The sequence below is a fragment of the Eschrichtius robustus genome, chromosome 1 (assembly GCF_028021215.1).
Source record: "Eschrichtius robustus isolate mEscRob2 chromosome 1, mEscRob2.pri, whole genome shotgun sequence".
Taxonomy (NCBI): Eukaryota; Metazoa; Chordata; class Mammalia; order Artiodactyla; family Eschrichtiidae; genus Eschrichtius; species Eschrichtius robustus.
In genome coordinates, this window is record NC_090824.1 from 117,287,486 (window position 1) to 117,426,713 (window position 139,228).

A 139,228-nucleotide genomic window follows, 5' to 3' on the forward strand; every position below is an offset into this window, starting at 1 on the left:
AAATTACCCAGCCCGTAAAAACTATCCCCCCCACACCTCAGCACCACTCTTGCCTTTTGAGATGGACCACATTCTGACTATGGAATGTGTATCTCTCTAAACAAAACTGCTTTTGCTTTACTATGGCTCGCTCTTGAATTATTTTCTGTGCAAAGCCAAGGACCCTCACTTGGTGGCCTGTCCCAGGGACTCACCCGAGACCTGGGACATGACCATCCTCGTGTGCCCCATTTTTCTTGCAACAGGAAGAGCCTGAGGAAAGACTAGTTTGGTTAAAGTATTTTGAATGTCAAACTGGTACGAGTCAAACAGAAGAACCACCTCTATTTTGGTCACATTTATTGTTAAAAATAAAAGCAAACCAGGGGAACTTCCCTGGTGGCACAGTGGTTGAGAGTCCGCCTGCCAATGCAGGGGACACGCGTTTGAGCCCTGGTCCGGGAAGATCCCACATGCTGCGGAGCAACTATGCCCGTGCACCACAACTACTGAGCCTGTGCTCTAGAGCCTGCGAGCCACAACTACTAAGCCCGAGTGCCACAACTACTGAAGCCCGTGTGCCTAGAGCCCGTGCTCGGCAAAGGAGAGGCTACCGCAATGAAAAGCCCACGCACCACAACAAAGAGTAGCCCCCGCTCACTGCTGCAACAAAGACCCAACACAGCCATTAATTAATTAATTAATTAAAACAAAAAAACCAAACCAGGGTTGATTATAAGAAAAAAGCAATCCTGTCTCACCAGAAGGTCTGATAACTGGGCAGAACTGCTATAGAAGTTATCAAGAGTTGCTTTATAGAAGTAAAAAATTCAAGGTCGCTGAACTAGGATACTCTTACATATTCAAAAAAGTACTGCATTTTTTTTTTAAGAAAGAGGCTGTTTTATGATCCACTTGAATGACATCTGATGAACAAATACTATAAAAACTTACTCCTAAAAATTTTGTTTTGTTTTCCTAAAAATCCTCTACATATAATCACAGAGAAATGTGACAACTATTGGATGCAAAAGGGAAGCTGTACTGGTTTTGCTTAATGCTTGCGTCATCACAGAGATATAACACAAGTGGTGGTGCAATCCAGTGTCAGTATCATAATACTCTAAGTTAACATTTTCACCTTTGCTTCCTTTTTTTTTTTTTAATAAATTTATTTATTTATTTTTGGCTGTGTTAGGACTTTGTTGCTGCGAACGGGCTTTCTCTAGCTGCAGCGAGCAAGGGCTACTCTTCGCTGCGGTGTGTGGGCTTTTCACTGCGGTGGCTTCTCTTGTTGCGGAGCACGGGCTCTAGGCGCACGGGCTTCAGTAGGTGTAGCACGCAGGCTCAGTAGTTGTGGATCTCGGTCTCTAGAGCACAGGCTCAGTGGTTGTGGCGTCCGGGCTTAGTTGCTCTGTGGCATGTGGGATCTTCCCGGACCAGGGCTCGAACCCCTGTCCCCTGCATTGGCAGGCAGATTCTTAACAACTGGGCCACCAAGGAAGTCCCTGCTGCCTTCTTTTGTTTTTTTCCTGATGTACTTGAAGGTACCAGAAAAAATCTCAGTAGAAAATTTATCATCACCAGATAGTGTTATAAAATATGATCGACGCTTTGGCAAACACTTCCCACAACTAAAGTTGAAGATAAGGTTTCCCAAACAGTTGTTTTACTAGGGTAAACTGGTCTAACCTCAAACAACAGGTAGCGGAGCAGTATTTTTTTAAAAGAAGGTTCTGTGCATTTGGAAACTAAGTCAAAACATCAGTATTGATTACACCAAGGCCAATCATTCAGACAATTAAATAGAGTATTTAATACAAACAAAAATACTTTATAAACACAATCTTTTATTTTAAACTTCTCCATGTTAAAAATGAATCAGTAAGTGTCCTGGTAATCACACCAACAAATATTTTGTTAGTTATAAGGGCAAGCTGAATTCAGTAACAAAAAAATATAATTAAATTATGTTGTAATATGAAACAAATAATTAAAATAGATTATTCTTACTTTGATTTACTTATTCAAAAGCCATTGAAATCAAACATTTCATTTTCTACAGATGTATAATATTCTGCCCTGTACAGAACTAAAGAGAAAGTGATTCTGTATAATCAGCCATAATATGCACAGATTCCTAATGCCTCCAGTTATTTTTGTAAAACTTAGAACAATACCTAGTATAATACTTAGTTGCTTCTAGTAGTCATTAAGATTTTAGTTCTGTTCCTTGAATTATATTCCGAATCTTCTCAGCATCATTTTGTACAATTCTGTTGGATGGATCAATCTTAAGGGCAGCTTCATAATCCTGTAGGCCTATATTTATATAGCAATGATGATGAATAAAATATTTTATAAATACTTGTGTTATCTAAACAATATTTTTTTAAAATAAAAAGAATCATTAAATCCATGGTTCAGCACAAGCAACAGGTTTTAGTCAGATTCCCACTTTCACATACATGGTCTCTAAGAGACTGAAGAAATTTTTCAGTAATTTCAGAAATAATTATGATTTCATTCAAGATTCAGTAAGAAGCAGTTATTTTAAACTGAAATACAAATAAGCTAACAGCTTAAATTCATTAAAGCATGAATAGACTCAAAACTCATATATCAAAAGGACATTTTTATCACTTCAATGAAAACGTAATAAATGTCATCTTATTTCAAAATTCTAGATTTTAAAAAATAATTTTGGTACACTCAATCCATACTTTATATAATTTATAGACTATAGTTTGTGCTCTCTTTTTTTTTTTCTAATTATCCTATCTACAAAATTTCTTTGAGGAAAATTGGTTAAAAAGGAAAGCATTGTGGACTGGTTGTTAAAAATATATAACTGGGGCTTCCCTGGTGGCGCAGTGGTTGAGAATCTGCCTGCCAATGCAGGGAACACGGGTTCGAGCCCTGGTCTGGGAAGATCCCACATGCCGCGGAGCAACTGGGCCCGTGAGCCACAATTACTGAGCCTGGGCGTCTGGAGCCTGTGCTCCGCAACAAGAGAGGGCGCGATAGTGAGAGGCCCGCGCACCGCGATGAAGAGTGGCCCCCGCTTGCCACAACTAGAGAAAGCCCTCGCACAGAAACGAAGACCCAACACAGCCATAAATAAATAAAAATAAATAAATTAAAAAAACAAAACAAAACACAGAGGCCCCCCCATCACTGCTCATGAAACCATTGTTTAAAATATATATATATATATAACTGAATCTAAATCTTTAACAAAAATATCAGTGAGAAGAATTTCTAAGGAAACTTGAGTTCCAGGTGCTATTGATTTGCCATGCCACTTCAGGCAAATCACTTAACGTCTCTAAGTCTCCATTTTCTCATCTTTAAAATGAAGGGTCCTTTTAGCTCAAAAAAGTCTAGGATGCTGTAATTCCTAAAGAATGCTTATAGTGTTTCATTCCTGTCTTGATAATTTTTATCGTCATGAAGTTGGACAAGACTCTTAAAAAACAGGATAGGCATATAAACCTAATTTGGATGCTTTGGTTAGAAAAATCTAAAAAGGCCAGAAACAAGCTTACAAACAAGTCAGAAATAATAAAACTTTATAAGCTAAAGCCAATTCCCTGGCAAGACATCAGGAATAGGCCTTTAGGCCTTGAATAAAGGGAAACTGAACGTGAATCTGGGTAGGGAAGTATGGGAAGAAGAGCACTGAAGATAAAACTCGGGGGCAACATCAGTAACTGCAAATAGTCCTTAATTACATTAAAAATGAAAAACAATAAAAATTAAATTAAATTAAAACAATAAAAATTAAATAAATATGGCTTCCATACACATGAGACTGAATTACAAACCTTAGTACGGTCTCACAAAAATAAGCAGCAATTGATCATACATTGTGGTAGATCAGTTATTTCTGAGCTTACGAATGTATATATGTATATATGTATGTATGTAGTGTCTGTGTGTCTGACCAAAGAAGCTCATTTTAAAATTTCCATTATATCTTAAGTGACTCATTTATCACACATCTTTCCACAAAAAAACTTGTCTGATACTACAGCATCTCCCTAGACCTAGGGAGATGTTTATATCTTGTGTTAATTCCCTTCTACAACAATGATTTTTTAAAATATTTCAAATCATCTTTTGTTTTGTCAGATAAATTGCAAAGAATAAATTAAATGCTAAAAGTATAAAATAATGGAGTCATCTTGAATAATGGCAATGACATTTTTTTTAGAGTATAACTCCGAACTTAGAACATTTCTGTCATTTCTTACCTTCTACATACAATTCTAGTTGACAGAATGCTGTTCCACGTCGTACATGTGCCTTCATTCTTGCATTAGCATTGTCTGCAACAGGTGGTGTCAATAATTCTAGTGCCTTACAAAAAGAAAAAAAAATAGGGAAAAATATAATTTCCTAATTTAAACTTGAGCAAAAAGATGATAAAACTCAACTTTAAAACAAGCCTCAAGCCCTCACCCACCTAAATTTTTGGCTTAACTAGGACAGGAATTTATCAAATACATACATTTATGTTGAACAATTTTAGGACTTGTTCAATTGTTCCTATATGAGATTCATACCCTTGCCCCCAAACTTATGATTTAGTTTATCATTTGAAACCTCTACAGCTTTACCTTTACTAGCAGGGATGATTAAATAGCATTAATTTAATTAATGCTATTAATTATAGTATTATATATACTATATATAATGCTTCTATATTTAAATTTGGTGATTCAGTTTATTCATTCATTCAATAAATATTTGTTTGTGCCCGAAATTATGCTACTAATAGGAAAACTGGATCATAAAAATATTGTCAGATCTTCAATAGCTTAATGAGATCAAAATATGAGGACTCGATTGTTTCCTCCGTATCCTCAATCTCAAGGAGACACATAAGAGATTTTGCATGTGATTTCCCTTAAAACAAGTTACTTTGATATAGGGGGAAAAAAAAAGAAAAAACTAGAAGTTTAAGATAATGACATGATATTCATAATGGAAATTAGAATATACTAAATTACTCTGAAAATGGAAAAATAATCATGGAGATATCCTTTTACTGTGCAAGCAGTAGTGACACCAAGTGTTCTTCTATCTCGCATTAAGTCTGCAAAACTTTAATAAGAAAAAAGGTGAGCACAAACTGACAACCATTTACTAATTTCCTTCTGAACTTCAATTGATACACCAGGGCAATTGATAGGGGATCTCTAATCTAATTTGAAGTCTCAAGAAACACTAGTTCCTTGTCCATTAAAAAAATTCAAAAAAATAAAAAATTCAAAAAAATAAAAAATAAAAAAATTCTTTTTGGGGGGAATTCCCTGGGGGTCCATTGGTTAGGACTCTGTGCTTCCAATGCAGGGGACACAGGTTCGATCCCTAGTTGGGGAACTAAGATCCTGCAAGCCATGTGGCACGGCCAAAAAAAAGAAAATTTTTTTTTTTTCAGTAAAAAGATGTAATAAGCAAGATTCTTAAAATCCTTGCATCTCATTTATTCAAATTTAACTGACAAAAGATAAGGGCATCATTTAAACCAATAAATAGGAGCATAAAAATTTTAAAGCACCATATATAAATAAATAGATATACATACCTTAGAAGAATCTTCTATGGCCTTGTGTAAGTTTTTCAGTTTTAGATGGCAAGCAGCCCGATTCAAATATAGTAGTGGAATCTTATTATTTAGTCTTATGGCTAAGTTGTATGCATTAATAGCTGCCAAATAGTTTTCTGTTGCAAACAATTTGCTAATGAGATGAAAACATAAAAGAAAAACAATGTAACACTAAAAGAGAAACACAGAAATAATATCTAATGATATTTGGCACAGGGGATGGATGGCTTCCTTTCTTTCCATTCCTTGTAAAATGGACATTGTGGGTGGCACTAAGCCCACCTATCCTCCATACATCAGCATGTAATCTGAATGGGACTGACCTCACCTCCACCTCCAAGGGTAGCCAATCAGTAGCTTAAGCCAATAGGCATATTTCCATCCTCCCTGCTACAATGATTGACAAAGGGATGGATTTATGACCTAAACTGGTCTATTCAGAATGAAGCCTGTGATTTGATTACCAACGTTGGAGAACGAAAAATTGGGAAAACTCCCCCTGCTGGACACAAATGAAGAAAGCACATAAGCCCAAATTGTTGCTGACCATTTTTAATACTGTGGGAGGAGCTAGCACTAGAATAAAGTTGATACTATTGAATTATGAAAAGGATAAAAAGGCAGTTAAGCTGTTGGACCAAGCTTTACCCGAAATGTAACACACCTTTAGCTTTTTAGTTATATAAGCCAATAAATTCCTTTAAACATTAAGTCAGTTTAAATTGGGTTTCTCAGTTACTTGCAAAACAAAAGCATCCTAATAAATACACTCTTTCAGTTCAAACCTTCCAAAATTCTCTTCAAATAAAGAGACGTACATAATTAAAGGATGTATTTAAAACATAAAGTTTCTTTTTTGTTTTTCATGTACAATTCCTGGTATTTCGAAAAATGCATAAACATAAGGAAAATAGAAAATACTTTGCCAAATATAAAAGTGCCATATAAACAACACTTTGTATTCATTTCCAGTCGATTGTACTGTACACTTTACAATTCTAGAATAATAAACACGATGACTTCAAAAGTAGACCCATAAAAGGAGCCAGCAAATCATGAATAAAAGGTAAAATGACACCACTGTGACATCTAACCTAAGCCTGACTCAAGTTTAAAATAACTTCCACAAACTAGAAAAGCTAATTCTGTGGGAACAGTTTAGCTTTCTGAAATGTCTCATTTCAACTAGGATGTTTCTGACTGCAAGTAACAGAACCTCAACTCAAACTGGTGTAAACAAGGAAGGAAATAGATCACCTCACATTAAGCAAGTTCAGAGGCAAAGGCTCCATGCCCAATATGACCAGCAGAACAAGGATCTTATCAAGGCCTCAGGTTCCTTCCATTTCTCCACCCTACTGGACTCAGCAGCTACTTCATCCTGGAGCTGGTTTTCCTCATGCATAGTTCAAGGTGCCACATTCAGGCACAATATTCATTAGAAGAAAATGGGACAGTATTTTCTGGTATATGCTCCTTGAGAGCTAGAAAACCTTGCCCAGATATCTCCCAGTTCACTTCCTTTCCCATCTCACTGACCAAAAATATCTACCCTTAAAAAATATTTTGCCTTAAAAAACCCACCAGTTTCTCCTGTTCTCAATCCTTCTACCCATTCTCTCTCTCTCTCCCGTTTCACTCCTCAATGCTATATACTGCTGTTTGGGAACTTTTAAAAAAATTCAACAATATGACCATCTGTCCATGTTAATAAATATAGAGATATACTATTTTTACAGAGATTTTTACAGACCACTCTCTCATTTGTGCAAGGATTTCTAAAACCAGTCTCCTCCTACTGATAGACAGTTAGGTGTTTTGTTTCCCAATATTTAGCTTTTATAAACAATATTATAAATAAACATTACTGCACATATACATAAAACACACACACACACCAGCAGTGTAATGAAAGTAATCCTGATTTGTTGCAGTCAGAATTTATAGCTGAACTTGGGATAGGGTCCCCACCCTAAGTCACACAGGCAAGGTCTACACACCTAAACAAAATAGGGACTCTGCCAACAAGGATAAAAGGAGATGATAAATGTTGGCTAGATAACCTACTGTGTCTACTACAAACCTTCTTTTTAAATTAATTTAATTTTAATTTTAAAATCTACCATTTTAACCATTTTTAAGTGTACAGCTTAGTGGCATTAAATACATACACACTTTACACACTTTTGTACAACCATCAGCACCATCCATATCTAGAACTTTCTCATCTTACCAAAATGAAACTCTATACCTATTGAACAATAACTCCCCATTCCCTCCTACCTTTGACAACCACCCTTCTTTTTCTGTCTCTGTGAGTTTGACTCCTCCAGATATCTCACATAAGTGGAGTCATATAAGGACAGTATTTGTCCTTTTGTGCCTAGCTTATTTTACTTAGCATAATGTCTTCAAGGTTCATCATGTTGTAGCACGTGACAATATTTTCTTCCTTTCTAAGGTTGAATAATAGTCTACTGTATGGATATATCACATTTGTTTATTCATTTATCCATCAATAGACCCTTGGGTTGCTTTCACCCTTTGGCTATTGTGAATAACGCTGCTATAAACATGGGTGTACAAATATCTGTTTGTGTCCCTGCTTTCAATACTTTTGTGTGTATATCTAGACATAGAACTGCTGGATCATATGGGAATTCTTTTTTTTTGGTCATGCTGCACAGCATGCAGGATCTTAGTTCCCTAACCAGGGTTCGAACCCGTGCCCCCTGCAGTGGAAGCACGGAATCCTAACTACTGGACTGCCAGGGAATCCCCTCATATGGTAATTCTATTTTTAACTTTTTGAGGCGCCTCCATACTGTTTTCTCTACTGTGCACCACCATTTTACATTCCCACCAACAGTGTTCAAAGGTTCCAATTTTTCTACAACCTCACCAACACTTGTTATTTTCTGGGGTTTTTTTTGTTGTTTGTTTTTTAATAATAGCCATCCTTCTGTGTGTGAAGTAGTATCTCATTGTGCTTTTCATTTGCATTTTCTGAATGATTAGTGATGTTCGGCATCTTTCCACGTGCTTATTAGCCAGGTGCATATCTTTGAAGAAAGGTCTATTTAAGTCCTTTGCACATTTTTTAATCAGGCTGTTTATTTTTTGCTGTTGAGTTGTAGAAGTTCTTTATATGTACTCTGATATTAACCCTTTTCAGATATATGATTTGCAAATATTTTCTCTATTCCATGGGTTGTCTTTTCACTCTGTTGACAGTATCTTTGATGCACAAAAGTTTTTAATTTTGATGCATTCCAAAATAACCATTTTTTCTTTTGTTACCTGTGCTTTTGATGTCACATCCAAGAAATATTGCCAAATCCAATGTCATGAAGAACCCTATGTTTTCCCCTAAGAGTTTTATAGTTTTAGCTCTTATGTTTAGGTGTTTGATCCATTTTGAGTTAATTTTTGTATATGGTGTTAGGTAAGGGTTCAAATTCATTCTTTGGAATAAAGACTGAAAATGGAATGAAAACTGGATATCCAGTTTTTCCAACACCATTTGTTGAAAAACAACATCCTTTCTCCATTAAATAGTCTTAGCACCCTTGTTGAAAATCATTTGACCATATGATTTTCATATATGAAGGTTGTTTCTGGGCTATCTATTCCACTGGTTTATATCTATATAAACCTTATATTAATACATTCATTTGGAGTTCCATTTTTCATCTTTAACATAAGTTTACAGTTTTATAATGTAACAGTTTTATCAGAAAAATTCTCCCAGATTCTAAAGGAAGAAGAACTTACAATGAGCAGTATTAAAAGAACCAGTGTAGGATGTAGGAAACAAACTTATGGTTACCAGGAGGGAAAACGGGGGAGAGGGATAAACTGGGAGATTGGGATTGACATATACACACTACTATATGTAGAACAGATAACTAATAAGGACCTACTGTACAACACAAGGAACTCTACTCAACACTCTGTAATGATCTATATGGGAAAAGAATCTAAAAAAGAGTGCATATATGTATATGTATAACAGATTCACTTTGCTGTACACCTGAAACTAACACATTATAAATCAACTATACGCCAATAAAAATTTTAAAAAATAAGAGCCACTGTAGGAGGCATAAGAGCAAGAAATATGAAGTATTAAACATTTTTAATGTTTACATATATATTAAAATAAAATCCAAATGAACATTACATTCTTTAAAGTTCAATACCAGTACAAACAACCAATAAAGCATAATTTGCTTTATGCCTTTCAGAATGGTTCTGAACTCAGAAATAGCTGAATTTCAAAAGGAAAGGGAAAAAAAATTAAACCTCTGTCTTAAGGGTAGTAGCCTTTGAACACCAAATTTAAACAGAGAAGCTAATAACCAGTAAGTCTCGCCTGATGGCTCCAAATAAAGCAATGCCAGTGAAAAGAATTATGCAAAAGTACTCATTCAAAACACATTGAGTCCTTATGGTACTGACTGTACAGAAAGAGCAAAAGAGACGTGGACAATTGCGAACACTCCTGTCATTTTTATGATGATTGATTGGTTTGACTTTGTAAAGAAAGAAACATTCTGATTGGCAATGGCCAAAAGGGCCAAACATTTTGAGCAACGGTTCAGCATAGGAGAAGTTACAAGAAGCAGGAGTGATAAGAAAGAAGCAATGTGGAGGGAAGTAAAGAAAGGAAATCAAAAGAGAAATCAAAAGCAGTGGGGCTTATATTGATAGTAGGTATAAAATAGATAACTAATGAGAACATACTGTATAGCACAGGGAACTCTACTTAATGCACTGTGGTGACCTAAATGGGAAGGAAATCCAAAAAAGAGGGGATATATGTATATGTATGGCTGATTCACTTTGCTGTACAGTAGAAACTAACACAACATTGTAAAGCAACTATACTCCAATAAAAATTAATTTAAAAAAAAAAGAAATGACTAAAGGAAGCAAGATGTAGAATTTGTACCTTGATAGTACTGTTCTTTGTATACTGAGATGTTACAGATTATATGTCACACCGTCATTTTATATATAGTAAGAAAAAATCTGCCAGTTAAACTATAACAATGTTTGCTTACTTGAAAAAAAAAAGCAGTGGGGCTTAGAAACAGCAATGGAGGCAGAGAGTAACACATATTCCAATACAAGACACAACAGCTCTGTTTTGTGGGTAATAAGGACTCTAACAGCCACCTACCCCTCAAAAGACTTTTAAGGTCCTTGTTTCTTTCAGCATCTTATATGGGTAGAAAACATTCTTGGTATCTCAAGAGCTTCTAAAACTGAGTATTAGTGCACCTTAGTGAAGGAACATCAACCAGTACAATTTAGCACTCAGGATGGAAGGAGGAAAAGGATACTGCACACAAAATAAAATGACAAGTTAGGCCATAATAGGGACTGTACTGCAACAGAATATTATGGGCTGTAAAATACATACAATCAACAAACAAAATTATAATTATGTCAAAGAAGTCATCTTAGAATATGGCTTCTAAACTTTAAGTCAGGCAAAAGGTAGCAGCATAAGAAAACTGTCTTATCTCCATAAACAAATAAAGTTGTAAAAAATGCAGCAGAGCAACAAGGCAGATTTGGCAGATCTGTTCTGAAAGTAGGCAAGTACAAGTAAATACTGGGAGACAATTCTCCATGGGTCTTTTACCCTGCGTGTCATATGTCAGATGCACTGACAGCTTCTGTTTGGGACTATCTTTTAAAAGATGTTTGTATAGAGCACAGCCTTGGAAGATAGAGATAGTGTCTCTCTCTGGGGCAAAGAATAGATTTGTTCACTGCTCAGTATAATAAAGATATTATCACCTTGTGAGGCAAAAGTTGGACAGGTTTGCTTATAATCCTCTCTAAAAAGCTGTGCTCCTTAAGCTTGGCCTTCTCAGCTATGGTACAAAACCTACTGTGTGTACAGCATCCACCTGGGTCCCCCTCTGCATTGGCCCCATGGGACTTTAGGGGCAGAGGGAACCAACACGAAGGTCATGCTGTCTGATGTGCCTTGAATAGTAAAGTCCTTTCTCTTTGACTCATGAGTCTCCTGACTTCTGTCAGCACCTATGAAACAGTGGTAGGCTAACTCTTCACAGTTCTTGCCAGGGCATGGATCCAAACCAAAGTGTTAGAAAGAAATTCAATCTGGCAAGTAGAACTGTATGCTGTGTTGGGAGAAGATGGTAACAGGTGGTTAACAATCAGTATCAAAAAGTCCAACATGAAGTAAAAGGACATCCAGACAGGCAGATAGAATGCAGCTACAGAAAATTCACAAACAGCAAGCAAACAGAAATTCAGACTGGCACAAGTTGGTACTAGGTTAGTCAGTCATCAAATAGCAGGCTCCCACACACAAAGCTGGGGTTCAGAAGAGAATTAACTTGGGTGGAAAGAGAATAAGTAAAAGCAGAGCAGAGCCTCAGTCTTAAAAGGACTGGAGTATTGGGCAGGCTATAAAATCTGACACTTAGGCCAAGAGAAAAAAAAAGAAAATTCAGACACTAGAACTAATGTAGGTAATTTTATGTAACAACAGTAATATGATGCTGGGCGCTAGATTGTAGAATTATATATCCTTAATTTCCTCCTATCTAACATTACAATTTGCTGTAGAGAGTGAGGTATGCAGATGGCATTCAAGTGGTCCTAATGTGGGGGAAGAAGGAACTTTCAGTCTGGGGTTAAGAGAGCATCCAAAAAAAACGCATGCTAAAACTCAAGCACAAAGTAACATCAGTGGGACAGAACAACGATTCATCTAACCTTATATGATTATAATTGACTGGAAGGGTAGCTATTATTTACAGATTCTGAGTCATGTAAGGCTGTTAAATAACAACACACCATGTGAATATATAAATTAGAGCACAGAAACTCTGTTTTATGAGATGTTCTCAGTAAAAAGCTATCTGGTACAATGTTAATTGCCAACGGTAAAATGTTCTCATGAGCAAATAAAATTACCTAAGCTTATAAATTTTCCTGAAAGGTAGATTTGGCATCTAAAACTAAGACTTGGCAGTAGAATGCTAGGTAAAAAAAATGAAAACATTCTATGGCTTTTTCTAAGAGTCTCTTTTGAGTAGATACAATCCCATAAACAGTTTTCTCAAACTATTGCTCTTTTGGAAGGCTTGTCCACTTCTACCCACGGGTTTAAAAACAATAAAGGACAGTTGGACTGTTTCTGCCTGTGTAAATATAGAAGGCTAGCATGAAACAAAGCCTCTGGAGAAGAAAGTATTTGAAAGTATTTTATCTTTTGGCTTAAATTCAACACTGCTTCTGAATGGGTTCTATTATGTCTGTTTCTGTCTTTTGTACTGCATTACATTGCCAGAGAGGATACATTTCTCTCTAATGATTAGTACCTTTCCTTTTATCTGTTTGTACTTGGCTCTATGATTAACTGTACTTTGTTTCTCTGGGTGTCACTAGTTAATAAGTTTTCTTCCATCTCTCCTCATTTTTAACTCTTTTCTTCTCCTATTTTGCTTCTCTTTCTTATTCTACCTAATTGGAGGCAGTGAGGCAAAATGGTACAAAAAACAACAGAGACTGAAGTGATTACAATCTACCAGTCACACCCGACTGCAACCAAGTACACTTTTGCACTAGGTTGCTGGCAATTCATTGCTTTTGCCAGCAGTCACACACACACACACACACACACACACACACACACACACACATCTTTTGCTGTACTTGTCAAATTCCAACCTCAGCTCAATGATCTTATCTGCTCTTTCCTCTCTTAAATCGAAATCACAGCATTAGTATATCAAAAATAAAACCAGATCAAACACTGTCTAAGACGTTTAGCCAGTCCCAGCACCAAAAACATCTTATGCCAAAGGACTTTCTAACCATCTCCATCAACCTGCTACCTTTGGGCTGATCAAAAAGCATGCTTCTTCTTTGTCCTCACATGAAAGTTCGTATTTGCTGGTCTTTCCTACTCTCATCCTCCTCTATTCCTTTGCACTTTCTTATTCCTGTTCTACCATAATTGACTCCAACTCCCAACCCAATCCTTTCTTAATCCTCAAAATTTCCACACAATGCTTTTTAAAGTAAGCCTGGCTCTTTCCGGAGGGCAGTGCTATCTCTACCACTGTCTCTACAGAGGACCATCAGGGAAGGGGCTAGGACCATAGGACTTGGCATTTTCCAGACTCGCTTCTGCTAGTTCCAAGGTGTAATTCTCCCCTTATGAAAAAATCATCATCCTTTGGGACTCCAGACATCTTTACCCTGTGGCCTTCCAGTCTCTGTCATCTAACTGGATTTTTAAGAGCATTATTCTCTTATTCATTGAGGGCTTTGAAACCTGGCTCCCAGCATCTGTCTCCATCCCAATTTATGCCATAATTCCAGAAGATTCTAAGGTTTATGTATATGACCCATTTATCAATTTAGCCTTGAAATACCTGGGACTCCTTAACTCAAATTACCTTCCCTTCAACTTCACTTTTGCTACCCACTCCCTGGGCCACATCTTGGACTTTGTCGTCACCTGAATTGTACTACTTCAGTGATATCAAACTCTGGAATCCCAGCCACTGACCAGAACTTTCTATTCTGCAAACTTTCCCTTTATAGTCAACCTTCAACCTTACAGTGCCCTCTAATTTCTTAACTGCTCTGTATTCTCTTAGTCCACTGGGCCCCTCAGGGCATCTCTTCCTTTCTAACCCAGCCTAGATTTCATGGTTAAATATCCGAGCTATTTTTCCATGAGCAATCTGGTCCCTTGCACTACTAGTCTTCTGCTGTACTTGTCAGTCAAAACTCCAACCTTGGATCAATGATCTATTCTTAAATCCAAAACACTAAACACTATAAAAGATAAATCACATAGCTATACTGACTGGCATCTCTATGAATTCACGTTCTCTAATCTAGCAGAGCCCTCAACAGTACCCACCAAGCAATTATTGTTAGAAATGTATCTAGTTTCATACTTGCCTTCACTTTCTTTCCTTCCATCTCAGAAAATAAACTCTGTCTATTGCAACTTAATCTTTCAATATTTTCTAGACCAAAGAAACCAATCCAACAGGAGAGCACCTTCAGCTATGCACACTTCAGTACTCTCAGGCTGCAAGGAAGAGCAATTCATGGTCACACCACTTGGGCTGCCTTCACGAAGGCTGAACAATTGGAACAAAAGGACAGGAAGAAGATGTTATTTATCTGTGAGAGGTGCACAGCACTATCTGAAACACAAGCTTCATTATCATATTGACCTGGGATTGAATCCTGGTTCTACTTATAAAGTACCACCTGAGACAAGTTTCGTAACCTCTCTAGCCCTGTTCTACATTTATAAAATCGTAATAAAGATAATAATATCCAACTAGCTAGATTGCTAAAGGAATTAAAAGAGCTAGTTTGTGCAAAGCTGCTAGCCTCTTAATAAACATTTGTTAAATGAGTGCAAAAGCAGTGGTTCCTAGCCAACTACAGTTGTGAGGATTTAATGAGATAGTATATGTGAAGCTCTTGTAACCTATCACAAGCTATGAACATAATAACTGTGATTATGACAATGGCAGCTTAAAGATAAGCAAACACTATTAAACAAATAATTTAGACTGGATACACCTGGGGGGCAGGGCAGGCAGAAGGCCAGCAGACTGGGTAAAAACCAAGGGGGGTTGGAGCTTCAAGATGGCGGAAGCGTAAGACGCGGAGATCACCTTCCTCTCCACAAGTACATCAGAAATACATCTACATGTGGAACAACTCCTACAGAACACCTACTGAACGCTGGCAGAAGACCTCAGACCTCCTAAAAGGCAAGAAACTCCCCACGTACCTGCGTAGGGCAAAAGAAAAAACAGAGACAAAAGAATAGGGACGGGACCTGCACCAGTGGGAGGGAGCTGTGAAGGAGGAAAGGTTTCCACACACTAGGAAGCCCTTTCGCGGGCGGAGACTGTGGGTGGTGAAGGGGGGAGCTTCGGAGCCATGGAGGAGAGCGCAGCAACAGGGGTGCGGAGGGCAAAGCGGAGAGATTCCCGCACAGAGAATCGGTGCCGAGCAGCACTCACCAGCCCGAGAGTCTTGTCTGCTCACCCGCCGGGGCGGGCGGGGGCTGGGAGCTGAGGTTCAGGCTTCGGTCGGATCGCAGGGAGAGGACTGGGGTTGGCCAAGTGAACACAGCCTGAAGGGGGCTAGTGCACCACGGCTAGCCAGGACGGAGTCTGGGAAAAAGTCTGGACCTGCCGAAGAGGCAAGAGACTTTTTCTTGCCTCTTTGTTTCCTGGTGCGCGAGGAGAGAGGATTAAGAGCGCCGCTTAAAGGAGCTCCAGAGACAGGCGCGAACCGCGGCTATCAGCGCAGACCCCAGAGACGGGCATGGGACGCTAAGGCTGCTGCTGCAGCCACCAAGAAGCCTGTGTGCAAGCACAGGTCACTATCCACACCTTCCCCCTGGGAGCCTGTGCAGCCCGCCACAGCCAGGGTCCCGTGATCCAGGCACAACTTCCCCGGGAGAACGCACGGGGCGCCTCAGGCTGGTGCAAGTCACGCCGGCCTCTGCCGCCGCAGGCTCGCCCCACATCCGTACCCCTCCCCTCCCCAGGCCTGAGTGAGCCAGAGCCCCCGAATCAGCTACTCCTTTAACCCCGTCCTGACTGAGTGAAGTACAGACGCCCTCAGGAGACCAACATGCAGAGGTGGGTCCAAATCCAAAGCTGAACCCCAGGAGCTGTGCGAACAAAGAGAAAGGGAAATCTCTCCCAGCAGCCTCAGGAGCAGCCGATTAAATCTCCACAATCAACTTGATGTACCCTGCATCTGTGGAATACCTGAATAGACAACGAATCATGCCAAATTGAGGAGGTAGACTTTGGGAGCAAAGATATATTTTTTTTCCCTTTTTCTCTTATTGTGAGTGTGTATGTGTATGCTTCTGTGTGTGATTTTGTCTGTATAGCTTTGCTTTTACCATTTGTCCTAGGGTACTGTCTGTCCATTTTTTGGTTTTTTTTTAACTTTTAAAAAAATTTTTCTTAATAATTATTTTTTATTTTAATAACTTTATTTTATTTTATTTTACTTTATTTTATTTAATTTTATCTTCTTCTTTCTTTCTATTTTTTCTCCCTTTTATTCTGAGCCGTGTGGATGAAAGGCTCTTGGTGCTCCAGCAAGGCGTCAGGGCTGTGCCACTGAGGTGGGAGAGCCAAGTTCAGGACACTGGTCCACAAGAGACCTCCCAGCTCCATGTAATACCAAACAGCGAAAATCTCCCAGATATCTCCATCTCAAGGCCAAGACCCAGCTTCACTCAATGACCAGCAAGCTACAGTGCTAGACACCCCATGCCAAACAACTAGCAAGACAGGAACACAACCCCATCCACTAGCAGAGAGGCTGCCTAAAATCATAAGGCCACAGACACCCCAAAACACACCATCAGACGTGGACCTGCCCACCAGAAAGACAAGATCCAGCCTCATCCACCGGAACACAGGCACTAGTCCCCTCCACCAGGAAGCCTACACAACCCACTGAACCAACCTTAGCCACTGGGGACAGACACCAAAAACAACAGGAACTACGAACCTGCAGCCTGCAAAAAGGAGACCCCAAACACAGGAAGTTAAGCAAAATGATAAGACAGAAAAACACACAGCAGATGAAGGAGCGAGGCAAACACCCACCAGACCTAACAAATGAAGAGGAAATAGGCAGTCTACCTGAAAAAGAATTCATAATAATGATAGCAAAGATGATCCAAAATCTTGGAAATAGAATAGAGAAAATACAAGAAACGTTTAACAAGGACCTAGAAGAACTAAAGAGCAAACAAACAGTGATGAACAACACAATAAATGAAATTAAAAATTCTCTAGAAGGGATCAATAGCAGAATAACTGAGGCAGAAAAACAGATAAGTGACCTGGAAGATAAAATAGTGGAAATAACTACTGCAGAGCAGAATAAAGAAAAAAGAACGAAAAGAATTGAGGACAGTCTCGGAGACCTCTGGGACACCATTAAACGCACCAACATTCGAATTATAGGAGTCCCAGAAGAAGAAAAGAAAAAGAAAGGGACTGAGAAAATATTTGAAGAGATTATAGTTGAAAACTTCCCTAATATGGGAGAGGAAATAGTTAATCAAGTCCAGGAAGCACAGAGAGTCCCATACAGGACAAATCCAAGCAGAAACACGCCAAGACACATATTAATCAAACTATCAAAAATTAAATACAAAGAAAAAATATTAAAAGTAGCAAGGGAAAAACAACAAATAACACACAAGGGATTCCCCATAAGGTTAACAGCTGATCTTTCAGCAGAAACTCTGCAAGCCAGGTGGAGTAGCAGGACATATTTAAAGTGATGAAGGAGAAAAACCTACAACCAAGATTACTCTACCTAGCAAGGATCTCATTCAGATTTGATGGAGAAATTAAAACCTTTGCAGAGAAGCAAAAGCTAAGAGAATTCAGCACCACCAAACCAGCTTTACAACAAATGCTAAAGGAACTTCTCTAGGCAGGAAACACAAGAGAAAGAAAAGACCTACAATAACAAACCCAAAACAATTAAGAAAATGATAATAGGAACATACATATCAATACTTACCTTAGATGTAAATGGATTAAATGCTCCAACCAAAAGACATAGACTGGCTGAATGGATACAAAAACAAGACCCGTATATATGCTGTCTACAAGAGACCCACTTCAGACCTAGGGACACATACAGCCTGAAAGTGAGGGGATGGAAACAGATATTCCATGCAAATGGAAATGAAAAGAAAGCTGGAGTAGCAGTTCTCATATCAGACAAAATAGACTTTAAAATGAAGACTATTACAAGAGACAAAGAAGGACACTATATAATGATCAAGGGATCGATCCAAGAGGAAGATTTAACAATTGTAAATATTTATGCACTCAACATAGGAGCACCTCAATACATAAGGCAAATACTAACAGCCATAAAAGGGGAAATCGACAGTAACACAATCATAGTAGGGGACTTTAACACCCCACTTTCACCAATGGACAGATCATCCAAAATGAAAATAAATAAGGAAACACAAGCTTTAAATGATACATTAAACAAGATGGACTTAATTGATATTTACAGAATATTCCATCCAAAAACAACAGAATACACATTTTTCTCAAGTGCTCATGGAACATTCTCAGGGTAGATCATATCTTGGGTCACAAATCAAGCCTTGGTAAATTTAAGAAAATTGAATCGTATCAAGTATCTTTTCCGACCACAACGCTATGAGACTAGATATTAATTACAGGAAAAAATCTGTAAAAAATACAAACACATGGAGGCTAAACAATACACTACTTAATAACCAAGAGATCACTGAAGAAATCAAAGAGGAAATCAAAAAATACCTAGAAACAAATGACAGTGAAAACATGATGACCCAAAACCTATGCGATGCAGCAAAAGCAGTTCTAAGAGGGAAGTTTATAGCAATACAATCCTACCTTAAGAAATAAGAAACATCTCAAATAAACAACCTAACCTTACACCTAAAGCAATTAGAGAAAAAAGAACAAAAAAACCCCAAAGTTAGCAGAAGGAAAGAAATTATAAAGATCAGATCAGAAATAAATGAAAAAGAAATGAAGGAAATGAGAGCAAAGATCAATAAAAGTAAAAGCTGGTTCTTTGAGAAGATAAACAACATTTATAAACCACTAGCCAGACTCATCAAGAAAAAAAGGGAGAAGACTGAAATCAATAGAATTACAAATGAAAAAGGAGAAGTAACAACTGACACTGCAGAAATACAAAGGATCATGAGAGATTACTACAAGCAATAGTATGCCAATAAAATGGACAACCCGGAAGAAATGGACAAATTCTTAGAAATGCACAACCTTCCAAGACTGAACCAGGAAGAAATAGAAAATATGAACAGACCAATCACAAGCACTGAAATTGAAACTGTGATTAAAAATCTTCCAACAAACAAAAGCCCAGGACCAGATGGCTTCACAGGTGAATTCTATCAAACATTTAGAGAAGAGCTAACACCTATCCTTCTCAAACTCTTCCAAAATATAGCAGAGGGAGGAACACTCCCAAACTCATTCTACGAGCCCACCATCACCCTGATACCAAAACCAGACAAAGATACCACAAAGAAAGAAAACTACAGGCCAATATCACTGATGACCATAGATGCAAAAATCCTCAACAAAATACTAGCAAACAGAATCCAACAGCACATTAAAAGAATCATACACCATGATCCTGTGGGGTTTATCCCAGGAATGCAAGGATTCTTCAATACACACAAATCAATCAATGTGATACACCATAGTAACAAAATGAAGGAGAAAAACCATATGATCATCTCAATACACGCAGAGAAAGCTTTCGACAAAATTCAACACCCATTTATGATAAAAAACCCTCCAGAAAGTAGGCATAGAGGGAACTTTCCTCAAAATAATAAAGGCCATATATGACAAACCCACAGCCAACATTGTCCTCAATGGTTAAAAACTGAAACCATTTCCACTAAGATCAGGAACAAGACAAGGTTGCCCACTCTCACCACTATTATTCAACATAGTTTTGGAAGTTTTAGCCACAGCAATCAGAGAAGAAAAAGAAATAAAAGGAATCCAAATCGGAAAAGAAGAAGTAAAGGTGTCACTGTTTGCAGATGACATGATACTATACATAGAGAATCCTAAAGATGCTACCAGAAAACTACTAGAGCTAATCAATGAATTTGGTAAAGTAGCAGGATACAAAATTAATGCACAGAAATCTCTAGCATTCCTGTATACTAATGATGAAAAATCTGAAAGTGAAATTAAGAAAACACTCCCATTTACCACTGCAACAAAAGGAATAAAATACCTAGGAATAAACCTACCTAAGGAGACAAAAGACCTGTATGCAGAAAATTATAAGACAGTGATGAAAGAAATTAAAGATGATACAAATAGATGGAGAGAAATACCATGTTCTTGGATTGGAAGAATCAACAATGTGAAAATGACTCTACTACCCAAAGCAATCTACAGATTCAATGCAATCTCTATCAAACTGCCAATGGCATTTTTCACAGAACTAGAACAAAAAATTTCACAATTTGGATGGAAACACAAAAGACCCCGAATGGCCAAAGCAATCTTGAGAAAGAAAAACGGTGCTGGAGGAATCAGGCTCCCTGAGTTCAGACTATACTACAAAGCTACAGTAATCAAGACAGTATGGTAAGTAAGAATCTTAAAACCTATGTATTGATATCTCTCTGGAAGTGAGTCAAGTGGGTGTAAAGCGACATAAACACAGCAGTGAAAAGCAGCTAAACCCCATTATAAAAATAAATTACTTTTAAAAACCCGTGAAACAAAGACAGTGAAAGAGAGAGAAATTCTTACAAAATTCGTTCAGGGGCTGTGTTGCAACCTGGATTGACCATATCTAGAAAAGAAGAAGTAAAACTGTCACTGTTTGCAGATGACATGATACTATACATAGAGAATCCTAAAACTGCCACCAGAAAACTGCTAGAGGTAATTAATGAATATGGTAAAGTTGCAGGATACAAAATTAATGCACAGAAATCTCTTGCATTCCTATACACTAATGATGATAAATCTGAAAGAGAAATTATGGAAACACTCCCATTTACCATTGCAACAAAAAGAATAAAAGACCTAGGAATAAACCTACCTAGGGAGACAAAAGACCTGTATGCAGAAAACTATAAGACACTGATGAAAGAAATTAAAGATGATACCAACAGATGGAGAGATATACCATGTTCTTGGATTGGAAGAATCAACATTGTGAAAATGAGTATACTACCCAAAGCAATATACAGATTCAATGCAATCCCTATCAAATTACCAATGGCATTCTTTATGGAGCTAGAACAAATCATCTTAAAATTTGTATGGAGACACAAAAGACCCCGAATAGCCAAAGCAGTCTTGAGGCAAAAAAATGGAGCTGGAGGAATCAGACTCCCTGACTTCAGACTATACTACAAAGCTACAGTAATCAAGACAATATGGTACTGGCACAAAAACAGAAACATAGATCAATGGAACAAGATAGAAAGCCCAGAGATTAACCCACGCACCTATGGTCAACTAATCTATGACAAAGGAGGCAAAGATATACAATGGAGAAAAGACAGTCTCTTCAATAAGTGGTGCTGGGAAAATTGGACAGCTACATGTAAAAGAATGAAATTAGAATACTCCCTAACACCATACACAAAAATAAACTCAAAATGGATTAGAGACCTAAATATAAGACTGGACACTATAAAACTCTTAGAGCGGGCTTCCCTGGTGGCGCAGTGGTCGAGAATCTGCCTGCCAATGCAGGGGACACGGGTTCGAGCCCTGGTCTGGGAAGATCCCACGTGCCTTGGAGCAACTGGGCCCGTGAGCCACAACTACTGAGCCTGCACGTCTGAGCCTGTGCTCCGCAACAAGAGAGGCCGCGATAGTGAGAGGCGTGGCGCGCGCACCGCGATGAAGAGTGGCCCCCGCTTGCCACAACTAGAGAAAGCTCTCGCACAGAAACGAAGACCCAACACAGCCATAAATAAATAAATAAACAAATTAAAAAAAAAAAACAAAAAAAAACTCTTAGAGGAAAACATAGGAAGAACACTCTTTGACATAAATCACAGCAAGATCTTTTTTGACCCGCCTCCTAGAGAAATGGAAATAAAACCAAAAATAAACCAATGGGACCTAATGAAACTTCAAAGCTTTTGCACAGCAAAGGAAACCATAAACAAGACGAAAAGACAACCCTCAGAATGGGAGAAAATATTTGCAAACGAATCAACGGACAAAGGATTAATCTCCAAAATATATAAACAGCTCATTCAGCTCAATATTAAAGAAACAAACACCCCAATCCAAAAATGGGCAGAAGACCTAAATAGACATTTCTCCAAAGAAGACATACAGATGGCCACGAAGCACATGAAAAGATGCTCAACATCACTAATTATTAGAGAAATGCAAATCAAAACTACAATGAGGTATCACCTCACTCCTGTTAGAATGGGCATCAGCAGAAAATCTACAAACAACAAATGCTGGAGAGGGTGTGGAGAAAAGGGAACCCTCTTGCACTGTTGGTGGGAATGTAAGTTGATACAGCCACTATGGAGAACAATATGGAGGTTCCTTAAAAAACTAAAAATAGAATTACCATATGACCCAGCAATCCCACTACTGGGCATATACCCAGAGAAAACCGTAATTCAAAAAGACACATGCACCCGAATGTTCATTGCAGCACTATTTACAATAGCCAGGTCATGGAAGCAACCTAAATGCCCATCAACAGACGAATGGATAAAGAAGATGTGGTACATATATACAATGGAATATTACTCAGCCATAAAAAGGATCGAAATTGAGTCATTTGTTGAGAAGTGGATGGATCTAGAGACTGTCATACAGAGTGAAGTAAGTCAGAAAGAGAAAAACAAATATTGTATATTAATGCATGTATGTGGAACCTAGAAAAATGGTACAGATGAGCCGGCTTGCAGGGCAGAAGTTGAGACACAGATGTAGAGAATGGACATATGGACACCAAGGGAGGAAAACTGCGGTGGGGTGGGGATGGTGGTGTGCTGAATTGGGCGATTGGGATTGACATGTATACACTGATGTGTATAAAATTGATGCCTAATAAGAACCTGCAGTATAAAAAAACAAACAAACAAAACAACTAATACTAAACTTTCATTGGGTTATTTGTATGGAAATATGTTAATATAAATGTTTCTGACATTAAAAAAAAAAAAAAGACAGTATGGTACTGTCACAAAAACAGAAATATAGATCAGTGGAAAAGGATAGAAAACCCAGAGATAAACCCACGCACATATGGTCACCTTATCTTTGATAAAGGAGGCAAGAATATACAGTGGAGAAAAGACAGCCTCTTCAATAAGTGGTGCTGGGAAAACTGGACAGGTACATGTAAAAGTATGAAATTAGAACACTCCCTAACACCATACACAAAAATAAACTCAAAATGGATTAAAGACCTAAATGTAAGGCCAGACACTATAAAACTCTTAGAGGAAAACATAGGCAGAACACTCAATGACATAAATCACAGCAAGATCCTTTTTGACCAAGATCCTTTTTGACCCGCCTCCTAGAGAAATGGAAATAAAAACAAAAATAAACAAATGGGACCTAATGAAACTTAAAAGCTTTTGCACAGCAAAGGAAACCATAAACAAGACCAAAAGACAACCCTCAGAATTGGAGAATATATTTGCAAACGAAGCAACTGACAAAGGATTAATCTCCAAAATTTACAAGCAGCTCATGCAGCTCAATATCAAAAAAACAAACAACCCAATCCAAAAATGGGCAGAAGACCTAAATAGACATTTCTCCAAAGAAGATATACAAATTGCCAACAAACACATGAAAGAATGCTCAACATCATTAATCATTAGAGAAATGCAAATCAAAACTACAATGAGATATCATCTCACACCGGTCAGAATGGCCATCATCAAAAAATCTACAAACAATAAATGCTGGAGAGGGTGTAGAGAAAAGGGAACTCTCTTGCACTGTGGGTGGGAATGTAAATTGATACAGCCACTGTAGAGAACAGTATGGAGATTCCTTTAAAAACTAAAAATAGAACTACCATATGACCCAGCAATCCCACTACTGGGCATATACCCTGAGAAAACCAGAATTCAAAAGGAGACATGTACCAAAATGTTCATTGCAGCTCTATTTACAATAGCCAGGACATGGAAGCAACCTAAGTGTCCATCAACAGATGAATGGATAAAGAAGATGTGGCACATATATATAATGGAATATTACTCAACCATAAAGAAGAAACGAAATTGAGTTATTTGTAGTGAGGTGGATGGACCTAGAGCCTGTCATACAGAGTGAAGTAAGTCATAAAGAGAAAAACAAATACCGTATGCTAACACATGTATATGGAATCTAAGAAAAAAAAAAAGGTCATGAAGAACCTAGGGGCAAGACAGGAATAAAGACACAGACGTACTAGAGAATGGACTTGAGGTTATGGGGTGGGGGAAGGGTAAGCTGTGACAAAGTGAAAGAGTGGCATGGACATATATATACTACCAAACGTAAAATAGATAGCTAGTGGGAAGCAGCCGCATAGCACAGGGAGATCAGCTCGGTGCTTTGTGACCACCTAGAGGGGTGGGATAGGGAGGGTGGGAGGGAGGGAGATGCAAGACGGAAGAGATATGGGAACATATGTATATGTATAACTGATTCACTTTGTTATAACGCAGAAACTAACACACCATTGTAAAGCAATTATACTCCAGTAAAGATGTTAAAAAAAAAAAAACAAAAATCAAGTGGGACTTTGATTTGATGTACAGTGTAAATTTTTTTCAAAAGATATATCTTTATTATAAAGTGTAAAAATGAATGCAACTTTTAACAAGAGGAAAAACAAAAACAAAATCGGGATAAACCATCTACCTTTGGTCTTGACCCAATTTTCTCCACTCTTCTCAAGGATCTTTCAGCCACCTCTTCTGTCTTATCTGCACATCTATTCAAACCTTGTCTATTCTTAAAGAAGAACAAGACAAAACAAAAGCTCTGAAAGTTTCTAATCCATTGGCTTCTGGGAGTATTTTTGTGTACTCCTTTATTTTACCAGATCTTCAAATGTTGGTAGGTCACAGGGTTTTATCCTTAGGCCACTACTCCTCTGGTCTACGTGCTCTTTTCAGATATCTCACCTACTCTTGTAAATCAACTGCTACATAAATGCTGATAACCTCCAAATCCATAATACACTGCTGGCCTCTCCCCTGAGTTTCAAACTTGCTGGACACTGTCAGCCAGACTCACCAAGAGACAGCTCAAACTCAACATATTCAAAACTGAACTTATCTACATTCCCTCCTAAATGGCCCTCTCCTAGAGTTCTCTAATTCAGTTGGTGGCATCGTATAATCAATCATTCAAACTAGAAACCCAAAGTCGCCCACAACTACTCTTCTCTCACTCCCCAACAATCACTCAAGAAGTCCTCCCTATTTTACCTCCTGAGTATTTCTCACATTGCTCTCCTCTTCACCCTATAACAATGTCATCATGGTTCAAGACCTCTGCCATAGTTTCTGCAACACTTTTTTCCCCACCTTACAGAATAAAATATAAGAATAACACGAGGCCACTGCCTATTTTTCTAGGTTCATTTGGCACTATTCCTAGCATCAAATTTATGTTTTAGCAAGCAATAAACTACCCAGTTCCTGACCTATATATCACCCTATTCTTGTCTCTGAGCTTTTGCTCATACTGTCTCCTCTGCTTAAAATGAATGCCTTTCTGTCCTTCCTCCTGAAACTCCTACTTATCATTAAGAGGAGCTCAGGTGCTATAATCTTTAGGAAGCTCTTCCTGAAACTACCTTCCTTCCTTTAAGGTTAGGTGCCCCTCTTCTGTATTCTCATTTTACCTTGTTCTTTCTATATATTGTACTTCCCACACAGTGTTATAAGTATTTGTATATGTCTCTCTCCTCTACTGATCTCTGTAGCTCAGAGCCTAGCCTACAGTCTGACAAACCGCAAGCAATCAACAGATGTTTATTTAATGGTTCAATAGATGGAGAAGAAGGGAGAGAAGGAGAGGGGATTTTTGTTGGGAGTAAGAGGAACAAACCTGTCAGCCCCAGGCTTCTGAACTTCAGAAAAATTGTTAACTCCAGCTCAACTCCACAAATCAATCTCTGGTGTTGTTATCAGATATGAGAAAAGACCAAGAAAGAACAGAGAGAAGATGAGAAAAGAAAAACACAGACTTTGTGGTTAGACAGATAAATCTCCCCACCAAAGATGTCCACATCCTAATCCCCAAAATCTGTGAATATATTAACTAAAATGGTTAGTTAGAAAGAACCTTGCAGATGTGATTAAGTTATGGATCTTGCGGTAGGAGATTATCCTGGATTATACAAGTGGGACTAATGTAATTATAAGGGCACTTATAAAAGAGGAAGGCAGGAGAGCCAGAGTCAGACAAGGAAATTGGAAGCAAAGTCCAGAGTGACGCAACTGCTGGTTGGGGGCCATAAGCCAAGGAATGTGGGCAGTCTCAAAGCTGGAAAACCCAAGAAAATAGATTCTCCCTTACAGCCTCCAGAAGGATTGCAACTGATATCTTGATTTTAGCCCAGCAAAACCCATTTTAAAACCCTCCAGAACTATAAGATAATAAACTTGTATTGTTTTAAGCCACTAAGTTTGTGGTAGCTTGCTATGACAGCAATAGGAAAATAATACAAAAGTGTATAAAATGAGATAAATAATGTCTACAATTGCCTCAAAATATTAACTCAAATTACCACAGAATATAGCAGAATTCATTGTTGTTGATTGTCTAAAAGGTTACACATAGAGCCACGTATAAATAAATAAAAGGATTGTCTGGATATAAAATGATAATTTATAGGATAATTTGATAATCTTTGAAAGATGGATATGACTAATCAAAGTAGCTACACTTTTAAAGAACCATGATTTTAAGGGAAGTATTATGAAGGACTTATGTTAAACGTTAAGTGATTTAAAAAGGGATTTTGATAAGCAATCCAAAAGACATGATATTTTTCATTTCCATGACATATAAATACAAAAGCGATAAAAATAAGAGCCTTATTTAATTGTTATAAGATCTGACTTTTTAAATATGGAAGCATTACCTACAGAATTGGCATATTTGCATTATTTCTCCCCAAAAATCACACACACACGTCAAGATAACTAGAAAATATGTAAGTATTAATATCTACATAAATTTATTTTAAGTCTCATGGCCAGAGTTCAAACAACTTACTTTCCTTTGTCCTTCAACCATTCTGGGTTCTTTTCCTCTTCTTTTAAATCACAAAGTTCAGGAATGTCAGTATTCATTGCTCTTCGTGCCTCTGCTTGTTTATGTAACCACTGAAACGAGAATGAAGTTTAATGAAGGACACAAAAGTCTTGTTTTATTAAAAGTTACTTTTAGATTTTCCATTTTCCTATACAAGATGGAAATACTATTTGTTATGGACTGAATGTTTGTGTCCTCCAAAATTCATATGTTGAAGCCCTAATCACCAATGTGATGGTATTTGGAGATGGGGCCTTTGGGCGATAATTAAGCTTGGATGAGGTTATGAGTATGAGACTTCCATCATAAGGTTAGTGTCCTTATAAGAAGAGGGAGAGACCAGAGGGCATGCTCTTCCCCACCCCACCCCACCCCAGCATCCTGACCTTGGTCTTCCCAGCCTCCAGAACTGTGAGAAATAATTGCCTGTTCTTTAAGCCACCCAGTCTATGTACTTTGTTATAGCAGTCTGAGCAGACTGATAAAATATTTGATGGTGGTGATTTTAAACTTCTAGTTTTTATACATCTTTAAGCTTTTTTTTAAACTTCACTAGCTGATCAAGATCAAATGTATAAAAATTTCTAGTCCAAATTTCATCCAAATTTCTGGGAGTTCATGTGAATATTGTTTTATTTTTCTTGTTTATAATATATATATATTTTTTTACATTATAAAAACATATAAATGATTTTTAAAATAATTATAATTTTATAGTTACAGAGATACTTTAATAATAAAATATAGAAATATGCTGTTAATAATAAGAAAAAAGTTATATTTATAAATTGTCATTATAGCTTAAGGAGATTCAATTATTTCCACAACTTTTCAATTGAGAGAGGTATCAGTTCACACCTTACAGTAAAAAAAAAAAAAAAAAAAAAAGCAGTTCTTAGTGCTTACACAACTAAATATACAATATTCAAAATCCCAGAGCTCAGGAATTTATAAATGAATGAAAGCTATTAATGCCAAATGTCACATTAGAAATACTTGATATTAATAATTAATTGTAATAAAGTAATAAATTTACAAATCTTTTCTTACCGCAACATACACTGACCCAAAGTTTACAAATCTATTATGGAAAATGATGTATTTGATAAAATAAATGCACATGCAACATTTTATCTCCTGGGATAAGCAACAACACTGGATATTAAATCAGTGTTTTCTCATCAGCATTCTGGAGCCAAAAAAAAAAAAAAATCCTGCAAAATATATTTTTGTCAAAAGGAAATATTAAATTTTTTCATAAAGTAATATCTTTAGCTTAATGACTACTTTAAAAATTCAGACCCAGTAACAGTTTCAATATATGGAATAAAAAATATTTTCATTGTGGTCACCGTAACTAACAGCAAGTATACCAACCTCCTCTTCTTCTGCTACCTGTGATTCCCGGAGAGCAGTTGGGAATACTCGAGGGGTAAAGTTGATTTTAATATTGCCGACAGAGCGAGGAGCAGGAATACTGTCTTCCTTTAACTTCTCAAAAAATATATTTTCTGAATTTCTCCCTTCAAAAACAATATTAGCAACTAAGTTATTTATCTCTCATTTCCTAGTTAACAAACTGACTTTTAAGGTAATTACACATTAAAGCTACTTCTAAAATCCTATACAAATAATCCAAACATATTTTCTACAATAAGGAATGTAAAATCCCTCATTGAAATTATGGCAGCTAATTATCTGTTCTTTCATCAGTGACCTCAGCTACTTTTCTGGGGTTCTGTTTGTTAAACCACACAGTGTCTAACTTACATTCACTATAGAGGAAGCCACTCTAGGCAACTTAATCTACATCAACTCTAGAGGAGGGCACCTAGGCAAAGCCATCACTTTCCTTAAGCTCCGGTATCAGTATCTTCTATAAGCTCCCTGGTGATGACATAAAAGTTTTTCAGCTATTAAAGACAGCTAATGGGAACAGGCAAAGAGTTGTAATGAAAGGCTATACATTTGTAAAAAGGTAGTTAGATGTAATAATTATTAAGTCAATACAAGAGGAGAAATTAATCTATGTGTTAGAATATAAACTATATGAATAAAGGGAAGGAAAGGTACTAAAAAGGAAAAGTACTAAAAACACGATATACAGATTTAAAAGGCAAATATCAAAATTGTTTAAAAAAAGATTTTCCAGAAACATGACAGAGAGTTAATATCCTTGATATAAAATGAACACATAAAATTAAGATATAAAACTTCCAATTTAGGGAAGTGGAAATGGCGCAGTGGTTAAGAATCTGCTTGCCAATGCAGAGGACACGAGTTCAAGCCCTGGTCTGGGAAGATCTCACATGCTACAGAGCAACTAAGCTCGGGTGCCACAACTACTGAAGCCCACGCACCTAGAGCCCGTGAGCCAAAACGAAGAGTAGCCCTCACTCGCCGCAAGTAAAGAAAGCCTGCATGCAGCAACAAAGACCCAACTCAGCCAAAAATAAATAAATTTATATATTTTTTTAAATGTCTGAAAAAAAGAGAAAATTTTTTAAAAATAAAAAATAAAACTTCCACTTTAAAGACAAATTGAAAATGGCATGAATTAACATTTCAAAGGGAGGCAGGAGGGGAGCAAGGAAGAAAGAATAAGGACTCAAACAAAGAAAGTAACATTAACAAAAATTTGAACAAAAAATTTCCACAGATTGTGGTTGGGAATGCAGTATCCTACCCATCCTCCCCTCTTTCTTTTAGTAATAGAATCTACTGTGTCAAGGTAGAATCTACAAAATCCAGCCTCCCTTAAGAGTAGGTGTAGTTATGTGCCAAACCTGAGACAACAGAATATGAATACAAGTGCTGTATAAAACTTATGGATCATTATCTTACATGTAAATCTACTCGCAGTGGACTTCCTCTTTCCCCTTCCCACTGGCTAAAAAACAATGCCAACTGCAGCATCCACCTTGGACCCAGAAGTGGAAGCCAAATGATGTGATGATTGATGTGGCCCCACCAGCCTAGATGGCCCTGTGGAACAAAGCCATCTATCAGGCCTAGATTGATTGCTGTTACATAATAAGTCTTAGATTACAGAGAATTCAATTTCTATCTTATTTGATCTATAACTTTGGACCTCTTTATTTCAGCAGTTGGCTTGAACCTACCTAACACAATGTCCTAAGAATTTTATAGCCTGGTAAACTGTTGTTCACTTGTGAAGCCAAGAGACATTCCTAGATATGTAAGAACTAAGTAAATATACCATCTAGCCATGTTTCCTGAATAAATTACTCAAAGAAATGTTTCAGAACATGGACAAAAAAAATTAAGAACTCAGGACTGGGAAACCTGAGGGTAAAAATGAAAAAGGATAGGTTTTCTAAAACACACGAAAAAATGTTGTAAGATTTTTTAATGTTACTACAACAGAAGGAAAACAGAATAAAAAGTAAAAATGAAGTATATAAGTTCACATTTTATACTAATGATTACTAGGATACACAACATGGAGGGAAGAAGCACTATTCTTCCATAATGAGAAATTTAAAAATTACTTTGCTATTAACTTTGCTCAATAAAAGTAAATGAATAAACATTTGAAAATGCTTATGGAAATCATTACGGTGACCATGAGTTACATTAAAAATAGGATATCTAGCTTTCAAACTCTTACAGTAAAATAAGACACACAGAAAAACATAAAAAGAAATTAGCTTTCTGTTTTCAGCAGCATAGGTTAAAGTTTTTACAAACTTTAACACAATTTTACAAGCAGACAAAATGCTATGAACACATAAAATGCTTGATAAAAATATAACAAATAAACAAAAGTTTCAAGTACATAGTTCAGTTCAAAAAGTATGCAAAAGAAAAGGCTTATCAGCAACTTACAGCCAGGGTAATCTCAAAAGCTGACAGCTGACAAAAAGCTACTTGGAAAGATTTCAGATATAGATATAGATATCTAGATAGGTATACCTATGAAGGTATATATCTATCTAGATATCCATATCTGTACCTGAAATTTTATATATATGAATATACTATATATTATACATATATATATTACAGACTATATATAAAGGATAAAGGCTGGAAATTTAATGCTGATATAGGTACAGAGGTGAGAGCTGAAAAGGCAATTACAGCCTGAGAAGGGCTACACTCTCAGTGAAATGGACACATAAAATCTCTGTCCACAACCCCAGGAAAGTGAAGCATGTCTCTTCCTGGGGCTCTGGATAAGAGAAGAAAAAACGTCTCTCGTGAGAAACCTAAACTTCAGGTATCCCTTCCGAGGAATTCTTACTTTTGCAAACCAGGACACACGAAATTTCCTCATATGCACACATAAAAATAATCCGTGCTGAAGATGAGCACACAAACAAAAACTACAAATCACATGTGGATACAAGGTATGTTTCTTCCTTACAGTATGGAGAACAGTAAGCAGACACAACAAACGGGAAGACTGGCCTACTAAGAATTTGAAATAACAGAACAATCTGAAAGAGACTATAATAATTTAAAACATGCTTACTTAAAGAGCTAAGACAGGCTAAAATCCATAATGAAAAACTAAGGAATGAAAAAAGAACAAACAGGTATGAAAGAAGCAAACAGAACTTGCAAAATGAAAAATACTGTCCCTGAAATTGAAAACCTCTCGGACAAGTTTAAGAGCACATTAGGCATATTTGAAGAAAATTTGCAAACTAGAAGACAGATCTGAGGATATTATACAGAATGCAGCCAAGGAAGATACAGGCAATTTGAAAACAATTTGCTATTTGAAAACAACAGCTTATAACTTCCCAGAACTGAGGTAAGACATACGTTCTTTGAGTGAAACTATACTCCAAGTTCTGGTATTATGAGATGAATAAATATAAAACTGCACTTAGAGTAATAAAATCAACATAAACCAAAGTGAAGAATTTTAAAGCAACCAGAGACAAAGGATGGATTACCTTATAAAGGATCAATATTGAATCAAGAGCAGACTTCCAGCGGCAATATTAGAAGTCAGAAGGCAATAGAAACATATCTTCAAATTACTGATGGAAAATAACTGTCAATCTTGAATTCTACAACCATGTAAAACATCATTGAATAACAATAACAAAATAAAAATAACTGAACTTAACATTCAGATCTTTATTAAAGAACTACTAGACAGGAATAAAGACGCAGACATAGAGAATGGACTTGAGGACACGGAGAGGGGGAAGGGTAAGCTGGGACGAAGTGAGAGAGCGGCATGGACTTATATATACTACCAAATGTAAAATAGATAGCTAGTGGGAAGCAGCCATATAGCACAGGGAGATCAGCTCAGCTCAGTGACCACCTAGAGGGGTGGGATAGGGAGGGTGGGAGGGAGATGCAAGAGGGAGGACATATGGGGATATATGTATATGCATAGCTGATTCACTTTGTTATAAAGCAGAAACTAACACACCATTGTAAAGCAATTATACTCCAATAAAGATGTTAAAAAAAATAAAAAACTACTAAAGGATTTACTTAAAGGAAAGGTAATTGGATCCAGAAAGAACTTAGATGCAAGAAGCAAAGATAATTAAAAAGCAGTAAATATGGGTCAACAGAAAGAGTAATGAGTATATGTGGTAAAGCCACACTAACGACTAAATTTAGAGGTTTAAAAATAAGGTGAGATCACCTGACTCCCTCCCTGCCAAAAAAGTGGAATAAAATCTTTAGACAGTAACATAGAGGATGGGTATGACAGAAGTTCATGTATTAAATTTCCTTCTAATATTTACAAGTAATGGTAGAGATTAAATTTTGTTTAGTATGCACATTAAAAATATAATAATTGTAATTATATCTATGTATCAAAACAGTTATAAAAAATTTAATATTCAGAGAACAAAAATAGAATGTATACCTTTCAAATTAGTAGAAAGGAAAGGAGGTAATTAAGAAAAATTATTTAATCCAAGGCAGAAAAATAGAAAAAAGAACAAAAAAGGAAGTCTGGGGGCTTCCCTGCTGGCGCAGTGGTTGAGAATCTGCCTGCCAATGCAGGGGACACGGGTTCGAGCCCTGGTCTGGGAAGATCCCACATGCCGTGGAGCAACTAGGCACGTGAGCCACAATTACTGAGCCTGCGCGTCTGGAGCCTGTGCTCCGCAACAAGAGAGCCCGCGTTAGTGAGAGGCCCGCACACCGCGATGAAGAGTGGCCCCCGCTCACCACAACTGGAGAAAGCCCTCGCACAGAAACGAAGACCCAACACAGCCAAAAATAAATAAATAAATAAATAAAACCAAAAAGTTAAAAGAAAAAAAAAAGGAAGTCTGGTAAATATAAATCACAAAGTAAGAGGGCAGAAGGAAATTCTAAGACGTTAGGATATATTTTATTATATTTTTTAATTAATTAATTTATTTTTGGCTGCATTGGGTCTTCGTTGCTGTGTGCAGGCTTTCTCTAGTTGCAGAAAGCGGGGGCTGCTCTTCATTGCAGTGCACGGGCTTCCCACTGCAGTGGCTTCTCTTGTTGAGGAGCATGGGCTCTAGGTCCATGGGCTTCAGTAATTGTGGCACGCAGGCTCAGTAGTTGTGGCGCGTGGGCTTAGTTGCTCCACAGCATGTGGATTCTTCCCAGACCAGGGCTCAAACCTGGGCTCCCTGCATTGGCAGGTGGATTCTTTTTTTTTTTTTAATTAATTAATTAATTAATTAATTAATTATATTTATTTTTGGCTGTGTTGGGTCTTCGTTTCTGTGCGAGGGCTTTCTCTAGTTGCGGCAAGCGGGGGCCACTCTTCATCGCGGTGCGCGGGCCTCTCACTATCCCGGCCTCTCTTGTTGCGGAGCACAGGCTCCAGACGCGCAGGCTCAGTAGTTGTGGCTCACGGGCCCAGTCGCCCCACGGCATGCGGGATCCCCCCAGACCAGGGCTCGAACCCGTGTGCCCTGCATTGGCAGGCAGATTCTCAACCGCTGCGCCACCAGGGAAGCCCTGGCAGGTGGATTCTTAACTACCAGGGCGGTAGTGTCACCAGGGAGGTCCCAGGATATATTTTATTTATAATAATAAACCTAAGTAGCCCATATCAAAAGAAAGACTCACAATAAACAAAAATATACACTAGCAAACTACAAATGATTTATAAACACATTTGTATATAACACAATGACCCAGATAATATAAAATATGAGAACAATTGTCATTCCCCTTTTATACATTTGGAAATTAAAAAAAAAAATTCTCCCTAATAATTCAAGGACAAAAAAAAATCATGATGGGTTACAAAATATTTGCAACTAAATGGCAATGAAAACACAAGATTTCAAGACTTGGTGAATGTATTAATGCAGTATTTAAGAGAAAAAATTATAACTTCATATGCATGTGTTAAAAGATTCAAAAATTAATGCAAACAAATTGTATAAAGAACAGAGAAAACCCAAAGAAACTAGAAGAAGCCAAATAAAAATAAACACAGGAATTAATGGAATAGAAACAAAGAAACAATAAAAGATCAACAAAAACAAAAATTGCTTTTTTGAACAGACAAAATTTGCAAAATGCTGCAATAGTTGATCAAGGAAAAATAAAATACTATTAGGAACAACAACAACAACAAATATATATATATATACATTTTTCAGATTCTTTTCCATTATAGATTACTACAAGACATTGAATATAGTTCCCTGTGCTATACAGCAGGTCCTTGTTTATCATTTTACATACAGTAGTGTGTATATGTTAATCCCAAACTCCTGATTTATCTCTCCCACCACCCCCTGCTAAAAAAAATATTTTTTAAATTATTTCTTATATGTGGAACCTAAAACAAAAAACCAGACTCATAGATACAGAGAACAGATTGGTGGTTGTCAGAGGTGGGGGGTGGGAGGTGGACAAAATGGGTGATGATGGTCAAAAGGAATGAACTTCTAGTCATAAAATACATAAGCCCTGCAAATGAAATGTACAGCCTGGTGACTATTGCTAATAATACTATATAGCATATTTGAAAGTTGTTAAGACAGTAAATCTTAAAATTTCTCATCATAAGAAAAAAAATTGTAACTACGTATGGTGCTGGACAGATTTGCTAGATTTACTGTGGTGATCACTTCATAATATACACACATATCAAATCATTATATTGTACACCTGAAACTTATAATAAGTCAATTATATCTCAATAAAAAAAAGAATTTTTAAAAAATTATTACCTTTCCTCTGTTTCTCCCTTCCCTCTTCCTAATACTCCTATTATTTGAATGTTGGACAACCTGGATGGATACTCTAGTTGTTTTATCTTTTCTATTTTAAAATCTCTCTGTTGGGTCTTCTCTGGCAGCGCAGTGGTTAAGAATCTGCCCGCCAATGCAAGGCACACGGGTTCGATCCCTGGTCCGGGAAGATCCCACGTGCCACGGAGCAACTAAGCCCGTGTGCCAAAACTACTGAGCCTGTGCTCTAGAGCCCGTGAGCCACAATTACTGAGCCTGCGTGCTGCAACTACCAAAGCCCATGTGTCTACAGCCCATGCTCTGCAACAAGAGAAGCCACTGCAATGAGAAGCCTGCGCACCGCAACAAAGAGTAGCCCCTGATCACTGCAACTAGAGAAAGCTGGCGGGCAGCAATGAAGACCCACCACAGCCAAAAATAAATAAATAAAATAAAATAAAATAATAAAATCTCTTTGTCATCTTATTCTATTTTCTGGAAAAAAAATTAACTATATTCCAGCTATTTGATTTAATTTTTAATTTTTTAATTACATTTTTAATTTCCAAACCATTCTTTTAGGAAAATTTCTTTATTACAGCCTCTTGTTTTTGTTCAAGGATTAAAATATGTTCTCATCTCTCTGAAGACATTAATTATAGTTCTTTTTTTTTTAATTTTTGAATTTTATTTTTTTATACAGCAGGCTCTTATTAGTCATCAATTTTATACACATCAGTGAATACATGTCAATTCCAATCACCCAATTCATCACACCACCATCCCCAACCCCCACGGCTTTCCCCCCTTGGTGTCCATAAGTTTGTTCTCTACATCTGTGTCTCAACTTCTGCCCTGCAAACCGGTTCATCTGTACCATTTTTCTAGGTTCCACATATATGCGTTAATATACGATATTTTTCTCTTTCTGACTTGCTTCACTCTGTATGCCAGTCTCTAGATCCATCCACGTCTCAACAAATGACCCAATTTCCTCTTATGGCTGAGTAATATTCCATTGTATATATGTACCACATCTTCTTTATCCATTCGTCTGTCGATGGGCATTTAGGTTGCTTCCATGACCTGGCTATTGTAAATAGTGCGGCAATGAACATTGGGGTGCACGTGTCTTTTTGAATTATGGTTTTCTCTGGGTATATGCCCAGTAGTGGGATTGCTGGATCTTATGGTAATTCTATTTTTAGTTTTTTAAGGAACCTCCATACTGTTCTCCATACTGGCTGTATCAATTTGACATTCCCACCAACAGTGCAAGAGGGTTCCCTTTTCTCCACACCCTCTCCAGCATTTGTTGTTTGTAGATTTTCTGCTGATGCCCATTCTAACTGGTGTGAGGTGATACCTCATTGTAGTTTTGATTTGCATTTCTCTAATAATTAGTGATGTTGAGCAGCTTTTCATGTGCTTCTTGGCTATCCGTATGTCTTCTTTGGAGAAATGTCTATTTAGGTCTTCTGCCCATTTTTGGATTGGGGTGTTTGTTTCTTTAATATTGAGCTGAATGAGCTGTTTATATATTTTGGAGATTAATCCTTTGTCCGTTGATTCGTTTGCAAATATTTTCTCCCATTACGAGGGTTGTCTTTTGGTCTTGTTTATGGTTTACTTTCCTGTGCAAAAGCTTTTAACTTTCATTAGGTCCCATTGGTTTATTTTTGGTTTTATTTCGATTACTTTAGGAGGTGGATCAAAAAAGATCTTGCTTTGATTTATGTCAAAGAGTGTTCTTCCTATGTTTTCCTCTAAGAGTTTTATAGTGTCCAGTCTTAGATTTAGGTCTCTAATACATTTTGAGTTTATTTTTCTGTATGGTGTTAGCGAGTGTTCTAATTTCATTCTTTTACATGTAGCTGTCCAGTTTCCCCAGCACCACTTATTGAAGAGACTGTCTTTTCTCCATTGTATATCTTTGCCTCCTTTGTCATAGATTAGTTGACCATAGGTGCGTGGGTTTATCTCTGGGCCTTCTATCTTGTTCCATTGATCTATGTTTCTATTTTTGTGCCAGTGCCATATTGTCTTGATTACTGTAGCTTTGTAGTATAGTCTGAAGTCAGGGAGTCTGATTCCTCCAGCTCCATTTTTTTGCCTCAAGACTGCTTTGGCTATTCGGGGTCTTTTGTGTCTCCATACAAATTTTAAGATGTTTTTTGTTCTAGTTCCATAAAAAAATGCCATTGGTAATTTGATAGGGATTGCACTGAATCTGTAGATTGCTTTGGGTAGTATAGTCATTTTCACAATGTTGATTCTTCCAATCCAAGAACATGGTATATCTCTCCATCTGTTGGTATCATCTTTAATTTCTTTCATCAGTGTCTTATAATTTTCTGCATACAGGCCTTTTGCCTCCTTAGGTAGGTTTATTCCTAGATATTTTATTCTTGTTGTTGCAATGGTAAAAGGGAGTGTTTTCTTAATTTCTCTTTCAGATTTTTCATCATTAGTGTATAGGTACGCAAAAGATTTCTGTGCATTAATTTTGTATCCTGCAACTTTACCAAATTCATTGATTAGCTCTAGTAGTTTTCTGGTAGCATTTTTAGGATTCTCTATGTATAGTACCATGTCATCTGCAAACAGTGACAGTTTTACTTTTTCTTTTCAATTTGTATGCATTTTATTTTTTTCTTCTCTGATTGCCATGGCTAGGACTTCCAAAACTATGTTGAATAATGGTGGTGAGAGTGGACATCCTTGTCTTGTTCCTGATCTTATAGGAAATGCTTTCAGTTTTTCACCATTGAGAATGATGTTTGCTGTGGGTTTGTCATATATGGCCTTTATTATGTTGAGGTAGTTTCCCTCTATGCCCACTTTCTGGAGAGTTTTTATCATAAATGGGTGTTGAATTTTGTCAAAAGCTTTCTGTGCATCTATTGAGATATCATATGGTTTTTATTCTTCAATTTGTTAATATGGTGTATCACATTGATTGATTTGCGTATATTGAAGAATCCTTGCATCCCTGGGATAAATCCCACTTGATCATGGTATATGATCCTTTTAATGTGTTGTTGGATTCTGTTTGCTAGTATTTTGTTGAGGATTTTTGCATCTATATTCATCAGTGATATTGGTCTATAATTTTCTTTTTTTGTAGTATCTTTGTCTGGTTTTGGTATCAGGGTGATGATGGCCTCATAGAATGAGTTTGGGAGTGTTCCTTCCTCTGCAATTTTTTGGAAGAGTTTGAGAAAGATGGGTGTTAAGTCTTCTCTAAATGTCTGATAGAATTCAGCTGTGAAGCCATCTGGTCCTGGACTTTTGTTTGTTGGAAGATTTTTAATCACATTTTCAATTTCATTACTTGTGATTGGTCTGTTCATATTTTCTATTTCTTCCTGGTTCAGTCTTGGAAGGTTATACCTTTCTAAGAATTTGTCCATTTCTTCCAGGTTGTCCATTTTATTGGCATAGAGTTGCTTGTAGTAGTCTCTTAGGATGCTTTGTATTTCTGCGGTGTCTGTTGTAACTTCTCCTTTTTCATTTCTGATTTTATTGATTTGAGTCCTCTCCCTCTTTTTCTAGATGAGTCTGGCTACTGGTTTATCAATTTTGTTTATCTTCTCAAAGAACCAGCTTTTAGTTTTATTGATCTTTGCTATTGTTTTCTTTGTTTCTATTTCATTTATTTCTGCTCTGATCTTTATGATTTCTTTCCTTCTGCTAACTTTGGGTTTTGTTTATTCTTCTTTCTCTAGTTCCTTTAGGTGTAAGGTTAGATTGTTTACTTGAGATTTTTCTTGTTTCTTGAGGTAGGCTTGTATAGCTATAAACTCCCTCTTAGAACTGCTTTTGCTGCATCCCATAGGTTTTGGATCATCGTGTTTTCATTGTCATTTGTCTCTAGGTATTTTCTGATTTCCCCTTTGATTTCTTCAGTGATCTCTTGGTTAGTTAGTAATGTATTGTTTAGCCTCCATGTGTTTGTGCTTTTTACGTTTTTTCCCCTGTAATTCATTTCTAATCTCATAGCGTTGTGGTCAGAAAAGACACTGGATATGATTTCAATTTTCTTAAATTTACTGAGGCTTGATTTGTGACCCAAGATGTGATCTATCCTGGAGAATGTTCCGTGTGCACTTGAGAAGAAAGTGTAATCTGCTGTTTTTGGATGGAATGTCCTATAAATATCAATAAAATCTATCTGGTCTATTGTGTCATTTAAAGCTTCTGTTTCCTTATTTATTTTCATTTTGGATGATCTGTCCATTGGTGTAAGTGAGGTGTTAACGTCCCACACTATTATTCTGTTACTGTCGATTTCCTCTTTTATAGCTGTTAGCAGTTGCCTTATGTATTGAGGTGCTCCTATGTTGGGTGCATATATATTTATAATCGTTATATCTTCTTCTTGGATTGATCTGTTGATCATTATGTAGTGTCCTTCCTTGTCTCTTGTAACATTCTTTATTTTAAAGTCTATTTTATCGGATATGAGTATTGCTACTCCAGCTTTCTTTTGATTTCCATTTGCATGGAATATCTTTTTCCATCCCCTCACTTTCAGTCTGTATGTGTCCCTAGGTCTGAAGTGCGTCTCTTGTAGACAGCATATAGATGGGTCTTGTTTTTGTATCCATTCAGCCAGCCTGTGCCTTTTGGTTGGAGCTTTTAATCCATTCACATTTAAGGTAATTATCGATATGTATGTTCTTATGACCATTTTCTTAATTGTTTTGGGTTTGTTTTTGTAGGTCCTTTTCTTCTCTTGTGCTTCCCACTTAGAGAAGTTCCTTTAGCATTTGTTGTAGAGCTGGTTTGGTGGTGCTGAATTCTCGTAGCTTTTGCTTGTCTGTAAAGCTTTTGATTTCTCCATCAAATTTGAATGAGATCCTTGCCGGGTAGAGTAATCTTGGTTGTAGGTTCTTCCCTTTCATCACTTTAAGTATATCATGCCACTCCCTTCTGGCTTGTAGAGTTTCTGCTGAGAAATCAGCTGTTAACCTTATGGGAGTTCCCTTGTATGTTATTTGTTGTTTTTCCCTTGCTGCTTTCAATAATTTTTCTTTGTCTTTAATTTTTGCCAATTTGATTACTATGCGTCTCGGCGTGTTTCTCCTTGGGTTTATCCTGTATGGGACTCGCTGTGCTTCCTGGACTTGGGTGGTTATCTCCTTTCCCATGTTGGGGAAGTTTTTGACTATAATCTCTTCAAATATTTTCTTGGGTCCTTTCTCTCCCTCTTCTCCTTCTGGGACCCCTATAATGCGAATGTTGTTGCATTTAATGTTGTCCCAGAGGTCTCTTAGGCTGTCTTCATTTCTTTTCATTCTTTTTTCTTTATTCTGTTCCGCAGCAGTGAATTCCACCATTCTGTCTTCCAGGTCACTTATCTGTTCTTCTGCCTCAGTTATTCTGCTATTGATTCCTTCTAGTGTATTTTTCTTTTCAGTTACTGTATTGTTCACCTCTGTTTGTTTGTTCTTTAGTTCTTCTAGGTCTTTGTTAAACATTTCTTGCATCTTCTCGATCTTTGTCTCCATTCTTTTTCCGAGGTCCTGGATCATCTTCACTATCATTATTCTGAATTCTTTTTTGGAAGGTTGCCTATCTCCACTTCATTTAGTTGTTTTTCTGGGGTTTTATCTTGTTATTTCAGCTGATACATAGCCCTCTGCCTTTTCATCTTGTCTTTCTGTGAATAGTAAAGGCTTCTTGATGCACTGTGACTGTTTCCACAAACTGATTTCACCAGGAGTCCCTCATGTGAGGACGTTCTGTCAGATTCTCTTGGTGTGTGAACTGTCTTCAGGTTCAACATACGAATGAAGTTTGGAGGTTGGGGTCCATCCTGCTAGTGTTGGAGGGTCTCCTGCAGAGGCGGGGGGTGGCTGTGGCTCACCGTGGGGACAAGGACACTGGCAGCATAAGTTCTGGGATGTACTCCTTGGTGTGAGCCCTCCCAGAGTCTGCCACTAGCCCCACCTAATTACAGTTCTTTTTAAGTTTTCTTCTATTCCCTGCATCACTTGCTTGTTCCAAGTTGCATTTTTCTGTTTGGTTCTTGGCTGTCTGCTCATATTAAAGATGAAGTATAAATATTCTGACTGGAAGTTTTGTGTACATGAATCTAAAGATTGTTGACTAGTGAGCTTCAGCATTGTGAACTAGTGGGGCCATTATAAATGCCAGGGTTTTTTCATCCTATACCAATTAGCTTCCCTGTAGAGGAATTCTCCAATCTGCATCCCAGGTGCACTGGGCTCCTGCATGCATATGGGGAAGAGGATAGAGCTGGACGGGATCTCTTGAATCAGTATTTAGATTTTTACAATGCAGACTTTCACTCAATCTCTGTATTTTCAGAGCAGAATCTCACTCAGTCCTCAATTGTGCAGAAAGTAAACCTCCAGCTATCTGCTGTAGTATGGGAGGAGATCTGGTAATCAAAGTCCTATGCACTTTCAACCAATCCTATTTTTTCCAGACCTACGTTTGCCCCTACCTTTAGAAGTACCTAGTTCTACCAAGTTGAAAAGGGACAAATCCACTTGCCCTGAAGCCTCATCTCTCCCACTACAATGCTTTTAGTAGCTTAGCAAATAGATAGCTCAGCAAATCAAAACTAGCTCAACAGATACCGGTACCTGACCTCAAGAGGCTTCCCCTTTTGGATTTTTTTTTTTTTTTGATGTGGAACATTTTTAAAGTCTTTACTGAGTTTGTTACAACATTGCTTCTGTTTTATGTTTTGATTTTTTGGCCTCAAGGCATGTGGGATCTTAGCTCCCCAACCAAGGATCGAACCTGCACGCCCTGCATTGGAAGGCGAAATCTTAACCACTGGACCACCAGGGAAGTCCCGGCTTCCCCTTTGGAACAAAGCTGTTTCTAACAAGACAAGAAAGACCCCATAGTCATGTAACTAATTAATGCTCATTGATTTCCCTTTCCTCATACCTTATAAATATAGACAACAGTACAAGAGCAGGGACCCTCAAATGCAGCCTTTTGGGGGAATGGCCTCACTATGCCTGGCCCTAAGCATAACTCTGTGGAATAGTAAGAACTTGAGGAAATTGTGCACACTTTGATGCTTTCCTGCTTAAAATCAATAAACATTATTTTTTCAATTTTATTGAGAAATAATTAATGTACAATAACTATACTCATTTTAAAGTATATTATATGAGTTCTGACAGATGTACATGCTCCTGAAATCACAATCAACACAGAAAATTTCTATCACCTCTAAGAGTCCCCTATAACCCTGTGAAGTTCATCCTTTCCCTTCACTCCTGGCCCCAGGCAACCACTAATGTGCTCTCAGTCATTATAAATTAGTATTTTCTAGAATTTCTTGCACTATGGACTGCTGTCTTGCTTTTTTCAGAATAATTTTGTGATTCATTCATGTCATGTGTATCAGTAGTTTTCTTGTTTTTAAAAAATAAATTTATTTTTGATGGCATTGGGTCTTCGTTGCTGCGCACGGGCTTTCTCTAGTTGTGGCGAGCGGGGGCTACTCTTCGTTGCGGTGTGTGGGTTTCTCATTGTGGTGGCTTCTCTTGTTGCAGAGCACGGGTTCTAGGTGTGCAGGCTCAGTAGTTGTGGTGCACGGCCTGAGTTGTTCTGCAGCATGTGGGATCTTCCCGGGCCAGGGATCGAACCCGTGTCCCCTGCATTGGCAGGCGGATTCTTAACCACTGGGCCACCAGAGAAGTCCCAGTTGTCTCCTTTTTATTGAAGAGTAATATTCCATTTTATGAATGTATTTCAAAATTTGTTTATCCTTTCACCTGTTGATGGACATTGTTTCCAGTTGTTCACTATTGTAAATAAAGCTGCTGTAAACATTTGAATACAAGTTTTTAGGTGGACACATTTCTCTTGTGTAAATACCTAGGACTAAAATGGTTGAGTTATATGACAACATATGACAGTTGACACTCTTCCAAAGTAGTTGTACCATTTTATATTTTGACCATCATTGTACAAGGTCCAATTGCAGCACATCCTCAATAACACTTTGTACTGATGAACTCTTTAATGTTTAATATTAGCTATCTTAGTGGATGTGTAGTATATTTCACTGTGGTTTTAATTTGCATTTCCTTACTAACGATGTTGAACATCATTTCATGTGCATGTTGACCATTCATGTGTCTTCTTTTGTGAAAAGTCCATTCAAATCTTTTGTCTAATTGTTTATTGGGTAGTTTGTCTTCTGTGTATATATTAGGTACACGGTGAGGCAAGAATCAATGTTCATTTGTTCCCACAGATACCCAATTGTTCCAGACTTTCCTTTCCCCATTGAACTGTCCTACTTTTGACGAAAAGCATCGGACCATACAGGTAAGGATCTATTTCTGCTCACTGTACTCCGTTCTTTTGACCTTTCTGTTCATCCTTTCACCAGTTCCACCCTATCTTGATTACTGTAGCTTGATGTTAAGTCCTCAAATCAGGTAGTATAAAGGTAGTATAAGTCCAACATCTTTGTTCTTATTTTTAAAAATTTCTTTAGCTAGTCTAGGTCATTTGCATTCTAATATAAATTTTAGAATCAACTTGTCGATTTCTACAAAAAGCTTACTGGTATTTCTGTTGGAATTGCACTAAATCTATACATCAATTTAAGGAGAAGTGACATCGTAACAATATTGTTTTCCTATTCATGAACATGCTATATCTCTCCATTTGTTTAGGCCTTTAAAAATATCTCTCAGTAAATTTTTATAGTTTTCAGTGATGAGATCTTACACCTCTTTTATTAACTTTATTCCTAAATATTTTTTGTCTTAGTGTTATTATAAATTGATTAAAGTTTAATTTTCCAATTGTTTGCTGTTGGTAAATAAAATCATAAGTGATTTTTGTAATCTTATATCTTGAGACGTTGCTAAATTCACTTATTAGTTCTAGCAGTTATCTGTAGATTCCTTAGGGATTTCTACATAGACAATCATGTCATCTACAAATAGACAGTTTTACTTCTTCCTGTCTAATCTTCATGGCTTTTATTTCTTCTTCTTGTCTTAATACAGCAGTTAGGACCTCTAGTATAATGTTGAATGAGGTAGTGAAAACAGACATGCTTGCCTTGCTCTTCAACCTAAGGGACAAAGTACACATTAATTCATCAGTAAATATGATGTTTGCTATAGATTTTTGTGTCGAAGGCTCTTATCAGATTGAGAATGTTTCTTTCTAGTCCAATTTTTTATTATAAATGGGTGTTGGATTTTGTCAAATGCCTCTTTGCAATATTGAAATAATCACGTTTGTCCTTTGTTCTGTTAGTATAATTAGACTGAATGATTTTCAAATGCTAAATCAACTTTCCCTTCCATTACCCATTTCCAGCAGTCAAAAATTCTCTAGGCTGTGTGAAAAAAAAACACGACTACAGTGGTTGAACCAAACATGTGTTTATTTTTTCTCACTTAACAAGCTTGAAGAAAGATGGTCCAGCACGATTTATCAGCTTTCCAATGTCATTAATGTCCCAGGCTCTTTCTTCTTCCCTGTTCTATCATTCTTAATGTATGGCATGCCTCTTCATGATCTCAAGAAGTGCTAATACACTTTTTGGCAAAGATCTTCATCTTAGGTAGAAAAAGGAAAGGGGGAGCAAGCAGAAAGGAACTGGGGACACTTACCTCAGAAAAGTAATACTTTTCTATAAATCCTTAGTAGATTTCTTCTTGCATTTCAAGAGCCAGAACTGTGTCACTTGCCTACATACAGTTACAAGAGAGTCTGGGGAAGTAAATTTTGTTTTCCCTTTTTTTTTTTAACTAATTTAAAATTACTTTGTAAAAATAAGTCACTGTGCTTTGATCCTTATTTTTTCATTTTATAATAAAAAATTTCAAATATGTACAAAAGTAGGATAGAATAATCACCATCACGCATTCATGACAACTTCAATTATCAACTCATGGCGAACACCATTTCATCTTTACCTCTATCCACTTTCACATACCATATTATTTTGAAGCAAATCTCAGACATCATATTTACCTATAAATATTTCAGTAGGCATCTCTACAAGATGAGGACTTTATAAACCTAACTACAATACCATTATCACATCTAAAGAAAAAAAATGTAATTATTCCTTAATTTCTTCAAATATCCAATTAATACTCAAACTTCCAAGAGGTAAGTTTTTTAGCTGGACACATTTCTTCTGTCCCCCACCCCCAAATCATGATTCTATTGTTGAGTAGGCAATCTACAGCACCCGCCACACCACTGGTATTCAGTATACTATAAAAGTAGCTTGTCTCAAGAACTTTTCTGGGGCAAATAATACAATATTCTTTCTATAGTTAAAAATGCTATCAAATGAGCATTTTTAGTTAAAGGTGGCATTAAAACAGTAGCATTAGACTTTTTAGGAGCAGCCAAGTTTTCCTCTTCAAGAGGTCTAACTTTACTGACCAATGAGACATTTGTCAATTTTTTAAAGCAGTTACTCACAAATCCCGGCTAACTGAAGTTATTTGTATCTACAACATCTTATGTTCCTTAGGCACTGGCCACACGTTAAGTCATATTTGTATATTCCATAACTCCTAGTACAGAGGAGACACTGAGTAAATGAATATTTGCTAAATGCATGGACGAGATGGAAGAAAGTAACCAAAGCCTACTAAAGGATGCTACCAGGCATCCATAATGATACTACTGAAATAAGGAAAAAAAGGACATCTGGAGTAAAAAATCCAAAAAAAGCTGATTTATACATTTTTTTCCTCCACCATGTTTAATTTCCCTTGTATCCTTGGATGAATTTTTTTTAAACATCTTCAGGATATCTCTTATATACAAAAGTTTGTTTGGGTTCCCCCAGTGTTTTAAAACATCCAATTTGTTTAGAAGTAATTGAAATTAGGAAGGAAATGCTTTCAAATACTCCACTTGTATCAATATTCTGTTGAAATGGCATTAAAGAAGGAGATAGTGTAGTAGTTAACTTGCATGTCAATATTAAACCACAAAAATATATAAATTTAATAAAGCTACTGCTTAATATTTACTCTAAATGACTTTTTAACATGCTAAACCTCACTGTTAAAGTAGTAAAGACATATAGCCTTTGAAAAGAACATAGGTTTCAGAATCAGATCTGGGTTCAAATCCCATAGGTTTGCTTACTGGGTAGTTGTTTATCCTTTCAAAACACCTACTTCCTTTAAAACAAGAATAACAGCACTTACCCCAAAGTGCTGTTTTGAGGATTGAGTGATACAATCAATAAAATTACCTGGCATATAGTAATCACCCAAGAAACGTTAATTGTCACTATTAGGTAAGTGATTTAACTACAAAATGTTCCATTCACTAAACATAAATAAACCCAAAACAAAGTTTAACATTCTAAAATCAGATAAAAACAAACTCTTAGCTTTCAATAAAGAAAAATGTCCTCTCACCTATTTTTGAATACACCAGAATCAAAGGCCAGAAGAGTTCTTGTCTGCTTACAACAAAGTTTGCTTAACAGTACTCATTTTTCTGAGTTACGTGAGGAAAAGGTCTTTTAATGAAATTCCTATTTTCTTATCTCTAAAGAAATAAGTGAATGCTCCTGGTACTGCTAATTCACTCCAAGTCTTACTGCACCTGAGTTAAACACATATTTAACAACACCTGCATAAATTTCTAAAGGAAGCACATGAGTAAAAACAATATTGAATCTTTGCTCATTTTATTATGAAAACTTCACTACTTCCTAGAAGAAGAAATAAGTCTTTCACCTCAGTCTTTGTATTGTAGTAATTCATATACCAAAATAATGACCTAATACTGTGGATAGATTCATTCACACACACACACACACACTCTGACACATATACTTCACTAACAGGACTCACTTTCCCAGAAAATATTAAGTAATCATTGTACCTTTTGTGACAAGATTTCTAGATACTGAATTCCTAGTAAGACCTTTATGTTTTAATTTTTTTCTCTCTTCTTCAATTTGCTTTTCTTGTTGATATAATTTTTCTTCTCTCTGAATTATTTTATGTTCTTCAGCTTTTCTTTGACGTTCTTTCCAGGCTTCCAATTCTTTAGTTGCTTTTATCCGTTCATTTTCTTTCATATCTTCTATTCTTTTCCTCTCTTCTTCTTCAATCTGAAAAAATTAAAATTACCAAATCTTTTAAAACATACAAAAAGCAATATTTTAAAAATAAGAAATTCATTATAGTAATTAGTTATTTTTACCTCTAAACACTTGTCATTAAATCTGCAGCAATGGTTAGCAGTGAATAAAGAATTAAAATGGGAACAGTAAATGATTTAGCAGAATGCTCAATGATATGGTGTCACTGAACAAAGGTCTTAGTTCCAGACCTACCATTAACTATTGATATGTTCTTGGGCAGTCACTTTCTCTAGCCTCAGTTTACTTGCATGTAAAATGTGGACAGGCATTCAATTAGATGATATCTAAGGGCTTGGTTAATAAAAAAAAAAAAAAAAAGGAAGAATTTATTACTCTGAAAGTTAAGTCACTTGTCCCAAAATCTTTACACACACAAAAAAACATATATGCAAACATTCGCCTTTCTACTAATGCCAGTCTTACCTTGTCTTAAGACTGAAGTTGTGCCGACCTTCACCTGAGGAATGAGGGAATAATAAGAAGGGAATAGGAAGGAGGAACTAGGAAGTTCGTCTCTGGTGGGTGGAAATGTTTGAACTTTGAATCCTGCTGTCAACTATGTTTGCAATAGCAGTTATTTGACATTTCCACATGAAAAGCTAAATATCAGATGAATCTGAAAGCAATACATTGCTCAGCTGTGTGCCAATTTTTCTCCCTTTCACAAACTTCCCTCATATGGGCAAGAAAAAAAAATCCCTGTGAAACAGAGTAACTGGTTATTATATACGGTTGACTCCATGTACCTAACCTTCCTATGGTAACAAAAATTTCTCACCTCTATCCTCCAGAGAAGCAGTGTCTAACAGAACTTTTTTTAATGGTAGTAATGTTCTGTACTATCCAATACATTAGCCACTAGTCACACATGGCTAATGAAGCACTTAAAATGGGGCTAGTGTGACTGAGGAACTGAATTGGTAATTTTATTTATGTTTCATTAATGTAAATTTAGATTAATTTATTTTTAAATAGGACATCTGACACAGCTCTAGAATGACATGCTGGGAAAAAGTTTCCTAAAGGCTGAATTATTTTAGGATATAGAATTAACATTATAGGTATGAAAACCGTGCACTGAAGAGGTACTCTATAATATTTGCATGAGTTAATACCCTCTTCTGGAGACTATTTATTTTCTTATTATACCATGAAACATTTATTTTAAAATAAATTTCACAGATTACTAACAGGAGTTTCTTATAATCCCAGAATTGCACCTAAGGCCTAAACTAAGCACAAAAGATGCTAATTACTGTATGTCCTAAATTCAGAGAGCCGCAGTGAGCCGCCAACAGGTTGGGCCAGAAAGCATCTGCACGTGGCAATGAACCAGCATTTAAATGCCTGATAATAGGCCATGATGAACAGTCAGTGTTAGCTAGAGGCAGCCACAACCTAAAAGAAGAAGATGACAACTTCCCCCAGTTTAGTAATATGTTTGCCTTTTCCCCCTCCTTCCTCTGTTCCCCAACACATGGAAGGAGGAAAAAGTATGTGAAGAGTCAGAACGCCTTCACCCCTCATGATCTCTGTTAAGCAGAGTGAATTTTGAAAAGTTTTTAAAAATGCATAAGACTGAGTCTTACTTACCAAAAACAAGACTGTTCTTATAACCAAAAGTAACAAGAAAGTTCTTCTATTATGCCAAGATGTAGTTAAGGGAAATATGTGTGTGCACGCACGCACACATGTGTGCATATAAAGATATATGTATATGCAATTTATAATAGGCTATATTAGAAACACAAAAATAGTCCTCAGGGATTAATGAGGAAGAGGAAGGATTAAAAAAGGCTTCAAAGAGCAGCTGACAGAAGGAACTAGAATGAACAGAAAAACATGAGGAAGGTAATACCTTATGATTATGATAAAGGCAGACTACATACAGCAAAGAGAAACAGAGACAGACAAATGTTAAACAATCCTTGAAGGTCTTATTTTTTAAAAAACATGATAAGGGGAATATACTACTTAAAGGAGGAATGTGTAGTAATTCAGAAAGCTAGAAAAACAATCACCACACTGAAGGAACTGGATTTTAAGTGCTTTGTACTGCTCAAAAAGGGACGCCATATAGTATGGGATATTAGTTTAATACAGACAGCAAATATAAGTAACAGGAGAATAATGAGCAGCTCCTAAACGAAATTCCTGAAGAAAGGGAAATCTATAATTATTTTAATTTGGAATGAATCTCTGGTTTATCAGGCATTGTTCTTTTTAAACCAATCTCATTTATTACGTGTAAAAATAATAAATAAAATACTAGAAAACTGAATCAAGGAAAATTTTAAAATTATAATACATCTTGATCAATGATGTATTTCTTATCTATTGATATTAGGAAATCAAAAGAGAAAAATACGGCTTCCCTGGTGGCACAGTGGTTGAGAATCTGCCTGCCAATGCAGAGGACACGGGTTCAAGCCCTGGTCTGGAAAGATCCCACATGCCGCGGAGCAACTAGGCCCGTGAGCCACAACTACTGAGCCTGCGCGTCTGGAGCCTGTGCTCTGCAACAAGAGAGGCCGCGATAGTGAGAGGCCCGCGCACCGCGATGAAGAGTGACCCCTGCTTGCCACAACTAGAGAAAGCCCTCGCACAGAAACGAAGACCCAACACAGTCAAAAATAAACAAATTAATTAATTAATTTTAAAAAAAGAGAGAAAAATAATATGATCTCACTACTTCTCAAAATACCCTTGATACTAAGAAAAAAAATTTTTAGATCAATAAAAGGACCTACGCAATATTATGCTTCATGGTGAAGCATTAAAAATATTTCTAGTAAAGTCCCTAAGGCCAATATGCCTACTGCTTTACTATTTTCCTAGCGGGCATAACCTACACAACAGATTTTTTTTAATAAATAAATTTTTAAAATAAAAAAAAACTTTAAATAAGAAATACAAATATAGATTATGCAGAGATAGAACCATCATTATTTGCAAATAATATGGTAGACTACCTAAAAGAACACAAATAATAAACTGACAAACTATTAGAATGAAAAGGAGGGTTCAGCGAGGCAATCACATACAAGATCAACTTACACAAACTCTTATAACTAACTTTCCTACAATCTGGCAATATACAATTAGGAAATACAATGGAAAAAGTCATTTCATTAGTAACTGCCAGAAAAGCTTTTAAAATGCTACAAGTAAGCGTCACAAAATATGAGCCAGTCCTATATGTAAACTAAATAATTTTGCTGAGGGATATAAAATGTAAGTCTGAATAAATGGAGATAAATGCCACATTCCTGGAAGAAAATCTCAATATTTTAAATCTCAGTATTTTGATATTCTGCAAATTAATTTATAAGTCAATGTAAATCTAATCAAAATACCGAAAGAACTCTTAGGGAGCTTGATAAGTAACTGTGAAATTCATCCACAGCAGAAAACGTGCAGGTTTTATGGAGGCGTGAAGAGGTTGGCAAATCTCATCCATAAAGATCTAGACAAATTTATCAAAAACAACCAATTCAGGGCAGTGGGAATTAACCAAAGGCAGCCTGCAAATTGATAAGTGTTTATTCTAGAAGAACTGCTAAAGTTATAGGTAAGAACAGTGGGAGGCTCTGACCTTCTGCCTAAGGTTACTCCCAACCACCCACCTCCAGCCAGGATGACAAGACTGACATATTTACCAACATGAAACTAGGAAAAAGAACCCAGCAGCTTTGTTAGCAAGAACGGTGGACTCATTTCAGGGTGGGGCAGTGAAAATCTGTGGCTTTGGTGGAGAAAAGTGGTAAACTTGGTGGGAATGAAGAGGGAAAACTGAGGTCTGAGGTTGAGGTCCTAGTTAGGGTAAGTGCCTGAGCAGTCAGAAAATTAAGAGAAAGATCATGTAAATTAGAGAGCCATAGAAGGTATGTAATAAGCTCACCATACACCCCTGGTTAAACAGCAAGCTATGCATTTCTGGGGGAGATCTAAGGGAGCCTGGCATAAAATAAAGCCAAGGGATACTTGAGAACTTGCTCTGTGAATGTACTTCCAAACCCACACATAGACCAATCAGCAAAGGGGTGGAAGCCTTTCAGGCTGAAGGTATTTACTACCTCTGCCCAAATCATTAGCTAACAAGTGAGTTACACAGACACAGGGAAGACCCTTAAGGAAGCCAGTCCAAAAACCAAGAATTAAAAAACTCAGCAGAGACATCAGCAGTTGTATACCACAAGGGTGTCTAGACTGATCCCACAGTTAAAGTCCAGGCAAGTTACTAAAAAATAAACAATTAATTAAAACAGAACTCAGAATTACTATAATCTACTAATTAAAATGCCTAGCTTTCAACCAAAAATATATCAAGAAATAATTACTAAAGAATTCTCAAATTTGAAGAAAACATTACATACCTCAGAGAATTTCAAACCAAAGTAAAATAAATACAAAGAGATACACCTAGATACAACTTAGTCAAACTGCTAAGTAAATACAAAAGCCAAACAAAAACAGGGAAATCTTGAAAGCAGCAAGAAAAAAGGGACTCATCATGTACAGGGGAACAATAATACAATTAAAGGCTGATTCATCATTAGAAACAACGCAGGACAGAAGACAGTGAAATGACATATTCAAAGCACTGACAGAAAGAATCTAAAACTACAAGTTCTAGATCCAGCAAAACCATTCTTCATAAATGAAGACGAAATAAGCACATTCCAAGATAAACAAAAACTGAGACAAACTATTGCCCACAGACCTGTCCAACAAGATATACCAAAGAAAATCTTCAGGCAGAAAGGAAATGGCACTAAACACTAACTCTGATCTGTAAGTGGGAATGAAGAATATGGGAAATGGTAAATATATAGGTAAGTATAATCGACAACACAGGGACTTCCCTGGCGGTCCAGTGGTTAAGACTTCGCCTTCCAATGTAGGGTGTGTGGATTCAATCCCTGGTCGGAGAGCTAAGATCTCACATGCTTTGGAGCCAAAAAACCAAAACCTAAAACAGAAGCAATATTGTAACAAATTCAAAAAAGACTTTAAAAAAAATGATCCACATCAAAAAATCTTAAAAAAAAAAAGAATACAAATGGATGAACAAAATGTGGTATATACATAATAATAGAACATTATTCAGTCTTAAAAAGGAAAATTCTGACACATACTAAAAAGTGGATGAACCTTGAAGACATTATGGTAAGTGAAATAAGCCAGGCACAAATGGACAAATATAGTATGATTCCACTTACATGAGATACCTAGAGGAGTCAAATTCATAGAAACAGAAAGTAAAATGCTGGTTGCTAGGGGCTTAGGGAAATGCGGAATGGGACGTTATTATTTAACGGGTACAGAGTTTCAGTCTGAGAAGATGAAAAAGTTCTGGAAATGGATGGTGGTGATGGTTGCACAGTAATGTGAATGTACTTAATATCACTGAACTATACACTGCTAAATGGTTAAAATGGTAAATTTTATGTTATGTTTTATCCAATTAAAAAATAAATTTAAAAAGAGAATAAATATTTTCTTGCTTTTCTTCTCTTTCTTTAAAAACTTGAGATTTTTTAAAAAGCAATACTTTTTTAAAAAAAATAAATTTATTTATTTATTTATTTTTAGCCATGTTGGGTCTTCGTTGCTGCACGCGGGCTTTCTCTAGTTGCAGCAAGCAGGGGGGCTGCTCTTTGTTGTGGTGCACAGGCTTCTCGTTGCAGTGGCTTCTCTTGTTGCGGAGCACGGGCTCTAGGCACATGGGCTTTGGTAGTTGCAGCATGTAGGCTCAGTAGTTGTGGCTCATGGGCTCTAGAGTGCAGGCTCAGTAGTTGTGGTGCACGAGCTTAGTTGCTCCGTGGCATGTGGGCTCTTCCTGGACTAGGGACCGAACCCATGTCCCCTGCATTGGCAGGCGGATTCTTAACCACTGCACCACCAGGGAAGTCCCAACACATACTGTTTAGTTTATAATATCCATGTACATATACCTATTCATGAATGGCAATAACAGCCCAAAAATAAGGAGAGAAAAATGGAATTGTATAAAGCAAAGTTGCTATATTTTACTGGAATTGAGTCAGTGTTAACCTAAAGTAGATTATAGATTGTGGTAAATTAAAGGTGCATATGGCAACAATTAAAAACTTTCACAACCTAAAAAATATATACATATTGTAAAAATTATGTTTATTTATATTAGATTATATATATATACACACACATACATACACATAGACATGTAAATAGCTAAAAGGTCAACAAGGGAGCTCCAGTTTCAGCTCTGACATGTTAAGCAGTTGTCATTCCTATCCTTATAACAAAAAAAGACACACTGAAAACCAAGTTTTCTTGGACCCATCAGAGAAGTGAGTCACAGGGCAAACTGCTACCCTGAAACACAGAGATAAGTGTATCCAGAAAGACAAAAAGATCTGCTTGCCTATTGCAGAAGCAACTACAGCTGTAAACTGGTAGGAACACTTAAATGGTAATTTTGACAAAATGCTGGAGTCTGAGTGTGGCCCAGCATGACAGTGAGAAACTCAGGAGCCACAATCTTGGAGGGTGACCCCATATTTTTGTGAGCTTTACCATCAGAAACCCCACTAGGTTACCATGAATAAGAACTCTGGCAGAAAGGGGGGAAAAATAATCATTGTGAAATACAGAAATACCCCGAGTATTCTCCATAACAAAGATCTACTCTCCAGGAGAAAGGACCTTGTCAGAGCTAAAGGAATTCCCTTCCCATTGGGGGAAGGGAATTCCTCCCACTCCAGTCCTCCCCAGCCGTCTGGTCCCACCTAAAGGGAGAAAAAAACACAGTTAACTGTCAGGGCTTCAGGAAAATACACGGGGAACACTGCAGCTGGGGAAGAGAATAAGAGCCAGGGGAGAAAAGCTGTATCACTGAAGGAACACTTGTGAAGATCACAGGCCCAGGATACAGGCCCATGAAAAGACTGAGATTTAATGGCAAGATTATAGATTGTTTCCACTCCCTTACAATTTATTACCACACCAACAGGGTTCCAGGATAATGACAGTGGATTACAGAAGAAAGAGCTTATGACAAAGGCTCTCTCTGAGGATGAGTAGACAGAGAAGCCAAAAATCCCAAATTCAAAACAGAAGGGGGGAAAAAAAAAAAAAAACCAAAAAACCGAAAAAACACTAGAGGAACTTGAAACCTCTGGTACCTGTTATGTACAGCTAACATAGCTAACATTAAACATAACCCAAAACCCAGTCAGAGTAAATAAATCTACTCACTAAAGGCATATTAACCTTAGTTTCTATTACCTGATACAATATGCCTAGTGTTCAACAAAAAATTGCAAGGCATGCCAAAGGCAAGATAAAACACATTATAAAGACACAAAGCAATCATCAGAACCAGACTCAGATACAACACAGATGTAAGAATTATTAGGCATGGAATTTAAAATAACTGTTTAATATGTTAAGGGTTCTAATGGGAAAAGAAGACAACATGCAAAAATGCCCCCTAAGAATATCTTAAAGTTTTATCTCTGTGGGGACTTCCTTGGTGGTCCAGTGGTTAAGACCCTGGGCTTCTAATGCAGGGGTTGCATGTTCGATCCCTGGGCGGGGAACTAGGATCCCACATGCTGAGCAGAGCGGCCAAAAAAAAAAAAGTTTTATCTCTGTAAACATTGCCTGCCATTCTGGTAAACAAACAATGTTGTCCACCATCAAGCCATCAGCCACTGTAGATGCCCCAGTGGTGCACCCTGAGGGGAAATTAGGATGGAGAAAAACAGGATACTGGCCCTAGACAGTTAAGAAGCATTTCAAAGGAATAATTTCAATGAGCCCAGACTCTAGCATCTTCCCATACATAGAAAAGCACTAAAATCATTAACTTGAGATGTCTGTTTCTGTGCCTAGCAGTAATCTTTTGATGTTCAACTATATGTTTTTTGTTTTTTCAGCAAAAACCCCTATATATCCTGGCTCATTCTTTACCTCTCTGGGACAGTTCCTCAGAGCTATCTGAGAGGCTGTTTCCAGGGCTACAGTCCTCAGTGAGGTCCTTGAATAACATACAGCCTAAAAATTGAGAGTTATGTTTTATCTTTTCAGTCAACATCTTCCACATGGAGCTATATATCATTCTAACAATGAGCTCCCTTAAGCTAAGAAAATTCAAGTATTAATTCAGTCTGAAGTTTAATAAATATAGTGTTAAAATTTCTCTTGGAAAACTATTAACTTCTGAAATTTAATTATTTAGTTGTTTGTTTATATTCTGTGGAAATGATAATCCAGTTAAAATAATATAGGTATGTGTTCAAAGCTAAAATATAACAAAATTGATTTTCATTTCAGTTCCCTTCTCTTCTCCCTACGAACTGAATCATGTCCCCCAAAATTTGTAATGTTGAAGCCCTAACACTCAATGTGACAATATTTGGAGATAAGGCTTACATGGAGGTAATTAATGTCAAATGAGGTCATAAGAGTGGGGCCCTGATACAATAGGATTATTGTCCTTATAAGAAGTGACACCAGAGCACTTTCTCTCTCTGTCTACCATGTGAAGACACAGCAAGGATGCAGCCAGCTGCAAGCCAGAAAGAGAGGCCTCACCAGAAAATGAATCGGCCTGAACCTAGATACTGGACTTCCCAGCTTCCAGAACTGTGAGAAAATAAATTTCTGTTACTTAAGCCACACAGTCTGTGTTTTTTGCTTGTTATGTCAGCCCAAGCAGACTAGGAGATTTTCTTTTCCCTTTGGCAGATTTTCAAATAGGTGAAAGGTGGCCCAAAGATATCATTGAGAGTTATAAGGAGAGCCAATGGCTAATTAATTCACAAAGTAAAAAATCAAACTCATGAATAACTGAGAGGAACTTGTTAAACTCTCCAGCAAACTTGGACATAAGTAAACTGAAAGGCAGAATAACCTAACTAAATTGAAATCTGGACTTTCATATAAAGCATAAGAATTTGTAAGTGTCTTGGAAACTCCATGTGTAGACAAGGATAAGAGCAAACTCTTACTATAGTAATTAGCTCTATCTGTCCTTGAACAAAAGTTATTACTTGATAGAAAATTCTTTGGTCTTACACTATATGATTTCACAATCCTGTCATGATTTGTTGATATCTTTCAAAGATTCAGCTTTGGCTTACTGATGAAGAAATTTTTCTTAAGTCAGTACCTGGGTTTACTACACAGAGACATAGTACTGACGTATTTACTGTCATATATGTTAAAATGCTTCTATTAAACTAGCCTTCAAATTCAAGGAACAAATCTGACAGAACTGAGGAACAGAAGAAAAATTGTTAGTTTTTTAAGCCAGATTTTGACTAATGGAAATGAATTAATATCATACTCTTGTACCCTACTCTTCACCTTATCCTTGCTGTTCAGTAGTAATCTTATTCATCTCTGATAACAGACTTTTGCAAACAATTTCCTTTTTGGAGGTGTCCAATTGAACTCAGCTACTTCCATCTCAAAAGACCTTGCTGTTGAGATAACAAGGAACCATCAACAACTTAAATCTCTCAACTTCTCTCTGAAACAAAAGTATTTCTTCTCCCACACTCTGTTCTTTCCAAGGCTAACAAAAACCTAATCAGTATTATAAATGTGTGATCCTATACTATCCATCTCTTTTCCATAACACTATTTCCATAATACATATACTAGCCACTTGAACAACTCAACTGGTACTCAAGCTTAACTCCATAAAGTGTGGGCCACTTACTTCCATATACAGAGCATTAAAAATATATATATTGCCCTAAAATTATCTACTTATAAACCTTCAGTGACTTCCCAAGAAGCTGATCAGGGTCTAGATTCAGGGACCTAGGGAAAGTAGTGAAAGAAGACTGACTGTCCTGTACTCAAGTTGTAAGAGCTCTGAGAAACTGCCCACAGACTTTCTCTGAGCTCTGTGAGGCAAGGGGACATAGGAAATAAAAAAAGATTTTAACCACACCTCTGGAAAAGATGAAAAAGCTTATAGTCAGCAAAAAAGTGGATATATATGATTGTTGAAAGTTTATTTCTGCACAGATGCTGTGAATTTGGGATATATTTAACAAAACGTGAGTAGGTCAGTAGACTTGACAAAGTGTAAATATAAGAAAGTGTCAAAGATACTGCCTTTTCTCATGATACCATGCTAACGGCTAAAGTTAATTTCTCGTATGTTTGGAAATTTGGTAGATGTACATAGAATTTTAGTAATTCCTGTTAGAACAAAAAGAAATTAAAAGTCTAAAAAATAATCATAGGAAGATAAGCACTGTTCCTTTTTCAAAAATAAATGTTTTGTTATTAGGGAAAACATATGTTTATTATTGGGAATACATAAAAAATTCAAAAAAAAAACAAAAGAAAAACAATACTAGTGATCTTAACCCCCATTCATTTTCTATACTTTTTTAATTATAAAAATAAGATTTTATGTAATGACCTTTTTCAAATCGTCAGAAAACACATGGATATGCTACCATATTAACTGAAATGGAAAAGCCAATCTTCAAATTCAAATGTAACTACAAGGGACCCAGAATAACCAAAATAATCTTGAAAAAAAACAAAGTTGGAAGGCTCATACTTCCTAATTTCAAAATACATTAAAAGCTACAGTAATCAAGAAAGTGTAGTACTGACATAAGGACAGACATATAGACCAATGCAATAAAATTGACAGTCCAGAAATAAACTCATACATCTATGAGCTGACTGATTTTTGATAAGGCTTTTTAACAAAGGGTGCTGGAACAAATGAATATCCACATGCCAAAGAATGAGACAGGACCCATACTGCACATCATATACAAAAATTAGCTAAAAATGGATCAACAACCTAAATATAAGAAGTAAAACCATAAAACTCTTAGAAGAACACATAGGGTAAATCCTCATGACCTTGGATTTGTCAACAGATTTTTAGATATATATGACTGACACCAAAAGCACGAGCAACAAAAGAAAAAAATAAACAAATTGGACTCTGTGCAAATTTAAAACTTTTGTGTACCACTGGACACTATCAAAGTGAAAATATAATCTACAAAGTAGGAGAAAATATTTGAAAGTCATTTACCTAATAAGGGTCTAGTATCTGGAATATATAAAGAACTCTTACAACTCAACAACAAAAAGACAAATATTCCAATTTAAAAATGGACAAAGGACTTGAATAGACATTTCTCCAAATAAGATATACAAATGGCCAAGACACACATGAAAAGATGCTCAACATCACTAGTGTCAGGGAAATGCAAATCAAAACCACATTGAGATACCAATTCACACCCAATAGGATGACTATAATCAACAAAATGGAAAATAACAAGTGTTGACAAGGATGTAAGAAACTGGAATCATCATATATTGCTGGAAGGAATGTAAAAGGTGCACCCATTATGAAAAATTATTTGGTGGTTCCTCAAAAAATTAAACATACAATTACAAATGACCCAGCAATTCCATTCCTAGGTTTATTCACAAAAGAATTGAAAACAGGTACTCACACAAATACTTGTAAGTGAATGTTAACAGTAGCACTATTCACAATAGCCAAAAGATGAAAAGAACCTAAATTTCCACCAACTGATGAATGGATAAACAAATTGTGGTATACGCATGCAATGGAATATTGTTCAGCCACAAAAACGAATGAAGGTCTCAGATATGTTACAACATGGATAAATCCTACAAACATGATACTAAGTGAAAGACAGCAGGCACCAAAGGCCGTATATTGTATGTGAAATGTCCAGAATAGGCAAATTCATAGAGACAGAAAGTATATTAGGGATTTTAAGGGACTAAGGGGAGGGAAGAGTGGGGAGTGACTGCTAATGGGTATGGGGTACCTTTTGGAGGTGATGAAAATATTCCAGAATTAGATAGTCATGATGGTTGTATAACCTGTGAATAAACTAAAAGCCAAAGAATTGTACACTTTATTTTTTTTATGTGTATGTGTGTGTGTATATATATGTACACAAACACACACACACACACAATGGAATATTATTCAGCCTTTAAAAAGAAGGAAATCCTGAATCATACATATGTGAAATCTTAAAAGAAAAAGTCAGAATCAAGAAAGTTGAATGATGGTGCCAGGGTCTGGGGGAGTGGGGGAAATGGGAACATATTGGTAAAAGGGTACTAACTTTCAGCTATAAGATGAACAAGTGCTGAGGATCTAATGTATAGCATGGTAACTATAGTTGATAAACTGTACTACATAATTGAAAGTTGTTAAGAGGGTAGATCTTAAGGATTCACATTAAAAAAAAAAAAGATAAAAAAAGGGTAGCTATGTTAAGTGATAGATGTGTTAATGAACTTGACTATGGGATTCCTTCCACTATATAAACGTGTATCAAATCTTCACATTGTACACTTTAAATATACAATTTTATTTGTCAATTATACCTCAATAACTGGAAAAAAAATAGCTTAAAAATAAAAAGTTACCATGGCAGCAGTTTGAAGAAGACCCTGAGTTCACCTCCTTCAATAAACATACCAAAATTACAACTATTTACAGAGCAATTATGGATGAGAAAGGACCTAAAGACTAACAGAAAAGATTTTCTACAACTAAAAATATATAGAAGGAACCATGAGACAGGTAGAAGGGGTGGAGACCTATGGTCAAGACCCACACCTCCAGCAGGCAACCCACAAACACGAGGATAAACACAGTTGCAAATGTTCTTCCCAAGGAGAGAAGGGTCCAAATCCACATCAGGTTCCCTAGCCCAAGGGTCCTGCACCACAAAGACAAGCCCCCAGAACATGATGCTTTGAAGGCCAGTGGGGATTTTGCGCAGGAGAGCTGGAGAGCTGTAGGAAACAGACTCTACTCTTAAAGGGAGTATGCAAAATTTCACACACTCCAAGACCTAGCAGAGGCAATAATGTGAAAAGAGCTTAGGTCAGACCCACTTGCTGATATTGGAAAGCCTTCCAGAGAGCCAGGAAGCAACTTGGACTCCTCCTGGAGATAAAGACATGGGCAGCAGCCATTCTGGGGAGCTTGTTCTACCATGAGAACACTGGTGCCGGTAACATTTTGGAGGCCTCCCTCTAGTTTATTATTGCAGGAGGCTTACCTGTCCACCAGTCTATCAGCACCAGTACCAGGACACCTAAGGTCAAGCAGCCAACTGCACAGGAGACCTAGCTTTCCCCACTAGTGGGCGGGTACCAGCCTTGGCTCCACAGCCTCCCAGCCAGCCACCTTAGGATCTGGTCCCCCCCCACCCGTGGGCTGACACAAGACCCAGGATCCCCCAGGATTCACCCCCACCTTCCAGCAGGTGTCACCAATCCTAAGACACCTAGGCTCTGCAGCCAGCTGCTCCAGGACGCCCTGCCCACAGACAGCTTGCTGGGACCTGGCCCCACTCCGGCTGGCACAAACCCCGGGACAGCCCAAGCCATGCATCCAACCATGCCAAGACCCAGCTCTGCCCATAATCAGCTGACTGCCGCCTCATGAGGAAGGGCCTAGCAGCCAACAGGGACAGGGGCCAGCCCTCTCTACCAGCATGCCCACAGTAATTGGCCCTGCCACAACAGAAGGGCCCACTTAGTCACATAGGGGGCACCCCTAGATCATCTAGCTATGGTGACACAAGGGGAGTATGTTGCTGAGCCCCATAGGATGTCTTTTATTTTATCTTTAATATTAATTAATTAATTTATTTATTTATTTGGCTGCATCAGGTCTTAGTTGCGGCAGGTGGGAATCTTAATTGCCGTGTGTGGGATATTTGTTGCAGCGTGCAGGATCTTCAGTTGCAGCATGTGGGATTTAGTTACCTGACCAGGGATCGAACCCAGGCCCTGTGCATTGGGAGCACAGAGTCTTAACCACTGGACCACCAGGGAAGTCCCAGGACATCTTTTACACAAGCCCACTTCTCCATGATCGGGAAATATAAATGACCTACTTAATAAGTCCCCTACATATGAACCTTCAAGTTGAGAACTTTCAAAGATGCGAACATGCGTTCGCATGTCCAATCACGTGAGTTAGTTCACATGCCTGGCGTACGTTGTCACGTGCGTGCATCCGCTACAGTGGTTGTGTTTTTGTGTACTTTACTGTACAGTACTGTATAGAATACAATACTGTACAGTATCTTTATTTCAAGCCCAGGATGTCCAAAAGCAAGCATAAAAGCAGTGGTGGTGACAAAGAAGCAGTGGCCCAGAGAAAGTATGAAGAGAGACAAGAGGAAGAAGTAACTGAAGAACTGAAGAGATTCATGATGCAAGAAATGGCAAGGGGATTTTCTTAATTTGAGGAGGCACTGTTAGTTTTTGAGGCACAGGACCTGAATGTAGAACAGTACACAAAGGTTGCAGCAGCTGTTCAGAATGCAATCCAGTGCCACCATGTCATCTATGACGAGAAAAAAAAGAGCTACTACCCAGAAATCACTGGGACCTTTTTTCAAGAGGGTAGATAGAATTGAATCCAGCAAAGAACCAGAACCTCTGCCATCAATGTAAGGCGTGAGTGAAATTGCAGCTTGCCCTCCGTCTCCTATTGCTGACGATCCTTTAGCTCCATCATCTCCCACCTCCTCTCCCTCCTCCAGTCAGTAACTCTTCTTGCCTGTTCACTCGATGCCAGCCCCTGTATGCCAGCTGTTGTACTGTACTACTGTACTTTTCAAGGTACAGTATGGTAAGATTAAAAATGTTTTCTTTATTTTTCTTTTTTGTTTTTTATATATTATTTGTGTGAAAAGTATTATAAACCTATTACAGTACAGTACTATATAGCCGATTGTGTTAGTTGGGTACCTAGGCTAACTTTGTTGGTCTTACGAAAAAATTGGACTTATGAACACGCTCTCAGAATGGAACTCGTTTGTATGTAGGGAACCTACTGTAAACACAAAGAATTAGGCAAAATGCAGCAACAAAGGACATGTTCCAAACAAAGGAACAAGATAAAACTCCAGAAGTAGAACTATGCAAAGTGAAGACAAACAATCTACCCAATAAAGGATTTAAGGTAATGATCATAAAGATGCTCAATGAACTTAGGAGAAGAATGAATGACCATAGTGAGAAGTTTAACAAAGAGCCAGAAAATATAAAGAAGAACCAAACAGAGCTGATGTGTACAATAACTGAAATAAAAAATACACTAGAAGGAATCAACAGTAGATTATATGATACAGAGGAATGGATCATCGAACTGGAAGACAAAGTAGTAGAAATCACTGAAGCTGAACAGAAAAAAGAATTTTAAAAAAATGAGGACAGTCTTAAACACCTCTAGTACAACAAGCATACAAACAATCGCCTTATACAGGTCCCAGATGGAGAAGAGAGAGAGAAGGGGGCAGAGTACTTATTTGAAGTGATAATGGCTGAAAATTTCCCTATCCTGGGAAAGGAAACAGACATCCAGGTCTATGGAGCACAGAGTCCTAAATAACATCAGTCTGACGAGGTCCACACCAAGCCACACTGTAATTAATTGGCAAAAATTAAAGATAAAGAGAGAATCTTAAAAGCATCAAGGGAAAAGCAACTAGTTACATACAAGGGAGCTCCCATAAGACTGTTAGATGACTTTTCAGTAGAAACTTCGCAGGCCAGAAGGGAGTGGCACGATATATTTAAAGTGATGAAAGGGAAAGACCTACAACCAAGAATACATGGTAAGGCTATCATTCAGATTTGAAAGAGAGATACAGAGTTTTACACACAAGCAAAAGCAAAGAGTTCAGCACCACTAATCTGGCTTTACAAGAAATGTTAAAGGGACTTCTCTAAGCAAAAAAGAAAAGACCAGAACTAGAAATATGAGATTTATGAAAGAAAAAAAACCTCACTGGTAAAGGCAAATATACAGTAAAGGTAGTAGATCAACCACTTATAAAGCTGGTAGAAAGGTTAAAAGACAAAAGTAGTAAAATCATCTATATCCACAATAGATAGTTACAGGATACACAAAACAAAAAGATGTAAAAGATAATGTCAAAAGCATTAAATGTGGGGGGAGGGAGAGCTAAAAACAATCACAGACATATACAGGTTACTATATATAACCTCATGGTAACCACAAACCAAAAATCTATAATAGAAACACAAAAAAGGGAAAGGAATCCAAACATAACACTAAAGAAAGACATCAAATCACAAGGGAAGAGAGCAAATGAATAAGAAAGGAACAAAAAATAACTACAGGGACTTCCCTGGAGGCACTGTGGTTAAGAATCCGCCTGCCAATGCAGGGGACACGTGTTTGACTCCTGGTCCGGGAAGATCCCACATGCTGCAGAGCAATTAAGCCCGTGTGCCACAGCTACTGAGTCTGCGCTCTAGAGCCCGCGAGCCACAATTATTGAGCCCGCCTGCCACAACTACTGAAGCCCGTGCACCTAGAGCCCGTGCTCCGCAACAAGAGAAGCCACCACAATGAGAAGTCCACGCACCACAACGAAGAGTAGTCCCCACTCGCTGCAACTAGAGAAAGTCCACGCACAGCAACGAACACCTAACGCAGCCAAAAATAAATAAATAAATTTTTAAAAAGAACTACAAAAACAACCCCAAAACTATTAATAAAATGGCAATAAGTACATACCTATCAATAGTAACTTTAGATGTAAATGAACTAAATGCACCAATCAAAGGGCACAGAGTGGCTGAATATGCACAAAAACAAGACCCATCTATATGCTGCCAACAAGAGATTCACTTCATAGCTAACAACAGACTGAAAGTGAGGGAATGGAAAAGGGTATTTCATGCAAATAGAAATGGAAAGAAAGCTGGGGTACCAAAACTTATATCAGACAAAATAGACTTTAAAACAAAGACTGTAACAAGAGATGAAGAAGAACTTCACATAATGATAAAGGAATCAATCCAACAAGAAGATATAACCATTGTAAATATATGTTCACTCAACATAGGAGCACCTAAATACATAAAGCAAATATGAACAAACATAAAGGGAAAAACTGACATTAACACAGTAAAAGTAGCATATTTCAACACCCCACTTAAATCAATAGATCATTCAGACAAACAAAAAAAATCAATAAGGAAACACTGGCCTTAAATAACACATTAGATCAGATGGACTTAATAGATATATATTTATACATAGAACATTTCATCCAAAAACAGCAGAATAAACATTTCAAGTACACATGGAACATTTTCCAGGACAGATCACATGCTAGGCTACAAAACAGGTCTGAATAAATTTAAGAAGACTGAAATCATATCAGTCATCTTTTCTGACCACAACACTATGAAGCTAGAAGTCAACTATAAAAAATAAACTGCAAGAAACACAAACATATGGAGGCTAAACAATATGCTATTGAACAAACAATGGGTCACTGAAGAAATCAAATGGGAAATCAAAAAATACCTGGAGACAAATGAAAACAGAAACACAATGATCCGAAATCTATGGTATGCAGCAAAAGCAGTTCAAAGAGGGAAGTTTACAGCGATACAAGCCTACATCACAAAACAAGAAAAATCTCAAGTAAACAAACTAATCTTAAAACTGAAGAACTAGAAAAAGAAGAACAAATAAAATCCAAAGTAGAAGGAAAGAAAAAATAAAGATCAGAGCAGAAATAAATGAAAGAGACTAAAAAACAACAGAAAAGATCCATGACACTAAGAGCTGAATCTTTCAAAAGATAAAATTGATAAACATTTAGCCAGACAGATCAAGAAAAGAGAGGGTCCAAATAAATAAACTCAGAAATGAAAACGGATAAGTTAAAACTGACACCACAGAAATACAAAGTATCATAAGAGACTACTACAAACAGTTATGCATCAATAAAATGGGCAACCTAAAGGAAATGGATAAATTCTTAGAAACGTAAAATCTCCCAAGACTGAATCAAGAAGGAATACAAATATGAACAGACCAATTCGGTTCATACTGAAATTATTAATTTTAAAAACTCCCAATAAACAAAAGTACAGGACCAGACAGTATCACAAGTGAATTTTACCAAACATTTAAAGAAAAGTTAACATCTATCCTTCTCAAACTACTCCAAAAAACTGAAGAGGGAGGAATGCATCTGAACTCATTATATGAGGCCAGCATCACCCTGATACCAAAACCAGACAAAGACACCACAAAAAAAGAAAATTACGGGCCAGTATCACTGATGAACACAAATGCAAAAATCCTCAACAAAATATTAGCTAACTGAATCCAACAATACATTAAAGGGATCAAACACCATGATCAAGTGGGATTTATCCCAGGGATGCAAGAATATCCACAAATCAATCAATGTGACACACCACATTAACAAATTGAATAACAAAAATCATAAGATCATCTCAACAGATGCACAGACAGCTTTCAACAAAATTCAACATCCATTTATGATAAAAACTGTCCACAGGGGAGGACCTTCAAGATGGCAGAGGAGTAAAACATGGAGATCACCTTCCTCCCCACAAATACATTAAAAATACATCTACATGTGGAACAACTCCTACAGAACACCTACTGAATGCTGGCAAAAGACCTCAGACTTGGGCTTCCCCGGTGGCGCAGTGGTTGAGAGTCTGCCTGCCAATGCAGGGAACACGGGTTCGAGCCCTGGTCTGGGAAGATCCCACATGCCACGGAGCAACTGGGCCCGTGAGCCACAATTACTGAGCCTGCGTGTCTGGAGCCTGTGCTCCACAACTAGAGAGGCCGCAATAGTGAGACGGCCGCACACCGTGATTAAGAGTGGCCCCCGCTTGCCACAACTAGAGAAAGCCCTCGCACAGAAACGAAGACCCAACACAGCCATAAATAAATAAATTTTTAAAAAAAACAAAAAAAACAAAAAACCTCAGACTTCCCAAAAGGCAAGAAACTCCCCACGTACCTGGGTAGGGCAAAAGAAAAAAGAAAAAACAGAGGCAAAAGAATAGGGATGGGATCTGCACCTCTGGGAGGGAGCTGTGAAGGAGGAAAAGTTTCCACACACTAGGAAGCCCCTTCACTGGTGAAAACAGGGTGTGGGCGGGGGGGAAGCTTCAGAGCCACGGAGGAGAGTGCAGCAACAGGGGTGCAGAGGGCAAAGCAGAGAGGCTCCCACACAGAGGATTGGTGCTGACCAGCACTCACCAGCCTAAGAGGCTTGTCTGCTCACCTGCAGGGGTGGGTGTGGGGGGTGGGAGCTGAGGCTTGGGCTTCAGAGGTCAGACCCCAGGGAGACGACTGGGGTTGGCTGCGTGAACACAGCCTGAAGGGGGCTAGTGCGCCACAGCTAGCCGGGAGGGAGTCCGGGAAACAGTCTGGAACTGCCTAAGAGTCAAGAGACCGTTATTTCGGGGTGCATGAGAAGAGGAGATTCAGAACACCGCCTAAACGAGCTTCAGAGATGGGCGCGAGCTGCGGCTATCAGTGCGGACCCCAGAGACGGGCATGAAACACTAAGGCTGCTGCTGCAGCCACGAAGAATCCTGTGTGCAAGCACAGGTCACTATCCACACTTCCCTTCCCAGGAGCCTGTGCAGCCCACCACTGCCAGGGTCCCGTGATCCAGGGACAACTTCCACGGGAGAACACACGTTGCGCCTCAGGCTGCTGCAATGTCACGCCGGCCTCTGCCACTGCAGGCTCGCCCCGCATTCCATACCTCTCCCTCCCCCTGGTCTGAGTGAGCCAGAGCCCCCTAATCAGGTGCTCCTTTAACCCCCTCCTGTCTAGGCAAAGAACAGATGCCAGAGGGCGACCTACATGCAGAGGCGGGGCCAAATCTAAAGCTAAACCCCAGGAGTTGTGTGAACAAAAAAGAGAAGGGAAAGTTTCTCCGTTCAGCCTCAGGAGCAGCAGATTAAATCTCCACAATCAACTTGATGTACACTGCATCTGTGGAATACCTGAATAGACAACAAATCATCCCAAAATTGAGGCTGTGGACTTTGGGAGCAACTGTAGACTTGGGGTTTGCTATATGCAACTGACTAGTTTCTGATTGTTATGTTTATCTTAGTATAGTTTTTTAGGGCTTGTTATCATTGGTGGATTTGTTTATTGGTTTGGTTGCTCACTTTTTTTTTATTACTTTTTAAATTTTTTAATTTTAATAATTTTTTTATTTTTTATTTTAATAACTTTATTTATTTTTTGTTTCTTTCTTTAATTTCCTCCCTTTTCTTCTCAGCTGTGTGGCTGACAGGGTCTTGGTGCTCCAGCCGGGTGTCAGGGCTGAGTCTCTGAGGTGGGAGAGCCGCGTTCAGGACAATGGACCACCAGAAACCTCCCGGCCTCAGGTAATATCAATCAGTGAGAGCTCTCTCAGAGATCTCCGTCTCAACGCTAAGACCAAGCTCCACTCAATGACCAGCAAGCTCCAGTGCTGGACACCCCATGCCAAACAACTAGAAGGACAGGAACACAACCCCACCCATTAGCAGAGAGGCTGCCTAAGATCATAATAAGTTTACAGACACCCCAAAACACACCACCAGACGCGGTCCTGCCCACCAGAAAGACAAGATCCAGCCTCATCCACCAGAACACAGGCACCAGTCCCCTCCACCAGGAAGCCTACACAACCCACTGAACCAACCTTACCCACTGGGGGCAGACACCAAAAACAACAGGAACTACGAACATGCAGACTGCGAAAAGGAGACCCCAAACACAGTAAGTTAAGCAAAATGAGAAGACAGAGAAATACACAGCAGATGAAGGAGCAAAGCAAAAATGCACCAGACCAAACAAATGAAGAGGAAACAGGCAGTCTACCTCAAAAAGAATTCAGAGTAATGAAAGTAAAGATGATCCAAAATCTTGGAAATAGAATGGAGAAAATACAAGAAACATTTAACAAGGACCCAGAAGAACTAAAGAGCAAACAAACAATGATGAACATCAAAATAAATGAAATTTAAAATTCTCAAGAAGGAATCAATAGCAGAATAACTGAGGCAGAAGAACGAATAAGTGATGTGGAAGATAAAATAGTGGAAATAACTGCTGCAGAGCAGAATAAAGAAAAAAGAATGAAAAGAACTGAGGACACTCTCAGAGACCTCTGGGACAATATTAAACACACCAATATTCGAATTATACGGGTCCCAGAAGAAGAAAAGAAAAAGAAAGGCTCTGAGAAAATATCTGAAGAGATTATGGTGGAAAACTTCCCTAATATGGGAAAGGAAATAATCAAGTCCAGGAAGCACAGAGAGTTCCATACAGGATAAATCCAAGGAGAAACACACCAAGACATATTAATCAAACTATCAAAAATTAAATACAAAGAAAAAATACTAAAAGCAGCAAGGGAAAAGCAACAAGTAACATACAAGGGAATCCCCATAAGGTTAACAGCTGATCTTTCAGCAGAAACTCTGCAAGCCAGAAGGGAGTGACAGGACATATTTAAAGTGATGAAAGGGAAAAACGTGCAACCAAGATTACTTTACCCAGCAAGGATCTCATTCAGAATCAACGGAGAAATTAAAACCTTTACAGACAAGCAAAAGCTAAGAGAATTCAGCACTACAACAAATGCTAAAGGAACTTCTCTAGGCAGAAAACACAAGAGAAGGAAAATACCTACAATAACAAACCCAAAACAATTAAGAAACTGGTAACAGGAACATACATATCAGTAACTACCTTAAATGTAAATGGATTAAATGCTCCAACCAAAAGACATAGACTGGCTGAAAGGATCCAAAAACAAGACCCATATATATGCTATCTACAAGCGACCCACTTCAGATCTAGGGACACATACAGACTGAAAGTGAGGGAATGGAAAAAGATATTCCATGCAAATGGAAATCAAAAGAAAGCTGGAGTAGCAATTCTCATATCAGACAAAACAGACTTTAAAACAAAGCCTATTACAAGAGACAAAGAAGGACACTACATAATGATCAAGGGATCAATCCAAGAAGAAGATATAACAATTGGAAATATTTATGCACCCAACATAGGAGCACCTCAATATGTAAGGCAAATGATAACAGCCATAAAAGGGGAAATCGACAGTAACACAATCATAGTAGGGGACTTTAACACCCCACTTTCACCAATGGACAGTTGATCCAAACAGAAAATTAATAAGGAAACACAAGCTTAAAATAACACATTAAAAAAGATGGACTTAACTGATAGGTATAGGACATTCCATCCAAAAACAACAGAATACACTTTCTTCTCAAGTGCTCATGGAACATTCTCCAGGATAGAACATATCTTGGGTCACAAATCAAGCCTTGGTAAATATAAGAAAATTGAAATCGTATCAAGTATCTTTTCTGACCACAATGCTATGATATTAGATACCAATTACAGTAAAAACAACTGTAAAAAATGCAAACACATGGAGGCTAAAAATACACTACTACATAACCAAGAGATCACTGAAGAAATCGAAGAGGAAATCAAAAAATACCTAGAAACAAATGACAGTGAAAACACGATGACCCAAAACCTATGGGATGCAGCAGAAGCAGTTAGTTCTAAGAGGAAAGTTTATAGCAGTACAATCTTATGTCACGAAACAAGAAAAATCTCACATAAACAAACTAACCTTACACCTAAAGCAATCAGAGAAAGAAGAACAAAAAAACCCCCGAAAGTTAGCAGAAGGAAAGAAATCATAAAGATCAGATCAGAAATAAATGAAAAAGAAATGAAGGAAACAATAGCAAAGATCAATAAAACTAAAAGCTGGTTCCTTGAGAAGATAAACAAAACTGATAAACCATTAGCCAGACTCATCAAGAAAAAGAGAGAGAAGCCTCAAATCAACAGAATCAGAAATGAAAAAGGAGAAGTAACAACTGACACTGCAGAAATACAAAGGATCATGAGAGATTACTACAAGCAACTCTATGCCAATAAAATGGACAACCTGGAAGAAATGGAAAATTCTTAGAAAAGCACAACCTTCTGAGACTGAACCAGGAAGAAATAGAAAATAAAAACAGACCAATCACAAGCACTGAAATTGAAACTGTGATTAAAAATCTTCCAACAAACAGAAGCCCAGGACCAGATGGCTTCACAGGTGAATTCTATCAAACATTTAGAGAAGAGCTAACACCTATCCTTCTCAAACTCTTCCAAAATATAGCAGAGGGAGGAACACTCCCAAACTCATTCTACAAGGCCACCATCACCCTGATACCAAAAACAGACAAAGATGTCACAAAAAAGGAAAACTACAGGCCAACATCACTGATGAACATAGATGCAAAAATCCTCAACAAAATACTAGCAAACAGAACCCAACAACACATGAAAAGGATCATAAACCATGATCAAGTGGCGTTTATCCCAGGAATGCAAGGATTCTTCAATACACACAAATCAATCAATGTGATACACCATAGTAACAAATTGGATAAAAACCGTATGATCATCTCAATAGATGCAGAAAAAAACTTTCAACAAATTTCAACACCCATTTATGATAAAAACCCTCCAGAAAGTAGGCATAGAGGGAACTTACCTCAACATAATAAAGGCCATATATGACAAACCCACAGCCAACATCGTTCTCAGTGGTGAAAAACTGAAACCATTTCCTCTAAGATCAGGAACAAGACAAGGTTGCCCACTCTCACCACTATTATTCAACATACTTTTGGAAGTTTTAGCCACAGCAATCAGAGAAGAAAAAGAAATAAAAGGAATACAAATCGGAAAAGAAGAAGTAAAACTGTCACTGTCTGCAGATGACATGATACTATACATAGAGAATCCTAAAGATGCTACCAGAAAACTACTAGAGCTAATCAATGAATTTGGTAAAGTAGCAGGATACAAAATTAATGCACAGAAATCTCTTGTATTCCTATACACTAATGATGAAAAATCTGAAAGAGAAATTAAGGAAACACTCCCATTTACCACTGCAACAAAAAGGATAAAATACCTAGGAATAAACCTACCTAAGGAGACAAAAGACTTGTATGCAGAAAAATAAAAGACACGGATGAAAGAAATTAAAGATGATACAAACAGATGGTGAGATATACCATGTCCTTGGATTGGAAGAATCAACATTGTGAAAATGACTCTACTACCCAAAGCAATCTACAGATTCAATACAATCCCTATCAAACTACCACTGGCATTTTTCACAGAACTAGAACAAAAAATTGCACAATTTGTATGGAAACAAAACAAAACAAAAGACCCCAAATAGCCAAAGCAATCTTGAGAAAGAAAAACGGAGCTGGAGGAATCAGGCTCCTGGACTTCAGACTATACTACAAAGCTACAGTAATCAAGACAGTGTGGTACTGGCACAAAAACAGAAATATAGATCAATGGAAGAGGACAGAAAACCCAGAGAGAAACCCACAAACATATGGTCACTTTATCTTTGATAAAGGAGGTAAGAATATACAACGCAGAAAAGACAGCCTCTTCAATAAATGGTGCTGGGAAAACTGGACAGCTACAGGTAAAAGAATGAAATTGGGGGCTTCCCTGGTGGCGCAGTGGTTGAGAATCTGCCTGCCAATGCAGGGGACACGGGTTCGAGCCCTGGTCTGGGAAGATCCCACATGCCGCGGAGCAACTGGGCCCGTGAGCCACAACTACTGAGCCTGAGCGTCTGGAGCCTCTGCTCCGCAACAAGAGAGGCCACGATAGTGAGAGGCCCGCGCACCGTGATGAAGAGTGGCCCCCACTCGCCGCAACTGGAGAAAGCCCTCACACAGAAACGAAGACCCAACACAGCCCAAAAAAAAAAAAAAAATGAAATTGGAACACTCCCTAATACCATACACAAAAGTAAACTCAAAATGGATTAAAGACCTAAACGTAAGGCCAGACACTATACAACTCTTAGAGGAAAAGATAGGCAGAACACTCTATGACATAAATCACAGCAAGATCTTTTTTGACCCACTTCCTATAGAAATGGAAATTAAAAAAAAAACAACAATTGGGACCTACTGAAACTTAAAAGCTTTTGCACAGCAAAGGAAACCATAAACAAGACGAAAAGACAACCCTCAAATGGGAGAAAATATTTGCAAACGAAGCAACTGACAAAGGATTAATCTGCAAAATATACAAACAGCTCATGCAGCTCAATATCAAAAAAACAAACAACCCAATCCAAAAACGGGCAAAAGACCTAAAGAGACATTTCTCCAGAGAAGATATACAGATTGCCAACAAACACATGAAAGGATGCTCAACATCACTAATCGTTAGAGAAATGCAAATCAAAACTACAATGAGGTATCATCTCACAATGGTCAGAATGGCCATCATCAAAAAATCTACAAACAATAAATGCTGGAGAGGGTGTGGAGAAAAGGGAACCCTCTTTCACTGTTGGTGGGAATGTAAATTGATACAGCCACTATGGAGAACAGTATGGAGGTTTCTTAAAAAACTAAAAATAGAACTACCATATGACCCAGCAATCCCACTACTGGGCATATTCCCTGAGAAAACCATAATTCAAAAAGAGTCATGTACCACAATGTTCATTGCAGCACTATTTACAATAGCCAGGACATGGAAGCAACCTAAGTGTCCATCGAAAGATGAATGGATAAAGAAGATGTGGCACATATATACAATGGAATATTACTCAGCCACAAAGAGAAACGAAATTGAGTTATTTGTAGTGAGGTGGATGGACCTAGAGTCTGTCCTACAGGGTGAAGTAAGTCAGAAAGAGAAAAACAAATACCATATGCTAACACATATATATGGAATCTAAAAAAAAAAAAAAGGTTCTGAAGAACCTAGGGTCAGGACAGGAATAAAGACACAGATGTAGAGAATGGACTTGAGGACACGGGGAGGGGGAAGGGTAAGCTAGGATGAAGTGAGAGAGTGGCATTTACACATATACACTACCAAATGTAAAATAGATAGCTAGTGGGAAGCAGCCGTATAGCACAGGGAGATCAGCTCAGTGCTTTATGGGAGGGTGGGAGGGAGACGCAAGAGGGAGGGGATATGGGGATATATGTATACGTATAGCTGATTCACTTTGTTATACAGCAGAAACTACACAACATTGTAAAGCAATTATACTCCAATAAAGATGTAAAAAAAAAAAAAAAACTGTCCACAAAGTGGGTGTAGAGAGAACATACCTCAACATAATAAAGGCCATATATGACAAACCTAGAGACAACATCATTCTCAATGGTAAAAAGCTGAAACCATTTCCTCTAAGATCAGGACAAGACAAGGATGCCCACTCTTGCCACTTTTATTCAGCATAGTATGGAAATTCCTAGCCATAGCAACCAGACCAGAAAAAGAAATAAAATGAACCCACACTGGAAAGGAAGAAGTAAAACCGTTACTGTTTGCAGATGGCATGATACTATATATTGAAAATCCTAAAGATGCCAGCAAAAAACTATTAGAATACATGAATTCAGTAAAGTTGGAGAATATAAATTTAACATACAGAAATCTGTTGCAGTTGTATACATTAACAATGAACTATCAGAAAGAGAAATTTAAAAAACAATCACATTGGGCTTCCCTGGTGGCGCAGTGGTTGAGAATCCGCCTGCCGGTGCAGGGGACACGGGTTCGGGCCCTGGTCTGGGAAGATGCCACATGCCGCCGAGCAACTGGGCCCGTGAGCCACAATTGCTGAGCCTGCGCGTCTGGAGCCTGTGCTCCGCAACAAGAGAGGCTGCGATGGTGAAAGGCCCGCGCACCGCGATGAAGAGTGGTCCCCACTTGCCACAACTAGAGAAGGCCCTCGCACAGAAACGAAGACCCAACACAGCCAAAAATAAATAAATAAATAAGTAAATAAATAAATAATTTAAAAAAAAAAAAAAAAAAAAAACAATCACATTTACAGGAGTTCCCTGGGGGCCTAGTGGTTAGGATTCCGGACTTTCACTGCTGTGACCCCGGTTGAGTCCCTGCCCAGGGAACTGAGATCCCATAAGCCATGCGGCCAAATAAATAAATAAATAAACAAAACAATCACATTTACAATTGCATAGAATAAAAAATGACCAAGTAGTTACTTGTGGCCTTTCTATCCCTTAGTTATACATGCTTCTAATAAACAGGGCATGTGGTTTCACTGATAAGGGCTTTTTAAAGGCCCTATAGTATAATCTAGACAACTCTAGAAAGCAACTCATACCTCATCTGCATGATCAGGCAAAGTTGTTTTACAGTTAAAGTTTCCGGGTTTCAACTTTAAGAAAAGAATAGCAGAAGAAAGCACTTCAAATTTGACCTGTTTAGTTTAAAAATTAGTGGGAAATGGGGTCCCCTAAAGTAGAAAATAAAACAAAATAAAACCAAAAAATTCAAAATAGAAGAAGGCAACCTACAAAACAAAAGAGTGAAGAAAACAGGAAAAGTAGGCAATAGCAGTCCAAAATAAAGAGGGGGAAAAAAAAAGCATGTTTCAGATTGGTCTGCCATGAATATTCCAACTTTTCATTAATCACTCCTACCCCACCTAAATTCTTCACGCTCTGGGTAGATGACCTTGCTACCTTCACCAAGGAAACAAAGGGTTACTTTAACTATCTGTGTCTCTAAGAATTTTCCAAATGCTTAGTAATTCTTTACTTCTGCCCGTTAGGGTCAAAAGATAAAATATCCCCTATTACCTAAGATTTAATTTTTTCACCTGTTCCAACCTTCATCCCACCACAAAAAAAAACTGCTTCATCATCAATCCTCTCTCTTGGTTATATTACCAATCTCTCGCTCTTTACTGGCTTCTTTCTTCAACATATAAATATGTTCAAAATCCTTTCGTCTTAAGAATACAAAAGCTCTGCCTCCACCCTGCAACCTCTCAAACTCATTCCCCAGAATGAGCTTTCCAAAACACAAACCCAATTATTTTGGGATTCTTGCTGAAAATTCCTAAAGAGTTCCCTTCAGGAGATTTTTCTAAATATCAAGATTTTATTTCTGATCAACAAATGTTCCTCGCTGTGCCAGACTCTGTCAGGCACTTATCCAAACTAACTGTAACGTCATTTTCCCATTTATCCCCAGGTAACCGTGGCTTATTCTCCAGTATTCAGCACAAACAACATTGCTTCGTATTTCCTGACCAGCCTCTCAGACTGAGATACCAATCTTTTGCCAGTGTTTTCTCTTCATCTGCCCATGACTTCTTATGCATACTATGGTGTAATCTTTGTTTTTTCTTGTCTGTCACCCTCTCTATACTATGAGTAAAGGGAAAGTGAAGACTGATTTGTTCAGCTCTGTCTCAGTACCTTTCACAGTATTCAATAAATGTCTGCTAAATGAATGATAGATCAGCAGCAAAGATAATGAGAAGTGGACGCAGTAAACCAAGTTTGAAGCAACAGACTTGAAGTAAAGATTTATTCGAACATGTGTAAAAGTGATTACCATTTGAAATATCATTCTACAATACCTAAAGCAATTGTTTTATGGGGCTTGAAAGGGAGCCAACAGAATAGACAGCCTGTCTCCCGCTGGCCCCTGCTTAGGTGAAGATGTGGATCATCTCCCTATCAGCCTAAGGATGAAGCAGACACAAAGAAAAAGCAGTGCTAAGGATGCTGCAGAGAGATGGAGTCAGAGCTTGGATTTACTGCTCTATCGCGGAACTTTTCCTGCTAGATCAATCAAATTATCTTTATTGTTTAAATCCTAATATTTTCAATTCCAACTAAGTTGTAAAATGACCACAAGTTCCTCCCATAACTATATGCATGCCCCTTTGCAATGTGCCTTAATCTTTCTTTCCTAGAAAAGGTGCAGTCTATTTCTCTAACCCTTAATCTGGGCTTGGATATATGGGACATTTGGCTAATGGGACATTGGCAAATGTGACACAGCAGAGGCTTTAAAAGGGCTTGTGCATTAGGGCTTTCCCACTGCAGAGGTTTTAAAAGCACTTGTGCATTAGGACTTTCCCATTCTTGCTACCAGGAACACTAACTATGAAGTAAAGAAGCCTGTGCTAGCCTCTTGGAGAATGAAATACCACATGGAGAGGGGCTCAGCTTTCCCTGGCAAGGCTCTAAACATGTGAGTGAGGCCGTCCTAGAACTTCCAGCCACAACCAAGCCAACCTTAGACCACAAGAACAGCCTGACCAACATATAGAATCGTGAGAAAATAAATGTTTTAAGCTACTAAATTTTGGATAGTTTTTATACAGTGTTATTGACTAGATGTTTGTGTCCCCCCAGATATGTTGACGCTTTAACTCCCATTTGGAAATGGGCTGCTGAGGAGTAATTAAGGTTAAATGAGGTCATAAGGGTGGGGCCCTGATACAATAGGATTAGTTTCTTAATAAGAAGAGACACCAGAGATTTTTTTCTCTCTCTCAGCTATCTGCAAGCCAGAAACCAACCCCACTGGACCTTGATCTGAGACTTCTAGGCTCTAGACCTGTGAGAAAATAAATGTGTGTTGTTTAAGTCATCCACTCTTTGGTATTTTGTTACGGTAGCCCAAGCAGACTTATACTATACAGCATAGCAAACTGACACAGTGAGTCTTAGCACTAGCCCTGCTAATTATTTTTAAAAGGTTACTACTAGGGCTTCCCTGGTGGCGCAGTGGTTAAGAATCCGCCCGCCAATGTAGGGAACACGGGTTCGAGCCCTGGTCGAGAAAGATCCCACATGCCGCAGAGCAACTAAGCCCGTGAGCCACAACTACTGAGCCTGTGCTCTAGAGCCCACGAGCCACAACTACTGAGCCCATGCACCTGGAGCCTGTGCTCCGCAATAAGAGAAGCCACCGCAGTGAGAAGCCCGCACACTGCAACAAAGGGTAGCCCCCGCTCGCTGCAACTAGGGAGAAGCCCGCATGCAGCAACGAAGACCCAACGCAGCCAAAAATAAATAAATTAATTAATTAATTAATTAATTAATTTTAAAAAGAAAAGGTTACTACTAAAAAAAACCTATTATTTTGTGGTATATGTAATTCAAGTTTTAAGCTAATTTATGGTTTAAGCTAATAAGGAGTTGCCTTTTGTCATCATATCTCTTCATTTGCTCTTAATGGAACATCAAAATTCTTTTTTGCTCTTTTCTGAATGGTGTCTAATATTGGACAGAGTAAAAATAGCTACATCTATCCACCAGAATAGAACTGTACTATGGTTATAGGGTACTCGAACAATATATTCACATTAATTCATTCAACTGTTTGAGCACCTACTATTTACTTGGCAACTGCTATGATAAGGATGAAAGAAAATGTAGTCTCAACTCTCAACACTGCTCAGGGAAAGAGACAGACAAAATGAATAGTTTGTAGTATAGGGTATAGACTTTCATAGGTTCTATCACTTCAATGTGATCTATAGCTTCATTCTTTATACACTAATGCCCCTAAAGCACCTTTCCAAATACTACCGAAGTCAGGCTTTCATATGTCAGTAGATGAATAACTTCAAGGTATAGCATTGTGGTACTGCCTGCCAATCAATTGTTCAGCTTCGTTATATTTACCAGTGCAGCAGTGTGTGTGCCATTGTTTAACTATTTTATTAGTTCAGTAAATACTTATCTGTTGCCACAAATTTTATAGTATTTTGATTTTAGTTTTTAAAATTCAGGAAAATGGTAAGATCCAAAGTTTGATAGTACTGATAACATGATCAAGAAAAGGTGGAACTCATCAAGTATACAGAAAGCAGGAATCTTTGGACGGATGACCACGTTTTCAATTATTAAGTAAAAAACAAAGTATATTAACGATTGGTGATATTTAAAAGTCAAGTAAAAATGATAAAAGAAGCAGAGAAATCTTTGGAATTATGAACTGTTGATTATAAAAACAATACTAGTGATCCAAATGCAAAAGAACAGTCATGAGTCCATAGGACTCTTGATGAGATAATGCTTATTATAGATTCCTTAATCATTTCAAAATGTCAAAATTGAGAATTTGATGGGAAATTATCTGTAAAAATTAGTCAGAATAGGTAAACCTATAGAGATATAAAGTAGATTGGTGGTTGTCTAGGGCTAGGGGTTCAGAGGAATGGGGAGTGACTGCTAATGAGTGCAGGGTTTCTTTTTCGGGTGATGAAAATGTTCTAAAATTGATTGTGGTGATGGTTTTACAACTCTAAATATACTAAAAACCACTGACTTGTAAGCCTGTAATGGGTGAACTGTATGGTATGTGAATTATATCTCAAAAAATATATTGCTGATTAAAGATTTAACTTGAAAGGCTCAACAGTTAAAAGATATTAATTGGTCAATATTTAGTGTTAAATCCATGCTTTTCTTGTTTTAAATAATCATGTCCAATAATTCCAAGATTAAAAAAAGAAGTAAAACACTTACAGCATAAAACCTTATAACTGTTTTATTCCCCTGGAAATAGAACAATTTCCCTCAAACAAGTAAATCTATTGTTCAACCTTATACTCTCAACTTTCATACAGATTTTCAGAAATACACATCAATAGTAGATAGCCTACATAACACAGCAAGGCCTGTAACCAAAGTATGAACAAAAAAGGTGAGGAAGTACAGTGGTTGCAACAAATTATCAGTGCAATTACTGTATCTTTAATTAAAGGACTTTCCTATCAATCTGCAACTTACCTTCATCATGACATTTAGTGTATATTTTTGATCTTCCCGCCTTGCCCCAGCTTTTGCTTCCATAGCTTCTTTTGCGCTTTCTTGTGCTTGTAGGATAGATTTCTCCCTTATTCTTTGCATCATCTCTTTGTCAACTAAAACATAAGGAATATCAATAAATTAGGATCATGATGAATTTGTTTTACTTAGGAGAAACTGCTTACACACTGATCTGGGATAAGATGTTTTTGGACCCAACTTCACATGGAGAAGTGAAAACATTTCCCAATATTAAACTGGTCAAGAAGCTAATATTAAAAGGTAAGCAAGTAACTGTAACAGTAATGAATTAGTAAAGAATGCATGCCTTGGGACTTCCCTGGTGGCGCAGTGGTTAAGAATCCACCTGCCAATGCAGGGGACACGGGTGCGAGCCCTGGTCCGGGAAGATCCCACATGCCGCGGAGCAACTAAGCCCGTGCACCACAACTACTGAGCCTGTGCTCTAGGGCCTAAGAGACACAACTACTGAGCCCATGTGCCACAACTACTGAAGCCCGCGCCTAGAGCCTGTGCTCCACAACAAGAGAAGCCACCGCAATGAGAAGCCCGTGCACTGCAACGAAGAGTAGCCCCCGCTCACCACAACTAGAGAAAGCCCACGCGCAGCGACGAAGACCCAACGTAGACAAAAATAAATAAATAAAATTTTAAAAAAGAATGCATGCCTTTGTGCACTGAGAGAGATAAACAGAGAGAGAGAGACAGAGAGGGAGGATATGAATAAGAGAGAAGAGGAACAATGGAGAGGGGAAATAAGAGAGGGAATGAGGATGGAGAGAGGGGAGAGAGAGGAAGAGAGGGTCACAAGAGGGAGAGAGAGGAGTGTGGAATGAGTGGGAGGGGGAGAGGGAAAGGGAGCCGGAGGGGACAAGATGGGAGGAAAGAGAACACATTTATTCTCCTCTCTCTCTCTGTTGAGAAACTAGAACTATTTGCTTATAAACCTGATCACAATAAATCATCTCTGGGGGGTCTCCTAGAAGAGAAGATGGGTTGAGACCATCTGATATAATCAATCACCTTCAAAAATATAAATGGTGATTTATAGTGATACATATGAAGAGTACAGAGCCAGCCTTAGTAAAAATTACAAAGTAACATGACATGTTATATACAGAATTTACCATTCACAATTATTTTTTATTCAGTCACTCAGTATTTTAGAAACCGCAGGCTGTGATCCATTAGGGGGTAAATTAGCTTAGGGGAAGAAGGATAAGGAAGGGATCTAGACTTTGAAGAAAAAAAAACAGGAGGGGAGAGGAAACTTGGGTGCAGAGTGTGAAGTAGGGGAGTGATAAGAAGGGCAGGAGTGGAGGGATGACTAGTAAAGCTTTATACACACCTTCATAGAGTTTTAAAATATATGAAAAAATACACAAAGAAAACTAGTTATATTAAAACACAAAATTTTAAAAAATAAATTTGTGACATACAAGTATGTGCTTCTTTATTAATGCATTAAATAATACATAGCAAAATGTCTAATAAATACTATAATTTCAAAGTAGTACATATAAAAGATAGAGGTACCTGTGATGTGAACATATTTGTGATTTTTACTGACACTACTGTTGTTTGTTGTCTACATTCATAGTTGAAGGGAATATTAATTTCAGTTAAAAATAAGTAAAGAGTATGGAATTTTTACCCATCCAAGATCTTGGCTGGGAATTAGGACTGAAATTAGTTCAGAAGTCTCTCCCCAAACCACCTCCTGTTTAGTAACAAAGTGGCAGACAGTTGGACCAGTTTCAGGGGCAGAAATAATTAAAAGAAAATCAAGTTTCCAAGTGAAATGTTCCACATCTAAAAGAAATGAAAAATGGATCAAGAAGGAACTTCAGAAAAAAATGGAGCAAGTATGTTTTGAATAATGAGGGAGGCAGGCTTGGAGTATAGACTGGAGCTCCACAATACTGCATGTGAAAAAAAGATTGTTAAACAATTTCACTGAATTGCATGTGAAACTGAGTTTGACTTCTAAAAGAATCTCAAACCTGGTTTCTGAAGTAAAATCGATGTTCATTACTTGTTATATAAGTTAGTTTTAAGACTGTTTTGATTAGTCTAACTGGCAAATTACGGTCAAACCCAACCTGCTCCCTGATTTCTTTCAGCACATAAGCTAAGAATAATTTTTACAGTTTTAAATAGTTGAAAAAGATCAAAAGAATAGTAATACTTTATGACATATACAAATTAGAATAAATTGAAATTTCAGCGCCTATAAATACCTATTGTCTATGGCTGCTTTTGTGCTGCAATAACAGAGCTGAGTAATTGTGACACAGAACACATAGCCCACAAAATCCAAAATATTATCTGGTCCTTTACAGAAAAAGTTTGCCAACTCTTAGTTTAAATGGTCAAAATTTGGAATCGTTGACCATATAACCATGAAAGAGAAGACTCAAGCACCTGTGCACTGAAAGCAGATATCTAAATCAGAGAGGAAGGTTATGATTAGAAAATTCCCTTCCCACTCCTGGATAAGGTGGCCAACCAGTTTAAGAAGGGAATTTGACAGAGAAGAAAGTGTTTCATGTCAGAAACAGGGGAAAGTAACACGTTTACGGATATGACTCTTCTTTAGAGCCTAAAAAGTTGGTGGACAAAACGTTACCTGGGGAAATCAAGACATACATACACACACACACACACACACACACACAAACAAACATTTAAGTCAGTGGTTCTCAAACCTGGCCAGGCATCATAATCACCTGGGGAGTTCTCAACCCCCAATCTGTTTATTTTAAAAGAAGCCATTCTAATAGATGATGGTTCTGGTCCCATCTAACTTCAAAATTAAGATTATCAACAACAGCTGAAATAAATCAAAGTATTTACATTTAATCTTAGGTACGAAGTCAGAACACCCTGGGTGTGTTTCATGACATATTCCCAGGCCCCATCTCAGACTTGAATCAAAAAGGAAGGCAGGGGTAGGAGAGCAGGTATCTGGTTTTTAAAAACTCCTCAGTTATTCTGGGACTCAATAAAGAACTAAAGTAAGCTGGCTATGGTAACCTACCTTAACCAGTATTTTCTGAGCTGAATACCACATTTTAGAGAAAAATTCCACCTGGTCCTAGGTATTAAAAAATTAAATTCCACAGCAAGATACCAAGAAAACATTAATATAAAGAATGGCTGCAGTTTCCCCATTCTCAATAGTCCCAACTCAAGGCTTAACGCCAAAGACCTAAGAGAAATTTCAGGCAGTAGATAAAAAACACAAGAAAACATGACAACTAGATCAGGGAGGAAGATAACAGAGCTAAAGCAGTATAGGGCAATTACTGACCCACAAAGCTGATCTTGGCAGAAGAATAGAGTACTGATTAAGAGTACAGAGAATGGGGGATCTCAACTTGGACTGTACATTATAATTCCCAAAAAGCATTTTAAAAACTACCAGTACGTAGGTCTCAGTCTCACTCCCAGAAACTGATTTGATTGGTCTAGGGTGAGATTCAGACATCTGTATTCTGTAAAAGTTCCGTAGGTGAAACACTGCTCTAGAGTCAAACTGCTAAGACTGCACTTCTAGTCTGCCACTTACTAGTTGTGTGACCTTTGGCAATTACTCAACCCTTCTGTGCCTCAGTAGCTCCACCTTAAAAAAAAGGGGGGGGGGTACCTAAGTGATAGATTGTTGTGAGGATTAACAGATGAACTAATGCCTAATACAAAATGAGTGCTAAATAAAGGCCATATTGGGAGGCCTTATCCCCTGAAGATAGGAGCCCACAACCTTTAAAAGCTAGTATTAATGGACTCTAATTTTTGAGTAATTAGATTACTCAGGAATTAGGTGATTTATTTTAAGAGGCAGCTGAAGCACTAACTCTTTTAAATCATGCTATGTGTCTATTTCGTTTTCCTAGAATAGCAACATAAATTTCAAAAGAGAAATTTTTAAATGGTATAAAGTATAAAAAGCACAACCACGGCTTCCCTGGTGGCGCAGTGGTTGAGAGTCTGCCTGCCAATGCAGGGGACACGGGTTCGATCCCTGGTCTGGGAGGATCCCACATGCCGAGGAGCAACTAGGCCCGTGAGCCACAACTACTGAGCCTGCGCGTCTGGAGCCTGTGCTCCGCGACAAGAGAGGCCGCGATAGTGAGAGGCCCCCGCTTGCCGCAACTAGAGAAAGCCCTAGCACAGAAACGAAGACCCAACATAGCAATCAATCAATCAATCAATCTTAAAAAAAAAAAAAAAAAGCACAGCCAGCTGAACGTCTTTTAGTAAAGAACTTACCACCTGACAGAGAAAGGGTCTCCCACACGGCCGCTTCTTTTTTGTGTAAAGTGAAAACAATAGTGTCATTCCCAATCTTGGCTTTGCTGCTCTCATCGTCTATGGGAGCATAGAGAAACACCTCAAATAAAAATGGAGGGCAGTTCACCTATTCAGAAGGGGTAAAACGGAAGTCAATTTAGTTACACAAATGAAAGACACACCCGTTAAGAAATAAGTGATAGAGACCAAAATCATTTTCTTAAATTCCTGCTATAAATTTATTCCAGGTCACGATAAAAGCACGGCATATGAGGAAGTCCTGGATAAAATAATCTCTGACCTGGTGACATCTGTCTACAGACGAGGTGTCACCTGTATGGGATTCGTATTTTGTTTTGTTTGTTTTGCTTTGTTTTATTTTTAATAGGACTAAAATTTTAGGACGCTTATCTGCAAGGACGCGCCTGTGCATGTCCACAGCCGCGCCCTTGCAGCCGCTTCGGACCACACCCCCGGCCCCCCAACACCCGCCCCCCCCGGCAGGCACGACTCGCTTTCCTACCTTCAGATAGTTTTCCGTGCAGAACACGTCCGCGTCCCTGACGCTGACGCCTCTGAGGGGCACAGAGATGAAGACCGCAGTCCTCGTCTGCTGCCAGCTGTAGTCGCTAACCTGCAGGGGCATCCCGGGAGGCTTCCGAAGAGGCTGGGGAAGACGCGCGCCCGCTCGGTTGCTAGGGAAGCCGGGGTTACCACAGGCCAGCCCTTCCGGGTCAGGCCGGGCCGTGGCCTCCTCGCCCCCCGTTCCCAGCGTGCCCCGGGCGCGTCACTGCGGTCGACCTGCGGACTCCCCTCGCTACTGCTTGGGCGCCCCTGGCGGGAGCGTTACCGTTACCTGAGGTCTTATCTCTTACCCGCAGTCCAAGCGAATCTGCGAAGTAGCAGACCCACTTCCGCTTAAGCAAGAAAAGAGCTTCACGCTTGAAAATGCAGAAAAGGATGTGGGAAAGCGCGACCCGCGAGAAGCAGGTGCGACGTCCACGCGCCATTGCAGCCCTGGCCTTTTGTTTGTTCTGACGGAGGCTGTAGAAGTTAGCACCATTTGGTGTTCCTGTTTTGGAAATTTCCTGCTCATACTGACGTTCTGGCCTAGGAGCTTGCCTGTACTATTGTAGTCCTTAAAATCCTATCAACCGTAAGCCCGTCACAAGCATGTAGGTAGGGTTCGCTCCTTGGTTTGAGAACTGGGGAGAAACGACCGTATGACTCATCTGGCGAATGCTTGGCTGCAACTCAACTGTAGGATAAGTTGAATTGACACGGATATGTTTTACAGTTGTTTAAGGAGACTTGTAACTTTAGCGCTGAGAGGAAACTTGAAGATCATGTGGTCTTCCCACATGCAGTATTTAAGGAATCTGAGATCCATATACCCAACCCCATTGCCACATGGATTAGTGGCTGAACTGTGATTAAGATCCTGACCCCATAACTCCCATTCCAATCTTCTTTCCTTGGGATGCTTTCTGGAGACACAGTTTATAAATTACTGGAATTTGATGTTAAAAAAAAAAAAGGACATGAAAATTAACCATCTACAAACTATTTGCCACCTAGGAATGGGGATTTTTTAACATTTTACTTTTGGAAGTCATTAATACAAATTTAAAAGCTCCTGAATAAGTCCTTGAGGAAAGCTAAGGAGCAGCAGACATTGGGAGGAAAAAAAATCATCTTTTACCCCCCAAACAGAGCACCCCTCACTACCTTACCTAATTTTGTCAGCTGTTCATCATCTCAAGGTTCCGTAACTTTGAATACTGGGGCCATGTTAGACTTCTTTTCCCTTGTCCTCCTAATCGGAGAAACCTAACAATCAATCCTGTAGATTCTTTTTTATGTTGCTTTTGGCATTTTTCCCCCTTTTGTTTCAAACTCTCCTGTGTCTTCAAAAGACAGAGTTTATGCATTCCTGTTATATAAAATGTTAAAGTGTAGATTCTGCCACTACATAAAAACACAAGTGATACAATGTATGTATAGAAAATAAAAAGGATACTTTGTTCTGTTTGGGAGTTTCAGAAAAATTCGTTAGCAATCATTTTGTTAAGCACATACAAATCTCTGTGGTGAAATTGTTCTCCTGACTACCAGTCTTATGAAACTTTTTACACTCTGAGTGAATTATATCTTTTTTTTAAAAAACTTGATCAGTTTTATTGCTGAATCGTTACATCAGCTGATACCAATTTAAAACACCATTAATCTTTATACATTGTTTCAAGACAGGTACTTACCTAAAAAGTGTTTCACAAGCCTTGAAACTAATTCAGTCTTAAAAGTCTTAATCTGTTTCCTATTAGATTTAAAAATCAAAAAATCTTAACCTAACCCGAGTGTGGATGGAAATTTGATATATGGCAAAAGTGACTGTGCACATAAATGGGGAAAAGCAAAGAAAGGAATGACTATTGAATACATTGGGTGCTAGGAGAAATGGTCACCATATGGGAAAAAATGGGATTGGCTCTCTACATGCATATGGTGTCACACACAAAAATGAATTTCAGATGAACTAAAGACATACAAGCTTAAAACATATATATATTTTATATATACACATACACAAATACGCATGTGTGTTTGTATGATCTTGGAGTAAGAAAGGATTTCTTAAGTATGACATCAAAAGCACTTACCTTAAAGGAAAAAGATTGAAAACTTGAACTAAAATGAAGAGCTGGTGCTCACCAAAAGGCACAATAAAGAATGGCAAGATATATATATTTTCAATGCCCTTCAGTCAAAGACCACAGGGGCACCTGTAGTTGAACAAGTTGAGCTTATTTAGTCATTGGGCACACACCACATTGAGTGTCTCAGTAAGGGGGTGTCAGAACTGGAGGGAAGATCTAAGGGAGGGAGGGTTTCCTCTAGATTGGGCCCTTTATTAAAGAGAGGGTAACTCTATGACTGGGTAAAGAAGTAACTGTTCATAGCAGCTTCTAGCAAAAACCTAAAAACAAGCCAAATATCTATCAATAGGTATATTCATACAAAAGAGTATCATACAACAGTAAAAATGAATTAATTTTACTTTACATTGGATGGATGAGTGGAAAAAAGCAAGTCTTATAAGACCCTTAAGGAACAATGCCATTTTTATAAAACTTGAAAATAATGAAAACCAAATTTGTTGGTTAAGGATTCGTAAAGGAAAGTTAAGGTGTAAGAAAGGGTAATGGTTAACTCCTAGGTGAAAGTCTTGCAAATGACACCCTTTGTGGTAGCCAGAAAAGCTGATTTCTACATAGACACACCATGAATTAAGACAAAGTTTCTCAAAGTGTGGTCCCCTGACAACAATATCAGCATCATCTGGGGACTTGCTGGAAATGCAAATTCCCAGACCCCACTCCAGACCTGCTGAACCAGATAATCTGGAACTGAGGCCCAGCAATCTGTGTTTTAACACGCCCACCAGGTAATGCTGATACATACCAAAGTCTGTGACCCACTAGGTTAAGAGCTAGGTTTTCATGGAGGAAAGGAGAAACTTACAAAGCCAAGAAAAAACACAGGTTTCCCCATTCTCCCATCATCCCAAGGAGAAGCACACTGGGGCCAGAGCACTATGCTTGATCTGCAGTGTAGCTCTGCATTACAGGAGAGGAATTCCATCCCCTTGCTGTTCTCCCTTCTTATAGGGTAAACATGAAAGGAACCTTTTTGGGAGGGAAGTTATTGGGACCCAGGCAATCTTGGTTTAGGTGCAAACTATTTATAAGACTTATCTGTGAAAGCCAGCTACCCAATATCTGGAGACCTTGATTCACATGGAAAGATTTAGTTGGAAGAAAAAAATTACTAGTATCCTGGCAAGCTGCGTCAGATGCAGCCCCTCCCACTGGAAGACAGGAGGTCCAGGTCCTATTGGCTGGTTCCCTAGGAAAATCGAGAGAACACCCCAAATTATTTTTTGTTTGATTTTGTTCATCACAACAAAGCATGCCATCAGAGACCATCAAAGAAATTGCCAATTTTTTTCCCTCTCTAATTTTGGTGATGGATTTGCCTTATTCATCTTTTGATTCATAACGTACATATACAAATATCTATTATTTTTTATGTAACAAATATTACAAAATTAAAGTAAAATTTTTAAAAACAAGCTCTATAATAGAGAAGGGTCCTTATTTTCTCCTTATGTATTGTGAGGCTCTTAGGGAGTGAAAATGTACATTATGAAGCAAAAATTAAATCTGATTTATTATTCTTCACCTAAAATGAATTAACTAAAATTTGTTTATTTTTTGATGGTCAAACTGTCAAATTTGGCCATTGGGAAAGGTTGATTTATGACTTTTTTAACACCACCCCAGAACTTTTTTAAGCCTTTTCAAAATCCTTTATTCTTGGAACAAAAATGATTTAGACCCACTTTGAATTTTTTTCCTTTTTTTTTTCTCCTCTAGGAAAGGGAATCAGTCATTCTCCAAGAACCATTAGTTCTTTTTAATGGGGAATAGCTTTCAAGAGCAAAATCTAGGTACTAGGTTTTAAATGCATTAGCTATTTTACTATTTTAAATTTGCGCTTTAGAAAAACACAATGTGATTTACAGTTAGACAAGAATATATAGGTAGAGCTCGTGTAGACAGTGTGAACTATCCGTTTATACTTTTCCTTTTATTTTTGGCCCAAATATCTTAGATTGACATTTACAAAGTATAGATCTCAATGATTTTTCCTATTAGACTTGGTTTAGCATATCAGTTTTTTAAAAAAATTTTAAGTGCTTCTAGTTTCTGATCTGGCATGTACAGAGCTTGGAAGTCACCACTCCATCCCAACAAGTAAAAAGCTGAACAAAATGAAAAATCAACAACTCTTCTTAGCTCCACAAGAAAAGTGAGGTCACAGGGCAAACCCCTGCCCCCCTGATGGGAAAGATTGTATCTATAGAGAATCACAACCCATCAGAGCAGAAACCTCCGTGGGAACTAGTGCCAAGGTGGGAAAACCTGAATGTAGTTGACAAATTGCTGGAGGCCCACTGTGGGCAAGTCTGAGAGACCCAGTCATCAGGGAGCCCTCAACACTTTTGTGAGTTTTACTTCCTGAAGTTCTACCAGGTTCACACAGTGAATACTGCACAAAAAATATTCTCATGCTCCCAGCAGGGGGATGGGAAAAGGAACCATTCTGAAATATGCCAGAGCATTTGTTCTTAGCAAGATCTGACCTCGGGAGAAACTATTTAACCAGAGCCTAACCTGCTAGGGTTTTATCAGAGTTTAACTGACTAGAGAGAAATTTACAGCATTAAATGCATATATTAGAGAAAGATTTAAAAATCAATCAACTAAGCTTCTACCTTAGGCAGCTAGAAAAAGAAAAGCAAATTAAATCCAAACTAGCATTAAAAAATGAAATAATTAAAAATTAGAGCATAAATCAATGAAGTTAAAAATAAGAAATCAATAGAGAAAATCAATAAAACAAATCTGGTTCTTTGAAAATAAAATCAACAAGCCCCTAGCCAGGTTACCTAAGGAAGAAAAGGGAGAGGACACAGATAACTAATATGAGAAACGAAAGAGGGGATATCACTGCAGACAACATGGATATAAAAAGGATAATAAAGGAATACTATGAACAACTCTATGCCTACAGATTTGATAATCTACAAGAAATGGGCCAATTCCCTGAAGGACATGATCTGCCAAAACTCACACCAGAAGAAATAGACAATCTGAATAGGCCTATATCTATTAAAGAAATTGAGTCGATAATCCATAACATTCCAGAACAGATCACTCCAGGCCCAGATGGGGGTCGCTAGTGAATTCTACCAAACATTAAGGAAGAAATTATACCAATTCTCTACAGTTTCTTTCAGAAGATAGAGGCAGAGACTGTATTTCCTAACTCATTCTATAAAGCCAGACATACTACCACCCTAGAAATCTCCAAGAAGACTTAGCCAACCTTGTGCCAAGTCTTGAGGTTGGTTAGTGTCAATCCTCTAACTTTGTTCTCCTTCAGTAATGTGTTGACTATTCTGGGTATTTTGCCTCTCCATATAAACTGTAAAATCAATTTGTCAATATCCACAAAATAACTTGCTAGGATTTTGATTGGGATTGCATTAAATTTATAGATCAAGTTTGAAGAACAATAATCAAGGCAGTGTGGTATTGGTGAAAGGATAGACAAATACATCAGTGGAACAGAATAGAAAACCCAGAAATATACCCACAGGAATATAGTCAACTGATCTTTGACAAAGGAACAAAAGCAATGTGATGGAGAAAGGATAGTCTTTTCAACAAATGGAACAACTGGACATCCGCAAACAAAAAAGTGAATCTAGGCATAGCGGCTATAACCTTCACAAAGTGATTTCAAAATGGATCACAAACCTAAATGTAAAATGCAAAATTATAAAACTCCTAGAAGATAACATGGGAGAAAATCTAGATGACCTTGAATTTGGTGATAAATTTTTAGATACAACACTAAAGGCATGATTCATGAAAGAAATAATTGATAAGCTGGACTTGATTAAAATAAAATTTTTCTGCTCTGTGGGTGACACTATCAAGAGAATGAAAAGACAAGACACAGAATGGGAGAAAATATTTGCAAAAGATACATATGATAAAGGACTGTTATCCAAAATACATAAACTCTTAAAACGGAAACAATTAGAAAACAAACAACCCGATTAAAAAATGAGCCAAACCTTGACAGACACCTCACCAAAGAAGATACACAGTTGATAAATAAGCATATGAAAAGATGCTCCACATCATATGTCATCAGGGAAATACAAACTAAAACAATGAGATACCACTACTACACACATATTAGAATGGCCAAAATCCAGAACAGTGACAACACCAAATGCTGGTGAGGATGTGGAGGAACTCTCATTCATTGCTGGTGGGAATGCAAAATGGTACAGCCACTTGAAGGACAGTTTGGCAGTTTCTTACGAAATGAAACATACTCTTACTATTTGATCTAGCACCTCTCACCCTACCAGGCTCAGCATTTCCTATCCCATTCCCTTTTTTATTTCTTCTTAGCACTTATTCTCTAATAGACTTTTAGTTTACTTATTTTCTGTCTCTACAGAATAAAAACTTCATGAGTGTAGTGATTTTTGTCTGTTTGATTTACTGCTATATTCTTAGCATTTACTACAGTGCCTGACATATAAATAACACTCAGTAAATGTTGAATGAATGAATATCTACATACTGGGTTTCGTAATTTTAATTTTTATTCTTTAGTTTACCTTTCAGGATCCTGAATGGTACTTCTCTTTAAAGCCTTTTTCAGGCTATGCTGTCATTTTCATCTTGAGTGGATCGAAATTTTAAAGGATGTTGGTTGGCTGTTTTTATCATTAGTTTTCTTCATATGTTTTGAAATTTTGATTTAGAGTGGGTTGGGTTTTTTTTCTTTCCTTTTATTTTTATTTCTTTCCTCTAGGTTCATCCTTTCCTTTCTAGCAGTTTTAAGTTGCCTCTAACTTGCGTCCTAGGGACTCCAATTCAGCCAAGTGTTACATGCTAATTTAGTTTCGAATTCTTTGGTGATACTGTACACCAGTTATCAACTGAGCAAATTACAAAACTGTGCACTTCTTCCACTTTAGGCCTATAAGCTGGAGTCCCAGGTATCAGCTGGAGCTAGGTTTGCTTTTTAACCTTTTTCACGTGTGGGGCAGCAGTGCAGAGGAATCCCAGCTCCCTCCAGGCTTAAAGCAGTGCTATGTTTTTTGCCCTTTTTTCATTCCTGTTATTTCTGTCAGCCATTTTTTTTTTAAATCAGTTTCACCAGAGGCTCATCAATTTTATTAATCTTTTAAATATGGGTTGGCCAAAAAGTTCATTTGGGTTTTTCCATAACATCTTACGGAAAAACCCGAATGAACTTTTTGGCCAACCCAATAAAATAAAATCTTTTATCTTTTAAAGATAAAAATCGCCTATTTGTGGCCCTATTATTCCTCTCTAGTGTTTGTTTTCTATTTTATTTCCTATTATTTTCTTTACTGTTTCCTTCCATCTACTTTCCTTAGGATTTTTTATTCTTCTCTTATCCTCTTGAGATCAACACTTAGCATTATATTTGGGGCTTAAAAATTATCTAAAGCTATACATTTCCCATTAAGTATTGTGTTATTGCATCTCTTAAGTTTTGAAATGTAGTAGCACTTTAGACCTCATTACCCTGCCAGATTATAATTTTTTTTTTTTTTCCAGATTATAATTTTTGACTGCAAATTTCTGCTTTGGACTCAGAGTCAGGCAGGATGCTGCTTCGTTATCATTTATGCTTTTTTCTTTATTTCTTGTCCTGGGATGTATTTATGTTGGTTTTGAACCCAATTGTATCTTTTTATATTTATCATTGCTATATGTTTGTAACAAAGGGATACCTTAGAGCATCAATTCATAATGTTATTTGATCAGAAGTCTCTGTACATCTTTTCTCTTTCCTACAACAGGTAAGATACATTTTTCCTGTTTTTTTTTCCTTCCACACATTTAAAAAAATCTTTTGTGCATTCAAATTTTATCTTGTATTTTTGTCACTTTTATTACCTCTAATACCAAGTTGCGTCAACTGATACATTCACATTTTATGCATTCTCTTTTTACTCAAGGCACCTGATGGTTGTTTCAAGCAAACTTTGTTTTCAAGCAAAACTAATTTTATCATTCAAGCAAGTTTGTTCTTAATACTGCTACAGCGGTGTCTCTACTTCAGGGATCACTAAGCTGCTGAGATTGTAGCACTCCTCTCCAATTTTCTATTACCAAAACTGGAGTCCTAATTTGTAAAAATCAAAATAGAGATATGTTCACATTTTCTTAAGGAAACTCAGGACTCAGTGTTATGTATAAACTTCACAGGAAAAACAAGTTGTGTATAGCAAAGCCTGTCCAAAAATATTGGTTTGCTCCTCAGTATAAAACTAAATTCCTGGTAAATTGTAGGCTACTGCGCTGCTTAATGTTTCCTAGGACATCTCCTACCCAAAGCCAAGACTGTTACGCCTACTTGTCTTGATAAAAGTCAAGCATTTAAAAAACAGTTATTTTTCTCTTTAAAAACTAGCTTTATTTAAAAGAATCTGAAGCATAACACTAATAGGAAACAAACTTACAATACATATTGTTCAAGAAAGCCTGCCATACATAATTTCTACTAATAGTAGGTCTATATACTGATAAATAACATTCTTTATACAATGCACAAATGACATTTAGCATGATCCCTGAAAAGAATGGCCAACAATAACATGGACTGTTTGATAGAACCTCTACCCGTCTTACTACTTACCTACAGAATAAAAAACTAAAATGTGGAGATAAGTTAAACTCATCCAATTTTAAATTCTAGCACAGTGTTTAAGGAAGAAAGAAAAAGGATAAGAAGGAAGAAATTATAAGAGTTAAATATCTTAAAAAGAAAAATGAGAATTGGCTTACCATTATTTATAGTAATTATTAAAAAGTATTCAGAATTGAGAATTATTTGGTTTAATATTTGGAAGCCCTTAGACAGTTAAACTATCAATTATCTACTATATCCAATCAGTTACCAAGCCAATTTTATTTCCCTGAAAACTGTAACCTGTACATTAACCACATAAAGAAAATAAACAATTTGGGGGTAACCTAGTCATTTCATACTTTATTCAGATTTTTCCACAAAGCAATTCATGAATCATTTAATACGAATACTTCTTTCAATTTCTATGATTCAAATAGAAACAGACCCAGTTCTAAAAGATTGTATATGAAAATACCAGAAAAAAAATCCCTAACATGTAAAACTAAATTTTTAATACAAAAAAAGAAACCCATGAAAACACTGGGCATTCAAATAAAGTATAATGGGATTATGACACAGTATCGTATCTGGCATTATTTAAAATTTAAGAACTGAATCAGATTTATTGCTATGTCAATTCTATCAACAGCCAACAATCAAATGTACAAAATATACCACAACAACCATGCCAAAAATGATGCTGTATAGAAAGATCATTAGCATAACATTGGTAGACATTAATCTTGTAATATACATCACTGATATAGTAAAACCTTGTTAATTCAGGTTAAATTGATGTCTAAAAATTTGAATATTTTAAAAGATATGCAGTTTAAGCACTCACAAGCATTCTTTTTTTTTTTTTCTGTTAAGCATGTAATTTCAAATATACAAATTTCCAAGTATCTATTACGCTTCTTTTGGGTACTTAAGGTTTAATGACAAAAGAATGCTTTTAAACTAGTATTCTGAAATAAATGCCTCTAAAAAGCTTAAAATTTTCCCAAGATTAAACATTTTTCTTTAAAATTTTGATTATGACTTTTATTAACAAATCTTTTCATCAGATAATACAAAGTAAACATTCAAGTCTTGTATCAGTGGTTATAAATTGTAATTAGAGGAGTTTTATGGTATTTTAATAGTTTATTAATAAATGAAGATAATATGACTACTTATTTTGGTTATGGTGGAGTGAATGATATCTTTTTTGGTTGGAAGACATCAGAATAAGTTCAAAGTCTAATATATAATTTTAATGGTATGGGCTAAAAAAATCGAATATGCACTGTCAATTAAGATAATTCCTTAGTAAATTATAACTGTAAGAGGAAGATCAAATTTTTAAGAAGTATTTATTGTATTATGAGTGCTATGAATTGCCAACACCAAATTTTACCCCTCTCTCCCATTTCAAAGACATCAGGCCATCTACTAATCCATAAATATTGATGTCTCACATACTTCATAGAGTAGCTTAAACATACCAGCATATGAAATAATTAGTATTACATAGTAATTTCCTTTGCCATAGGAATAAGTGTTGGACAAAGTCTGGAAACATTTTATTTTCCAATTTGAATTACAGTAATTTTGCCACAGATCACAGCACTAGTGCATGTGTTACTTTAAACATGCTCTAAGAACAAAACAAAAATTTACTGCAAAAATACATGTCACCAATGTGGAACACACTCAGATTTGTATAAAAGTACTGAACTAATATCCCAAAAAGAGGTATATGTAAGCAGTACATAAGGAAGAAATAGTTTTAATATGAAACAGTCATTTAAGTCACATACATCATGATAAGAAGCAGGACTTTCTTTTATAAAAGATATTTTAACTAACAAGCAACATCATCTACATCACCTACAGAACAAGAAAAGTACAGGTATTTAGAATAAGTTTTAATATAATTACAAGTAATGTGTTTCAACAAAATATGACAAAGACGAAGCTTATCCATTGGGTTTCATTAAAAGTCTTCAATGAAAACTTTCTTCCCTTTATTTGCCCTAGACCACTTGTCTTGGGAGATACTAATCCCATCCCCAGTCCCTTTACTCCAGGGGTGCCTCTAAGCTCCCATCACTGTACCAAGAGTTGGAAAATTACAGATATAACTTCTATACTGCTTTATCGGATAAATGGAATAGAGAAAAGGGGGAAGTTGCTAAAATTTGGAAATGAGAAGAAAATCTCTGAGTTCAGAAGTAGAGGAAAAGAAATTGTGAAAAGTCTCCACAATCTAAAGGAGATTGGGAAGTACTCTCAAGAACCTATCAGTCAATTTGATAAAAATACTGCTTTCCATGGTGCCTAAATGTGGTCATATTGTCTGAAATCAAAGATATTAAAGATTCATTCTGAATAAAGTCTTTAAAAAAAGAGATATTTAATCTCACTTCATTATCTTTGTTAAAATCTTGCTGCAAAAGACTGTCCCCTTAAAATCTAGCCAACCACAGCCAACAAAGAAATGAGAATTCTGATTAGAGGAAAGATATGAAATTTTGAAGTACAGAGCATCCAGGAAGGCAATAGGCAAGTTGGTTTATACAGCATTCCACTTGAGAGTTTAGGATGGGAAGAGGGCAACTGGGAAACACACCAAACAACTCAACCTTCCTGAACCAAATCAGGAAAAAGGAAAGACCTCTGCTACTTTCTCCTTCCTACATTGATTGATTCCCTAAAGAGGACTGAGCACTCAGTATGATACAATACTGTTGTTAACTACATGATGGTGTAAATAAGCCTTCATGAGCTTTCCTAAGGATCTAATCATCTTATACAGAGTTCTAAACCACTATTTACAAATGAACTTTGGGAATCTGGATGCTTTTAATTAAACTTTTTTTTAATTAAAAAAATCTTAAATAGCACAAATGTTCATGCATATGAAACCTTTATACACTGCAAAAAAGAAATCCAAAAACTCTCGAGCTCCCTTTAAAAATCATTGCTTATCTATATATTTTACTATTACATACAATTACTATAGTATGTTGGACAATATGTACTAGCACTCAGTTTGTTCAAGACAAACAAATGTAAAAGAATATTAGAAGAAAACTCCTGATATTTTATCTGGATGATTAAAGTCAGCAGATTTCAGGGTAACCTATTATTGAAGTTTTTTTCCTACCACTAGGCAGGGTTGAGAGTCTAAACACACACACACACACACACACACACACACACACAAATTGGTTTTCTTTATATTGTGTTCATCTATGAAGAATAAGCACTAGTACAAGAAAATCTTCAGTTTTATGTACATAATCTTCTAGTCTGGATAACAAGAATCATAATAGCAGTATGCTACAGTATTTCACACGAAAGGAAAACATGGATCACAAATCTAATTCCAAGCACTCTATCTGAAGAATAATTTATTTTTCTCTAGCAAGCTAAGCTGTTCCTGCATTAGGGAGTCCAGTAGCATCTAGAAGCAAGTGGATCGGGAATTCTCTAGTGAAACGAACAAAGCAAGTTCTGAGAAAGGAACTGACACTTTAAAACTTTCTAGTAACCTAGCCTTGGTGAGAGAGCCTAGCTGCTGACAGCCAGGTTGAACTTTGGCAAAACTTGAGAATGTAGGAGAAACCCCAAGATTTCCTGCTCAATTGCATGTATGTGTGTCTTTGTGTATATGCGTGCATGTGAGATGAGGCCTTTCAGTGATGGAAAAGGATTACACCAAAAAAGGTGCGATGCTACTGGAAGATTATGCCACCTCTGTGCATTTGTTTCCCTCACTGAATACTTTTTAAATGTTTAGGGCAGCTCGTCACTTGTCTTAAGAAAGCCATATCGATTTGTATCATAGCCTTCTTTGAGTCACGTTAGGCAAATTAGTATCTGGCCATTCTTATAGTTCATCACTTTCCCTACCAAAAAGCCTCTAGATAACTTCTGACAGCGTTATGTAGAGACAAATGTGGAACTAGTAAGAAAATTAATTCAAATACATGAAAACATTCATCAGCTATGACTGTAGTTTGCCTATGATTCACTGTTAGAATCAACCACGGGTTTTTCTTCTGTAAATTTAACAGATTTATATTTAAGTAAGGTGCTCTTAAGACCTAAATACAAGAATAAAAATTCACTTGTTTGTTAAGCTTTTAAAAACAACTACTTGGAAATGGAAAATAAAAGAATCACATTATAAATCAAGTATTTTTAGACTAACTTGGGAGAGGTTATTTCATTTTCACAAAACAAGTAATCAAAGTGTAAGCAATAGAGGGCTTTAGAAACTGCATAATCAGTTTTAGCAATGAGCACAACTTGAGTACTACTGTGTAAAGTGTTAACTCCTGAAGACATTGGAAGGTTCTACTCAGTACCTACCTAACTGTATTCAGTCATTAAAAAAAAAAAAAACCATGATCTGATGCTAGAACTAGGCATATAGCATACAGTGCATCATATCTTAAAAATCTGCACTCACTAGGATTTCAAAAACAACATAATTAGGTCCTTAAACATTTAGAAAATTATGTACCTTTAACAAAAACTACAATGTAAGCAAAATGTGATCTTCGAGACGCTACTGAACATACCAAATGTCAAGAGTCAGCCCAAACTACTGCATTTTAACCTGCTCCAACTGGTAAAGTTTTCACACAAAGGAGTACCTAGTATTAGAGTTTATATCATTTCATTTCCTAAAACTATAAAGACATTTATATTACAACTATATTTAAAATATCTTGTACTCATCTCTAACTAGTCACAGGTAAATGGAGAAAACCTTATATTGCCTTGTACCATATGAAATTGCTGTTTCTGTAGGTCAAAATTAAAACACTACTTAAAAAAATAAGTTTTATTCAATTAAAATACGCATCACAAGCATTAATAGTTCTCTTCTAATAGGACATTAAATATTCCATTTTTATAAAATTCATCATTTGCTAGGCTGTATAAACTGTTCAAACCCTCCAATTACTGTTTTTCAATTGGAGAATATGAAGTTTCTTAGAAAAATCTCCAAATGATGAAAACTACACCAGTTCACTGGATAAAGTTCTGGTGACTACACTGTAAACAACAGAATTGAATAATTCAATTAACTTTGCTTTAGTGGCTTGTGACATGTGACACCAGTGCTGTCATGTATAAGTGTGGGTTCATGTTTATTAACCGAAGGACTATAATCAAAATTTTCATGCATAATTTAAATTTCTTGGCAATATTGCTGCTGCTGTCATTTCACCAAGGTTTAAATTATCCCTTTTGCAGGTCACCACATAGTCTTCAGAACTTTTTTGGTCACAATGATGGTTCAAGTTTGGGAGATTTACCAACATCCAACCATTGTATAAATTATTATCAATTGTCATATAGAATCCTTTTTTTGGGTCACAGTTTATGATCCGCTCCAAAAACAGGCTTCTGTTGTTTCAAATCTTAATGAGTGCACCTCCAACTGTCTCCATTCTTGTTATCTCTCAAGAGAATACTCTCAGGTCCATTTTTACATTTTCCCCAGTCACAGCCGAAACTCCTGTCTGCTGAAGGGCCTCGAACTGTGAGTAAGCTCTCATCTTGGCTCTTAATTGATCTTTGTTTAAAATGGATTTTGAACTCTGCTGAGGCTCATTTTTAATTTTCAGATCCCCAGAACAAGATTTTTCAAACCACCACTCTTTTGCCAGCAGAGCCCTCTAAGGCCAAATTGATGTTTCTACCTATCTCATTTGCAATATGTCCCTGGTTTGAAATGATATTAAGAAAAGTATTCACAATTCTTCTGAGGATACTGTATTATTTATTTCTCTGGAAAACAATAACAAAACAACTCAATAATCAAATTGAAGAGTGAAGAGAATACTGTTATATTTCTAAATAGCACAACTAAAAACATCCTTTATGACAACTCTACTAATTGTAGTCAATTTTCAACTGATCTAATGTTAGCAATTTCATGTGGTACAATCCACAAGTTAATCAACAAATACTTATTGAACATCTACTATATGCTAACATCTGTCTCATATCTGTACAAACAGACATCCTGGAAAGACTGAGTTGATAATATGAAGGTCACTAATTTCAAGGACCCTAATATGGGACGAATCTGGTGTCATACTCTATTATTTTTTAAAACACTCATTAAAATGTATGCTTTCTTCCATGTTTTAGCTACATATATTATTTCTGAAAACATGTTAAATGGATCCTCAAATATTTTTTGAACTAAATATTTAATTTGATATTGCCAAAGTTCAGCACTGGAATACACTTGACCCTTGAACAACACGGGGGCTAGGGGTGCCGACCCCCTAACAGTCAAAAATCTGAATACAACTTTACAGTCAGCCCCCCAAAACTGTGGTTCCGCATCCTGGGGTTTAATCAACCGTGGATCACGTAGTACTATAGTATGTGTTTATTGAAAATCAGTGGGCCCATGCAGTTCAAACCTGTGTTGTTCAAGGGTCAACTGATACATTTTTCAATGATTCTAACTTTTAAAAGTCAAAACTTGCCTACATTTGCTATATATTATCTTGAAGCTTCAAGAGGCTTTTATGTTCATGATTACAAACTAAAATTTATTTGTATATTACTTTCTAATGCACCCCCATATACATTATTCTTATTTAAGATAGCAAACAAAAACAATACAAAGCTTGCACTAGCAACGAAGTGGTGTATTAATAAAAACTAAAAGGTAAATAATTTTTGTGTGTGTGCATTTAAAAAAATAATGTAAAACATTAAAATCCTGTGTCACTGAACCTCTGTACTACACAGGGGAAAAAAACCACTGTAGTTAATGCCTGTGATTAAGCATCACTGCCCACTGCAGGGGGACCAAAAGTTTCTCTAGTGCGCATTAACTGGACATCTTTGTCAGCCATACAGGTATCACAGCCCCATACTGCTGATGCTTCTGCTGTTAGGAGGCCATAAGCTGTTTCAGTCATTCCAGTGCAGATCCGATGAAACCATTTCTGACAAGAGGCTTCACATAAGATGGCATCCTGATCATCATTCACTTCATTTGTACAAATTCCACAAGGATACACTGGGTCAGAAGAAGAATGCCCATGACGGCTTGGGTGGAGAGAGGATTTATTGCTTTTCTCAGTGGTGCATGTATCTGCGGCACCTCTAGGTTGTCGTGGCTTATTCTGTGTCCCGTTTGCATGGCTGTTGTTTGTAGCCTCAGTGCTACTCGAACGGCTATTCTCTTGATTTACGACATTGTTTCGATTAACATTTTTTAATTCAATATTACTCTGATTCACTGTGTCATCCATATTTAAGTGAGGTGGATGAGCAGAGGAATTCTGATTAGTGTTTTTGGTTGCTCCTTGACTAAAGTCTTGTTTTGGGGGTGGTGCTTTTGCTTGCCCAAAAGTGTTTGGGGGAGGAATAAAAGAATGATTAGATTCTAATGGAGAACTAAAATTTGAATTATTTCCAGGGACAAAGTTAGATGCCAAGTCAGGGTTAGATATTTGGCTAGCATTCTGTGGAGGAATCTGATTGAAGTTTTCAGCAGGATTTTGTCTAAAATGTTGATTAGGCATGTTAACATTCTGACTTAGTGCATTATTATAAGATGGGTTTCCAAAACTCGAATTATCATGTGGCCCAAAATTAAAAGCATGAGGTCGATTAAAACCCATGCCCAGAGGATTCTGAGGAAATGGGTGTGGCTGATTCCTGAGTGAGTAAGGACCACAGTATGGGGAAGACATTCTTGGAGGAACGTGAGGTGGCATTCTGAATGTGCTGTAGCCTCCAAAGCCAGGATAACCAGGGCCAAGATATGGATTTGACGAAGGTAGTGGTTTATAGGAAATAGTATTATAGTTGTCATCAAATGGATTAGCAGCCACTAGATGGTCAGAGTTTGGATTTGGTGGTGGAGCATACTCAGACAATGGAGGAAAAGAAGGCCCCTGAAATGAGAATGTGAAATACATGTGTTTGATCAAAGAAGTCATAAATGTTAACATTTATGAACCTAGTTTTAAATTTCTTTTGAAGTGTTACAAAAATTTAATTCTTCACCTGACCTTTCAATTCCAAATAATGTTCATATTTATATTTAATGATAAAACTGTGTAGGTTTCTTTCATTGAGGAAAGGAAATAAGGTGTACTTTTTTGAGCTCAAATCAATTGTTACAAACGCTAGAAGTATTCAGCCTTCAAAAGAAGCTTCATTACCATAATTTTCATTGAATATGCTTGCCTGTAACTCTAGAAGCTTTCACTTAAAATTTTAACTAAAAATACCTTTATACCTCCAAATAGCCATAAAATTAAATAACAGTAAACAGGATCTAAATTTTTTTCCCTAGCTTAACTTCAGAGAGTTAGCTATTAAAGTATTCCCAAAGCACTAAGGCCTAGGCCTCAGACTGGAAAAATAAACTGCCAGTTTTAGTCACAACTGCAAGTTTAACAGTGTGGCCAAAATGGAAAAAGGTAATCTGTACACATTTCACACTTACTTGCAGTCTTTATAATAAAAACAGTACTTAAAATTTATAGAGGATAAAACCAAGAAAGTCTGTATTTATAACTGCTTATTACAACCAAAGGTTTCAGACAAAAGATGCTTCCACCATGATTGCTTCATGATATGTACATACTACTGATTTATTATAATAGTTGAACATTACTCCAAGTTAAACTGGTATCCATATATTTTTAAATCTTTTCATAAAACTGCAGGCATCTATTCCTTTTAAATCAGCTTTAAGAATAAGCATTTTAATTTATCTGCCTACACTTCCTTCTTACAATATTCACTCTAGGCTTACAGTCCGATAATAGCCACTAGTTGCAAAGCAAAAAAAAACCCAAAAAAAAACAAATCACTGCAGAATTCACTACTAGGTTCTGAATTAGGAGAGGAAACAAAACCCATGACGAAAGTTAAATTTACCTCATAGCCTGATCATATCAGTGAAGAAAAACTGTTATTAAAGAAAATGCCCATTTACCTGGGTATTTGTCTTGCGCTTTTTCTTATCTGGGCTTCCTAGTTGTACACCTGGTCCTCCTAACCCATCCAGTCCGCTATCACCACCTAAAAATAAATCAATCAGTCAATCCTGATAATATTTCTACTCGTAAGTGAAATCTGTATCTCTCATAGCAGTATCTATTATAGCTACCTGTTAATGTTTTCTACTTTTATTAGATAAAAGCAATACTAAGCTCTTATTATCTTTGTTCTTCAAAAAAGTCTTCCCCATAATCTCAGCCAGAAGCAGTCATTCACCTCTACCCCATAGCATTTTTTTTATCATTCTTTCAGTGAAAAAAGTAATTCTCCATCCCATCCTCAAACCTTCAGTCATCTGGTTTCCTATCCCTGAAGCAAACACTGTTGCTAGTTTCTGGTCTATCTTTCCAAAGATCATCTAGATAAATTCCAGTATAGCTCTGGGGAGTACACAAACAATGGCATGCTTAGTATGGAACGATGGTCTGTACCTTGCTTTCTTACTTGGAAATCATTCCATATCATTACATATAGAACTGCTCCATTCTCTAATAACTGAGTAGTTCACAGTATGATTATACCATAATTCATTAAACTAGTCCTCCTCCCTATTGATGGATATTTTGATTGTTTTCAAACCTTTGCTGTTCTGCAATGAAAATCCACGTATCAATGTCTTTACACTCATGTAAAAGTCATTCCTAGGACTGGAATTATGGCATCCTAGGTATATGCCTCTTAATTCTGAAAGGTATTGTCAAAATACAACAATGTATGTGAGTATGATTTTCTCAATATGATCAAGCAAAAGCAAAAGCTTGACTGTGAATCTAAGAAGTTTAAAAAAACATGGGATTTTCTTCCATTAAAAAAACACACTTTTTATTACAGAGAATTTTATTACAGAGAATTCTGAACATATACAAAAGCAGACAGAATAAAATTATGTACACACATATGTAGATACACATTTGTAGTAAACTATAATACATATTTGTAATAGATTAGTAAATAAATCCAATGAGTTGACAGAGAATTATAGGAGACTTGCTCATACATGTGGATTCCGAGAAAGATATTTAAACTGAGACCTAAAACATGATAAGAAATCTCTCATATGAAGAGCAGAACGAAAAGCCTCTAGGCAGAGAGAATAAATAGAAAGGAGCTTGAATGTGTCATGTCTGAGACATTTAAAAGAGGCCAGTGTGTTACGGAACTCTGGAGAGCACCTTTAGAAGAGGCTGAAGAGACAGGCAGGGACCAGATCATTTTAAAGTGTTATGAACTGAATGCTCGTGTCCCCGCACAATTCATATGTTGAAGCTCTGCCCCCTAATATGATAGTATTTGGAGGTGGGGGCTTTTGGAGGTAATTAGGGTTACATTAGGTCATGAGGGTAATGGGATTAGTGGCCTTATAAGAAGAGAAAGTGACCTCTCTCTCTCTCTCCACACCCCCTTCCTCCCTTCCAGCCTCCCTCCTCCCTCATGCAAACAGTGGGAAAGGCCATATGAGGACAAAGCAAGGAGATGGGCATCTATCTACAAGCCAGGAAGACAGCCCTCACCAGGAACTGACAAACTGGCTGGCACCTTGATCTTGGACTTCCTAGCGCCAGACTGTGAGAAAATAAATTTCTGTTGTTTAAGCCACCCAGTCTATGGCATTTTGTCATGGCAGCACAAGCCAACTGAGACATAGAGCCTTATAGTTTATGGTAAGGAATCTGGATTTTATTTTAAGAACAGTGGATGCTCATTTAAGGATTTCGGGCAGGAAAGTAACACGATTTATGTTTTTAAAAGATTACATTAGCAATTGTACTGGGAATAAATTGGTGATCGAATGGGATAGAAGCAGGGAGACCAGTAATGATATCTTTATAATAATAGTTCAAGAAAAGAAATAGTACTTGGCAATAAAGAGAAATCAGTGTGCTGGCGATAGTTCCACACATAACAAAAATGCAAAGCAGATGTCTGTAAGAGCTATTTAGAAGAAGTTTAAATATTGTGGAGGTAAAAAACTATGACAACAATAACAAAATTTTAGTAAGGATTCTGGACGTTAAATTAATATCTAAACATCAAAAGCTTTCATATTACAAACTATAACCAGTTAAAAGATAAAGTAGAAGATAAGCTTCCATTAACAGGAACAAAACTAAACTAAAATAGCTGGTAATAAATTTAAGAAATGCACAAAATCAGTACGAATAAAAACTTTTTAAAAGCCCTATTGAGGGACAAAGAGGAAGACTTCTAATAAGTGGAAAGGTACTCCCTGTTCTGGCTAGCCATCTAGAACAAAATAACACTGTTTTTATTTAGCTCACATATTATCCCAGATAGCCTGGTGGTGCCCTCCTCAGGGACATCAGCACCAGGTGTCTGAGTCCCAGGCCCACAGGGCCCATCCTCTAACCCCATAGGCATTCATACCAGCCTAAGCAGCACCCCCTTCTCAGAAACCTGAGTTTAAACTCCACAGGGACCCTCTTGTGAGTTTATATATTTTAATAATTCCAACCTCTTTCCTATGTCCTTCAGCCTTAAGAATGGTAGCTGCTTCCCACAGTTGTTACCTCTGTAAAAACTTTAGTATTCTATTTTGCCAGTTTAATATCTGTTAACTATACTTCATATCAAATTCTTTCCATTAAAAATAACTAGTCTGGTTTCTGTCTCCTGACTAGACCCTGACTGATACATATTTCAAACACCTCCCAGGCTGAAAATAGTATTACTCCTACGTTAACATCATTCCAGAGATTTAGCTTACTATCTACCTACCTACTTTTCCTCCTGTGTATAAATTTGTGATAGTAATACCTTTACAAAAATGGGCTATTATTTTTTAAATAAAAGCATTGGGCTTCCCTGGTGGCGCAGTGGTTGAGAATCTGCCTGCTAATGCAGGGGACATGGGTTCGAGCCCTGGTCTGGGAAGATCCCACATGCCACGGAGCAACTAGGCCCGTGAGCCACAACTACTGAGCCTGCGCGTCTGGAGCCTGTGGTCCGCAACAAGAGAGGCCGCAATAGTGAGAGGCCCGCGCACCGCAATGAAGAGTGGCCCCCGCTTGCCACAACTAGAGAAAGCCCTCGCACAGAAACGAAGACCCAACGCAGCCAAAAATAAAAAAAATTAATTAATTTTAAAAAAAAGCATTAAATTTTAACTTTATTAGAATTTAATAAATGAAAAAGAAATAAATTAAACTGAAGAATATGCTAAATGTTTCTTCACCAAAAGACAAATTTTTGAAAATAATTCTCTAAGGCTAAGAAAAGACATCAAGAAAAACATTAAGTTGGAGAAATTATGGTATTTCTTTTTTCAATCTTTAGATGGTGTCAAGTGACTTCCTGCTTTGAAAGTTGAGGATAGTATAGTATCACATCTTATTCTACTTTTTTTCTCCCTAAATTTAGCAGGGTATTTTCTATCTCTAGATTCTTCATTTCAGGTAAATTTTCTTTTCTCATACCTTTGAATACTTTTTTCCGCTCTATTTGTTGAGTGCTCTATTTCAGGGGTACTAATTATCATTATGCTGGGGAGATTTTTTAGCTCCATACCTATTAGCTCACCTGACTAGTCTTTTTCATCTGCACTTAATTTGATTATCTGAAGTTTTTATGTAACTTAATTGTTAACTATCTTTATTCTGTTTCTAATTTGTAATATATTTGTTCTCTATATATGTTGTTTCAGTCAATTTATTTCCTTAGGCCTGCAATTTACCCTTCTTCTGTGTTTTAATATTATCTTGTCTTTGAGCTCTTATTTAAGTTCTACAACTTGAAGTACATGTGAGTTATTTCCTTCTGTCCTGTAGGTTATGGGTTCTTCATCTTCTGCATGCTCTTTCTCTTTTTATTCTTTGTGTGTCAGTTCACTAGTTTGCTATAGTATGTTTACATAATTATCGTGTTTTTATTTTTATCTTGTAACTTTGCCCAGACCTTTTAAGCTCTGATTTAATGTGCGTAACTTTGACTCCCTTTTATTCCTATCTAAGATTGTTTGCCTGGCTTAGATGGTTTGCATCTATTGAGATAATCATATGATGTTTTTCCTTTACATTATTTTTATAAATTTATTTATTTATTTATTTATTTTTGGCTGCGTTGGGTCTTCTCTAGTTGCGGCGAGCAGGGGCTACTCAGTTGTGGTGCGTGGGCTTCTCATTGTGGTGGCTTCTCTCGTGGAGCACCGGCTCTAGGCACACGGGCTTCAGTAGTTGTGGCACATGGGCTCAGTAGTTGTGGCCCGTGGGCCCTAGAGCACGCAGGCTTCAGTAACTGTGGCACTTGGGCCTAGTTGCTCCGCAGTGTGTGGGATCTTCCTGGACTAGGGCTCGAACCCGTATCCCTTGCATTGGCAGGTGGATTCCTAACTGCTGTGCCACCAGGGAAGTCCCCTTTACATTATTTTAATGTTGAACCCAGCCTGACATTCCTATGTTAGTAAACACAACTTACTAATTTTTATATGAATGTTATATTTATGTGACTGGATATGCTAATATTCTCTTTATAATGCTTGCCTATGTTAGTAAGATTAACCTGTTGTGTTTCCTTGAAACATCCAGGCTCTTAATTCTAAGATTGTGTTAAATGCACATCTACCTAGTCAGGGGGTGCAGTAACCCATTCACATGGGAGGATTCCCTAGAGTCCTCTGATTCAATTTGTATCCCTGAAGGCTTCTTTTCTGCCAGATAGTCCTTTAAAAACAACAACAAAAACTTCCCCTGTTTCACTCATTTTTTTTTTCTTACTCAAAGGAGTGAGAAGACAAGACTACTCATTTAATTTGCTTTTCTCCAGACTTGGGGTTATTAGTAATTCTCAAAATTTTGTAAATCACCAGCAGCTTCCAAGGGGCAGGGATTGTTTTAGAAGCCTAAAACAGTGATCCAGATTTCACCCTGTTCCAGATTTATGTTACCAGGCTATGCCACTTCCCTTGTCTGCTGCTATCGCTGACATTTTTGCTGTTTTTTAAAACTGTTTTGGTTCATTTCACTTGAAATTTAGAAGAGAATCTGTACGGTAGCTTTGTTCTACTATCTTAGAAGTTTATATCTATATCTATGTTCTTTCACTTAATCTTCATAACAAACCTATGAGGAAAATCATCCCCATTTTAAAAAAAGAGAGAAAAAGAAATGGAATTGTAAAGGTACAGATCATACCCCTGGTAAAAAAGCAGCTCTGAAATCTAAAACTAGTATTTGTTTTCTTTTGCTTTTAGGTGTACAGTTCAGTGGGGTTTGAGCATATTTACCAGGCTCTGTAAACATCACCACTATTTAATTCCAGAACATTATCATCACCCCAAAAAGAAACCCCATACCTGTTAGCCATATAATATGTGGCTTTGAGTTTGGCTTCTTTCACTTAGCACAACATTTTTGACATTCAACCACGTAATTTTATGTATTAGTATTTCATTCTTTTTTATGGCTGAACGATATTCCACATTATGTTTATCCAGTCGTTAGCTGGTGAACATTTGGGTTGTTTCTATTTTGGAGGGACTATGAATAATGCATTTATGCACACGTTTTTAAATGAATGTATGTTTTCAATTCTCTTGGGTATACACCTAGGAGTGGAATTGCTGGGTCACATGGTATCTCTATGTTTAACATTTTGAGGAACTGCTCAACGGTTTTCCACGGTGGCTGCACCATTTTATGTTCCCACCTCTAAAGTCTGACAGTTCTAATTTCTTCACATTCTCCCCAAGATTTATAGTTTGTTTTTTTTTGTTTGTTTGTTTTGTTTTGTTTTGTTTTTTTTAATATAGTGACTCTAGTGAGTATGAAGTGGTATCTCCTTGTGCTTTTAATTTGCATTTCCAAAATTACTAATGATGTTGAGCATCTTTACATGTATTTATTGACCATTTCTTTATCTTCTATGAAGAAATGCCTATTCAAGTTCTCTGCCTATTTTTTAGAGTGTTTGTCTTTTCTGTTAAGTTTTAAGAATTCTTTATGTATATATTAAGGATACTAGAATCATCAGATGTAAAACACATATGTTTTTAATTTTGATGAAGTTCCGATTATTTATTTTTGTTTTGTTGCTTGGATAAAACTAGGTTTATCTGCTTCTAATATAGTAGTTTGCCTCCCTAAGATCTTATACATATACTGTCTTCCTCAGTGGCCCACAAAAGGCAAAAATGGAAACTTCTGGTTCAAACTAAAGAAACTCCTATCTTAATATAATCAATAAAAAACACTGAATCACTATGTTGCACACCTGAAACTAATATAATATTGTAAATAAACTAAACTTCAATTTTTAAAAAAAACCGTAAACAGTGAAAAATATAAACATTCATTAAATTAAAATATAGTTGTGACCATTAAAATTTTTTTTTTAATAAAAAATGATAAAGGGACTCCTATCTTTTAATTTTAATTTGACATGGTAATCCCATTTGAATAGATGGTAAGTAAAGAATTAAGAGAGAGATCCAGTGCACTCCTCAAGGTCATTCATTCAAAATCATATGGTTCAGGAATGGCTAAACTACTTAACCAATGTATAACTTTCAGTAGCCTATATACACTGAACTAATGAGTTCATATTAACAATTTGTATGCAGTTTTCCATAACAGTATATACTAACATACTGAACAGAGAAATGTGTTGTTCTTGAATCTGAATACCTAGAAATTCTGTGGAAAAGAATTAGTAATGGGTTTGAGGTCAAATAATAAAGTGGCTATATAAATAAACAAAAGGTCCAAACATCAGAGTCCTGTCTTTCCTAACATTTGTTATGGGTATTTCATTATAACAAAAGTATCAATAGAAAAAGGTAATTCTTAAAAAATAAAAAGTTATTAACAAATTAGTCTCTAATCCATAATATATAAATTACCATTCACAGCATTATTAAGACTACTGAATAACTGTAATTTTACTATTAAAATGCTGTAATTTAAAGATGGACAAAATGTACTCTTAATGGTTAGTATCTACCATCTCTGTTCATTTTCTAAAACTCTAATGATAATTCCTGTATTTACTATAAGGCAAAACTCTGACATTTGTAATCATTTAAATAAATTCATTATTTTCAAGTAATCTGTAAGCAAAACCACCTAAAATTCTTTTTTGAAAATTGAGTTTTATAGTATTAGTTTTTTATTTAAGAGTCTAATATCTCGGGGCTCCCCTGGTGGCGCAGTGGTTGAGAGTCTGCCTGCTAATGCAGGGGACACGGGTTCGAGCCCTGGTCTGGGAAGATCCCATATGCCGCGGAGCAACTAGGCCCGTGAGCCACAACTGCTGAGCCTGCGCGTCTGGAGCCTGTGCTCCGCAACAAAAGAGGCCACGATAGTAAGAGGCCCACGCACCACGATGAAGAGTGGCCCTCGCTTGCCGCAACTAGAGAAAGCCCACGCACAGAAACGAAGACCCAACACAGCCAAAAATAAAAATAAATAAATAAATTAAAAAAAAAAAAAAAGGGTCTAATATTTCCCTCCATAAAACAATCTTCAAGGGGCTTCCCTGGTGGCGCAGTGGTTGAGAGTCTGCCTGCCAGTGCAGGGGACACGGGTTCGAGCCCTGGTCTGGGAAGATCCCACATGCCGCGGAGTGGCTGGGCCCGTGAGCCACAATTGCTGAGCCTGCGCGTCTGGAGCCTGTGCTCCGCAACAAGAGAGGCCGCGATAGTGAGAGGCCCGCGCACCGTGATGAAGGGTGGCCCCCGCTTGCCGCAACTGGAGAGGGCCCTCGCACAGAGGCGAAGACCCAACACAGCCTAAATAAATAAATTAATTAATATTTAAAAAAAAAAAAAAAGTAACCTTTCCATCTTTCTTAAAAAAAAAAAAAAAAAAAAAAAACAATCTTCAAGTTCCCACTGGTCTCAGTTGCCCCACTTATAGTTCATCTAAAAAGTTAACTATGTAACATTTCCAATGGCTCTGACTCTTGGCCTTACCTAGGTCCCTCCCATTGGTATATGTAATACTGGTGGTTCTGTCATCTCCATGATGTTAATAAGTAATGTTAGATCAGATTCATGGTCATCGGGGCTAATCAGAATATAAGCTACCAAGAATTTCTGTAATTATTACTCTTTAAAAACGAAGTGCAAGGGGAGGGGAAAGTAGTGGCCATAAAGCCAGTTATTTAGGTTACCTTAATAACTTTTGGTACCAAAGCGTCTCTCTATCTGCTCTACATATCTGCTGTGGCTAACTCTGCAAAGTAAACCATGAACATTCAGCCAGAAGTTGAGAGTTGTGGGGCACAGAACCAAGAAAAGGGGAACTTCCAAATCTTGTTGTAACAGTGGCTACTCTGATCCTTCTGTTAATAATTGAATTTCTTCAACTCATCTCTTCACTCCTACCTTCCCAGAGCCCTCCAAATACACAAGGCGGAAGTGAAGTGGGAAAGGGTGATATCAACAATAGAAAAAGAAACCTCTCTCATCTTAAGTTAAGGAATTTTCTCTATATATTATCACTTTTCATTATGCCAATCAATCTCAATTAAGCACAAAAATAGTTTTACCTCTCCTTTCACCCTTTAACCTTTATTTAGAGCTGGAAGCTTAAGTTGTTTCTCTACTTGTGGTCTTAGAGGAGAGTCCAACCTACTAAATGATACAATTTTTTCCCCATCTAAAGATGCTACAAATCAATGATTTTTTGATATGAAATCCGTTTGTAAGTATAAAATCATTCTTTTATTTGTAAGTACTTTTTATTTTGTAAAGAGTGGATTATTTACTTTAGGCCTTTTATGCATTTTTTTTTTTTAGGTCTAGTTACAACTTCTTTATTCTTCCTATTAAAGATTCAATCTATTTTGGCCCCATGTCCTTAAAAGGGAGTGAAGGCATTATTCTGTACACTAGATAGCAGTGTGCCTTTAATATATTTTAAATTTTCCTTTATTAAACTCACTTTATTCACAATAATGGTTTGGTTTGTGACAGTGACTTCTCTCATAAGTAATGTGACTACGTTATTTTAAAATATTTTATAATCAACATTTTCCTTTAAAGAGACTTGCTTCCTCATTATTCCAAATAAGTGTTTATTTTAATATGTGTATGTGGTATAAGGATGTATTCTAGGCTGATTAAATGACTCAAACCAGGTTTGTTTTCCCCCAAAATTCGTATGTTGAAATCCTAATCCTCATTACGATGGTATTAGGAGATGGGGCCTTTGATAGGTGATTAGGTCATGCGGGCTCTGCCCTTATAAAACAGATCTGGGAGATTTAGTGCCCTTATATAACAGACCTGGGAGAGTTCCCTAGCCCCTTCCGCATGTTAGGACAGAGTGAGAAAGATTGTTGTCTACGAACCACGAAGTGGGTCTTCATCAGACACCGAATCTGCTGGCACCTTGATCTTGGACTTTCTAGCCTCCAGAATTGTAAGAAATAAAATGTTTGTTGTTTACAAGCCACCAGTCTATGGTATTGTTACAGCAGCCCAAGCGGACTAAGACAGTGCCTAACACATTGCCTGGCACACAATGGGTACTCAATTATTAGTTCTCATTTTGCTTTCCTTTAGACTAAACTATACCACTAGTGCACTACATTTCAGCTTCTATAGTATTTAACATCCTATCAAAATATCTAATAGCCAGCAGTGTCAGCACAATCAGTGGACACTCAAGTATCAGTTTTTCACAACAGCACAGAAGTCTGGGATATAATGTCAGTTTACTCTACCATTTACTATGGATGTGAACATTTTAGCTAACAGCTTTATCTTCACCTGAAACACACACTTCTGTAATACTTGTCTCTACCATGGAATGGAAATATTGTGAATTAATATGTGAATATAGTATTGTATGAATTCCATTAAGCATTTGGCAAAATGGCCTTATATGATTGACATGAAAAAGACATTATTTCCTTTTAGAATGCAAGGCAGAAAGTGTCTGCTATGTGATGCCCCAAACCTAGATCAATCTGGGCATGTAATAAATATTAAATTCAGAAAGCCCTCAACATCAGTGATTTAAAGTTTCATATATTTGTGGTTCTTGTGCCAGCTGTTCTCCCCAAACTAATGATCTTTGCATTACTGAGGTACATGAGGTTTAAGGCTGCTCACAAAGGTAAAGCATAGAAGGGTGGGTGGATGGCATCCAAGTGTGAAGCTGACTCTACACAATAATATCAATACCTCTAATAATGGGCGGTCTCAGTGGAGCTGAAGCTTTGAGGATGAGTATCTTACCAAAGTCGGGAAAAAAGAGGGCATGCCTAGCAGAAGGAACAGAATGTGCAAAGAAAAACTGAAAGACATGAGAGATCATGACAACATCTAGAGAGGAAATGTGACTATTTCAGAACTGGAGCACAGGAGACAAGTGTAAGCATTTCATGGAATATGAAGGATGGAGGACTAAGTGGTAGGCCTGGGCCAAATAAAAATATAAGAAGGTTGGATTGGGTTAATATAAGAAGGTTGGATTTTTATCCTAAATGCAATGGGGAACCAATGAAGAATTTTACAAAGAAGAGTAACATGACTAAATTGTGTTTGGGGAGCACTATAGCAATGGAACATACTGGCTAAGATTTGGGGCCGTAGAATTTAAGTTCTAGCTTCACCACTTACTAGCTGGGTAAACTTGAATATGTTACTTAACCACATATTACTTAACCTCTCTGAATATCAATTCCTCAATTGTAAACCTAGAATGATGATATCAGCTAGCTTACAGGGTTATTGAGAGGATTAAGCAAGATGATCCATTTAAATTACTTAGCGAACTGCTTGGTAAGTACTCAATAGATGGTAGTTACTTACCACCAGCAGTAAGTAACAATGTGGAAAATGGGTTAAGAAAGACAAAACGGGAGGCCACTGAAACCAGTGATAGGGTTATTATAATAATCAAAGAGATAAGCAAAATCTGAACTAAAGAAGTAGTTGTGGAAAGATTGAGGAGATGATGGGTTCAAAACATACTAAGGAGACAGATAATCTAGGACTCTGGGACAGTGTTGAGTTGCAGTGGGGCATGGGTTTGGGTCACTAGATAAATGATCTTCATCAAGTTAGGGAATATGGGAGAAAGAGCATGCTGGAGGTCTCACAGATAGACACCTTTCATTCTACTTGTTAACAACAAAATCTATTTATCTCCCCCTCATAAATTTACTCTTCCTGTTATATATCTGACACCATTCTCTTACAGTTTTCTCCTCTACCTCTCTGGCTACTACTTTGCATTCTGTTTTTCAGGGTCCTCTTCCCCCCCCCTTTTTTTTAAATTTATTTTTATTTTATTTTATTTTTATTTATGGCTGTGTTGGGTCTTCGTTTCTGTGCGAGGGCTTTCTCTAGTTGCGGCAAGTGGGGGCCACTCTTCATCGCGGTGCGCGGGCCTCTCACTATCGCGGCCTCTCTTATTGCGGAGCACAGGCTCCAGACGCGCAGGCTCAGTAATTGTGGCTCACGGGCCCAGCTGCTTTGCGGCATGTGGGATCCTCCCAGACCAAGGCTCGAACCCGTGTCCCCTGCATTGGCAGGCGGATTCTCAACCACTGAGCCACCAGGGAAGCCCCTCTCTTTCCCCTTTTATCTCCTAAACGTTAGTGTTCCTAAAGTTGTGTTTCTCAATGCTTTTCTCTTCTCACGCCTCACTCGCTTGTGTGAGCTCATCTACTCCCAAGGCATCAATTAGTATTCATATGTTTACTGATAACTTCCAGATCTCTATTTCTGGCTCAGACCACCCGCCTCAGTCCAAACCACGTATATCTGTTGCATACACTGCAACATCCCAGGGGGATAGTCATTCAATGTGTTGAAAACCAAACTCGCTTCCCTGACACTCTGCCTAGCCCTTACATATGCCAATTAAAAAACAAAACAAAACAACAAAAACCCCCAATTCTCTCCTTCAGACTTTCTCTCGTCAGCTCTTTCTGTCAATTCTGTGACTGTAAATTATGCTTTCTCTTCAATCTTAACCCAAATCTTCCACACACTTCTCTGATCAAGATGGTCTATATTTTTTAGTACAGTCTACTTTTAGCACTTCTGTGACATTTTTGTGTTACTATGCCATTCTAAAATACATGCTTACCTCTCCAATGTCATTTCTAACTCTGGTTAAAAGCGTTTCATCTGAGGGTGCACAGTCTTTTAAAAGCAGATAGCTACTTAATCACTTTTGCCTCATGACTAGTGAAATTTCTACTTTTACTAAAGAACTATCATTTGTTCATAGTCTAGATGGAGTTATCTTGATACTATACAGTGTTCACCATAGTCTTGATATGAGTCATTAAGTCTGCTCTCTTAACTTCTTCAGGCAAAATCAGTAATAAATCAGACATAACTGCATTTGAAACAATAAATGTGGCATTTATGTAAAAAAAAAACAAGCATTTCATCTGAAATGAATGCTTCAACTTCCTTCTTCATCTCTAAATTTGTTTTTCTTCCTTCATTTTCTCTTTTTTTCCCCAAGACTAACTCTTCATTTGCATCCTTGTTGCTATTCCTTCTCTCATATGTAGAAACCTGATTTACGAGAATAGGAGTCTTGTCTGTCTAATGCCCAGCTTCCACAACAGCGAATGCCTAGCACATGGTAGATATTAAAAAACATGTATTGAATGCTTTATTAATGAATTATCCTCTTTCTGTTGCTTTTTCAGTTTCTCCCCTCTCCTTCTAAATCAGGTTCTTTTGTTTGTCTACTAATATGTCTGTCATTTTTCAAGGGAGAAAAAATAATAAAGAGAACCCATACAAACTTCCTCTTGACTCTCTTTCCAAGTTATTGGCTATGTCTTTCCTTCTATCACCAAGCTTCTTTTAAATCATATCTTCACCACTTTGAAATGTAGTTTTCTCCCAAAAGTGCCTTCTCAAAATCACCACTAACTTCCTAGACCTTTTTCTCATCCCTGGTCCTCCTTGCTGCTCTTTCTACATCATTTAAAACAAAGGAACACCCACCGCTTCTTAGAACTCTCCTCCAGGAGGCCTTCCTTGACTCCCTTAAAGATAGGTTATATGTTCCTTTATTTCCTGTAGATTATCACAGCATTTATCATGCTGTTTGTAACTGATTACTTATTTGTCAGTATCCCAGACTACACTAAAAGTTCTTGAAGACAGGTATTATGTCTTCTTAATCAATGTATTCCCACTGTCTGGCACTATAACTGCCCAACAAATATTTGTTGAATAAACGAATGAATAGCGTCATCAGATCAACATCTAAGAGTTCTAAAAATACTGGATAATGGGAGTGTTGGTTAAAATAAGGAAAAAGGGCAAGTAAACGTGGTGGGAGGGGCTATGGACAATCCAAAAGCAGCATAAAGATACGAATCAGTTCCTTCTTGTATTCACTCATTCGTTCATTTGGTACTTACTGTGAGCAAGGCAATTAGGAAAGAAACAGAAAGATAATCAAGATATTGCACCTATCCTCATGGATCTGTCTTACAATCCAGGGCTGAGGGTTTGGGGGGGTGGTAACAACCGGTAGGAAATAGGAGTAAGATACTTTGGCACTAAATAGCAATTCTGAATCTAATATTAAAATATCAGGACAGGGACTTCCCTGGTGGCACAGTGGTAAGACTCCAGGCTCCCAATGCAGGGGGCCCGGGTTCAATCCCTGGTCAGGGAACTAGATCCCACATGCATGCCGCAACTAAGAGTTCGCATGCCACAGCTGAGGAGCTGGTGAGTGGAATCTTAGGAGCCTGCCTGCCGCAACTAAGACCCGGCGCAACCAAATAAATAAATATTTAAAAAAATAAAATTAAAATAAATAAATAAACTATCAGGACAAGTTTGGAAAACCACCAATCAGCTTCCTCTGGTCCACTTACCTTCACAATCTAGGTCTACCAGCAGCAGTTCTCAAACTTTAGTGTACGTAAGGAACACCGGGGGAGCTTGTTAAAGATGCAGAGAAATCTCTCAGAAATTCTGATTCTGTGGGTCCAGGAAGCTACATTTTGAATAAGCATCCTAGGGGATTACGATGCTTTTGGTCTACAAAGTCCTTAGTCATTCACATTGTCATAATTTTGCCATATCTGAGTTATGTCTATAATATTATTTTCTAGTAATTCCTTTAAATTTAAAACAATATATAGGTCTTTCTCTATACAGACAGATATATGCAGATATATCTATTTATCTATATCTTAGTCTTATCCTAAGCAAAAGGTTTGATAACTTATATTTTTGATAATACACATGAAATAAATACATAACCATTAAAAAGTCTGATTATATATATATCATTGGATAAGAAACAGTTGAGAAGCACTGTTCAAGAGATTATGCTCTGCAAACACCACATTCTACATGCAGTCTGATGATATAAATTATAACTAGAAGCTCCAGGGCAGTGAAGTTCAGCAGAATTGTGCTTCGGAAGAGCTCATGTAGATAATCTGGTACCTTTTATGGATTATAAAATAATTTTAAAATGTTTTAAAAATTAATGTTCTAATTAGTACAAAATGACATCATAAAAACCCCTCTTCATATTGGTTTTTTATTTTAAAAAGTGCTGTGTCTTTTTTTCTGGTACTTGACTCTCAGAATATTCTTGAGCTGACACCTAAGTCAACTTCCAACAACTAGGGCATCAAACTTAAAACCAGCAGTTGTAATAAAACAAAGATAGATCTGTAGTCTTGACGCACAATAAAATACCCATCAATTTTATTTAAAATTACATTTGATTAAGACTGATAATTGAGTTCAAAGGTATAAACTTAATAAAGCTTTCTTTTCCTTCAACCCCAAAGTAATTTATAATAGTAGGCAAAATAACATGGCAAACATATCAAAGAAATAACTATCTTAGAAAGGTCTATTCCTTAAGGGCTTTGGCAATTCATAACCACAAAGAGAAAAGAAAGTTGAAATAGAAAACCTTCACCAAATGAAAGATTGTGCTATTAAGCCTGTAAAAACAATATTCTGCTCTAAATTATGTTTTTGCTTAAATGGCTAAGAAAATCAATCTCTAACTAAATACTCAAGTGATGTTATTTGGATATCACATTGTCACTGTGTCACAAGCCAGTTCTATAGGTTTACTCTCTAGTCACAGGGAACAAAAACATAGATGAATGACTGTGTTCCTTGATCTCTACATCACTTAAGTCAATTGGAAATTTACCTTACTACTTACTGATTGATAAAGCACTTTATCCTGTTTGGATGAAAGGATTATTTGAATAACTTCCTAACTAGCCTCCCTGCTTTAGCCCTTGTTCTCTACAGTCTATTCTCTGCAGAACAGCCAGCTAAAAACATAAGGCAGGGGGCTTCGCTGGTGGCGCAGTGGTTGAGAATCTGCCTGCCAATGCAGGGGGACACGGGTTCGAGCCCTGGTCTGGGAAGATCCCACATGCCGCGGAGCAACTGGGCCCATGAGCCACAACTACTGAGCCTGCGCGTCTGGAGCCTGTGCTCCGCAATAAGAGAGGCCACGATAGTGAGAGGCCCGCGCACCGCGATGAAGAGTGGCCCCCACTTGCCGCAACTAGAGAAAGCCCTCGCACAGAAACGAAGACCCAACCATAAATAAATAAATAAAAAATTTAAACAAAACATAAGGCAGATCACTCACTCTTCTGCACAAACCCATCCAGTCCCTACCTCAGAGTAAAAGCCCAAATCTTTTAAATGGCTCACAAGGCCAATACACATTCACCCCATACTTCAGCTCAGCTCACACTACTCTCCCTTTGCTCACTCACAATAACTTCTTTGCAGTTGCTTGAACACACTAGGCAAATTCCAGACCCAGGGCCTTTGCACTCGCTGTTCCTTTTGCCAACACTGCTATTCCCACACATATCCATATGGCTCTGCCCTGTCACTTCCTTTGGGTCTTTGCTCAAACACCATCTTCCAGGTGAGCCCTCTTATATATAATCGCTACCTCTCCACCCCCATACATATTTTCTAACCACTCTCCCTGCTTTGATTTTCTCCATACCACCTACCATTTGACATTCTATACCTTTTATGTGCTCATCATTTGTTTACCCTCCAAGAGTGTGCATTCCTCCTGGGTGCAGATGGTCTTTTTGCTTTGTTCACCGCGGTATCCCAGTGCCAAAAACAGTGCCGGGCACACAGTAGATGTTCAATAAATATTTGCTTAATGAACAAACAGTATTACTTCAACTTTGGGACTTTCGGCCTGAACCCTATTGAAAGCTGGAAATAAGAGCGGGAGGATACTCCCCAAATTTCCAGACGGCACTTGGTGTCTGTGAGCTTACATGCGTTATCTTTTGTCTGGCACATCGTTCCCTCTGATATTTCTTAGATAGTAAGGCAGCAGGAAAATGCCTAACTAGTGTGCAAGGAAGAAGCAAGCCAACCGTGTATAAAACTGATTTGGGGCGATTATGATTCTTATCCATAAGCCAATAGAGAAAAGCCTTTTGAATGAATATAGTTCCTCCTCTTAAGCCTAAGGAAAATAAAGCTGTATGTTTGTTGCCTTTTGGAGAATGGGAAGGGGGGCTGGGAGAGACACGGAGGCCCGGCACACCTTCTGCAAGAGCGTCAACTCTAGTGCGGTCCAACTTACTTTTTTTTGAGGCGGGGGTGGAGGGCATCGTTCGTGGTCTCTGCCAGGGGGTGTTTCTTTCTCACCCTCCGGGCTGCCTATTGTGCTGTGTCTGGCCAACGAGGTAAGGTGGGCGAGGAGCGGGGTATGAAGGGATGCTGAGTGCCGCTTCAACTGCCTCCTAACACAAAGTCGGGGCGGCCAGGGCTCGGCGCAGGGGACGCGGGGGCCGCGCGCCTCCGACCGCAGCCCGGGCCCCGGGGCGCAGGCGGGACGCGGGCTGCGCGGAGTTAGGCCCGGACAGAGCCCCGTGGCCTCCCGGCGGGCGGGCACGCGGCCCCCGCGCGCCCCGCTCACCCCGCTCCCCTCAACCCGGCGCCCTTCTCGGTTACCTCGAACTCTCTTCAGCGAAATGGGATCCTTCTCCTGTTCTGCTGACATTACAGACCGCAAAGCATGACTCCCCCCCAGGCCGCGGGAATTCGGTCTCTTTGATGCTGCGGCGGCGGCTCCTCCTCCTCCTCGCGGGGCCGCTGCGGCTGCGAGGCGAGCCTCCGAGGCGAGGCGCGGCCGAGGGCGGTGGGGACGCGGGCCGACTTTGCAAAGTTTGGGAGGAGGACGAGGCCTCGGGGCGGCCGGGCGGCGTGCTGGGGCCGGCCGGGCTCAGCGGCGGCGGCGGGAGAGCGGGCGGGAGAGCGGCCTGGGGGCGGCCCCCCGGCCGGGGCCGGCGTGTGCGGAGGACTAGTGCGCCGCCGCCGCCGCCACCTCCTCCCACTCCTTCTTCTTCGCCGCCGCCGCCGCCGCCGCCGCCGCCGCCTCAGGAGCCGCTGACAGGGGAGGCGGGAGGCGGGCGGCCCGGCCCTGGCGGCGCACTCACAGCGCCCTCTGAGGATGAGGTCTGCGCTCTCGCCGCTCCCGAGTCGCAGACACAAAAGCCCCCAGCTTAGAGCCGCCTGCAAAACCCGCTCTGGGGCGGGCGAGGGACGTGGCGCGGCCCCGCGGCTTCCCCGCCCCGAGCTCCCCAGCCCCGCGCGGGGACGGACTTCGGGGGGCGGGGGCCGCTGCCTCGTCCCGCGGCGCCTCCTGCCGCCGCCGCCGCCGCCGCCGCCTCGCGCTCCGCCTCGGCCCAGCCCCCACGGCCCGCGCGCGCCTCTCGCTCCACGCGGGGCTAGCGGGCCCGCGGCCCCGGGAGCCCAGGCGGGCAGCGCGCGCTGAGGGACCGCCCCTCCAGCCCCGCGCCGACAGGCGCCCGGCGCTCCCCCGCCGCCACCGAGCCAGAGGACGCTCAGCTCGGCGGCCGACGCGCCCCGGCCCGGCTTCTGCGAGGAAACTGCATCTCCGAACTTCTTCGGAGGCCGCAGCAGGCATCTTGGCCTCGCGGCCAAGGATCTGAAAGAGGAATGTAAGAGCCGAGCAAACTTTGTACGCGGGAGCTGGAGAGTTCTCGGCGGGCAGGTGGAGACCCAGATTCCCCGACTATGTGTCAGTGATCTGGACACCTGTTTGTGGAATGCCCCAACTGCAAGTTTTAACGACCCGATTCTTCAAAAAAGAGCGATGCGTAATTAATACAAGAAAGGGGGATGGGTGGAAGCGGTGAGGCGCCGGGACCTGATGTAGACGTTAAATTTTAGGAGAAGGATCTCCCCGCCCCCATGTGATTGTAGATTGTATTTGGTTACTGATTCCACATCCATCGTTTAGGCTGTGTGACCTGAGGCAACTTAGGTAACCTCTCTGAGTCTCAGATTTCAGATCTTGAAAAGGCAGTGGGGCTACATCCCTGAGGTCTCTTCTAGCTCTGACATTCTTTGGCTTACTTTCACGAAACTATTCTGTTTGTTGGGTTTCCAGTTCTCCTACTAAAGAGAATCTGTAGGTGCAGACTCTAATCTTCAATCAGGCGAGACTGATTATTTTGATCCAGAATCACTGAGAAGCGCTCATTAATCATATGAGGGCTTAGAACTAACTACAAATAGGAGTCTCTTCCTTTGGGAGACAAGACCCATAGAACTCATTCACTTTCACGTATAATGTCAGAACAGATGTAAACATGAAGCCAGTGTTACAGCCTTAAGGGCTACGTGACAGACAAGCACCACAGCAGAGGAATCAGCTTTAAATGACAGGATATGGTGTGGCCATGAGACAAATGTTATCCTTTCAAATTTAATAAGTTTGGGGGGTAATTCCTAATTTGAAGATTCAGACTAGGAGAGGTTAGGGAAATTTTTACAGAAGGCACGTATAAGGACAGCCCCCCCGCCCCCCTCCCCGTCCCACAACTAGAATGTAAGCTCCATGTGGGCAGGAATTTTATCCAGTCCACAATTCTTTGTACCTAACAATGACCGGCAAGTGTTCAAAAAATTTTTTTGTTGTTGAATGAATGCATGAGTAACAGACTGGAAGTGGCCCTTGGTCAACGGATTGACAGGGTTTGGGTAAGTGTGATAAACTCAAGCGAATGCTAAGTATTGGATCCTCACTTTACCTCACAGGGTCACTGAGAGAAGATGTGAAACCACTTTGAAAATATCAGGCAATATGGAAGCGTAGAGTTTTATTACATGATCCTTAGTGCAAGAAAAGTGGTTGAGAAAAATCATTGCTAAGAGATTTTGAATTCTTTATTGTATTCCCTAAAGCTAGAGACTCATAAATAATATATAAATGAAGAGAAACGAATTGGCCTCTTTTTAATGATTCATCAAGAATAAAAAGACCATCTTACTTGGCCATGGATTTTTAGATCATTTGGACTTCCAAATCCTGACTATTTGCTACATGTCAGAATTACCTGGAAAGCATTCTAAAATTTCAGATTCCCAAGGTCCTCCCCCGTTGTACTGAATCAGAATCTCTGGGAATGAGGTCTAGCAATCTGTCTTTAAATGCTCTCTAGGTGATTCTACAGCAAAGAGCATCGTGCGTTATGCTCCTTATGTTCCCAGTATGACAGAATTCCTAAAAAAATATCCCTTCACCTTGCTGTTGTACTTCTTATCCATGGGTCTTGGATATGAGTTCCAGAGTTATGAGTATGGTTCTCTCATACGGAGAGATGCAGGTAAAGCTATTGTTGATGGGCCTACTGCTCTATTTAAAAGTACATGCTCGGACTTCCCTGGTGGTGCAGTGGTTAAGAATCCACCTGCCAATGCAGGGGACACGGGTTCGATCCCTGGTCGGGGAAGATCCCACATGCCGTGGAGCAACTAAGCCCGTGCGCCACAACTACTGAGCCCACCTGACACAACTACTGAAGCCCGTGCACCTAGAGCCCGTGCTCTGCAACAAGAGAAGCCACCGCAACGAGAAGCCTGCGCACCACAACAAAGAGTAGCCCCCGCTCGCCGCAACTAGAGAAAGCCCGCGCGCAGCAACAAAGACCCAACACAGCCAAAAAAAAAAAAAAAGGTACATGCTCAGTCATGCCTAGACCACAGTAGAATGCACAGCTTAGGCTAGAGCAGGGGTCAGTAAACTTTTTCTGTGGAGGGCTAGATAATAAATATGGATTTGGTAGACCATGCATTCTTTGTCACAACTACTTAACTCTGCCATTATAGTAGGAAAGAACCATATGTGAACAAGTGGGTGTGGCTGCGTTACAACAAGACTTCATTTACAAAAACTGTATTGAATTTGGCCCATAGGCTGTCATCTGCTGACCCCAGACTAGAAACTGGATCATGTAAAGGACTTTGGAGCTCAGGAGACAGGCCTAGGCTGCAGATACAAATAAAGGAGACATTACCTAAGTCTGGATAAACTCACCCAACACCAATGAGAAATGAGAGCCAAGAACAGAATCCAGGGAAACACTGACATTTTAAAGGGTGGACTGAAATAGAGGAGCTTGTAAAGGAAAATGAGAAGGAATGAAAAACAAAACAAAACAAAAACAAAAACCAGGAGTGTTAGGGCAATCAAGAAAAGGGAGAAAAGATCAACGTTTTCACATGCTGCAGAAAGAAACACTCATTTCTATCATCACCATCCTTGGCCTGGAGTCTACGCAACCTTGTTTGCTTATATTTGGAAGTATTTTATAGTCTTTGCTTTTAATATTTTACATCTCAAATTTTACCTGTTTATATTGTGCAAGGTAGCACAGTGGAGCTTTTAAACATAAAGATGCTAATATAAGTTGGTTTAGATTAACATGCAAACTTTTTTTCAGAAAAAAAAAGAAAATATTGCTATAAACTCTATTTTCAAACTTAAAATCATAGATTTGTTTCAAGTCGAATAAAAGTAAAACCCAATTCTAGCTATTTGGAAAATTTGCAACATTGGTTTGAATACTTTCATGATATAATTGAAACCATGGTCAGTTTAGCAACCTCTATACATTGGTCAACCACATCCAGGAGCCCTTTGTTGACAAATATAGATGGGCTATTAAAAGCTCAGTGTTGAGGGAATCAAAACAGCACTCTTTGGGGGATTGTTTGTTTGAGTCAGCATTCAATCAAAACAGCACACTTAGGGGGATTGTTTGAGTCAGGATTCAATCCCAACACAAAAGTCATACAGTAATTTGAACAGGGTAAGTTTAATCAAAGAATTCTTAACTACAGCAGGAGGTTGACGTAGGGAGGGACTGGATAGCAAGGAGTAAAGAGAATGCTAAAAAATATGAGAAAAGCAGATATAAGGAGGAGCTACTACCCTTAAAACTGCGATAGAGCCCCCGGAGAAGAGACCCCTCCCTCTTCAGGCTAAGATCCTGAACTTATCGGAGAGCGTGCAGCCGCGCATGGAGGGGAGTGCCCGTGGAAGCTGCCGGTCCCTCGGTGCTGCCTGTATTGCGGGATCCTGGCACTGGATAAGTTGCCAGTGCTGCAGCAGCCAGACGCTGGAGAAGCCATGCATGCTGAAAGGAGCCTATAAAGAGGAGCAACTGGGACAGGAAGAAAAACCCCTTCCTCCTGTAATATCTCTCCAGCACCCTCTGCTGAGAAAGTATAACATCATGCTGGTTGGCAAAGGAAAAATAGTTCAAGCGTTCAGCTTCATTTTTGGAGAACAGGCGATGAAGGGTAAATTGGGGTTGAGAGACAATAAACTGAGTTTTGACACAATAATACTGTGTACTTTAGGCTAGCAAAGCTCCCCAAGTGACCTCATAGCAACAGCACCTTTGGTTGTGGAATATGCTCTGTCATAAGATGATGCCTTCCAATTTTTTGCTGTCTTGTCCTAAATGTATATCTATTTTCTAGGCTATGAAATATGGGGCAAAGTTACACTTCAAAATACCCTTGAGCTCATTCTCCTTAGCCTCTTATATCCCATCCATCACCAGATTCCATAAGTTTTACCTCCTAAATATTTCTCAGATGTGTCCATTCTTCTCTCTCTCTCTACTGCCGTGTAGAGAGACCACCTAAGTCTCTCCTAGGTGAGAGACTTGGCTAGACCACCCAAGTCTAGCCATGATCATTTGTCTTTTTCCTAGACTAATATAATAATCAGTCAGTAGTTTCCTCCATATCAGCCTTAACTTCTATTCAATCCATTTCCTGCTCTGTAGCTAGAGGGCTCTTTGTTTTTTAATTTTTATTTTGAGATATAGTTTAACAGGAAGTTGCAAAGAAATGTACAGGGAAGTCCTGTGCATTCTTCCCTCATCCTCCGGCAATGTTAACATCATATACAACTATAGTACAATATTAAAAAGCAAAAATTTAAATTTTAAAGAAAGTGACATTGGTACAATCCATAGAACTTATTCAGATTTTACCAGTTATACATGCATGGGTTTGTGTATGTGTGTGTGTGTAAGTCTATGCAATTTTATCACAGGTATAGCCTCATATAACCACCACCACAATCAAGATACTTTACTCTCAGCACAAGACTCCCTGATAACAAGACTCCCTGGTGTCATCTCTTTACAGCCACACCCATCCACTCCCCTGATCCCTAACCTATCAGTGGCTGCCACTAATCTATTCTGCATTTTTATAATTAGGTTATTTCATGAAGGTTACACAAATGAAATCATGCAGTATGTATCCCTTTGAGATTTTTTTCATGTAATATAATTTCCTTGAATTTCATCCAAGTTATGGTGTGTGTCAATATTTTGCTCCTTTTTTAACTACTTAGTAGTGTTCCATGGTATGGATGTACCACAGTTTGTGAAACCATTCACCCGCTGAAGTACTACGTGGGTAGTTTCTACTTTTTTGGCTATTATGAATAAAGCCATTATGAACATTCATGTACAAGTTGCTGTGTGAAAATAACTGTTCATTTTTTTCTGGGAAAAATGCCCAAGAATGCAATTGCTGGGTTATATGGTAAGTCCATTTTTAGTTTGAAGGAAATGCCAAACTATTTTCCAGAATGTGGAGTGCTCTGTTTAAAACACAAATCTCATCCTGTCATCACTTTACATAAAACTCCTCAATGGCTTCCCACTGCTATTATAATTAAGGCTAGATTTTTTTTTTTTTCCTAAACACAGACTATAAGGCTTATACAATGATTTCCACTGATTTCTCCAACCTCATCCTGTGCCACTGCCCTTGCTTTTTATGCTCACGGGCTTTTTAAAAGTTTCCTCCAGGGACTCCCCTGGCGGTCCAGTGGTTAAGACTTCGCCTTCCAATGCAAGGGGTGTGGGTTTGATCCCTGGTCAGGGAGCTAAGATCCCACATTCCTCGTGGCCAAAAAACCAAAACATAAAACAGAAGCAATATTGTAACAAATGCAATAAAGACTTTAAAAAATGGGGAAAAAAGTTTCCTCCAACATTCGCCTGCCACAAGGGCTTTGCAAATGCTGTTTCCTCTTGCAGGAATGCTCTTCTCCCTACTCTTACTCTACTTAACTCAAACTCTTACCTTTCATTCTCAACTCAAGTATTTCTCTCCTCAGGGAAGGCTCTCTCTAGTCTACTTCAGATTCTGTTTTTCCATGTTCTTTGCTTCATCACTTCTCTCAGTTTGAAACTACATATTAATTTCTGTGACTATCTGATTACATTTTGTCTTTACCTCCAGACTTTAAAATTCATGAGAGCAAGGGTTGTGTTGATTTTTGCTGGCACATATTAGGTGCTCAATAAACACTTTTTGGAATGAGTGAGTGAATTATATACTTGCTAAGAATTCAGTGTCAAAGTCTTAGCATTCTATAATTTTGTCTATCGATTGTTTAAGATATAGTAACTACTGTAAAGCTGGGGGGAAAAAGGATATATTAACTACTCATGTTCAAGGTGGTCAACTAAGTAAGATTCTTACAGCCGAAAAAAATTTCAGTCATACAAAGTTTAGACTAATACATTCTGAAATATATTATTTCAGACTAAGACATATTTCGAAGTATTCCAACTGGATAATTGTTATTGAAAAATAACAAAGGAAATGATTGATAGAGCATTTGTAATTCTTTTAAAATATTAAGGAGGCTTGCAAGACAAGAAAGGGGACAAATGTCTATGTAGCTCTTCATCATGATCACTGTTTGTCATATGAACCTGACATACCCTTTGCAAATAAGCACAAGACTTGAGTTTAACATAATCATCAAGGAAGGTCCTCAATCTTTCCTGGGGCAGCGTGGTTAAAACATTCATGGTTAAGTGAGGTGCCTCCAGTGGGGCACCTGTTTGATCTTTGACGCTAAAGACATAGTGAGTCACATACTTCTTACGTGACAGTTGATAAACCAATATGGCAAAGTAATGTGGGAGTTTTGCCTTGTTTTGCTCTGTTTCTTACAGCAATGGGAAAAGAGGCAGATTTTTTTTTCAGGATATAAGTACTGCCAACATAGGCAGACTGCAACACTGTGGGTGCTTGAGAAATTTTTTAAGAGCATGTGGGAATGAGCAAGATATGTGCTTATTTGTGAATGAAACACAGCAAGGCAGGACTACCTAAGAAACATGACAAATCTGGGTGTTAAAACAACAAACTGTAAATATAAAACAATTGGCATTTTATGAAATCTCTTTTAAAAGACAGAAAATGTGCCAATTTTAAGCCTTTTTAGTTTGTATGTGTGTTGGGAGGGAAAGGTTGGAAAAGGAGAGGCAAGATAATGACAACTTTGCACAGTAACATTTCTTTGAGTTCCCCCATTTTTTTGTACATTCAGATTTTTGAATGAATATATAATTTATATATAAAACTCACCACTTAAACATGTGCAGTTCGGTGTATCGTATATTCACTTTTTAGTATTAGCATATTCACAGAGTTGTGCAGCCATCACCACTATCTAAATCTGAACATTTTCATCACCCCAAAAAGAAACCTTGTGCTGGTTAGCAGTCACTCCCTATTGCACCCCTCCACCCACCTGACCCTTCTTAGCCCCTGGCCACTAGTAATTTTTTTTTTTAATATTTATTTATTTTTGGCTGCGTCAGGTCTCAGTTGAGGCACGCAGGATCTTTTGTGGCGGTGCTTGGACTCTTGGTTGCGGTGCGCAGGCTTCTCTCTAGTTGTGGTGTGTGGGCTCCAGAGCGCTCTGGCTCTGTAGTTGTGGCACACGGGCTTAGTTGCCCCGTGGCACGTGGGATCTTAGTTCCCCAACTAGGGGTCGAACCCGCGTCCCCTGCATTGGAAGGCGGATTCTTTCTTTTCTTATAAATTTATTTATTTATTTTTGGCTGCGTTGGGTCTTCCTTGCGGTGTGCGGGCTTCTTATTGCGGTGGCTTCTCTTGTTGTGAGCATGGGCTCTAGGCCCGTGGGCTTCAGTAGTTGTGGCTCGCGGGCTCTAGAGCGCAGGCTCAGTAGTTGTGGCGCACGGGCTTAGTTGCTCCGCAGCATGTGGGATCTTCCCGGACCAGGGCTCTAACCCATGTCCCTTGCATTGGCAGGCGGATTCTTAACCACTGCGCCACCAGGGAAGCCCTGGAAGGTGGATTCTTAACCACTGGACCATCAGGGAAGTCCCCTAATCTACTCTCTGTCTCTATGAATTTACCTACTCTGGACATTTCATTTCATGTAAATGTAATCATACAATATATGGCCTTTTGTGACTGGCTTCTTTCACTTTCCATGATGTTTTCAAGGTCCATCATCCTGTGTATGTATCAGTGTTTCAATCCTTTTTATAGCTGAATAATATTCCATTGTATGAATATACCAGAACATTCACTTCTTAAATTTTTAAATTTTAAACTATTTTCAAAATTACAGAAGAGGTACAAGAATAATAAAAAGGACTCTCATATATATCCTTTACCCAGATAAAGTAACATTTTGCCTCACTTATTTGCTTTCTTTCTCTCTTTTTTCTATCTCTACCCTCACACATTATTATTGTTGCTATTATTACTTTCTGAATCATCTTCTGCACCATCATGCCCCTCTACCCCATACTTCAGAATATATTCCCTAAGAATGAGGTAGTCTCTTACATAATCACAAAATAATGATCAAATTAAGGAAATTTATCACTGATAAAATACTATTATCTAACATACTGTCCATATTTATTTATTATGCTTTATTCATTTATTATTTTTGGCTGCATTAGATCTTTGTTGCTGCGCGTGGGCTTCTATGTTGCGGTGCATGGGCTTCTCACTGCGGTGGCTTCTCTTGCAGCAGAGCACGGGCTCTAAGCATGCGGGCTTCAGTAGTTGTGGCTCATGGGCTCTAGAGCGCAGGCTCAGTAGTTGTGGTGCACGGGCTTAGTTGCTCTGCGGCATGTGGAATCTTCCCGGACCAGGGCTCGAACCCGTGTCCCTGGCATTGGCAGGCAATTTCTTAACCACTGCGCCACTAGGGAAGTCCTACTGTCCATATTTAAATTTCACCAATATTCCCAATAATATCTTTTATATCAGTTTTTTCCCTCTGATAAAGATCCAGATTGCATATAACTATCATGTCCTTTTGGTCTTCCTCAGTCTGGAATAGTTCCTCAGTCTTCCCTTGTCTTTCATGATGTTGATGTTTTTAGAGTACAGGACAGTTGTTTTTGTGTAATGATGCTCAGTTTGGACTTGTCTGATTTTTTTTTTTTTCAGGATTAGACTGATTATTGCAACTCCTGGCAGGAATAATGGATGAGTCTGTGTCCTACTCAGTGTATCACACCAGGAGGCACATGATATCAATTTGTTTTATTATTGGTGATGTTAACTTTGATCAGTTGGTTAAAATGGTGTCCAATAGATTTCTCTACTATAAAGATATCATCACTGTAAAGTTAATGAGTACTCTCTGGGAAAATACTTTGAGACTATATAAATATCCCTTTTCTCATTAAACTTTCATCTACTAGTTTTTGCATTAGTTGGTGATTCCTATCTGAATCAGTTATTACTATCATAGCTGCAAAATGGTCATTTCTAACTCTGCCATTCCGCTACATTTCTTACTTGGCATTCTGGTGTAAGAAAGAGCTTGCCTTTCTCCTTTTTTTTCCTCCTTCCCTCACCTCCTTCCTTTTTTCTTTCCTATCAGAATAAATTTATTCAAAGGGTTATAATAGTAATTCATTATTCATTTTAATACTCAATTTGTTCCAGATTTGGCTAGTAGGAGCCCCTTTGGGTGACTCCTGTCATCTTTTGAACATATCCCATAATTTCTTGAGCTATTACTTACTTTCTGATGCAACAAGGTGTTCCAGGATGAAATGCCGTCTCTGCTCCAGCCCTACGATAAGCAATTTCCCACAAGGAGCCCTCGTTCCTTCTAGTGGGAAATGGTATTTAGAAAACAAACTCTGAGTGCTTGGTGTGCTCTTTGCCACTAAACTGTCACTGCTTCTAGACTCTTTTCTGGGGAAAAATGCAGTTTCATATGGTGCATCTAAATATATTAAACCATGAATTCATATCAATACATACGAACACCTATAATTCCAAACCAATTTCACATGGTTCTTCTTTGCCTTTACTGTTTCCCTTCTTGTATCTTTCTTCTCCTAAAATGAGAACCCTGGTTCCCAGAGTTCCCATTTTTATTATAGCTTTTGTTACAAAATAAGCAAAATGCAGGAGCACAGCTTTCATTTCTAAATTCAAAATTATATTAACAATGCATACACATTATACGCATGTGCACTCATGTATACATGCACAGTTTGAGAGTACATGGTCATTCATTTAAATGAATTTTAGTCAGGCTCTCTTTCCCCAAAATGTCAACCTCACCACCACTTGTTGCTCCACTATTATTTTGATGTCTCTTCACCATGCTTTTGGATTGTAAAATTGCTCTGGTTTTAAAGAGTTATCTATTAAAGTGTATATTACCTGGCTCTAAAGGCTTTACAATTGGTTTATACCTTACACAGAGATTAGTAGATAGCTCTTATAAGGCTGAGCTGGAGGGAACTGGAAGTGAAGAAGGGTGAGAGAGAGAACGGTAAGGATTGGAGGAAGTCAGGGAGGATCTAATAGAACAAAAGGCTATTTTCCCAATTATCAATTTTCTTTAGTTTATATTGATCTGAATATACATGTAAATACATGTAAAAGAGAATCAGTACGTATACTGGTTAAGTACTCAGACACCTGGATCCAGGCTGCCTGACTTCAAATCCTGCTTCTACATTTATTAGTTGTATAATCTTGGGAAAGTTCCTTGACCTGTCTGTGCCTCAGTGCCCTCATCTGCAAAATAGCTACAATAACAGCATCTACTTCATGGGGTTGTTGTGAAGATTAAATGAGTTAATGTACATAAAGTGCTTAGAATAGTAGTGAGTGCTATATAGAATTCTACTGGGCTTTTTGCAATCAGGTCTTTAATGTTTTGTTCATTTATTTGTGTTTTGTTCATTTAGATTAGGTAGGCATCCAAAATTATCTTTTTCATATGGAAATTTCTGTGAGAAATCCTATTAGGATTTTCATTTGAATTGCCTTAAACATATAGACTTGGGGGTTTTGACATTTTCAAGATAGTGAATGTTCCTATCCATAAACATGGGCTCTCTCCTTCTTTAAATAGTTCTTCAAATATGTCCTTCAATAGAGCTTTATAATTTTCTCTGTAAAAGTCTTACACATTTGGTATGATATATTTTTAATCCTTAATTATTGTTGATTTGGTAAATTATACCTTTCTTTAAAATTACACATTGTAGGTATTTGTTGCCGATAAATGGGAACTCTCTTGTACTTTGTATTTTGATCCTATACCCAACAATCTTGCTTAAATCTTCTGTTTGGACCAATAGTTTGTCTATAGATTTTTCTTGGATTTCCTATGCAATCACACCATATGCATGTAATGATAGTTTTGTTTCTTCTTTTGCAGTTCTACCTACTAACCTAGCTCATGGGGGAGCAGTATTGCTTTCAAGGTTCATCAATGTTGTAATATGTATCAGAACTTCATTCCTTTTTTTATGGCTGAATAATATTTCATTTTATGGATACACTACATTTTGTTTACCCATTCATCTATTGATGGACACATGGGTTGTTTCTAACTTTAGGTTATTGTGAATAAAGCTGCAAATAACACTGGTGTACAAGTATCTGTTTCAGTCTTTGTTTTCATTTTTTTGGCTATGTACCTAGAAGTGGAATGTTGGCCCATATGGTAATTCTACATTTAGCTTTTTGAGGAATCCAAACTGTTTTCCACAATGGCTGCACCATTTTGTATTCCTACTAGCAATGTGTGAGGTTCCAATTTCTCCATATCCTTGCCAATATTTATTTTCTGTTACAATTTTGTTGTTTTTATTATAGCCATCCTAGTAGATGTGAAGTGGTATTTCATGGTGGTTTGATTTGCATTTCTCCAATGACTAAGGATGTTGAGCATCTTTTCATGTGCTTGTTAGCCATTTGTATACTTCTTTGGAGTAATGCTGAGCTGTTTGTATATTTTGGAAATTAAGCCCTTACAGGTTGTATCATTTGCAAATATTTTCTCCCAGTCCATAGGTTGTCTTTTCGTTTTGTTTATGGTCTTCTTTGCTGTGCAAAAGCTTTTAAGTTTAATTAGGTTCCATTTGTTTATATTTTTGCTTTTATTTCTATTGCCTTGGGAGACTGGGGTCATTAAGTTTTAAGTGGCAACAACATACAGGAAGATTTTTTTTATCCAATCTTTAAAGTAGGAGTAGTTTATTTACTTTTTTTTTTTTTTTTTTGTAACTACAGATATAATTGTATTTTTCCTACCATATTACTCTGTTCTTTTTCTCAGGATTATCTTTTGCTTTTTTCCCATCTGCTTCACTGCCTTCTCTTAAATTGATCTTGTATTCTTCATTTCCTTTTCCACCTAAATTAGCAGACTTAGAAATGATACATTCTATTTCTATTATTTTAGCACTTAATCTTAAATTTTAACATACAGTTATTTTTAAAATGAATGGTAGAATACTTTGGCTCTGCTCATTTTTCTTCTAGTTTTATGGCTCATTGTTGTCTAGTATTTTAGTTTTACCTTGTTTTAATATAAAACTAGTTAGTAGTATTTTTGTTTTCTATAGTCAATGTTGATTTACCCACATTTCTCTTTGCTCATCATGGATTTTTAAAGAACAGTTTCATTGAGATATAATTCATATACCATACAATATACCCATTTAAGGTGTACAATTCAATAGTTTTTTTTAGTATATCCACAGAATTGTCCAACCATTATCACAATCAATTTCAGAACATTTTCATCTCTCTCCAAAAGAAATCTCATACCCACCAGTGGTCACTTCCCATTCACTACAACCTTCCAGTCCTATGTAACCACTGATCTACTTTCTGTCTCTATAGATTTGCCTGTTCTGAACATTTCATACAAATAGAATTATACAATTTGTTGGGGTTTTTGACTGCTTTCATTCACTTAGCATTAAAAAAAATTCACCCTTGTTGTAGCATATATCAGTACTTAATTCCTTTATATTGCTGAATAACATTCCATTAAGTTAATATACCACATTCCATTTATCCAATCATCAGTTGGTGGATATTTGGGTTGTTTCCACTTTGGGGCTATTATAAATAATGCTGCTATAAATATGCCTGTACAAGTTTTTATATGAACATGTTTTATTTCTCTTGGGTATATATCTAAGGAATGAGATTGCTGGGTCAAATGGTAACACTATGTTACTTTTTGAGGAACTGCTAAACTATTTTCCACAGTGGCTACAGTATTTAACATTCCCACCAGCAATCTATGAGGGTTCTAATTTCTCCACATTCTTGTCAGCACTTGTTATGATCTGTCTTTTTGATTTGTATTTCCCGCTCATTGTTGCTTCTTCTCATATCTTCCTTGTGTATTATATTTCCTTCTTCCTAAAGTACATCCTTCCTTTATTGTTTATTTAGCAAGAGTGTGTGTGTGGTAAATTCACTCATATCTGTATCTAGAATTGTGTTTACTTAACATTTAAATTATAATTTATCTGGTTACAGAACTCCACACTGCAGTTATTTTTCTTTGCGATGTTTTGAAGATATTATCCCACCATCTTCTTGCTTCTTTTATTGAGAAATCTTCTTAGTGCAATCTATTTATCATTTTTTCCCCTCAAACTGCCTTTAAGTTCTTATCTTTGGCTTTGACCTTCTGCAGTTCACTAAGACATCGTGGTTTGGACTTATTTTTATCTTTTTAGACTGAGGTTTATGCTTCCTGAATCTGAGGATTTCATAAATTATTTAGTCATATTCTTTTCGAAAATTGCTTAGCCTTCATCCCCCTTCATTTTAGAATGACTGTCAGATGTATGTTGAATCTTCTGTTTATCTCTTTTATATTTTCTGTTTATCTGTTGTGCTGCATCCTGGATAATTTCCTCACATCTATCTTCCAGTTTTCGAATATTCTTTCAGTGTATTTGATATGCTATTTAACAGATTTCCAAAAATTCAGTGACTTTTTTTTTTAACTTCTGGGAATTCTATTCATTTCTTTTTTTAAACGTACTTGTTCTTTTTTTAAAATATATAGTTTATTGTTCTCTAATGTTTCAATTCTTTCTTTCATGTCCTCCACAGTCAGCACAATATCTTTTCAAGAAGTTCCTGTTCTGTTTTTCAGTTCCCCTCCCAAATTGGGAGTGTCTAAAAAATAAGAATTCAGCTATCTTACAAAGCTTGTTTGGGTCATATTTTACCTGTTATTTCTAGATTTTTAAAGTGGAAGTGTTTTCAATATTTCTTAACCATTTTTTATAATATGAAAAAACCAAAATTTTAACCTGAATTAGAAATGTGTCTATCTGGATGACCCATAGCTTTTAGGCTATTTAGTTCCTGAGGTGAGCAATCATCTACTGGAATGGGAAAACTGTTATTTCCTTGTTGCTGTTCAGTAAATGCCAGATGAAAACAATTCTTAGATGCCTTCAACAGGCTCTATTCCTACTGCTTGGAGTAGACTCTATAATCATCCCATCCCAGGATGTGAAAGCCATCATTCTATAAACTCAAAGTTTTCATTTTCTATCACCCAAAAGAAAAGTGAAGAGTAAAAGAAAACATTTTTTTTTCTTTTTTTAACTAAGGAAAACTTTTATTTAAACTGTGCAATCAATCAGTTTTTAGACAGCAGTTTTATAAACATTTTGGCATTTAAACTTTTATTCATTTTTGGCATGACCCGTAGGATAGTATATAAACTATCCTGGGGAGGGGGAAGGTACTAGGCAATATTTACTATGATGCTAGAAAAGGAAAACAAACCCACATTATTAAGCAAAATACGTTTTAAGAAGACATTAAAAAGGTACATTCAAAATCAAGGTAAACATTTGCTTTCTTCATGCAATGGAGTTCATAGAGCTGATCCCCTGAGTCAAGTATAAAATTAAAATAGCTCAGCTCTAGAGTCCATTAGCTAGTCTGCAAATGCTGCCCTTACAAGAAAATGGTATACAGAGTGAAAGGATCCAGAACACCCATAATATGAAACAATATAACTGGCTCCCACACTTTCATTTAATTCACATCTTCAAAGAAAATAGAAAAAAAAAATCGCACATACACAGACATAAAATTTTGTCCAACAACAGCAACAGACAGACAAACTTACTTAATATATGTCCTCCAGTCTACTGATAGGCTAAGGCAATGTGTGTGTATTCAGGCTTTGCAAATTTCTGTAACAGGCTCATGTTGCTAATCATCGGTAATCATTTTCATTTGCAAACAGAATAAAGAATGTGGTAATAGGGAGAAAAATGTTTTAGGTAAAAATTTTAAGTATTTTTGTTATTTTTAAAGACAGTTCTGTAGAAAAAGAAACTTCTGTAACAAATTTTTAAAGATGAAGTTTGTAAGTTAGGACTGTGTCTACATACCATGAACTACTTACAAGATATAAACCTGAGTAAATCAAGAAAGGTGTTCACACTCTCATGGATTATACTAAGAGTGATACTGGCTGGTTCAAGAAAAAGTTAGGGAAAGTATTTCCTTTCTCTAAAAAAAAGATGATAATCATATATTTCTTGTCAATAAGCCTTAAAGGTTGACTTGAGTAAACTAGAATTAGGTGCCAGTAGGTGTTACCCTAAAATTTATTCCAAATAGTTTAAAGAAATTTGGAAATGCTCCATAATCTTGAAAAAGTAGATCTGTTAGAGAAGAATCCTAAAAATGCACTTCTGTCTTACCCATCTACCCCTCTGGGGATATTTGACTCTCTCCTTAAGAGAGAGATCTTTAAAAGCCAAGATAACAAAAAATGAAAGATTTAAATTAGGATAAGATGATTTCATGTTTAGTATTCTCGAAAGCACTGTAAATTCCCCTATTCATCTTATAGATTTACCTACATTAAAGATGAGTGTTTAAATCCCAGTCTACATCTTTTATCCACCACTTTCTTCTGTTAGCTTTTTTGGTGCATATACAGGAAATGCAAACATTTTTCATTTTAGCACAGGCAAAATGTAATTGGAAAGGCTGCCCTGTAAAACAAAAAAATCTGTTAAGATATGTTTCACAGCCTTATAGAAATGACTTTTGGATTATAATTATCTACACTTTTAAGTTTTCAAAGTACTACTGCTTCATTCTGCACAACAAAGTATAGAAATGACTTTTGGATTATAATTATCTACACTTTTAAGTTTTCAAAGTACTACTGCTTCATTCTGCACAACAAAGTATCCTTACTTCATGTTAAGAAAAGGAACAAAAATAGGTTAAGAACTTTCCTACCAAACAATTCTCAAAATGGTCAAAAACTAGAATTTAGGTGTGCCGAAGACTAACCTTATACTTGTTCTACTATATGATTCTCCTCAACTTTGCTCTCTCCTAAATTAATTAGGTTGAATTCAAATAACAAATATGCTCTTCAGATCTAGCAAGAAAGGATGACTGCTTACACACCTGGCTTTTTCTAGTTAATAAGTTTCTATTTAGATATGGGGAATACAGAAAAATTACAAAAGATAAAATTCAATTCTGAACACCTAGTCTAATAAGGAAATGCTTGAACAGATAAGGACTCCAGAAACCATACAGAAACCATACCTACCTTGTTTACTGCAACTCTAGGCACAAGTATCAGCTTTCAGACACGGTTTCGGCTAAGAGAAACAGAAGGTTTTAAAGGAGGAAAGAAGGGAGTTCACGAGATGACAAAGAGTGAGTTATAGCCCAGCCTCCTAAATTCCTCCTTGAATAAATGAACGTAACTAGGACAGACTTCTCTCTGTTGATTGGCTATGACTGTGTGGACAGGTTGTGTTGACACAGTGGAAGGCACTATGAGCCTAGGTAATTAAACATCATGTCTTAGCTGAGATGATGTCATCATAGTAGAAATCCTATAAACACTGAAGTTGGACCAACTTGGGTTTGTATCTTGGCTAAGCCACTTACTAGCTGTGATCTTTGGCAAGTTAGACGTTTTAAACCTGTTTCCTGATCTCTAAAATGGGAATAATACTTGCCTTGCAGAATGTAGCAGTGTGCAGGGATGAAGATGTGCTTGGCACATCATATACGCTCAGTAAATGGCCTTCTCCCTTCCTAAGGAGTAGAGTCAGAAGTGGCTGAAAAGTGACCAGCACTCTTAACCTTACTCAGAATAGCATCATGGTCTCTACCCCATGATGGAGATAGCTTTGTTTCATTCATTGAAGAAATGCTGAAACTTAGGGTATAATTATAAATTATCCTTCAAATCTGAAAGAAGGCTTGACTTGACGTGATCCAGGAATCAGAACAAACTAGAGCTGTGGAATCTAAAGCTTTCTAGGAAAAGGGACAATTGAAATCAAAGAAAACAAAGACAAAATTTCCTAGGAATTGTACATGCTGCTAAGTACAAGTGGAGGTTCTTGCTAAGGCTGATGGAGAATCAAGAGGCTATCAAACTGAAAACCAAACAGTGGCTGGTGAAGCTGAAGAAACAGACCCGATTTAAAAGTCAGAAAGGGTGAATGTTGCAAAATGCTTTTAGAAGAAAATGAAGAATGAACTTGAGCATGGTCCTGCTCATCTACTCTGAGTTCCTACGTTTGAGGTCTTTCCCCCAACCCTACCCCACCGACGTAATCACTTAAGAGAAAAGGAGAAAGCTCAACTATAATATGAACGGTTTTCAAAAATATCTGATGAAATTCCATAAAGTTAGAGCCAAATATTAGGAAACTTTCTGTTAAACACATAGAACTGAGATGTTAATTTACAAAGCACATATTCAAAAAGTTTAAAGCCGAACTGTTTTTGCAAGTGATTTAGAGAGGAAGTTTAATGTAAACATTCAATAGGCGATAAGCCGAGGTTTTCATAGCTTTGACATTTTGAAGATCACCAAGGGGCACATGGCTTCACACTTCCAATCTCTGTAATGCTATAGACAATTTATGGAGATCAGAATTCTACAGAAATAATATATCTGTTGTAGGTAAAAGAATGGCCACCTACAGAAGTCCACGCCCAAATCCCTGGACTCTGAATATGTTACCATACAGGGCAAAAGGGATTTTGCAGAGGTGATTCAGTTAAGAATTTTCAGATGGGGAGAGTACCCTGGATCGTGCAGATGGGCCCCAGCTAATCACGTGAGTCCTTAACACTGGAGAATGTTTCCCCGTTGGGGTCAGAAAAAGAGATATGATAATGGAAGTGGGGTCAGAGAGAATAGAGGGTGGGGTCTACAGTTTCTAAAATCCAGAAAAGACAAGGAAACAAACCTTGATTTTATCCCATTGAGACCTGTGTCAGACTTCTGACCTACAGAATTGTAAGAATAAATTTGTGTTGCTTCAAGGCCAGCTTCATGGTAACTCATTTCAGCAGCAATAAGAAAATAATACAGTATCTGCCTGGTAAAAATGCAAGGCTGTCATGTTAATCTTAAACACCTTCAAAGGCTTACCAAGGGAAACCGCCTGAGAAGATTAAAGCCTGCAAACATACACATTGCATTAGCCTGTGATCTTATGTCCTGAGCATAAATCAACTTCACACAGAATTCTAGGTATGTGTTCTTCTAAACATCAATAAAATTCACAATTAGACAACTGGTTGTGTATGGTGATCTCCAGAACCCTGTACTCTGTGCTCACAGCCCACAGAAATTATGACTATTAAACCAAAGCAATTTTACCAGAGACCCATGTGCCAAATCGTCAGGAACAAAGTCTACAAAATACATGTTTAGTCTTAAATCATGCCTCTTTCAATGTATTGGCACTTTTTTTCTTTTTTTACATTCAGTATTAAACATTTATATTCAATGAAATAGAAATGTATGTGTGAATCACTACAGCCACTGCTGAGATGGAACCACATCTGGATATTCTAGCGTTTTAAAAAAAAAAAAACCTTTCAAATCATCTTTTTTTGTGACACTCAATTGTTTCCAAAGGTGTCTTCATCGACTTGATCAATGACCCTGAGTTGTCAACATGAGCAAGTTTCTGGCATATGTCCTTAATGAAGCCAAGGCACACCAATGCAAATCACTGTCATTGTTCCCAGCGTTGGCACTGCTCTTGTTTGAAGCAAAAGCAAACAGAAAGCATTTCACTGAGGATCTAATTTCCCTGGGGTGCCAAAACTGATTTTTTAAAGCCACTTAGTGGATAAAGCTGTGTCCTTACTTTTAGGCTAATCAAAATATAAAACTCCAGATTTCATGAAAAAGATTTTTGTTCCCTTGATGCAATTAAAATATTTCAATTTATGGACAACTTTAAAGAGCACATCTATCGAAGAACAGCCACTTAAAACAGTGATATGATTCGTTTCCCTGTTATATCCCATTGCTCCCCCGAGATGAGAACATCCCTATTATTAAGGGACTGCCTCGAGCCTTCAGAGTCAACCACGGTAATGTTTTAAGCAGGAGGAAGACAGCACAGACTGATTCAGGGGTTGCCATAATGCTCTGCAGTGGAAAAGCCTGCTGATATTTCTGTTGACATCTCACACTCAAGGTGCTTAGGAAAGTATCACATCATGTGGCAAAAACATCCTGTGGCTGAATCAGCAGATTTAATGGGAAGTTCCTATGTATTATGCTATTTGTATACAGACAGGGTTCTGGAGAGACAAGTTTGGTTGACATAAAAACAAGAAACAACAGTTTAATGTACAACTAAATCTGCCTATATGTGGACATAACCTTAAATATCTTTGGTTTTCTAAAAATTT

At 37.8% G+C, this 139,228-nt stretch overlaps 2 protein-coding genes across 3 annotated transcripts; both read right to left on the reverse strand.

Moving 5' to 3' along the window:
* Window positions 1–2,045: 2,045 nt before the first annotated feature.
* On the reverse strand, window positions 2,046–84,447 carry DNAAF4 (dynein axonemal assembly factor 4). 2 transcript variants are annotated; one of them, XM_068551920.1, is made up of 9 exons: window positions 84,254–84,445; window positions 83,710–83,857; window positions 79,399–79,532; window positions 47,574–47,805; window positions 28,885–29,030; window positions 27,469–27,578; window positions 5,573–5,726; window positions 4,236–4,341; window positions 2,046–2,301 (listed from the first exon to the last, which is right to left on the reverse strand). In XM_068551920.1, exons 1-9 carry the CDS (start codon window positions 84,374–84,376, stop codon window positions 2,192–2,194), a joined length of 1,263 nt encoding a protein of 420 aa, XP_068408021.1. In that variant the 5' UTR covers window positions 84,377–84,445; the 3' UTR covers window positions 2,046–2,191. The 2 variants fall into 2 exon arrangements, with proteins under 2 accessions (XP_068408021.1, XP_068408026.1); XM_068551925.1 differs by lacking the exon at window positions 4,236–4,341 and having other exon boundaries at window positions 84,254–84,447.
* An 11,528-nt stretch (window positions 84,448–95,975) lies between these two features.
* PYGO1 (pygopus family PHD finger 1) lies at window positions 95,976–119,715 on the reverse strand. Its single transcript, XM_068551939.1, has 3 exons — window positions 119,033–119,715; window positions 102,032–102,117; window positions 95,976–100,979 (listed from the first exon to the last, which is right to left on the reverse strand). The coding sequence occupies exons 1-3, from the start codon at window positions 119,079–119,081 to the stop codon at window positions 99,855–99,857; spliced, it is 1,260 nt and encodes a 419-aa protein (XP_068408040.1). The 5' UTR covers window positions 119,082–119,715; the 3' UTR covers window positions 95,976–99,854.
* Window positions 119,716–139,228: the final 19,513 nt, after the last annotated feature.

Bases quoted from the DNA above. Each gene is read 5' to 3' on its own strand.
- DNAAF4 (XM_068551920.1), bottom strand. From the start codon at position 84,376: ATGCCCCTGCAGGTTAGCGACTACAGCTGGCAGCAGACGAGGACTGCG. The intron at 27,579-28,884 runs GTTGGTATACTT...TTCTCGTTTCAG, and splicing joins AGGTAGCAGAAGAAGAGGAG to TGGTTACATAAACAAGCAGA. The intron at 5,727-27,468 runs GTAAGTTGTTTG...TCATCTCATTAG, and splicing joins TGGTTGAAGGACAAAGGAAA to CAAATTGTTTGCAACAGAAA.
- PYGO1 (XM_068551939.1), bottom strand. From the start codon at position 119,081: ATGTCAGCAGAACAGGAGAAGGATCCCATTTCGCTGAAGAGAGTTCGA. The intron at 102,118-119,032 runs GTAACCGAGAAG...ATTTATTTTTAG, and splicing joins TTCGCTGAAGAGAGTTCGAG to GTGGTGATAGCGGACTGGAT. The intron at 100,980-102,031 runs GTAAATGGGCAT...TTCTCATTTCAG, and splicing joins AGCGCAAGACAAATACCCAG to GGGCCTTCTTTTCCTCCATT.